Below are 144,179 nucleotides of genomic sequence, written 5' to 3'. Positions count from 1 at the left end.
ATGCTGTTTGGTAGGCACTTACATTTCCATCATCTGGGTAAGGAAACCAAGCTTGGGAAGGCTGAAGGTTTTGTTCCGTGTTATTCCACTGAAAAACCAGGTTAGAACAAAACACAAATCATTTTTTTCCCAGTGAACAATTTGTGTGTGGTGTGTGTCTGTGTGTGTGTGTGTGTGTGTGTATTTTGTTTTCTTTTTGGTGATAGTTTGGGGTGATATGTTATTTATATTAAAAGGTTGAACTCATTTCATTAAAAAAATTCAGAAGACAGAAACCCATTCTCTGTTAACGGGTGCCAACTAATTCCAGTAACGATCCTTTACAAGCCTCTGCTTGCTACAGAGTGTTAACTATTTAGTAGCAGTCGTTTTTAACAAGCCCATAACATTGCCATTACATGAATTATACATGGCTTATAAAATGATTATTTAGTCAGTGGAAAATTAAATTCGTCAGTGTTTTCCAAATCTGAGCTAGGACATTCATCAGAATAACTGTTAAATTTTTAATCAACTGTACTGTGGTTGATGTAGCTATCAGCCTAAATTGTTCTTTCTCTGTCATTCCCTTGTTGCAGAATATAGTACAGAATTACCAGCTCTACGATGCTAATTGAATTTTTTCTTGCAAAGATTTAAGACACAGCAGCATGCCATCTAACACTAAAATTAAAAAAGTTGCATGAGCTTCAAAGACACATTTCACATATAATGAGTGGCAATGTAATATTTTAGGGTTTTAAAAAATGTCTTCACTCTGACCTAATGCTTCAGACTAGGGCCCACCTAACTCTGATTTCATATTGAAAATATTCAGACCGTTGGCTGGGCGAGGTGGCTCATGACTGTAATCTTAGCACTTTGAGAGGCTGAGGTGGGTGGATTACCTGAGGTCAGGACTTCAAGACCATCCTGGCCAACATGGAGAAACCCCATCTCGGCTAAAAATACAAAATTAGCTGGGCGTGGTGGCACATACCTGTAATCCCAGGTACTTGGAGGCTGAGGCAGGAGAATCACTTGAACCTGGGAGGTGGAGGTTGCAGTGAGCCGAGATCACGCCACCATACTCCAGCCTGGTCAACAACAGCGAAAGAAAAAAAATTCAGACCCAAACACTAAAATTAGGAAATTATATAATGTATTAAAAGATGGTAAGTTTAATGAAAAAAAATATTGTATGAATGGGGTTTCTACCTGTACATCAATAACGCAGTATAATGAAGGAGTGGATTTTCCAGGTGCACAAGAGTGACTAAAACTTAAAGAGGGTGGGAGAGTGAGGTTGGGGTTGGTGTAGGTAAGGGAAATTAGAGATTTCTCCACACTGTATTTATTTATTTTTTTTGAGACAGAGTCTTGCTCTGTCACCCAGGCTAGAGTGCAGTGGCGCGATCTCAGCTCACGGCAACCTCTGCCTCCCTGATTCAAGCGATTCTCTTGCCTCAGCCTCCCAAGTAGCTGGGATTACAGGCATCCACACTGCGCCCAGCTAATTTTTGTATTTTTAGTAGAGACAGGGTTTCATCCTCTTGGTCGGGCTGGTCTAAAACACCTGACCGTATGATCCACCCCTCTCGGCCTCCCAGATTGCTGGGATTACTGTGTGAGCCACCGTGCCTGGCCTCTGTGCACTATTCTTGATGGGTCTCAGACTGAGATCTGGAAGAAAAGTGGAACTGATCATCATTTCTGCTTTTCTTTCCCGTGTACTCTCACGTGGGGCCCCATCCACCTGGAGGAAGGGGTGCCTTTTGCTTATCAGCCTGGTGGGAGATATCCTATGGGAAAGGGACACACCTGCTCCAGGCCCCTCACTGTCTGCCCCTGACATTTTTTATTCCACCACAATCTGGAGATAAATTGTTACTGTTTCCTACACACACTCTGTGCTTAAGAGATGTGTGTACATTTGCAATCACTGTCCCCTCTAACTAAAGCACCCTTCAGTCTTTCTCACTTGATGAAATCCTGTTGAACTTTCTAGAAAGATTGCAAATGAGAAGCACATCCTGTCCCCTGTCTGGACACTGCCCACGCAGGTGGAAGTAACACTCCTTCCACTGCCCTGATGTTACCACGGTAGCCCCTTTACAGTTCTTCCTGCTTCTGGACTTGATCCCTCATCACCTTGTAATCAATTCTGAATCCTAAAGAATGCAAGTAATATTATAAAACTCCCCCACTTGCCATCTCTACCCTGCTGGTGTCCACTCAAACGCCTTCACAGAAGTCAAACTCCTAGCCAGACATGGTGGCTCATGCCAGTAATCCCAGAACTTTGGGAGGCCAAGGTGGGATGATCGCCTGAGGTCAGTAGTTTGAGACCAGCCTGGCCAACATGATGAAACCCTGTCTCTACTAAAAAAAAAAAAAATACAAAAATTATCCAGGTGTGGTGGTGGGTGTCTTAACCCACCTACTTGGGAGGCTGAAGCAGAAGAATCTCTTGAACTTGGGAGGCAGAGGTTGAAGCAAGCTGAGATTGTGCCACTGCACTCCAGCCTGGGCAACAAGAATAAAATTCCATCTCAAAAAAAAAAAATCCAAACTCACTACCCGGGTCTACAGGGCCCATGTGACATGGTTCAGCCTGATTTTGGGACTTCTTCCCCTACTGTATTCTCTTTTCTCACCCAGGCTCTGGTCCCACCAGACTTCCACCTAAACCTGGAAGCAGATGAGCTTGTTCCCACTTAGGCCATGAGCTGTTTTCTCTGCCTGGAATGTTCTTCTCAAAAAAACTCACTTGCCAGACCTCTTCTCATTCTGGTCTCAGCTCATTCCTCTAAACTGAAAGTCAAAGCAGCTACAGGGCTTTCTCTGTGTGTTGTCCCATCTTGCCAGCTTTATTATTACCTGTTATTTTCTTCTTTGTTTATCATATGTCCTCTTCTACCGAATTACTAGCAGAGAGAGAGAGAGAGAGAGAGAAATGCTGCCTCTTCTGTGGAATGCTGTGTCCCCAGAGCCTAAAGCCATGCATAGTGCTTGGAAGACTTTGTGTAAATATTAGTTGTATAGATGAATGTTGAAAGAATTTAACAAAATGATCCTCCCTTTAGAGAAACAGATCTGGGACTGAGAGCCAATTCTGTCACTTACTAGTTATTTACCTTCCCTAAGCCTCAGTTTTCTCATTTGTAAGATGGGAATAATAAATCCCACCATCTGGAGCTGTTATGAGAAATAAAATCAGATAATGCACATAACACATTTAGCACAGCATGCTACAAGGAGCAAGATCAGTAAATAGACCTGTGATGTTTATTATAATTATTCCCTCCTTAATTTACATATGAGGCGCCGTGGGCATTGGGAGGAGGTGGAAAGAGTGGGTGTGAAGGCTCATGCCTAGGACCAACATGGGAAACATGGCCTTCTCCCTGGCTGCAGGAGATACCACAAATCAGAGAATGTTTATTTAGAGAATCAGCTTGAAAGTTAGTAATTATCTGATTAATGGCCATCCCACAAAGGGCTTCTGTTCCAGGATGGTGGTTTTAAGTGTATCTGGACTCAAGGGGAAGATTCTAACCTGCTGCTATCTGAATGTTGAGATATTTGAAATGGGATGTGTGGAGTGGGGAGGTAATTATGTGTGTGGCAAACATATGGCAGAGGCTATATTTCTCCTGCTGAAAGAAACAAGTCCAAATATGTAACATACACACATTTTCCCTCCTATAAATACACAGATTGGAGGATGCTGTGGCAACATTTTGTTAAGTACCAGAGTCCCAAAGAAATCACTGGAAGCATGTTATCGGAGGAACAGATGGTCAGTGTCGCTCCTGGTCTGAAGGTATTTCTGGCTGTCATGTGGGTATTCTATAAATAAACCCCACTGAGAGGCAACGGAAGATAAGCCATCAGTTTCACTCTCCAACCTTACAAAAAAAAAAGCACTGGAAAAAAAAATAAAGGCTGACTGGTTTTAAGATAATTCTAGCATTGAACATGAGGGCTAGAAGGGGTCTTGGAACACCATCAAGACCATCTGCTCCTTCTAGGTAAAAACCTCATTTGATTAGGTTCAGTTTGACTTTTAAAGACCCAAATTCAATCATGACATCCGTGGCATTGTTCAAACACATTGTGTGGATTCTGCCCATCTGGATCCTAATTCCTTTAGCTGTTCCCTCCCATGGCCCCCCTCAACTCTGGACTTGTGTCTGTTCTGGGTTAGAAGTTCAGGTAACCCAAAGTCAGTGTTTCTAATGATACTTCTTTGACCTCAGGAGGGGACCCATGAAGAGGGATGACATTAATTCAGTGCCAACTAACACCCTAACCAATTTGCATGCAATATGCTTCTTATTTTTTTCCCCACAACTGTACATGAGGGATGTTTTATTATTCTGATTTTATGGAGGAAAACTTGAAGTTCAAGATACTTGCTATTTAATCAAGATCACACAGGGAGTCACCAGAAATAAGGTGGGGGCTCTGTCCCAGGTTCTCTACCTCCTTGTCTCCATCAGAGCTGTGCAACATTCTTATCCTTTCTTTCTAATTTCTGATGCTTTATTGCTCCATAAAAGGCTTCTTCCTGAAACTGAAGGGAGAGCTATTTACTGTCCCTATTCATGCGCACCATGAAACTCTCCCATACATGAACAAGGAAGAGCTGCAGAATGAGAATCTCTATGTCTTTCCACTTATTAATTTACTTATTCATTTACTCATCTATGCATTTTTAAAAATTTTTCAACGGACAATGAGAACGAAGGACCTATTGGATACTGCAGAGGTCAGAAACTTCTTGCCATTCTTCAAATATTCCTATTACTAACTGCTTCTACTTCTATTTACTTATTTTGGCTTTCTCAACCATAGTTTCCAGGTCTGTAAAAAAGTAGGAAAATCATCTGCCCTAGAGGGTGCTTGTGATGAAGACAAAATACTCTTCATGAAGTGCTTAGCAAAACGCTGGCAATTCAATCAACATCAATACTCCTTTCATTTGGGTGCAGAATAAAGTAGAACATCTTCTTCAATGTGGAAAAAAAAATGTTTCTTTTTTCCAATATTCCTGGGACTGGATCTGGGGAAACTCTTTACAGTTTGAGCACTGTTGATCTCATTTATTGATGTATGCCTAGAACCTAGAATGGAAATAGAGCTTGTCCAGAGGAAATGCATAATAGGTCACTGTCAAACAGACATACCGAAAATGGAATCTAAAAACAAAATAACTACTTTTGAAAAAAATTCTACTCATTTTACTTTTTATAAAATAGACTTTTCTTTATGCCTGAGGAATAGCTACTTTCAAAGTGAAATTTTCATATTAGATTTTTATTATGTGATGGAAATAGTCTCAGAAATTTCTAAGGAAATCTAGGTTATTCAAGCTGCTAGAATTTTTATTTTTATTTTTAACATTCTTTGTTCGTTCATTCAAGGTGTAATTACGATCTCTGACTTGGAGGATCTTAATAAAATAATAGCATTTTATGTTTTTATTTAATTTTAGAAATAGTTACTTAAGATTATTTTGCAACTTGCGTTTTGGGAAATAAAACGACTTCATGTAAATGAGAGTACACTGGGGACTTTTAAATGTCTTTGAAGTTTATTGCATTACTGTGTTATTTACAACTCTGATTTGCCTTATTTAGAATTTTCATAAATAGAAAAAATAAAATATTGAACAATTATGCTAGAATTTGATAAGTAGACACAGCTTATTTGGAAAGCTTTTGGTTACCAACTTGGTTTTTGAAAATATATTTCTGAAATATTAGCGCAAAAAAATTTATTTTGCACATATTTCCTTAGCTCTGCCGTTCAGGTTCCTATAGTAACATGAACTCAAGAGAGGAGAGGAGTAATAGAATCCCACCAGAGAGAAGGGTGTCACGGTCCTAGTGGATGAAGCCCCTGTACAGATGGCAGTGATTCTGGCACTGCCATGGAGTTGCTGGACAACTTGAGCCAAGACATTTGAGCCCTCTCAACCTTGGTTTCTTCATTTGTAAACTGTTTAAGCTGGACAAGTAATTCCTAAATTTTTCTGTAACACACTTAAAACATGCCCTTATTTTTCCTAATTCTAAATAATACATATTCATAGTAGAAAAATAAAAAGTTGCAGAAATTTAAAAAAAGACAGAACCCTTTCGAAAATCATCACCTTTCTATAAATACATGCACACATGTATGAGTGTGTGGTGTGTGTACACATACACAGACACACATCTCTCCCCCCAAAAGCAAGTGTGATTTCTTATAAATGCTGTTCTATAATCTTTGGGACCTCTTAGACTAATCACAATAAGCATCTCAATCCAGTCCTTAAAACCACTTGCTACCTTTGCCATTCTGTTGCTTTTTAACTTTTAAAAAAAAGTGTAAATTTCCAGAAACTTGCAAAGATAATGCAGAAGGATACCACGATCCGTCCCCCAGATCTCTAGCTGCAAGAAATCTGGTTCTCATCACATACATTTAATTACTAAAATCGATAATCCTTACTAAACTCATAGTTTCTGAATTGTTAATCCACATCCAAATGAAAAACAAATGAACTAACTACATTACAGCATTTGTGTACAGTTCTTATTGTCTTTCTCTTTATAAAGGATTTTGTCCAGAAAAAATAAAATTTTCAAAGTTTCTTGGGTTAGTTATTTTCATCCCTGCCCATTTCAGTGTAATTTTTGTTATTCCTTTCCATGCAACTATATTCATTTAGTGCGGTGTCTATGGCACTTTGGATTCCCCTGAATTCTGGATGATTTTAGTTATTGCATTTGCGGGTTTTCTATATAATCCCATGGTTCTTAGAGTTAGAGTTACTCAAAAAGTTCTACTTGAAGAGGTATCTCTCTTTATCTCCAATACCTGTTTCCATTTTTCTCTGCATTTTATTTTCTCTGAATTTTATTTTCTCTAAAAAATCAAGTATATATATATACTTGATTTTTTAGAGAAGTTTTAGGTTCACAGCAAAATAAAATGAAAAATACAGTTGCCTTATTTCCTCTGCTTCCAGCAAGCACAGCCTTCACCACTACCAACATCACAAACCAGAGTGGTACATTCATTACAATCAATGAGCCTACACTGGCACAGTATTCCTACTCTAACCCACAGTTTCCACCTTAGTGTTGTACATTGCTTGCGCTTTAGCAAATGTATAATGACAAGTACCATTACTGTATCATGCAGAATAGGTCACTGCCTTAAAATCTTTGTGTTCTGTCTATTCATCTCTCTCTCCCCACTAAGTCCTGGCAACCACTGGCCTTTTTACAATCTCCATAGTTTTGCCTTTTCTAAAATGTCATATATTTGGAATCATACAGTATATATCCTTTGTTGAATAGCTTATTTCACTTCATAATATGCATTTATGTTTCCTCTGTGACTTTTCATGCCTTGATAGCTCATTTATTTTTCATGATGAATCACATTTAATCTTCTGGGGATGCACCAGAATCTACTGGTGGTGCAATTACCCACTCACCTTGTGAAGGACATCTTGGTTGTTTCCAACTTCTGGCACTTATGAATAACCTGCTCTAAAAATCTTTGTGCAGGTTTTTGTGTGGATGTAAGTTTTAATCTCCTTTGACTAGATATGAGAAGGGTGATTTATAAATTGTATGGTCAGAGGATATTTAGTTTTGTAAGAAACTGCCAAATTGTCTTTAAAAGTGGCTGTGCCATTTTGCATTCCCATCAGTAATGAATGAGAGTTTCTTTTACTCCAAATTCTCACTGGTATTTGGTGATTTCAGTGTGTCATATTTCAGCCATTTTAATAGGGGTATATTGGTATCTTGCTTGGTTTTAATTTACAATCCCCTAATGACATATGATATGGAGTGTCTTTTCATATGATTATTTATCATCTAATTTATCTTTTTGTGGTGAGGTATCTGTTAAGGTCTTTGGTTTGGTTTTAAAATTAGCATGTTTACTTTCTAATCATTGAGAATTAAAAGTTCTTTTTCTATTTTGATAAACAGTCCTTTATCCCATATACCTTTTGCAAATGTTTCTCCAAGTTTGTGGCTTGTTTTCTCATTCTCTTGTTAGTGTCTTTTCGATATTAGAAGTTTTTAATTATAATGAAGTCCAGGTTATCAATTTTTCTTTCCTGGATTGTGGCTTTGGTGTTTTATCTAAAAAAGCATCAACATAGTCAAGTTTGTGTAGATTTTCTCCTATCTTCTAGGAGTTTCATAGTTGTGCATTATGCATGTAGCTCTATAATCTATTTTGAGTAGATTTTTGTGGAAGGTGCAACGCCTGCATCTAGATTCACTTTTTTTTCCTGTGGATGTCCAGCTGTTCTAGAACCATTTGTTGTCCTACATTTCAATTTTTGTCAGTTTGAGAGAGATTGTATCTCAGTGTTGTTATAACTTGTATTTCTTTAATTATGAGTCATCTTGAGATTTTTAGTCTGTTTGAAGTCCATTTTTATATTTTTTGTTAATTTTGATCATTTGTCCCTCAATTTTTAAGAATTCTTTATGTCTCAAGAATCTTTAACCTTGTTTATGGTATGTATTACAAATACTGTCTCATTTTTTCAGTTGAATATTAATTTTCTGTACGGTGATTCATGCCATGCATTTAAATATTGTTTCCACACTCAAATTTATCAGTCTTTTCATTTCTTATTGCCTTCTGATTTTATGTCATGGTTATTCTTTCCCTATCTTGAATTTAAAGAGAAATTCACCCATGTAATATTTGTACAGTTCCATTTTTTATATTTAGATCCCTACTCCATTTGGAGTTTATCTTTGTGTAGGATATGAGATATTACTTTAATTTTTTTCCCAAATGGTTACCCAATTCTCCCAGCCCCATATATTTTAAAGTCCATCCTTGCCTGGGGTTTGTCTTGATTGCTGTGTCACCTGTGATCAAGCAGATTCTGTGATTTCTGCTTTCTGTTTCAGGATATTTATTATAAGTAGAAGTGAGATATTAGACTTTCTTTTATTTTTGCTCAAAAAAATACTGTTTAAATATGGAACTTTTTCAACTTAATCGCCAGTGAACTCTTGCTTCTTAACATGCCACATAAAATAGCAGCTTACCTACTGGACTTGTCAACAGGAACTGCTGTAGGATATTATGGCTCTTTCACCTTGGTATTCTGTAACTGCAAGTTGGGGTGATGCTGATGGGTGACTTAAATATCCTTTTCATGAAGTCCTTTACTGTTTGTAGTAGAGATTGAGATTCCCATATTAGGAAGCCAAGTCTCTTCCTGTAGAACAGCATTTACCAAACAGTAGCCTACTGAGTGTAAGCTACGGGAAATAGAAATATTTCTGCCTTGATAATTAGCATATCTTCAGGATATAGTACAGTGCTTTGAACATAGTGGACTGTAAATTAAATTTTAGTTTAATGACAATACAAATGAAAGAATAAATGAATGAATGGTGTATTACTGTCAAATTTCAAGTCCAGTATGGAAAAGCCATAACAGGTGGCTAGTCATTAATGACCTATTTATCAACCATATTTAAACAAGAAAAATGGTACTTATGAGTAAATGTTCTCGCTATGGATCAGCCATCTGTGGGTGTTCTACTGTGGGTCAGGTTTTGTACAAGGGCATTTAACTTCTATTTACTCACTGATTCTTATCATAACTCTGTGAAGTTGATATTACTGACCTGCTTAATAATGATTCAGTAATTTGTGCAAGATGACACAGCTACAAAGGGAAGCTGCGTCTTTGGATTTCACGTCGACTAATCTTTCTCAACATGTTGTTGAGATGTTTTTAGATTTTATTATTCCAAAAATGCCAATCCTGCAAGGGTATAATGATGGTTACCGCTGTTCGTAACTCAACCCTTGCAAAGGCTGATGTGCAATAATTTACTGATATTTACAAACTACGTCTTGAGAAGATGTCAGAACTTCACTGCTTCTTACAATATTATTAATATACCCTGATCTGTAGCACGTAACAAATAATTCAGACTGAATTTGGTAAGAGCAAATATTTGTCCTTTCCCACTTTATGTTGACTTGGGAGGAGATTATTTTTCCTCTTCAACTGTTTACTGAACAAAAATGCATTTATATTGTTTTCTAAGCCAGTTGTATGGCTGGCCTTATTTTCCTCAGTGCTTTGATGAATAAATTGTGCAAAATCTACTTGCTCTCATAACAGGAGTTCTTACTCAGAAAACTTTCAGTTAGACTCATGCAAGAAAACACACCATCCCATGTCCAGGTCAGATTTAAAAATCAATTCTCCGCTGCTTCCAACAAAGTTATTTTACCGTGGAAGACAAACCACTATGGTACAACTTGGAAAATGAAAATCTTTATGTAGATCCACTCTGGGTTTTCTGACTGGTCAATAGTTATATTTAATATATGTAAAGATAGAGCAAAGGCAGTTGCAAATAACAATGACATTTTCTTACTTAGGGATTACCGAGATGCTCCTAAAAACAACATGATAAAAGGACTAAGTATTTGTCAAGAATAACTTATTGACAGCAAAATGTGGGCCCGGATTTGGCAGTGGCTGTGATAAGGGGAAAGGGAAACTGAAAATGAGTTGGACATTCTTGGTTCCATTTTCAGCGTAATGACTTGTTCATTATGGGATTTTAACCAAGTGTCTTCCCCTCTCTGTATTTGTGAAATGTGGACATGTAAATGGGATTTGCACATAAAACCTTTCTATGTGATCTAAAGCAATATGCAAATGTAACCTGGTTTATTCTTATCACTTTTCTTCCCATGAAAGATAATCACACATATCTGCACAGCTGCTTGCTTGAGATACTAACAGTGTCTAGTCTAGGTATGTCCATTTTTCAAGGAAGCAACCGCAGTTGGAAATCGAGGGAGATCAGGTGTCTCTGGTCAATCTTTCAATGATTTTTTAATGCAGGTGACTGTGTGCCAGGTCCTTTTCTAGGTGCTAAGAAGAGGTTGAAGAAGACTGTGCCACTACTTACCACAAGTGTGGTGCTAAATAAGGTTTTTGGACTATTGAAAAAAACCAAGTTCTAATTCATTGACTCAAGGTGCTCATAGCATACTGGAAAAGAATAGCTGATGTACAACCAGATAGTCGTGACTGATTTGAACAACTTTATAGGAAAAATGTCCAGAACAAAGGACATTATATTTCTCTTGTTCTTCAGATTCTCGGCCAAAGTCTCATTTGCTTCAATTTGCCGTAAAATCAAATACTCTCTTGAGTCCTTCTTTTTTTCTTTCCACCAAACTTGTCAAGAATTCTGGGATCAACTCTATTTTCATAAAACAGAAAGAGAGAAAAAGAAAATTATAAGGCCCCATGAGGTTGCCAGCATAGGGCCGTAGTTCATCATTTAGTGGTCTCTGGTATCATTTTCACTAACCTTTGTGTCCTTGACATATAGCCTGGAACATTTCACCATTTCATAGTTACAGCCCTCTGTATAACATATAAATGCATGCCACAGTTATGACACAGATGTCTCGTGAGAGTCACTGGTGAAATGACATTTCCAGTCCTTTTCCCATGAATATCTAGATCTCCATTGTCCAATATGGTGGCCACACAAGGGCTAAAATATTTACAATATGGCTAATCCAAATTGAGATGTACTGTAAATATAACATACTCCGGATTTGAGAGACTTATACACAAAGAATAATGTAAAATGGTTCATTAGTAGTTTTTTTATATTAGTTATTTGTTGAGATGATAATATTTCGGATATACTAAGTGAAATAAAATGTAGTATTAAAGTTAATTCCAGTTTTTGATTTTGACTTTTTAAAATGCAATTACTACTAAATTCAAGATTGCACAGGTGACTTGCATAATATTTCTATTGGATGTTGCTATTTTAGTCTTTGATGTTTTCAGACTACTGGCATAGACTACTTCTTTCCCCATGATAATTTCCCCTCTGATGAATTTGTTGTTCTTTATTGCTAGCACCCTTCAGTTCTGACCATCCTAACTCATCAGATACATTCAAATATTGACTCCTAAAAGCAAAAGGGGTCAGAATCTAGGTTCTTTTTATCTCAGGAGGTTTCTTGGCTCCTATGCAAATTTACTGACCCTTGCCTTAGCAACTGACACTGCATATCAATGGGAACTGGGAGTTCAGTTTCTTGTTCATTATATGTGCTTCCCCCATCTTCTGCTTAAGAAATTTGAATCTGTTCTAGTGATTTTTCTCAGAACAGAGACAATGTGCTGCCCCCACCCAGAAAAAGATAGTGCTCAAAGCTACATGCTTTATCATGCAACATGACAAGCCACTAGATGTTTCACTTTTACCGTATGTAAAATGGGCAAAGAGCTCCATGGCCATTTGCCTAAGTCCAGAAGGTGGCTAAAATTGGAATCAAAAATAACAAAAAATAACCAGGAGGAGATGAAACAATTGAGAGTGTTTAAATGGGACTCTCAGCTCATCTCAGAAAGAGAAACAGAAAGAATCAGCTCACGGGGATCAAATAGCTAAAGATGTGGCATTCCCAGATGCACGTGAGAACTTCAGGTATAACCTGTGCATAACAGAGTTGAGGAGCTGACACCATGTTTACTAATTCATCAGACAGCAGAAGTGCCCTTGTGAGTCTATGCCAGAACGCCATTCCCAGGCATAACGTGTGCATAACAGAGTTGAAGAGCTGACACCATGTTTACTAATTCATCAGACAGCCGAAGTGCCCTTGTGAGTCTATGCCAGAACGCCATTCCCCAGGAAAGCATTCTCCCTAAGATAAAGTCCTTACATTCTTAGGCCTTAATATGGATTACAGCAAACACCTCAGCATGTTTTTCTCAGCAAGGATCTCAAAGGAGCATTGGGATAGCCTTATTAATAGATCTTTTACTACAGCTCAGAAAATTTGGAGAGGCATTCAGAATCTTCCTAGAATATGAAATGTTGAAATCTGGATTCTTTTTTACCATGATTGCAAAATGTAAGCCACTACTTGGGCTCACCTGGTTGAATCAGATTTCTTCTACTTTGCCATTTTTGTGACATCACTCCCAGGAAACCTTTTGAAGTAACAACTCTGAAAGTGCTGACAGCTTTTAATTTATTGAGTGACGCTGCCTACAGTGGCCCTACTTACTAGCTGCAAATTGTTAAGATGTTAAAAGAAGCCCTAATTTTTCAAATGAGAATGGGAAGGAGGAAGAGATCTTGACTTAATTATACTGATTGGCTGTCATATCCCAGGAAACACAGAATTTGGGGTGTGCCTACAATGTGTATTCAAGGTTGGAGATGGGTAGCGATGGTATGGTTCAAAGTCCTGGGCTGAGACAACCAAAGAACTAATGATGAAGAAAAGGCTCTTCTGCTCAGAATAATCTCTTCCCCACTTAAGCCTCTTATAAAGGGGATCATCAGACCAAATCTGTGACTAACAATCCCAAACTGGAAGTGAAAACGGGTGTTCACAAATGTGTATGAAACATTTAGCTAAAATAAGAACAAATGTCTTATTTTTAGTAGCTAAAAATAAACTAAATGCTCACTAACAGTTAATGGGCACAGAAGGGTGGCATATTGATTCAGTAAAATACTGCTTAGCAATGAAAAGTAACACATTACTTATAAGTGTAATTAAATAGACAAATCTCAAAAATCTTATGTTTAGTCAAAAAAAGCCATAACAAATAATTGTATATTATATGATTCTATTTATATAATGTTCCAGAATAGGTAAAACAATTATGATAACAGATTATTGTTATTATTGTTTATTAAACAATTATGATGACAGATATTAGAGCAGTAATTGTCTCTAGGGGATGAGAATTGACCAGAATAAGGTACTAGAAGGGATCTCTATGAGACGATGAAAATATTCTGTTACTTGAGGGCCTGGATGCACAACTGTGCTATACATTTGTTAAAGCTCACCAAAATATACAGAAATTCTGGTTTTTGTTATATGTAAATTGTGTCCCTAGTGATAAAAATGGTAAAATAAAAATGCTTCATACCATTTCCCAAGTTTAAAGGAAATTTCCTTTTATAACAGCCATCAAGAGTCTACAGATTCACTCTGATGTCAAGAACTTGTCAGTCTTATCAGTCTTATTGCTTTCTCTTCTCTATGAATTTTTTTTTGAAATTGTCTTTCACTATTTTTTTAAGAAATGAGGAGAAATTGAAAAGTAACTGAACACAAATGGGCTTTTCTGACCAGAGAAAATGTCTGTCCAAGCACCGGCCTTTAAGAGAAGAGAGAACAATTTCCTCTTCATCAGATACCTAATTTCAGAGACTTTTATAATTGATTATAATTGGTGCATAATGGTTTCCTTAACAACAAGCAACTAACATCTGAAACAGAATCTAGAGTTCAAAAAAAAAAGCAAACAACCACCACCTCATATTTTTCCAGTTACCGGTGTTACAGTTTTAAAGGGGCTGGCATCTGAAAAATAGCATCTTCTTTTAAAACAGCAATTAAGTTAAAGATAACATAGCTTTACAATAGAGAGATAAACTGGCTTTACTACATGCTTTGACCGTTTTCTTCATAATTGGTCAGCAGTTAGATCTAGCCTTTCGTTCCTATCTGCTAACATCACATTCACACAAAGAGCATGATGACTAAATAAATCTGAAAATCAGTACTCAAAGGCAGATTATTTGCCACATACTTTATAATTAAAATCCTGAGAAGGTAATCAATCTTGTCTCAGTTGATGTAAAAGTGGTCTTAAACACACATCAACTATGAAATCCTACTAATGCTCATTGATAATAATATTGATGCTCCAATTTCCTGCCTTGAAGATGGCTAGTTTGGCTAGTTCTCTCTGACCTATAGTGGAAAGATGGTGACGACACTGATGGTAGTGGTGCTGGTGGTAAAAAAGCTGATGAAAATATTGGCTATCAAAGAGATTGTGGGCAGTGAATTTATTTCCTACAGAAATTTTACACTAAAACTTTCATATCGGGACTTGACCTCACTCCATTCTTATGCTCATATTATCCTATAACATCAAGGTTGTGTTCTCTGCTTAACTTACAAGCCCATTCAGTATTGTCTTCCACAGCTCATAGACACACTCCTTTCCCATTGGCTAAACTTTTCTTCTTCCCATCACATGATAAATATATGATTATTCTGATTATAATATGAACATTCTAGCTGGCATGAAAAGTAACTCTCTAATTGCAAAAGAACCATTTATTATCTTTATATGCATTTTATTTTTTAGCATTTATTGAGTGTTGATGTGGCATAAGGCACTATGGTTGACAGATATAAAAGCATATGCCCATTAAATAATTACTGATACATTAATATATGTATTGATAGACATAAAGATGATAAAGCTATAACAAAACTATGAAATCATGAGCAACTGAATTTGCTAAATGGCTGTATTATTGGACATTGGTTTTCAAAAGTTCAAACGACTGCAGTGAAAGTTTTTATTTTAAGAGCAATCATTGAAAGGATCAACTGACCTTGCTCTTCTCTGTCTCAAGTCAGGAAATAAACAGTGAAAGTGTATCTTAGTGGTTTGCAAGTGATTCAGAGCAGGATGCTTAGCTATTAGAAAGCCATTGATTGGGCTGGAGGAAATGAGTTGGCTGCAGCATGAGATATAAGCCAATGCCCAGGATTGTGAGGTCAGGGCAGGATGCCAAGATGGACTACATTTCCTGGCAGGAATTCAAGCTCATTGCCAAAGGTCTGCTATTATTCTGAGTCCAGGTTTTCCAACATTTTCAAAACTCTTACCTTGATATTCAGTATTTTTCATTCAACCTTTCTGTTTTTCAAGATGCATGATATTGGTATGACACTGGTATAAATGGAAATGTAATCTAAAAGGCCACATTTTTAGGTTAAAATTCATTCACTGCTTTAAGGCTATTTCTTTTTAGTGTGATAATCATCATTGTCCAGTAACTTTATTTTCAGACATATCTTTCACCCTGAAAAATAAGCAAGCTTGTCAAGAATCTTACTCAGAAAAAAATATTAATGGTCCAAGAATATTAAACCCATTAGCCATTGCTGACCAGACTGCCTCAAATAAGGTGGATTGGGAAGGGTCATGGCTGGACGGGAAACTGGCAGACATCAGTTCTATTCTGGGCTTGACTTCCACATAACCTTGAGCAATTCACTCAATTTTTCTGCGGTTCAGTTCGCTCAGGTTTCAAAAAAATTGGAATGATAATACCAGGATGTTGTGGGGAGTGATCAGATTAGCAAGAAGCTTTGGACTCTTGAGACACAGCTAATGTAGAAATAGATGATATCCAAATCTTCCCTCACAACAATACATCTTGTATTCTATGTACTGTATTCTCCTTTTTTCTTCCCTCATTGCTTTAGAGTGCCATGAATTATTCCTTTCAGACACTGCATTGTTGTATTTGAATTGTTGCTCGGTTACAAATGATGAGATAAATGTGTACTCTACTAAAATCAGTTCATTTCAATTCAGTACAACAAACATTGATGGAGTACTTATATAAAGTAGGTTATCTGATGATAATCCATAATCCCCTAATATTAAAATAATCTTTTAGCCTCTATCTTTTTTTTCCAACCCAAAATTCTAAGGTTGGTTTACTAACAACATCTCATATTTGCTAAGTGCTTACTGGCTGCTAGGCATTTTTGCTAATCACTTTGCTTGCCTTACCTCATTTCGTTTTCAGAACCCCAAGAGGAGTGTTTTATTAGTACTCTCATTAGCAGACCAGAGTACTGAATGAGATTCAGCAAAGACTCATCACTCAAGCAGTTAGGAGCATAACTGTTGTTCAGTCTTTGAGCTCTTTGATTCTACTCACTAACTTATATTTTACCTAAATTAGTAATTGCCAAATGTGAATAAGCTTGTGATACATTTGACATACTTGTTAAGGATGCAGATTCCTGCCTTGCATGCACACACATGGTCCTAATCCTATGGCTTATTTTTTGCATATTATAAACACATCCAAGGGTTGAATTGCTCATCTGCTGTGAACTCAGAGAGGTCAGAACCAAGACTTTGTGGAAATCTAATGGGGTACCTTCTGTCTCAAGGTTGAGATAATTAGATGAGAGCAGCAAACCTTATGGCATTGATGTATTGAGTGGTTAAATAAGTGTGACTGAAGAAATTGACAAAATGCAGTTGTGCTTATATATCTCAAGAACAAGTATTTCCTTAAGTACCCTTTACCACCCAACTCTTATTCCCATTAGCCAGTGAACTGCTATGTGAAACTGCAATGAGAGAGTCATTCTAAGTTAGGGTTCATCGACCTTAGCCCACTGGCATTTTATGCCAGGGAAGTCTTTTTTGTGCAGCTGTTTTGTGTCCCGAACACCACTGTATGATGTTTAGCAGCACACATCACTGCTAACTGCTAGAAGCTTGTAGTACATCCTCCCTAGTTGTGAAATATACATATATTTCATGTAATTATACATAAATATATATACATATGACTTTGTCAAATGTCCCTTCAGGGACAAATATCTGTGTTTGAGAACAGCTGCCATATGCTACATTGGGAAACTGAGGACGTTGGAGAGATCGTCAGTGGAAGTTGTTGTTCCACACAATATCTCTTACGTTAAAAGGATGTGTAAAGAATACAGAATGTCATATTTGCAAATACAAGCATGGGTTTTTGTAAAAGAAGTTACGATTTGCCATGTGGATTCAATGGCAGATCCTCATTTCAGACTCCTTGAAAAACCTTGCATTTAGGGTCTTGGGGTAGAAAAAAACCCAGTCAAGAAGGGTGAGAAGACCAGTCAGAAATGTAGGTTGAGACACAGCTTATATTAGTTGTGCTGGTAAGTGAGAAATTTTAGGGACATAGCTTCCAAAAGAGAGAAAGAAGAGAATATGGACCAGCCATGGCCCCAGGGAAAAGCAGCCATTATTGACTAGGATTAGAGGCTCAAACTGAGGAGGTGGCAGGCTGACCTCTCGGAGTAAGGAGGATGGAACATGAGTCAGTGGCGCAGGAGAGAAAACCACTTTGGGGAAGCTTTGCTTAGAAAGGAATGAAAGTTAGGGCCTGACGAGTGAAGCAGAAGAAAAGGAAAATTTAAATAATGTATTCACAGAATAATTCCAGAACCTGACAGGCCAGATTGTAGTACAGTAAAGGTGCAAAAAGTTATGTGGCTAAAGGCATTTAGCTACTTTGAAGTTTGTACATTACACAAAGCAAAGAGAGGAGGTAATTGGCCAGAACTCTAGTTTTGGTTGTTTTAAAGCATAGAAAGAGAAACAGTCATAGGATGTGTCTTCCTTTCTTGCTGGCACTTCTTTGAGAAATCACAAAGAAGAAGAGACCTTTCTAAGGCTTTGGAGAGCCAGATGGTTCTTTAAACATGGACTTTCCTCAGGCCTTTAGCTGGGGAAGGCCTGTGATAGTAAAAATTTAATAACTGACCTTCTGTGATGTTTACTGACTTCCATGGTGCAAATATTCTCACATGGCTCATTTCTAGCTAACAACAAGAAGTCATTGAACAAGAAATTGGCAAGAGCTGCATTCAGCTGGCCTTGCTTGCCTGTGTGAGCCAGTGTGAGCTGGTTTCAGCACCACAGTATCGTCTTGGTCTCCTCTGTCATTTTTTTTTTCTGAATGCCATTTTTCTAGTATGTAGGCTTTGACTAAGCATTTGGGAATAACTGAAACATTAAAATTAAAGGCATTTCAAGTACCCACCGGTCTCAAAGTGGTAGTTTCTCTATCTGTGACTTGCCATCCATACCACTCCTTTGGATGAACACTGCTTTCTAGCAGCGGACAACCTGCTTGAAACTTCTGGGACAAATGTGGTCCACCAAAAATTTTTAGAGCAACAAAAAATAAACTAGTAGAGAAAACGTGACTAAAATAAACGGGTTATGTAAGTAAAATTAAACTTCATAAGTTTCGCTATTTGGTGATTTGGAGAAGACTTTGCTTTTTTATACATGTGGACAGAGTAGAAGCTGTTGTTATCTGTATTATCAGGATGTCGGAAGTAGAGTGCCATAGGTAGAGGCACTTCCTTCCTGGTGAGTCAACTGCATTTCCTGACAAAGGCCCAAGAGAAAGTACCTCTATTCCTTGAGAAAGGAGCAGGGGATGGGCAAGGACAGGAATTCTGGCTGAATTCACTGTATCTAAAAGCCTTTCATTCTGCTGAATTTACATCATGAGACTGAGGCCTTGTTAAAGCTTCCTAATGTAAGAAAAATGGTCTTGGATAAAACCTTCATGTGCCTTTGTCTTTTGTTTCTTGTTCATTAGTAGGATGTCAGGAGTAAAACTTCATACACCAGTGTTATTAATTTAAGAATCCAAGTGGCCATACACATCATATAGTCTGATTGTCAACTTCTGAAAACTTTCTGGGAGTATTTCAAAAATAATCCATTTCAATTTCCGACTTGTCTCAGGGTTGTAGCTTCCATCTTTGTGTCTTTCCATATATAGGGCCCCTTAGAATGTACAGGAATGGTACACTCCAGCAGTAGAAAGCAGCTTGAAACTCCTGGGCCACATGTAGTCTATCAAACATTTTTAGAACAAAAACATAAACTAATGGGAATTAGTTTATTCTTATTCTATCAAAATATATTTAAAAATTGACAGGTAATAATGAAGAGGCAAAAGCCTATAACATGATAGACACCAACACAATTTTGTCTTTTTCATTCTAGTGTGTTTCCTATATTTTTAATACTATATCATTTTATCCCCCAAGTGTTTAGAACAATGAAATGTGTTTCCAGTTTATATCCTCTTTATGAAAAACAGCATTAATGAATAGATGCCAATGAGAAAAATAAACCATAAATATACCCCCTCTTTTTACCTCTCTGCTTCCAACTCCATAAATCAAAGACTTGAGTACAGTCTGGTACAAGAAGTGAGAGTATTTAATTCCTTAATTTGAACTCAAGGAAAGGCGTGTGGGCTGGAGAGCTCTTTGGAAAGTAGGAACAGACCTTTTAGTTTGTTTATAACTGGATGATGTGGAGTTACCTCATTAGGCCCATGCAGTTTTAATGATGCTTTACAGAGAGTACATTGGTAGGTCCCTGCAGAGGGCAAAAAATGACTTATCTTGAAGATTTCTAAGACATTTGTAACCTCTTCTCCATAATTATCCCATTTGGTTTTGACTTTCTCAATAGCTCAGGCATTTTCCTAAACATCTGCATTTTTATTCTGTTATCATTTCTCTTGCACAAAGTTCAGTGATTTTTTTGCTGCTGTTTTTGGAGATTCTATTGCCAGTTTTCACTGGTTCTTACTCATCCACTCATCCAGACCTGGGAGTCACGAGGCTTTCATCTTTTACCCCTTACAGCATCTATCTCAGTTGCTAAGAATGGCACTGATCTCTAGCATTTTCAGGATTTGACAGTCTACCTTGCCCTTTCACAAACGTTTGCCAAGTTGTTCATCACCTCCTTGGGGAGGAAACAGGAGAGAATTTTATTAGGTAGGGTGATGCAAGGGGAACACACACATTAGGAACAATACTGAGTAGCTAGGTTTGAAGTAAAGGTCAATCAGCAGTTACCTTAAAGATTTCCAAATATTGTGCTTTGCTACCCCCACTCCTTTTGTTGATCTGAAAATATACATTATCTGTTTAGACAGTGTAATTCACTGGGATGAAGCTCAACATAAGGAACCCTGCATGCCCTTTTCTCATAGAAAGGTAATTTAAAAATTATCTTTGTAGTTGTGGTTTAGCAGGACAAAACTGGAACCATTTCCCATGTGTCATCTATGTCATCTTGGTTCTCCCCTCACCTGTTGCTGTTAGAAAATGGGTCAGGTATTTACGGCTCAACATAACATCTCTGATGCCAGGATGATCCAGGTGGCCTAAGGCAGGAGGAGGGAGGTTTCCAAAAACTGTGGCATTCGAAAGCTCAAACAAAAAGGCAACTTCAGTAGATTGGTACCTTGGGAGCATAAGCCTCAGAATTTGAGGCTTAGGTCACATTTCTTGGCATGATCTGCCGGTCTTGTGTGCTAGTGGCAAGCAAGTGGGTTGTTAGTATACTAGAACTGAAGTGGGCGAAAATAAAATTTAATTATAAAAGATATTCGAATTGTCAATGGCACTTATACGTTTTCACAAAATGAAACAACTTTCTCCTTTGAACTGAGGTAGAGGTATTTCAACATCCACTGTCATGATCCATCCACGCAAAAAGATTTCAATTTTTTGTCATATTCCACAAGACACTCACTGTCTTATCATTGGCAAATTCAGAGAGCCTCTAGTAAAAGCTGTGTGCATCAGGGAGGGAGGGTGAGGGTGAAGGTGCTGAGGGATTCTGGTAAGAGTTGTGATGTTATTATCTTACCTCAACTGAGCCTCAGAGTGACTTTCTCAACGGTCACAATTCGGTCAAGAGTAAAGATAGAATTTGAATCCAATTCTTTTGATAGCAGGCCTACTAACTTTGAATCCAATTTTCGGTTCTCTATAGAACCGTTGCTTCCTGCATATAGAGTGTTAGATAAGGTTTGCTGTACTGGATTGAATAAAACTGCAGGCCAAAGGGAGTTTTATACTTGCCTTTCCAATGAAGGCAATTTCCTATTGACCAGATTCTCAGCTTTCTGTTCTGCCTCTGAGTTCATTTGATAAGAGACTTGATTTTGGCTTGTTTTAGCAGATAAGTTGAGTTAATATTTATTTTAGGAAAGTGGGATTAGTGAAGATAGGTAGGGAATGAATTATACATTCTCTGAGCAACTGAAGGTCATTAGGAAAACATGCGGCTGCCAGAGATTTCCTGGTAAAGCTTGCACAGTGAGGGCCGGAGGTGATTTCCAAAGCTTGTGGTTTCTATTTATTGGGGTCATTTTGGAAATGGTGACCTAGGACAAGTAGGCTGTTAATTCAAATGAAAGGGAACTTTTTGAAAGAGAGAGACCAATCTTTATGTAAATATGGAGAATGAGAACACAGCTACCAAGACTGGCAGACAGTGTCGGATGTAGGGATGAAAGAATCATAGGATTTGAGTGTTTTTCTGAGTCAGTATGAGTCGGAAGCGAAAAGAGGGGCATGAGGTGAGAGACCCACTCAACTAGCAAAAGAGACCTGGCAAGGGCAGACATTCTAATGCAGAGTCCAAAAAGTGAACACAATTCAGATAGCATTTAGACTAATGTTAACACTGAAAGACTAAACATTTTTTTTTGAGAAGCAAAAAACATTGTGTAGACAGAAACCAGTGGTTTTTATTAGGCAATAATAATAGCTAGTACCTCATTCTTTATCCTCACATCTCATGTGCCAGGCACCGTGCTAGGCACTTTGCATGAATCTACATGTTAAGTCCTCACAGTAGCCCTATATGCTAGACACAATCAGAAAATTTACAGATGGGAAAAACATTCTAGAAATTTGATTTCTTTGCTCAGGTTAATAAGACCCAAGTGAAGAACCAGGTGCAAACTCAGGCCCCATTGATGGCAATTATTCTCATGGTTGTCATGTAGAAGAGCACTTCGTAGCACATGGTGTGTCTCTTTTGAAAGAAAAGCCAAAGAGAAAACATGAATCTTGTTTTGAGTGTCCCACAGGGAAATAAATTTGAAGCACCACAATGCTGGGATTTTACAGGTTTCTAGAGTCCTTTTATATGATAGGAAAATCTTCATTTTTGTGAGAAGAAATATCCAGTCCTTATCAGCTGTTAGGGCTGAGATTAAGGACCTTTTCTTTATCTGTTTAAGAATGAGGCAGAACCAGAGCCAATGCGACGGGTGAGCAGGGTTGACCGGATATTCCGGTGAGAGAGCCAGTGACACCAAAGGGAGAATGAAGGTGGGGGTGCCGCACCTTGTCCACTCGACAGATGTTTGTTGCATGCCTGCCATTTTCTAGGCAATGTCTTAGGCACAGAACATAGCATGTGAAGCAGGTAACTAAGCCACAGTTTAAAAGGAGCAGAAGCTTTGGTGGTAGGCAAGTCCCAGCACAGTCACTAACCAGCTAAGTGGGCTTTGGGCATGTGACTTAACCCCTCCCAGCCTCCATTTTCTCATCTCAGAGGGACATAAAGAAGCCCAGCTCTGAGGGTCACTGTGAGGAATAATGTACAGAAAATGCTTCGCCCATAGTAGACACACAGTGAAATAGTAATAATAACCCTATTCATTGTTAAGGATTTAATTCATTTTAGAAAGCTCACGCCCAGTTTCTTCACAATGCAGCACAATGCCAACTTCCGTCCACGCGTTCTTCCAAGTTTTCTATAGAATCTAGATGTTCTACTGTGTTTCCTGGAGGATGCTAAGTATCGGTGGATTGCCAGGATGTTAAATTCTTTTTTTTTTTTTTTTTTTTTTTTTTGAGACTGAGTTTCGCTCTTGTTACCCAGGCTGGAGTGCAATGGCGTGATCTCAGCTCACCGCAACCTCCGTCTCCTGGGTTCAAGCAATTCTCCTGCCTCAGCCTCCCAAGTAGCTGGAATTACAGGCACGCACCACCATGCCCAGCTAATTTTTTGTATTTTTAGTAGAGACGGGGTTTCACCATGTTGACCAGGATTGTCTCAATCTCTTGACCTCCTGATCCACCTGCCTCGGTCTCCCAAAGTGCTGGGATTACAGGCTTGAGCCACCACGCCCGGCCCAGGATGTTAAATTCTACATTTCTAGACTTTACACACCTTCTACTCTTCTCTTTCCTACCACATGGCATGGTTGATGTGAAAGTTAATCCTGTGTGTCAACTGGGCTGGGCCACAGGGTACTCAGATGTTTGGTTAAACATTGTTTTTGATGTGACATGAGGGAGTTTCTGAATGAGATACTACATTGGAATTCATAGACTGAGTAAAGCATATTGTCCTTCTTAATGTGTATGGGCCCCCAGCTGGTTAGTTGAAGCCCTGATTATAACAAAAAGCCTCACCTTCCTAAGAGTCTGAAGGAATTCCTTCTGTCTGACTGCCTGGCGCTGGGACATGTTCTCTTTCCTCCCTCAGACTTGAACTGAAACACTGGCTCTTCCTGGGTCTTGACTCCACCGGCTTTTAGACCAGAACTTACACCATTGGCTCTCCTGGTTCTCAGGCCATTAAACTTACACTGGAACTGCACCAAACCTCTGACTTTCCATCTTGCCAACTACAGATTTGGAACTTGTCAGCCTCCATAATTCTGTGAGCCAATTCCTTATAACACACACACACACACACACACACACACACACACACACTCACCCTATTCTGTCTTCCTGGAGAACTCTGACTTCAACAAATGAGCGTACTGAAAAACAGAGATGGAAGCTTTCTACAGTTATGCTAGAGCCAAGAAAGAAGAAAGGATATTTCCCAACTCTCTTGGTTCTCAGTTCAGAGCTGCTTTTGTGTAATTCTTCATGCTGCCTCCCATAATAAAGACTACTTCATAATTAAAGAGAAAAGAATGCAGATTAGCGATCTCCTTCACAAAACGACATGAAACCTAAATTTGGCAGCCACACCCTACCAAAGACAGGCCCTGCCAATATCCAAGACAGGGGCGTGGCCTACCCTGTATTCAACACATGCTGGATACCCTGAGTGAACACCTATATCTCTTTTAATCTGCACAAAAAACTATACTCTTGTCTCCATTTTTAGATGAGGACATTGAAGAAAACATAACCAAGGCCACAGAACTAGTAAGTTATAAGGCCACCTCTGCCTAAATCCAGAGCTCATCTTCTCTCCATGATGACAAATTGACTCTTTAACACTGTGCCAAGGCATGGATAAGACAGACTCCAAAGTTTCTTTCCCAGATTCCTAGGAGACAGCTTAAGAAGCCTGAGGATGTATGAGATGGCTGAGTTCTGTGTATAAACCTGATTCGGAGCTGCCAGCTTCTTTCTGTCCGTTATTATCATCAGCCACATGTGTCTGCCTGGTACACGAGTCTGGGAAGATGCCGGGGCCTGGTGAGCAACGTTTGCTTTACAGCCAAGCACATCTGCTTCCTGCAGCCCTTCAAACCCTTTAGCTACTGACTGCTGGGCTGGTGGATTATCTCCCTTCAGACCTGGTGCTGCCTGCATCCCCTTTCCAGGGAAGAAAGAACTCCTCTCTCTGTCTCTTCCCCTGCTACTTGTCAACCCCCTTCATGCTTCTTCCTCTCTCCTCCCCTCCTTCTCTTTCTTCTTTTAGTTTGGACCTTGTTCTCATTTTACAAAGATATAAAAACATAAGCATGCTGTTTTAAATGCTTTTTCCTGAAACTTTTAGACCGGCTTCATTCTGTTCCAAAGTCATATGCCTCTCTCTAACCTCCATGTTTTACCCTAAATTTGGTACCCACTTTCCTTTGCTGCTTTTTATTCCTGCAGAATTTTTACCAGGTCCTAAGTAGGAGTGTGTGTTATGACTATGCTCTGTTGTTTGTCATGCAAATAGGATTTCACATTGAACATGGTTTTAATTTGATAGACACCCCCGTTGTTTGTCACGCAAGAAAGATCTCATCAGCAGAACATCCTTTTCCTTAGCCAAGTCTGGTAACTTACCACATTTCCACAGTCACTCTAGAAACTTAGTCTTATTATGGCTCAGGATTTGGGGAAATTAAAAGCACTTAGATTATAATCACTTAATTTATATGCCATAACATTTTCATATACCCATATGAATATGTCTCTTTCATGGATTTTTAAATCAAGAAAAATAACACGTGTGAATATTTTGTATATTTAGATACACATATATACATACATATACTTATACACACAGATTCCATATATACAAAGTACACCTTTGCAATTTTCCTTTCTTTTGAGACAGGGTCTTGCTCTGTCATCTAGGTTGGAGTGCAGTGGTGCTATCGTGGCTCAATACAACCTCCATCTTCCAGGCTTGAGGGATCCTCCCTTCTAAGCCTCTCAAGTTGCTGGGACTACAGGCACACACCACCAGGCCCGGCTAATTTTTATATTTTTTTGTAGAGACATATTTTTGCCATGTTGCCCAGGCTTGTTTTGAACTCTTGGATCAAGCAATCTGCCTGGCTTGGCCTCCCATAGTGCTGGGATTACAGGCACGAACCACTGTGCCTGGCCTATGCACATATTTCTGTGCCATGCACCTGCAAATATTTTTCATTTTCATTTATATTCAGGAAAATAATAATTTTTTTGTTTATAAAGAGATAGAAAGAAATTTAGTTCTTGATGATAGGTTTCAGATGCTGAGAGCATGATCAATAGTAGAGGTCTGGCTTTTTAGGATGCTATTAGCCTGGATGGTAAGGTTTAAGATGTTAAGATGTAACACCTTAACAGTCTATGAACGGAGGGAATATATGGTCCAGAGGAGCAGTAGAAATAAAGATATGCTGAGGAAGCGGGAGGTCAACCCAGGGAGCAGGAGGGGGTGCCTCATTATCTCATGATAATTTATACAAGAAAAGGCCATTTAAAGGGAATCCACAAAAATTGGGACACCTATTCAGAAAAAATAGTAAAATCAAGTTTGACTGAGAAAATGCATGATAAATCAAACTAACAGTTATAAGTTTATCTTATTTAGAAGTGTAAGCTGCAAATGCAGTCATAATCTAATTCGTAGAATAAGCAAAGAGTGGATCAAGGAGACTTTGCTGTTTCAAAGGTGAGTAAATAATTTTTGTTATACACATATGGGATCCAGATAAAATGTTCTTCACTTTCCAGCGTTACCGTAAGCATAACCTTAAGGAAAGTGCTGTTTCCTTTTATAGCATTACCTTAAGGTACGTACTGTTTTCGAAAGTATTTAGCACTTCACTCATTTTTCAAAAGCCTCCTCTTAATCTTTTAACTATCACATTATTCTCCCTGCAGATACTTTTAGTTTATCTTTGTAGTTCACCTTTTCCTCAATTGGTGTCTGGTTTAACCCTTCCATCTTCTTATCAATCAACAATTTTATGAGAATTGGGGCCTTTTCCAAGATTATTTCATTACTTTCATCAATTTTATGAAATATCTTGTAAAATTCTCGGTTCTTTTACTATTACTTTGTAATATATTCCTCAAGTTAGCAATACCGTCTCTAAACAACAGATACATTTATAAGAGCTGACAATCATTGAGAGTTTAATCGATAAGATCTTGACACAATAGGTCAGGAAACATGCTCGTATTAGAATGAAGGTGTATGTGAGGAGTTAACTCATTCTGTATATGATTATTTCATTAATGAATTTTAAAAATTAGTTTGACTTTCCCTTTCTTAGAAATTACATGACTGGGGAACAAGTGTAGGGAGAATTGAATAAAATATGACTTTCTGTCAAGAATATTTCTAAGAGTTGCATTATAGATTGGAAGCAAGAGGAGGTGTCTGAGATTCAGATATACAGGAAAAATAGACCAGAAAGCAGAAAAACGGATCAATGGCTTATTTCATGTTGCCTGAATGACATTTAGACTTTCTGAAGTTTGTTCCTGCTGGGGGCTGATACAGAGGTGACAGACATTTTGCAATAGGTAAAAATTAGTGACGCAGCCTCATCAGAAGACTCAACCAATCCTCTAGGGAGCACTAAGACCGGATGATCCTTCAGCATTGTCTCAAGCTAAGAATCAGAAAACCAAGCCTAGTTTCTACCCTTACATTGAGCAGTTATGAAGTGCAGACAGTCCAAAAAACGGGTTGTGAGTTTGGACAGATGCTGTATTTAGTGAAGGGAATCTCTATAGGATGCTGATGTGTGAGGCTGTCTACTGAATTACCCCTCAGAGCTCAAGATAAAAATAATGGTAGTAATAACTCATATTTATTGAAAGCTTATTATGCATATATGTAATCACTATTCAAGGTACTTTACCTGAAGTTTTAAAAAATTGTTATAGAAAACTTATAAAAAAGGTACAATTCTTACCCTTACTTTAAAGGTGAATGAATTACAGTTTCATTAGTAAGTGGAAGAACACTAACGTTACTCTTTATAGTTCAATGTTCCGTCCATCCACCACCAGCCAATCCTTCTTCCCAAAGCCAACTACATGAGCTACACTTCTTCAAGTTACAAGTCTTCTTACATAGCATTGCCACTACCCTCCTTTTCTTTTGCGACATATACCTTTTACAGCACATTTCATTTTTATTCTTTCTTTTTTTTGGTAACAGCTTGTGCTTTATTATATATGCAACCTTGCTATGCCTGCCAGTTAACTCCCCTCCCACCAACGTTATCCTCATGACAGCTCCCTCTTGGGGCCACTGAGCTGCTCCCCTTTCCTTCTGGGCTATTGTAGTGGTACCCCTCAAGCAGGCAATGGGCAGAGGGAGATCCACAATTAATTGTTGCAGTTCTCTTAAAAGTATTAACACTCAAATAAGCACTTTTGGGGAGTTGCAAAGGATATTCAGGATGGGATGCAGTGGGAAGTTACCCTTCATCCAAGGTACAGGCTGGAATGAGCTACGGCTGGTCTACCATGGGCCTCAGAAGGTGAAGAGGGTGCAAATTCTGGGGTTTAGTGTGGGTGGGGCATATCCTCCCCAAACTTGTTCTGGTGGGCAATGTTCTTCATACCTAGGAGAGCCTGGTGGTGGACATAGGCCTGACGGTAGTAACACCAGGTCGACAGGTGGACATAGCTGAGGACCAGTGGATGCCCAGAGTTTCCCTGGTATCAGAAATGTGGACATTGATGTAACAACCACAGTAGACCTGATGGCAAGAGAGACATACACAATTATCTTGGATTGTTCCATGGTCCCCACAAGGTTGGGTCATATCCAGGCCTGCTGCAGGTATGGGGCATACTGCCAACAAAGGAGGACACCAGGGCACTGGTGCCACAGCATGAAATATGGTCTAATCAGTGAGGACCCTAAATCCCTGCATCAGCTTCGAATCAGCTGTATCCTGACCTCCATCTGCCTCTCCTACTAGGTTCTCTTCTTCTGGGGACTGAGATTCTGGGGTCCCCTGAGGTTTGCTGCCTAGCTCCAAGGTCCTAAGACTGCCAATCAGTGTACTGGGAGATATCTGGGGTGTAGATCCCTGCACAGGTGAGGATGTGGGGGAGGTCTAGTGGTCCGTGCTCCAGGCTAGGGGAGTTTGGATCAGCTTGGTGCCCCCTGGAGCTTCCTCTGACGTAGTCTGGTCCAGTGTGGCTCCCTCCATGGCTGCCTCTGAGGTGGTCGGGGTCAGTGTAGCTCCACTTACAGCCTCCTCTGAGGTAGTCTGGCCCAGCATGGTTCCACCAATGGCTGCCTTGGAGATGGTCTGGGCCAGCATGGCTCCCCCAGTGGCTGCCTCTGAGGACTGGTCCTCAGTGAGTGCCACTACAGCTGTCTCTGACTTAGTCCGACCCAGAGTGGACTCTTCCCCAGATGATGCTGAGATGACCTTCCCCATGCCTGCTTCCAGAACCTTCTTTTCTCATGTTGTCATTCACTCAGCTAACCTAGGTTTGGCTGGGTGGGGTGCCTTCTTGGTGACCAACTCAGAACTAGAGAATCCCTCTTTATCTTTTACCTTCATGACCCGTAAGCTGGGCCAGTATCTATGATGGACTTGGATGGTCTCAGTGATTGAGGCCAGGGACCCTGATAGTGGGGGCCCTGGCAGGGTCAGGACGGTTGGCTGGTCTTCAAGGAGGGAGCAAGTGCAGGCAGCCATGGACTCTGAGATGGACGTCAGCATATAGCCACCCTCTAGGATAAGAATAATGCTGCCACTGACAAGACCTATCAGCAGGTAGGTGAGGTGGGCGTAAACCTCAGATAACACCTGGAAGCTCCCCTGCAGGTCCCCCCGTGCAGTGTCAAAGCCAGCTGAAACCAACACCAGTTCTGGGTTAAACTTGCAGGCAGTGGGAAGCACCAGGTGATGCCAGGCAGCTAGGCAGTCAGCATCAACTATGAGGGGCCCATTCCATGCCACATTGGTGGTGAAGCTTGTGCCTGCAGCTTGGCTGATCTGGCTGCTGGCACCCTCATCTCCCATGGGGAAGAAGTTGCCAGTGTCATAGCGGTGCAGGGACACATATAGCACACTGGGGTCATCCTCAAACATGTGCTGAGTTCCATTACTATGGTGAACATCCCAATCCATGATCAGGATCCGCAGGACACACCCACTGATAGCCTGGGCATGGAATGCAGCCACAGCCACGGAGTTTAAAAAGCAAAACCACAAGCTGTGTCCTGCTCCGCATGGTGTCCTGAGGTACATGCCACTGCAGCACCATTCGGAACTTCTCCTGAGAGCATGGCCTCCACCAGGCAGCAGGCAGTGCCAGTGGCAAGCTGTGCACAGGCGAAGGTGCTGGGGCAGATGTAGATAGAGTCAAAGCTGTCACGGTGCAGCTCCTGGGTTTTCATCTTCTCTGTGGCCTGGAGATGCACCACGTACTCAGCACTGTGGCAGGTGAACAGCTCGGCGTCTGTGGAGGGGCGCCGTGGCAGAGTGAGGCAGCCCCCAGCAAGCCCCAGCTCCTCCAGACGGCACATGATCCACATGATGCCCTGGGGTACCTTGGGGTGGTGGCTGTCCCACAAGTTGCAGTGATTCATCATACTTTTGTCAGAGACCAGTCCTGTGTGAGACTGTAGCACCGGTCATGTCAGGATTGGGAGCAAGGGCTCCCAGGTCCTTCCTCCTCTCTCTCTTCTACATTGTCCTCCTCCATGTTGTCCCCCTCCCTGGTCTCAGTTGATCTCACAAGAACCTCTCAGAAGGGCTCAAGGGCTTCCAGAGCACAGGAGACTGAAGCCTGGGCACTCTGGCAGCGGGCACCAGAGGACTCCAGTATAGGGCAAGGGTCTCCCAGAAGGGTGTAGAGTGAAGCACTGATGCCTTCAGCCAGGGTGCAGAGGTTGTAGCCACCCTCCAAAAACAGAGTCAGCTTGCCTCCTGCCAGACCCATGAGCAGGTGGGTTAGCTGGGTGAACCCTGCTGGAGTGGCAGCCATCTCACCCTTGGGGTCCCTTGCAGGGTATCAAATCCAGTAGCCACCAGGACCAGCTGAGGCTGGAACTCAAGGATGACCAGCAGCAGGACGTGAAGGAAAGCAGCAATATAGTCAGCATCTCTCATACCCACCTGGTTCCAAGGAATATTGATGGTATATCCTTGGCCTTGACCAAAACCTGTGGTGGACCAGTTAGAGGCCTTCAGGTGGGGCCAGAACCTACCCTGCTCATAGTGGTGGATGAAGAAATAGAGGACACAGGGGTCCTGGTTGAAGGTGAACTGTGCTTTTGACTGTGGTGCACATCCCAATCCACCACAAAGACCCTCCGGATGTGGTGTTTCTATTGAGCATAGCAGGCTGCCACAACCATGTGACTGAATATGCAACAGCCATCCATAAAACTGTGCTGGGCATGATGTGCAGGAAGCCTAATGATGCCATGCCATTCCAGATTCCAGCCCCCAGGACCACATCCACCAGCCTGAGGACAGAGGCTGAGGCCAGGCAGGCACATGAGTATGAGTTCAGATGAAAATAAACTGGGTCACAGGTGTCTGCTAGGACGTGCAGTTCTCCCTCATTCATGTACTGTGTTGTTTCCATCAGATCAATATATTCTAGGCTGATAGATACATATCAATATATCTATCAGTATATTCAACATCAGCTCTTCCTTTTCAGCAAACCAGGTCTGAAAGGACACACAGCGATCTAGGAGGCCCTCCTGGATCAGTTGCTCCTCGATGGCATGGAGCCGCTCAGGGCCTTCCCAGAAGCTGTAATCCCAGAGACAATGGAATTCATTTAGCTGCTCATCCAACACTAAGCCAGTGCCAGCCAGTGCTTCAGTCTCAAGGTTCAGATCGATCCCTTGCAGTTCCACGAAGAGGTCTTCAATTGCTTGGCCGAGCTTCTTCATTTTGCCTTTCTTCCTTACCTGGCGCTAGATGAGGGATGCAGCGGGGAACTGCTCCCTTTTTAATGTTTCACTTTGAAGTGACACTGGGAGTTCTGCCTACTTCTTCACTGCCTGGTTGTGGTGGAATCCCAGCCAGTTGAGGTCATAGTTGAGGAGGCTTCACCCCGTCTCGGTTTGGGTACAACCCCTTTCTCCTTATTATTTCCTATGAGGAAGAAATAACTATTGTTCCACATTACAGAGGGGAAGAATAAATTTTATATATTCACTCATTTGCTACATCAAAAAGTGGCTAATCAGCATTATTATATTTTAGAAATAGTACAAGGTTGGGGGAAGTCAGTAATAAATAAGTCAGACATCAGATGTTAGGTGACTTTCCCCTAAAGTCATAGACTTAGTGATGGGCAAAATCGGGGCTGACACTGGGACCATGTGATTCCAGAATCTTTGTCCTACATGACCTGAATGTTGGGTCTTTATTATAACCTTCTCTCGCCTGAATTCAAAGGAAGAAAATGTTTCTTACAAATTTCCCTGGGAGCCCCCAGTCCTACACTGAAGGCCCTAAAGAAGAGGTGACTCACTCATCAGCTTTCCTGACCTAATGCTTGTCTTCTTACTTTAATGCTTAACACATTTCCATCTTATGCTTTTAATGGTTAGCCAACAGAAGTAACAAAAAAAAAACAAAGGTCAACTGAAAATTACCTTGTTTATAATCAGCCTAAAATACTATGATTTGGGATTTTGGATAGACAATTTCAGTGCGACACCTGCTCACAGGAAGGAGAGTGAACCAAAATATCTTCAGTAGTTCTATCCCACCCTATGTGGGTGTTCTCTCCTTCAGAAAGTAGAGGACTCACTGAAATGGAAAAAATTCCAAGGTTGAATATAGGTGACGCAGGTTTTTAAAGAACCTGAAGCAATTTAATACAGAATTTCTGCCTAAAGAATGGATTTGCACAGGTAATTTATGTTCTAAGTGGATGCCCAAAAAGTGAAGATTTTTCTTCTTTCCTTTTTGAGGTTCTGGGCCTTTTTTTTTTTTGTTCATGTAAGTCAAGTGGTTCTACAAGTAGCTTCCTTAATCTCTGTGAATACATTTTAGTTATGACAGTTGTATAAATCTTTCTTCCTCAACCATCTGAGCTAATTATTAAGAAACTATCAATACTTATATATGAAATGCAAGAATATAGACATCCTGGAACAGGAAGAAAGGAAATAATCGCTAATCCACTATTTCATATAATTGTGAATCTATCACCATTTATGAATGCCTTGTTTTAGTGCCTTATATCCTTCCACGTGTATCACACAATTCTAAAATAATCATGGAAAGGATGAGTTCTACCATTTATTTTTATTGGGTTCCACTGTGTTCCAAAAGCTGTACAAAATATCTTATATAAATTATTTTATTTACTCTTTTCAATCTAAAATCAAGTTCATGTTGCCCAAGAACACCGAGATTTTTAGCGGCAGAACAAGAATTTGAATACAGGTGTGTGTATGACTAAAGATTGCTATTTTTGGCTGGGCATTGTAACTCATGCATGTAATCCCAGCACTTTGGGAGGCTGAGGTCAGTAGATCACCTGAGGTCTGGAGTTCGAGATCAGCCTGGCCAACATGGTGAAATCCCATCTCTACTAAAAACACAAAGAATTAGTCAGGCATGGTGGCAGGAGCCTGTAATACCAGCTATTTGGGAGGCTGAGGCAGAAGAATCACTTGAACTGGGGATGTGGAGGTTTCAGTGAGCAGAGATGGTGCCATTGCACTCCAGCTGGGCAACAAGAGTGAACTTATATTGCTTCAAAAAAATGAAAATAAAAATTTTAAAAAGATTGCTACTGCCGTTAATCACACTGGCTCACCATACTCCTTGTAAGTATACCGATTGCTAAAACATTACTATTAATATATATGTCTCCATACATTCTTGAGCAAGGAAGAGAGTTCTCAAAGGCACTGTGGCCTCTCAAACTCATACCATTACCTGGCGTTGAACTTGGTTCTATGGGAATGAACAGGTAAAATAAATATAGATTCTGCCTGAAAGGGATTTATGATTTGTGAGGAAATAGTACTTTGCCATTTACAGTGCTAAGGCTTAAATTGCTAAATTTCATCATCCCAACTACCTGGTGAAGTAGAAAAGAGTAGGAATTGATTAGCCTATTTTGAAGTTCCAGTTTCTTCACCTCTAAAATGGATTTTCATTTGATATAGTATCTGATATAGAATTGCCAAGTGTTATAGTAAATATAATAACTTACTTCTTAACAACGTCATCTCATGTGTATATTGGTGAATATTAGCAAGAAGTTAAAATTACAAAGAAAATGTATAGCTAAAGTGCTATTTGGGTTGAAGGAAAGTTGAGAAAGGAAAGGATGAAGGAACCATACAAAATTATATTACAAGTCTTCCATGTTTAAAGCATTTCATTTATTCTGATTTTACAGAGAGAAAAAGGCAAAGAGAAGTAAACTGTTTTGCTCAAGATTCCATAGTTAGTCAGTAATACAGCAAGGAATGAAATTCAAGATTTTTTAACCCTTAATCCTGGATTCATTCTACCATATCACATGGCTATCCCCAGAAAAGGGTATTTACTGGAAGAGGAACTTATTTCTCGGATTCAGTGAGTACTGCAGTGTTAGCTCTTAGGATAAAGACAAAATTTGTCTTTTTTTTTTTTTTGTAAATGTCTGTCACCATGCAGATTGATGACAAGCAGTATTGAATATCAAGAGATCAGTTTTCTGTAATTATAAAAGCTTTGGTCCTTTTTTGGTTCTGCTAATATTAATTATTGGATCAGATTCTATGGAATAGAATAGAGTCGATAGAGTAGACTCAGTTGAATTGAATATTTTCTACGGACTAGAAAATAAGGACAACTGTCCTAGCAGACATGTTGTATATTTTTTTGCTAAATATAAATATTAAAGAAAAACCACTTTCTTTCATTTGGGAAATCAGTGTTTGCCAGACAAAAACTTTCATACAAATCAAAGAATAGGTTTATTTATAGGTAGAAACGGGATGTTCACAGAAGTGAAGCATGGAAGTTGTAGTAGCCTCAAATACCATTTCAGGAATATTCCTGACTTTCTTCTTTTTAAGCCCATGGCAGAATAGAACTTCTGATGTCTTTAAAATTTAGGTGATGCTGGGTGAATATTTCTAACCAAGATTGTGAGAAAATGTGACAAGAGACAAGCTCTTAATCACTAGGTTGAGACCTTCCAGTTCTCTTTGAGGTATGTTTACTGCCAATGTTTGAGACAGTGGCTGCTCCATCAGGCCAGATTTCTGAGTGGCAGAAAAAGCCGTTTTTCAACGTGAAAAGCTCCCACCTTTTGCCCCTCCCTCTGCTGACCTGCTCAGACACGTAGCATGAATAAGAACTGTATGCTTGTTATTTTAAGCATTGAGATTGTGGGGTCATTTTTTTTCTTGCAATCTATCCTAGTCTTCTGACTAATATTAGAGTAGTCACGGAATATGTTCAGAGCAAAGGTTGGTATTCTTTTCCACATTCCTCTTTAACATCAGCCTTTCTTGTGCGTTTTTTAAAAGAATGTGTCTTGAACTCACAATAGCAGTCTTTGCAGCTGAAGAGTATCCTCTGTTTCTTTTTTCTCATATAGACTTTATATCTATCTAACATCTTGTCTCATTAAGTGGTGAAGCCAAATAATTCAAAGGCATTTCCAGAAGTTTCTCTTTCCCTCACTTCTAAATACAATCAGATTTCAATTTCTGTCTGTTGTGTGTCATACATCACCTACTGGCACATCTTATTTTGTCCATCACATCAGGCATTTCTTTAATTTATGCATTAGTCATGACAGTATTCTCTAAATAGTCTTTCTACCTGTAGTATCTTCGCTAATATTAGTCTCTTCACCAAGGTAGTTGTGATGCGAAATTGGCAAGTAGTATCAGATACACTATAGAAAACAATATATGTGCTTGTGTCTGGGTATGTTTATTGTATATATTTTTCTCTGCACATGTTTATACATTTTTGTGTTAACTAATTAATTAATGGTATGCATTTCTTTATTTTATTTTATTTTTTGAGATAGAGTCTGTCTGTCACGCAGGCTGGTGTGCAGTGGCACATCAGCGCACTGCAACATCTGCCTCCCAGACTCAAGCTATCTTCCCACCTCAACCTCCAGAGTAGCTGGGACTATGGGAGCACACCATTATGCCTGGCTAATTTTTGTATTTTTTTTCTTTTTGTAGAGATGGGGTTTCACCATCTTGCCCAGGTTGGCCTCAAACTCCTGGGCTCAAGCAATCCACTAACCTCAGCCTCCAAAAGTGCTGGGACTAAAGGTGTGAAGCAGCACGCCCAGACAACAGTTTGCATTTCATTTCATATGTGGGATCTCTCATGTGGCTAATATTACAATAAAGTATTTTTTGTGTGCATGTATGAAAGACCTGCGGAGTTTCAGACAGATGATACAAGACTATTCAGATAGACTATTCAGATAATTTGACATGTGAATAAAACTGAATAAAGATTCTAATACCCAGAATAAATGAACCAAGAAGACTATATCGGACTCTACTGTACAAGAGGTATTTCCACCTGAAGTGATAATCTGTGCCTTTGAAAACTGAACAATTTCATTGATTGTTCTCTGAAAAAAAGGAAAAAAATCTGAAAAAGTTTTCCCATAATGCATGGAAGTAATTAATTCTGTCTTATTTTCTATATTTTATTATCAAACATTCTCTTTGCCTGTGGTTTTCTAAAGTGTGACTGTTAGATATTTCATGCTCAAATATATGTTGACTACATTATGCTCCATAGTTAACCTCAATTAATTCATTGCTGTTCTATTGGGAAATTTTCTGAAAAAAATTCTACTTGGTTTCAATGTAATGTGTCACAGTGAAAACAACAAAGAGTCAGAAATATCAGGACATAGAATCTCATGAAGTTTATCCTGGCTGACCATACATAAAAGAATGCATGTCTACTATTTTATCCTGCTCAGTCTAGAAGTTAGAACCTTAGACACTTCCAGAAGTGGGGTTCCAACTGCCTAAGTCGCAAGATACTTTCTTACTGGTGAGCTCTGTTGATAGGGCAGGTGATAGTTCAAAAGCCCATAGACATAAGTCAGTGGAATTACTACATATCCCTGACTTACAAATATTGTTAAGTAACTTGTTTATTCTGTATTTGGTTATCCTTAGAAGCATAATAAATCCTGATGCACTGATCCTACACTCACTTTGTGATACGTATGAAAATCAGTTACAAAAATGATAGCTTTGTATGATTTAAAACCAATCATTCAAAACTGAGAGAAATAGTTACTTAAAACAAAAGGCATCTCCAAGCAATTCAACTTAAAAAAAAATCCATGAGCATGCAACAAAGAACATTGTTTTCTTATCACACATATCTCATAAATAAATATAAAAAGTCTTGTCATAAACAACTGCTAAGTCTATGTAAGTAAATCTCAAAATTATCTATCTGTGCATCCGTTACATGGCTGTTAACAAAACAGAGGTAATAACCACTAGTGATTGAAAGGCTAGATACAGAGACTTTCTAAAAAATAAAATGCTAGGTTAATGACTCATATGAGAAGCAATTCTTTAAAAAGAAGCTTTGGCAAACTTTAGGATTTGTAAATAAGTTTTCTTAGATCAGAGAAAGCAATATTCAAGACTAATGTTAAACTAACACACACACACACACACACACACACACACACACGCACAAAATAATCACTTGACTAAAGCAAAATGTCTGATTTTCCCCCCAAGGTTATCTTTTCACTACGATTTATCTGCAGACAATTTCAGGCAGGCAATTTCTTGGAATGCACAATCGCTTATATAAATAGCTGTCTACACACACACATATTTTTATTCTTCCTGACTTGACTTTTTATTTTGATATACAATGTTTTTTGAAATTTGTATTTATTATTATATGCCATATTTTACTGTATCCATTATAATACACTACTTCAATTTAACCTTTTTAAAAATAATTTTTGGCTGTGTGCAGTGGCTCACGCCTGTAATCTCAGCACTTTGGGAGGCTGAGGCTGGCAGATCACAAGGTCAAGAGATCAAGACCATCCTTGCCAACATAGTGAAATCCCGTCTCTACTAAAATTCAAAAATTAGCTGGGTGTGGTGGCATGTGCCTGTAGTCCCAGCTACTCGGGAGGCTGAGGCAGGAGAATTGCTTGAACCCAGAAGGTGGAGGTTGCAGTGAGCCAAGATGGTACCATTGCACCTCAGCTTGGTGCCTGGCAAAAGAGCAAGACTCTTTCTCAAAAAAAATTTTTGTTTTTCTATTCCATTTTTCTGTACGTGAACGCAACCCTTTTGCATGTAGAATGCACACAGGCACACTTTTAAAAGGATATATACGTGTAGATTTAGCCCTCATAATATATTTTACTATCTAAAATTAGTTCATTGATTTATGTTGTCCATTTACATTAAGCTTTTGTACCACTTTTGACTAAAAATTTGGCTTTATGAAGGCAAGTACTTTTACTATTCTATTCACTGTCACAGTGCCTAGAAAAGTGTCCAGTCCCTGAAAAGTTCTAGCAAATATTTGCTGAGTGAATGTTTGCTAACTTTAATCCCAACTCTTTTAATACCATGGTTTATGTTTTCTCCTAGTCTACAATTGTCTATAATTGTCTGCTATAATTATACAGACTATCTAAGAACTATGACAGTGACATTATCAAAAATAAATAATTCTTGCTGGTACAGTTCATGGTAACCTTTTGACTGGGTCTTTGAAAATGACCAGAGTTTTGTCCAGAAAAAAAAAATAGAAAAAAAGGGACATCCTGAGTAGAGAAAATAGCATCAGCAAAAACCTGAAAGCATAGGAAGCATGGCATGCTTTTGGAACAGTAAGTGGACTACAACAGTTTTATGAGAGTAGTGAATTATAATAAGAAAATCTTGGTCAAATAAATATGCAGTTTGTTTTTATTATAAATAATGTAGCTCATATCCATTAGAGAGGTAATTTTATATATTTGGAAAGGTCTAGCAGAAAACAATTTCAACATAAAGAGGACTTAAGTATGACTTCTAGCTTTGTTGTTGACAGTCACTGAAAATAGGTGTTAAAATCACATAAGGAGAAGAGACAATTTGTTGCTAATAACTCTGACATAAGTATCAGACATAGGATAAAGAAACAAAAGACAGGGTCTCCTGTATATTCCCCCAATACAATAAATTATAGATTTAAAAGTAATTCTAATAGTCAAGAGTATATTAAAACCATCATACTAATACAAAATTAACAATACATATTTAAAAATATAATTCATAATTTAATTCTTCAGAAAGAAAAATGCAGCATTTAAAAAGTCAATAGCTATTTGTCAAAAAAACTATTTTCATTGGTTATGTAACTTCAGTCTTGACATTGCAAAAAGTGGGTTTTTTTTAAAACGCTAGCATATTCTTTATATCCTTGTCTTATACATTTATTTATCTGTGTTACTTTAAAATTCTAATAATATCATATTGTGGTTCCCGTCTTGGTAACTTTGGATTTCATAAAACTGATGCTCAAATAATGATCTTTTAAAAAATACTTGTTTCCTCAATATTGTAAAGCTATATAAATATCATCAACAACCTCAATCCATTTATTTATTAGAGTTTTCTCTTTTGTCTGCATTTATGATTTCTTCACTTATCTGGTTAGGAAAATCAAGGAGAAACTGAATGGACTATCAATTTCCCCAAGATTAAGAAACTGGTCAGCACCGTGGACAGCACCACGAAGAGCGGTTGTGCCACAGCTTTTCGTTGTATTGGACCTCCTTTCCCTCTGCTCAGGGTTCTTTATCTTCTAGCACAAATTCTAAGTATTTACTCCCTTCAGCTTGCCTCACTGAAACCACAAAATATAATTTCATGTCATGTCATATCAACTTAACTGCCCTTTTGGTTTTATTTTATTTTTATAATTTTAAGCACTTACTTGTTTTGAATCATGACTCGTAAGATAAACATTACGTCTAACACGCGACAGAAAAATGCTAAACAAGTGTATTTTGATAAAGGTTATTTAATTCAACTAATAGACCACATCGAGTCCTTAACTTGTAGTACATTCTACGGACAGTTATTAAGGAAAGAGACAAAGAGACACAGAGAGAATCTCCACTGAAATCAGAGACCCTTATTATAAAGAGAAGTTCAATACGTGAAGAACCATCTATCACACTGAGTAATTTGTGATTACTGCTACATTAGAAAAACCTTAAAATAATGTAATATAAATTATTACAAGTCTGTAGTATTTTAAAATTTATAGATTATTTCCATATATATTTAAAACTCATTTTAATTCTTCATAACATCTCTGTAAGGTTGACATTCTAGATAATATACACTATTTTAGAAATAAAGGAAGTTAACAGTAAGACTAAGTAACTTTTCTCAGGTCCAAGAGTTAATAAATATAAGATTTGTTCTTTAAATATAAGTTTTACTATCAATATTTCCCACTATCTCTCTTCTTTTTTATTAAACTTTTCTCCTATAATATTTTATTCATATTTTTACTTCAAATGTATGCTGATTATTTTATTGGAAGGAGTGACCCTGCTCCTTCTTAAGAACATATGTAGAGTGCTGGTGTTGGTTTGTGAACACTTGTGTAATAAAACCTGTACAAACAAACATTTATCTTTTGAGACCATTCGTACTTACATTGAACAGACACTTAATGAGGGTCTACAGTGCTCTGGGCACTATGATAACCACTAGGAATACTGACTTGAAACAGGTAGAGCTTCTTATCTTTAAGAGCTCAAATTAATATGAGAACGCAATGTATACTATCAGTCTAGTATTATAGAAGTATCAACAAGATGTCGCTCAGGAGAAGATACAGCCAGAAACCCAATTCAGCACAGATAGCACTGTGAAATTCTACAACCCCAAAAGGGAGCGAATTCTTACATTTTGTGTCCTAAGAGTCTCATACACCTCATCCTAGTTGCAATTATGGTGGCAGGATTGCCAATTCTGTTATGTTGCCACCAGGGACGTAAATGTTAGACATCAGCAGCAATATTCACACAATGGTATTGTAAACATAGGAGGGGTAGAATAATTAACTCAATAACTTGTTATGCATAGATAAACATGTTGGTAATCAGAACTTTGTTTTCCTATTACTTAGTCTAATTTCCTTCTCTTTTCACTCAACCCCTTGAATAGTGCTTCTTTCTTTGTTACTGACCCACATATTTATACAAAATTTTCTCTTTATTGGGTTGCCATAATCTTTCATTTACTGGGACTACTAGCAAGAGAGTGTTGTTACTCTAATAATTTAACTGATTTCCAACTGTATTTCTACTTTTCTCCATTGATTAGAAACAACTAAATTTCTCTCTAGTAAATGAAATCAAGCACCTATGTTAAGAACTTTTTCTGTCTGTCAGTTCAGTGGCATGAGGAGCCCAAATGTCCAGGGTATTTACTTGGCCTCTAAGTTAATAGAAACTTGGCTATGACCCCTAAGGGAATCATTCCTTTCTTAAGAAATTCAACCACTGGAATTCCAATGTTCTCTGAGTTACTGAGTGTAATATAGTAAGAATGGCCCCTTTTATTTCCATTACTTAGTTCCTAGACCTATGTATTTTGACCTTGGGGAAAACAACACCAGATGATGGTTATTGGTTTAAATCAAATATTACATTATGTAAGATAGCATTATACTGGAAGGTGGTTTCTTACAGGTCATTCTATGAATAAGCTTTAAGTAGTATCCTTGACAACAGGGACGGCTATGCATAAGCTCCACTTTTTGTTAGGTCAAACATTTATAGTTAAAAAATTAGACACTATAAGACAAGCAAATCACTTAAACAAAAGCCATGTTTTACTTGTTTTTGTCATATAATCAGTGCCTTAGTTGAAAGAGATGTTATATTGGATATGATGTGGATTAAATAAGTTATGTCTTCCCAATATTTATATATTAAATGATGATATTTGGAGAGAAGCCTTCAGAGATATCTGAGTATAGATGAAGTCATGAGGGTGTGGTCCTCACAATGAGATTTGTCCCCTTATAAGAAAAAACTTGATAGAGTTTGTTTCCTTTCTCTTATCTCTGCCATGTAAAAATACAAGTAGAAGACAGTCCTTTGCACACTAGCAAGAAGGTTCTCATCAGACATCAGGTCTACCAGCCCCTTAATCTTAAAATTCTTAGCCTCCAGTACTATGAGAAATAAATGCCATTCAAGTCACCCAGTTTATGTTAATTTGTTATTGCAGCCCAAGGTGACGAGAATGGCATTCTGCAAGTCCACAAATAATGAGGCTGACAAAGTGCGATAGGCAAAATAAATCCTTATTTAGAATAGGTATTTATTTCCAAGAATACAAATTACTACAACCTCAATAATGGAAGGGATCCAATGTTATCAACTAGCCAATAGGTGACTGGCTAGTTATCTCAGGAAAGGGTGTTATACCTGCTATTCAATATTAGCATCCATTCTTGTCAAGATAGACATTCAGCAATAACAGTACCTGGATCAAGCTTAGTAATAATAAATTCACAACATTATTAGTAATAATAAATGCATAGCTTTCTTCCTTAAAGTCAAGGACACTTTGTACATTGGCCTACAGAACAAATATCAATAGACCTTGAGAAAGATACTGATATCCACAGTATAAATTATCTTGTCCTAGTGAACACTTCCAAAGTAGATGTCCTCTCTGGGCATTTATATAGTACAGAATATATATTATATAAATCCAATCTAAAAATTGTAGGAAAAAAAGATGTTGCTCTTAATTTTGCCTACTAAGAGGATTTCCAATCCTCATTAACTTGATATCAACTTATAGTAGATGCATCTTACTATTTTTCCCATGCCTTCTTGGCCACATCTATTTCTAGGACTCTTGGCCTTTTGCTTTACTCAAAAACTTATGACAAGTGATTTATATAGGCACAACCTAAAATCATACAACCTCATGATGGCACTGTACTTTTTGCATCTTCTAATCTCAGGTTTCCCTATTCCTGCTGCAGTAAGAGGGATGGCTCAGTGCCCACACAACCTGGAAGTGCAAGACAATTGAAATTCTGTGCCTGTAACTTAGAGTAATGGAAGTCAATGGAGAATGACAAGGGCTAACATCAACCAAGGTAACAGAAAATTACAGCCTCTCATCCAGTTTTGAGGTTGAAGTCGGTTCACAAATCCAAAGCCAATTGATTGAAGGTAGAGGCCAGAACCCCTAAAGGAAAGACCCCAAAATGCCATCACAAATATATAATACTTCTAATAACTTCATATAAAAACCTTTAACTGCCACCAAAAATGGTGCTGGGAGTGATTCATATTTTAGAGCCTGCTAAATACATGGTTGGCATATCAGTGGCCACATAATCTGTAAGTGTCCCCTCTGATTAGACTGGGAACTGACGGAGGCCAAGTTCACTTGTTATTGTGTCTATAAACCTAGTCTGTTAGTTATATTTTTGGTATTTGAATTTACAAGAGCAGCATATTTAGCAGGTAACAAAAGCCTCATTAGTTCATTGTTTCATAAAGTAAGAATTAGTATGGTATATATGGATATACCAAGGGAAGTGATATGCGTGCGAACAAATGAAAATATCTTGCATGCTCTGCTCATGTACCCCAAAACCTATAATCCAATAAAAAATTAAAAAAAAAAAAGAATAAACATTTAAATATAAATAAAGCGGTATAAACATCTGAAAAAAAAAAAAAGAAAATATCTCATGTTAATATTTATCAAAGAGAATTTATCATAGAAGAGATTCTCAATACTGTGGTTAAAAGATTAAAGCTTTTGTTGTTTTTAAGAAATATGTATTTACCCTTGGTTCTAAATGATACCAACAATATGTGCTAAGATTATTAAAATTGTCCATTTATAATGCATTCTCATCTTTAATTCATTTGTAGTTGATTTTAGCATAATGTATAAGGCAGGACTAGATTTCTTTTATAGATACATTTTATCCAACTGTGAATATTGAACAGTTTACTCACAACTAATGTGGCACATTGCTGCTGACACATACTAAATTTTCATATGTTAGTAAGGATCTGTTTCTGGATCCTCCAGTCTATTCCACTGGTCAATTTTCTATCCTTTACCTACATAAATAATAGTATCCACTCTCTTAATCTCAGCTGTATAGTAAGTACTGATGTCTTACATGTCCCCTATCCTAGTCTGCTCTCCCTCTTGTGAATTTTATTTGATTTTTGAATCTGTGAATCAATTTGTATTTAATTACTTCTTTAGGGTTTAATCTTCCTTAGCATTAACGTGAATGTGTATCAGTTGGATTCAATCAATAGAGAGAAACGACACAGTGAGTTAAACATTGCTAAAAGTTAAAATAAGTTTTCCATTAAAATACTCTGAAAGTGAAAATCTAAGTTACATAATGAGAAAAGGTGGAAATGTTTTTTACAATAACAAAGTATTAGTATCAAGATTATACAAAAAGAATATAGATAACTCAATAGAAAAATGTACAAGAGACATAAAGATGCATTTTATAAAAACATCTGTATCTTGTATGTGTTTCAGATGAACATATCTCATGCACAAATGAAAGAGAAAGAAAATGGCTACCTTTATTAGCAAATCAATACCACAATGACGTATCATTCTGCACCTATTGGATCAGCACAGTTAAAATAAAATTACAATAAAAAGTGTTGAAGAGGATGTGGATTCCCAACATTTTTTTCTGGTGGACCTTTAAGATAGTAGAATTGCTCTTAAAAATGGCTCAATGTTATTTGCTAAAGTTAAATTTTGTCATACTTCTGACCCAGAAAAATAACTTCTGGAGTAATACTAAAAGAGAAACCCTTACTCATGTATAGCAAGAGACATGTGAAAAATGTTTTCCAGCAGTGCTATAATGAATACTATGATACATGTGATGATGATAAGCTGGTACCATACTCGTCTGTCCTCAGAGGAGTAGATGAATAGACTGAGAAATAGTTATGCATGGACTATTATATAAGGGTCAAGGTGATAGCAATGATATGAATGAATTTTTAGTGTCATAATGTAAAGAAAAAAATAAACTTCAAATTTACATATTATTGGCTGGGCATGGTGGCTCAATGCCTATAATCCCAGCACTTTGGGAGGATGAGGTGGGTGGATAGCTTGAGCTCAGGAGTTTGAGACTAGCCTGAGCAATATGGTGAAACCCCGTCTCTACAAAAAAATATATAAAAATTATCTGGGTGCAGTGGCACATGTTTGTGGTTTCAGCTACTCAGGAAGCTGTGGTGGGAGGATTGCTTCAGCCTAGGAGGTCAAGGTTGCAGTGAACTGAGATTGTGCCACTGCATTCCAGCTGAGTGACAGAGCAAGAACCTGTCTCAAAAAAATAAAACATATTAATTATAAATTTTCTATTAGATACAAATGTGCATGTTTTTCATTTAATGCTTAGAAATCCAAAAAGGTGGCACTACATAGAAAGAAAAGCAAGGGAATGATAAATACAGTGTTCTAGTTAGTATTTACATCCTGTTTGTAGAAGTAGAGGTCTGAGCTGATGAGGAAACTTTACAGTGAGATGTAAGTTACTGTAAAGTTTTACAGTTTCGTTTTTCCATCTTAAGTTTCTATCTGTTTGTTATATTATTAAAAGTAGCTAAATCCATATCTAAATAGAATTGCAGTAAATAAAAGAATAAGCACCAAATCTATCATGGGAATTAGAGAAGGCTTTAAGTCATAAATGCAGTCTAAGCTCATGTTCACAGGATTATAATAAAATGCCATACATATTATGGTATTTAAGAGCATAGGATCTAGCATATTTAAAGCTTAAAATTACCATCTACTTACTGTGGTACATCACCTAACTTCTCTTGGACTTGGGTATTTTATAGATAGTATTTTCTACCACTAATGGGACTAAAACCAGTGTCAAAACTTACAGGGTTGTTGAAAGGATTACATAAAATTAATACTCATAAAATACTTGGTAAATGCTCACAGTAATATTATAGTGAAACAATGCAAAGTAAGCGCTCAATAATTATTTTCCATCTTTCCTTTGTTATCTCATTTAAACATTATAAGAAACCTGTAAGGTAAGCCTTGTTTTGCTTATGGCATTCAGATGGGTTAAGATAGTTTTTCAAGGCCTCTTGGTTTAGGATTTGAACTCAGACCTATTGAACTTTAATGAATCTTTTGAATGTTTTAAATATCTAACATGGTAGTTTTTGATGACCATCAGAGCTGATTGGGCACAGGAAAGATTAAGGCTACATTCAAATGACTTTAATTATAGAGGCAAGATCATATCTAATTTTTTTTCAGCTAGAAATGTACTATTGAAAATGCCAGCGTCACACCAAACAGATTTTATATGGTTGTGACATTTGATGTAGGAGGAGTTAGCTATACTTGTCCCAGGGAAACTCAGTGAGGAGGAGTAAGTTATTTCATTGATAGAATGTAGGACTAAACCTTTAAGATTTGCTTAAATTCCTAGCACTTTTGGGTAAAAGTCATGTTGCCTGAGAACATTTTCCAAGAATTTGTAATGGGCTGAGACTTTTCTCCACACCCTGCTGAGTTCTGAGTAACATGAATCAATAGTCAATTGTTCGCAGTAATAAAATTCTACCTAAAAATCTTGTAAAATACAAGTCAATGTGAAATGTCATATCTTGTAGAGTGGAACCATTTTTAGATGTAATCTTTTTATTACCTATTGAACTGGGTGCACATACATGCTTACACATAGTAGCAGAAGTCAACATTATCCAAGTCAGCGGACTTCACTTTCAACAACTAATAGAAGAAAATGCCAGGTTCCCTCAGTCTCGTGAACACCAAAATGAGTTTTTTATAAAACTCTGTGATACCTACTTTTTTTGAAATTAGAAAGAAAATGGCCACGGCAATGCAACAAACAAAAAGCAATTTTTTTTCTTTAATAGACTTGAGAGTTTTAGAATCAAGAATTTCTGACCCATCTTAAGTCTCCAGCCATCATTTCTGATGGGATGACTCTGAATTAGGCATGCTAACAGAGGAAAATGCGTATGTGATATTTGGAGTCTCATAGGTCATCAAAAAATCTGTTGTAGATGTTAGCTTACACAGAAGGAAAGTTACTTCCTAAGTGCAAATCTATAGAAAGAAAAAAAGGCTTTGGGGTTCGTTTCCTGGAAGTGAACCACAGCACTCTTCCTTCCAATTTCTTCATTATACAAAAGATAATACAGAAAGTAGGAAGTTTCTCAAATTCCTTGAGTCAGTGTATGACAGAACTAGATCTTCTGACTCAGAATACAGCCTCTTCCATTTCACCAAAGTGGTTGCAAAGACTATGAACGTTCATTATCTTTTGGCCTTTGGGATTGCAGTTTGTGTTGTCACTTCACTTCTCACTCCCTGACAAATGTTCCACATGGAGGAAATTGTCTACAAATCCAATTGGCACCTTCGGGGCTGCAGCACTTGACCCCTCTTACTCTGTAGCATCTTCAGCATGTCTCTCTTTATTGACCTGCTGCCTTTAGTTCACATATATGTTCGGTTCTTCTTTTTCCTTAAATACAAACTTCTAGGGGCTCTATTTCTTGCTCATAAAGTCAGCATATCTCCTATTCATTTTACTTTAGACTACAAGGGTTTCCTCTTCCTTGGTTGTTTATTTTTGTTTTGTTAACCCACTTGCCTGTTTCCACCTAAGATTTTGAGCTATGTCACAGTGATTCCATTCTTCAGTAATAATTTTGCCTCAAGATTTCCAGCCTCACCTTCTTGAAAACATTCCCTGAGCACATTCCCTCCTGCTAGGCTTGGATAGGAGCTGCCTTATCATCCATCCACTACTGTCTCTAGTGTTGTAAATGTTCCATAACTACTTACCCTCTTACGCATCTCCCATATTATACTGTGAATTCCTTCGAGACAGGAATGGAATCTGTTTTCTTTACTGTCGTATTGTCTGCAACATTCCTGATGCATACAGATGTGTTCTCTGAATGAATCAGTTAATTTCTTTCCCTGTGGAGCAGTTGAGCTGGACAACCTGAAAGCTATGAGGCCTTCCCATTTCCTCCCTGAAGTTAAGGACACAGCCAGGCATATTCAGCTAGACTCTTACCACGTTGTCTTTCCTGGACCATATCTGCCTGAGCTGCTCTCCCAGATGACGTGGGTTAAAGAAAGGGTGATGAGTTACACATGGAATGAAGTATCTCGGAGAATGGGTTCAGATGGGCATAGCACATTGATTTCAGCAAGCTGTAGAAGTGTCCTGATGGGTGATATCTGAGGGGCACAAAGGCTCGGAAGTCAGGTGGACTATCTAAAGAAATTCTTAACTCACCAGCATTAAAGAGGGAAACTGAGATGAAGGCAATGAGGTAGAAACTAAGAATGCTGTTATAGGCTAAGAGTTTGAAACTGACCAGTGGGAAACAGTTATCTGCCACTGCATATTTTAGAGAATCTGAAGCTCTGGGTGTGGCAGGAGGGAGTCTTTAAACCTCTCGCAAAGTTAGATGGCTACTTTAATTAGCTCAGTTCTTGAGTATGAAAAGTAGTTTCTATAAAAGATTCCATCAGCTCCAGCTCTTTGGCTAATGTTTAGTTTTTCTCCTTTAAGGGCCACTCCTCAATTGGAAGATGAAACATGAAAGTATGAAGAGATAACACTGGCATTGTGTAATGTTTTTATTCCTCCCAAGCCCTATTTTTCAATTCTTCATTTTAGTCTATCCTGTCTTTTCACAGGAAGATAGAGGGGAGATACATTTGCCATTCTCTAACCTGGGATAAGTTATCATTGTTCCTTGAGAGGTCTTCAGTGTCTCACAGAGTTCTTCCTTCAGAAGGATAGTAAAGATCAAATAACCAACACTGCTCTTTTCAAGAGATAGAACTGTGTGCTTCATGCCTCTGCCATAGCAAAATATGACAACTAATCTGTCTCTTTTCTCTGCTCTTTATCCATCTCTCTTGAAACAAATCTCCCATATCTATAATTTCCAAAATCAATGAACTTTTCCAAATATTCATCTTATATAGTGTATTTTCATGAGTTAACAACATTGAACCAGAATAGACTCTGACACATAGTGGGGATCTGAAAAGAGAGAGGCTCTTTCTTCCCTTGGCTTCCAGGATGTGGGACCTATATTGAGTCTCTTCTTACTCATCAGTGGTTTATTTTTCATCTTTTTCTCTCATTCCAACCCCTAAATGTATGACTTAAGTCTCACCTTTACCATAAGACACAACAGAGTCTTACTATTAATCTTATTTCTTCTTCTTGACAAATAGATGACTACATTTTCAGTCTTTTGATGAAATTAGTTTGAGGACAGACATATGACAAGGCTCTGGCCAATAGACTGTGGGTAAAAGCTATGTGGACACCTTCAGTTTTAGCTAAAAACTCCCCACTGGGTTGTCCTCTTCTCTCTCTCAACCTCTTCCATGGATGACTGTGTAGAACAAGTTTTTTAAATGGTGACATCACACAATGGAAAAACCTGAATTTCGAAGTCTTTCCCTATAAAACAGTCACCCCAAATTTCTGCCCAACCAATACTAGGTATAAACTATGCAAAAAATAAAATTGTGTTGTGTTAAGCTAAGATTTGGGAATTGTTTCTTACAGTGCCTAGTTAATTTCTTTGAGCTTGAACCAATTTTTTGTATCAGTATTTAAATTTCCTCAAATAAGTGATGGAGATATTCACACACAGTCTATATATACTGTTACAGTAAGGGTGTAAAGAGAGAAACTATATAGAGCAGGCAAATGCAGTGATTTTTCAAACACTAGTAATGGTACTCATACCATCTTCATATTAAATGAGGTAAAAATGCTAGTACTTTCTGAGATCCACTATTGACTCCACCATGTCAGGTCCTTTCAGTGCTTGTTAATGACTCCTTATCACAACCCCGGGAGGTGGAGATTACTATCCTGATTTAACAGAAGAGGAAGCTGAGCCTGTGAGAATTTAAGTAACTTGCAAAGTCACAAATCAAAAAAGTGTCGCAGCCTAGATTGGCTTCAAGTGAAGCCAAGGCATATTTGCATGACCACAAACTCTATGCCCTAAATATCATATTATGTACTTCATATGTGGTAGTTATTGTTATGGCACTTATTTTGGCTTCTTCTATTTCTACACACTCCTTTCAGTGACTTCACTTTCAAGTTACGGTTTTAATTAACACATCAACAAGAATGGCTCTTATGGCTGTATCCTTATTTTATATCTCTTTCTCAATTTACAAACCTCATCATCAGCTTTAGGCTGAACATGTCTCCCTCTAATCCCAAGCCAGTCCCTCAAACTCAATATGTCCAAAGGAATCTCATCTTATTTTCAATTTCCTTTCCTATTTTTCTAAATAGTAAAGTTTCTCATTTCTTTAAATGCCATTGAAGTTTTTCCAGATTCTTAGACCCGGAACCTTAAAAGGCTCTCTGATTTCTTGTACTATTTTGCCTTTTGCTATTAATTCTCCAAGTTTCATTGCATCCAATCTTTCAACTCTCTGCTTTGTTCTGCTCAATTAACATCAAGAGAATGCAAAACCTTTTAAAATTCATCTTATACTACTGCAATAGCCTCCCAACTGATACTAGTCTCCTCATTCCTTATCCTTCTCTCTGCTTAATATTATGCCTACTGCTTTCTGTAGATCAGCTCACCTCCCTGCCTTCACAGTGTAATAAATAAGTCCTATGCCACTTACCTGACATGTTATATGCCGGAAATTTAGACACATCAGCAGGATTTGAGCCTGGTAGAACAAAGTAGTCTATGGAGAGAGTTTAATTGTAGTGCTGTTCAGTTGGCTGCAAAACAGACAATCAGTGAAGAATGGAGACATGTTAACAGGTGGCAGGTTGTTTTTAAAATAGGCTATTTTTAAAACAGTCTGTTGACATTACTTATCAGAGAGGGTCATTATGGAGAGCGTAACAGATATAAGGGAATGGGGTGGAAATATAACGTCATGGTTACAGTTAGGGTGCTTGAATCAGAGCTGAGTTTGAAACACCATTTAAAGACGAATGTCTAAAATGAAAATCTTCATCCGTTCCTTCTACTGCAAAGCCTTTATTGCACCTGCCAACCAAATTAGGATCCATTAACTCAGTATCCAAGGCCCCTCATACTCTGAGCCTCTCTGCTTCTTTGCCCTCCAGCTATGCCCCACTACACTTCACCCTAAGACCCAGCCTTTATTTTGGTCATGCTGAACCTTTGGTAGTTCCCTGAACACGGTTTGCTGCTTACACTTTGTTTGTTCATTCACTGAGTCATTCATTCATGAGAAACAACATAGCATCCAGGCTAAGAGCACAAACTCTCTAGTAGGACCACCTGGTTTTAATTCCAGGCCTGCTATTCACCGCTATGAAAACTTGAACAAGTTACTTAACCCCTCTGTGCTTTAATTTCCTCACCTGTAGAATGGAGATTACACTAGCATCCCTCTCATAAGCATGCTGAGATGAATAACTGAGGCAACGAACTTTAAAACCATTGGAACAGTGCCTGGCAGACAGTAGGTGCCTGGTAAACACTAATTGTCAATAAGTTTATTCACGCTCATAAAAATGATGATAGAAATGATTAATCCTTGAATTTAATCACTCGTTTGAAAGACTTTAGTAAGTGATGATTATGTGCTTTGGGTGTTTAGTAGAAAGGAAAACAAAAATGATCCCTGTTCTCAGAAGCTTACAGTCCAGTGGGGGAGATGGGCATTAAAACGTTCACCTGTAAGTGAATCTATTATGAAAATTTATGTAAATCACTTGAATAAAAATGTATTGTTCTATGAGAAAAATAATGGGAAGATGGGTGGCTGCTTTAGACAGGGGGCAGATAGAGAAATTCTCTTTGTGAAAATTACAGTTAAGGTCAAGTGTGAAGAATGAGATGTGAAGCCATATGGAAATGGGGGTGGAAATATTTGTGGTGGAGGGACCTGCATTTCTGCATGGTAAAGGCTGTGGAAGAAGCAGACATTTGAAGGAAGTAGAAAAATTGTAAAGTGGAAAGTAAGTTTGACAATGGAGTGAAAGGATTTCTTTCCACATTACCTCAGTTTTCCCTGCGATGATGCCTCCTTATTGCTATCCTCTGCTCCTATACAAATCAAGAATCACTGTGGAATAAACACACTTTCTTTCTGCCCAAGTGAATTTATTTTATTTTTATTTTTATTTTTTTATTTGGAGACAGAATCTCCCTCTGTTGCCCAGGCTGGAGTGCAGTAGCGCCATTTTGGCTCACTGCGACCTCCGCTTCCTGAGTTCAAGCGACTCTCCTGCCTCAGCCCCTCAAGTAGCTGGAACTACAGAGATATGCCACCACATTTGGCTAAGTTTTGTATTTTTCTTTAGTAGAGACAGGGTTTCATCATGTTGACCAGGTTGGTCTCGAACTGCTGACCTCAGGTGACCTGCCCACCTCAGTGAATTTGAAAGATTCTTCTGCATGGTACCTTATAATACTGGGTCCCAATCATACCACATAATAGCATCTGTTCAATTTTATCTACTACTATCTATTGACTAAACTTCATCCTCCACCAGACACTGAACTCCCAGAGCCCAATTTAATCTTCAGTGCGTACTGAATCCTGGAATGTGGGTGTTTAATGAGAGACAGGATAGCTTCTTGAAAACCTTAGAGAAACACACAGACCTGGTAGACAAAAACTGCCATCTTTTGACTCTGGTTCTGCCATTGTGTCTTCGAGGAGCCTAACTCATCTCTACAGGTTTCATCTTCCTCATTCACTAGAATAAGGTGCAAATAATGTTCTCTTCACTTCTTAATTAATCAAGAATCATATGATTTTATAAAAGCATAAGAATGCCATCAGAATGCAAAATGTGGGTCTGAAATCATGCACCCAGAGAGCTCACATTCTGGAATTTATACTACAAGCTGAAGGCAGATGGAGCATTAGCATTTGAGTCCCCATAGCTCCAGATTGAATGTGTTCCAACCTGGTGATAGCCTCTCACTAGCTTGCTTGCTTGAGTAACATATGAGCATGTCAGGATACATTCTTGAATTGTTTTGAATAATGTTTCTAATCAGCAAGGTAATTCCAAGGTACTGGAGTTACACATCTACTTATTAATTTCCTTTTAATTAATATTTAATTACTAATTGCTCTGTAAGTCCTGGGACTGGTTTAGCTGCAAGAAATACAGTGAAGAGTAAGACAAAGCCTTTATCTTTCTATTTCTAAGGAACTTAAAATCTAGGGACTGTGAAGACTGAGAATAAACAAATAACATGATAATACAGTATTCACTGTGGTGACTATTAATTTTGAGAGTACTAAGGGCAAAGACCATGAGGAGGAAGGTGGAGAACACCCTAATATAGGAATAAATGAAGGTTTGTCTGAAAAGTGGGCCAGATAAAGTGAGAGTGAGATCTACCACAATGAAGTTATATGGCTAATACTTGAAGACTTGATCAAAATTAATCATTCCTGCTTGGAAGAGAGTTAAAAAACAAACAGATCTCATTCAATTTCTTCCCTCTTGGAAGTTCTGAATCAATTGAGACACATTCATAGGAGTTGAATAGTAATGAAGATACTGACTTTATTCTTGGTTCACGCGGATTAGAAAATGTGGCCGGGATCTGAGGTCCATCACCCAGGTACTGAGCATAGTACCTAAAATTAGTTTTTCCACCTCCCCCCATAATAGTTTCCATTCTCTGCTGTTGTTATTTTTATGTTCATGACTTAAAGTTTGTGACTTACATGTCCTACATGTAAGAAGAAGCTAAACTCAATGTTGGTACAAATATCACCTGTACTCACATACACTCACATATAAGTAGAAGCTAAACTCAATGTTTAGGCAAGAGATGTGAAGAAGAGTTTCCTTGTGGCTTGACCTCAATGTTTAGCTTCTACTTATATGTGAGTATATGTGACATTTGGTTCTGTTTCTGCATTACTTTGCTTAGGATAACGGTTTTAAGCTGCATCTATGTTCTTGCAAAGAATATGATTTCACTTTTTTAATCGTTGTGTTGGTGTATATGTACCATATTTTCTTTATCCAATTCACCATTGATGGGCACCTAGGTTGATTCTATGCCCTTGTTATTTGTAATAGCGCTGCAATAAACATGCTAGGGCCTTTGTCGTTTTGGTAGAACAATTTGCTTTCTTCGGGGATTCCATGTAATAATGGGATTGCTGGGTTGAATGATAGTTCTGTTTTAAGTTCTTTGAGAAATGTCCAAACTCAAATTGCAATTACTTTATATAATATATCAATAGTTAAATTTAAATTATTTAAATAAAGCTGAATATCTTATTTGATGTTTGAAAATTTAATTAAATCTCTCTCAATTTTTTAAGCTATAATTCTATCCAGTATTCTAGCATGTAATGTCCATCTTGTTATTAATGTGAAGAATCAGCATTATTCTCTTTGGGCCCGTTAAGAGCAATATGAATTGTTTCATACAAGGCAGTGTTTCTTAGCTACTTTGTAAAACTGATGTAAATACCTCACCAACTCATCCTTACATCTAGAATTATAAGATAAAATTTAAATACAAGCAAAAAAACGGATGCTTCACACTACTTTTTTATGCAAAAATCTTTTGCATTTTTACTGTTTATGAGGCAAGATTTCACAAGTTAATTAATGTGTCTATTCTCTTGCTGAAGGTGCTCCTGCTGCTCCAATCCCAGTAGCATTCATCTCTGACACTGACAGTGACACACCTGCAGACCTTCACGGCATTTGGATGCACTGACCTTTTCTTTTGAGGATATAGGGTGAGAGGTGTGGAGAAGCATTTCCCTGTGGCTTGAACTCACATAAGGGAGGAGGTTTGGGGTTAAGGATCATGCTGTGTCAGAGCAGAGAGCTGGATGCTAAAAATCAGAGGTGATGGTTTATTCTTTAATAAATTGTTTTTATTAGTTTGTGATATACAAATTAAAGCATGAAGCTAAAGGGTAGAAGCCCATGTTGCCTAGATCTAAGGATAGGGCTACAAAGTGACAGTTTCGACAGTGACTACACTAGGGATGAAATGGAAGACGAGTCCTTTGAGTAAGGAGGTGAGGAAGAAACGCCGCGGGAAGCCAATCTGCTTTGAGAAGTGGCTTCGGTGATATTTGATATATCAAAGAGCCTTAGCTTCATGACTTCCCTGGACTAAAGTTTCTGTTTGAAATAATACCACAAAATCTACCTTATCCCAAACACACACATGCACACACACACACATACACACACATACACACACATGCACATACACACACATGCACACACTCTGCAGGATTTACAGCCCTGTCTTGCCTGTGAATGGATTATAATGCTCTGCATGAAGTACATTCCCTTTATTTTCTTGCACCCTGACCTAAGTGGAAAATAAAAGTGCCTTAAAAAGGCCCATCCATCTCACACAAGTTAGAATGGTGATTATTAAAAAATCTGGAGACAACAGATGCTGGAGAGTATGTGGAGAAAAAGGAACACTTTTACACTGTTGGTGGGAGTGTAAATTAGATCAACCATTATGGAAGACAGTGTGGTGATCCTCAAGCATCTAGAAATAGAAATTTCATTTGACTCAGTAATCCCATTATTGTATATATACCAAAGGATTATAAATTGCTCTATTATGAAGATACATGCACACGTATGTTCGTTGTGGCACTGTTCACAATAGCAAAGACCTGGAACCAACCCAGATGCCCATCAGTGATAGACTGGACAAAGAAAATGTGGCACATATACACTATGGAATACTATGCAGCCATAAAAAACAACAAGTTTGTGTCCTTTGTAGAGACATGAATGAATTTAGAAACCATCATTCTCAGTAAGCTGACACAAGAACACAAAATCAAACACCACATGTTTTCACTAATAGGCGGTTGATGAACAATGAGAACACTTGGGCACAGGGAAGAGAACAACACTCACTGGGCTAGGTGGGGGTGTGGAGGGGAGGGGAGGACAGCAGTGGGGTGTGGGGAGGATGGGGAGGGATAACACCAGGAGAAATGTCTGCTGTGGGTGGGGGGGGGGCAAAGGGGGGTGGAGATAGCAAACCACCATGGCATGTACGTACCTATGCAACAATCCTGCAGGATGCAGGATGTGCACAGGCACACCAGAGCCCAAAATACAATAATAATAATAATAATAATAAATTAATTTTAATTAAACAAAAATTAAATTAAAAAAAAAGACCCATCCAAAACAGATCACCAGCAGAGTGCCCCTAGAGACTCTTGGAGTCAGCAGTTTCTCAGGTCACCATATTTTGCAGATACTCAGATTTTTATGGTGACTTACGGGGTCATTAAAGTAATTCTTGAATTGTTAAACAATGTGTATTAATTGCCATCTGCCCTGAAGAGCTATTCTGTAAAACTTTCCATGATACTCTTAGGAAAGACTCCGGACCCATGTTTATTCTGGCCCCAAGGACCTACTACCCTTGCCCAGATGGTCAGTGTTTATTCTGGCCCCAAGTTTATTCTGGCCCCAAGGACAGTGTTTATTCTGGCCCCAAGGACCTACCCTTGCCCAGATGGTTAGTGCCAATTGTGGGGACACTAAGCATCTCAGCTCCAGTGATGTCTCTGGTTCATTTATTACTGAACAAATATTTATTAACTTCTAAAATGTGCTCAGTACATTTCTTGCCGCCAAGGACACAGCAGTGAACTGACCAAATGCCTGCCCTCATAGAGCTTACTTTGTTGGGACAGTAGACAATAAAAAATTATCTGTGTAAATTCATTGCACGTCAGATGATAAGGAAAATGATGAAGGGTCAGGGTGATATGATGTGTAAGGACGGAGCATACTATTTACTTTAGGTCAATTGGTCAGTGAGGGCTTTCCTGTTGATGTGATATTAAAACTGAGAACTGAATGGAGTGAGTATACATGTCATGAGCAGATCTGAGGTGAGAGCATTCCTAGAGAAAGAGCTGCAAGTACAAAGACCGTGATGTGTAGGGTGGTAAACATGTCAGAGGAGCAGCACGAGAGGCCAGGGTGCAGAGGCAGTGGGGATCAGGCTCGAGAGGTCATGGGGTACAGTTCCATGAGAAGGCTTTGCTTTCATTCTGAGCCAGATGATAATTCACTGGAGGATTTTGTGCAAGGAAGGAAGTAATGTAGTTTATTTATTCAAAGAATTGCTTTGGCCACTTTGTGAAGAGACCACAGGTGGAAGGGTAGAAGGAGAGAGAGAGTGTAGGTGAGAGACTACTGCCACAATCCAGACAGGAGATGATAATAATAGATACCATTTATTTAGCACTTATAATGTGCTAGGGTCTAGACATCCTTTAAATTACTTTATGTACATTAATTTAGAAGTGCTCATAGCAGGTTTATGAGAATAGGCTGTAATACTGTATTTATTTTACAGATGAGGAAACTACAGCATAGATAATTTAAATAATCAATGCAAGGTCACATAGGTTATTGGTATGTTAGACCAGGGTGGTGGACTTGGAGGCAGTGGGATGGAGGATGCACTTTGAAGTTAAAGCCAACAGGATGTGTTGATGGAATATTTTTAACATTTCAATAATAATAGATCCCATTTATCAAGCCCTTACAATATGACTGCTTCAGGATTAAGATCTTTTATATTTTTTATTATTTATTTATTTTTTACTATTATTTATTTATTTATTCTGAGACAGAGTCTTGCTCTGTCACCCTAGCTGGTGTGCAGTGGCGTGGTCTTGGCTCACTGCAACCTTTGTCTCTTGGGTTCAAATGATTCTTCTGCCTCAGCCTCCTGAGTAGCTGGGACTGCAGGCGTGCTCCACCATGCCTGACTAATTGTATTTTTAGTAGAGATGGAATTTTGCATGTTGGCCGGTTTGGTCTCAAACTCCTGACCTCAGGTGATCTGCCCACCTCGACCTTCCAAAGGGCTGAGATTACAGGTGTGAGTCAACACACCGCTCCAGGGTTAAGATCTTTATGTAAATAATTTCAAGCAGCTTTCACAACCACCCTATAAACAAGCTACAATTATCCTCCACACTTTACAATTGTGGAATTCAATACTCAGAGAATTCAAATGATTTGTCCATGGCCATATCTGGTAAGTGCTTGACTTCTGCCTGACTCTAGCCTGTGAGCTGTGCAGCTGGACCTTCCTGCCTTTCTACTTGCTTCCTTATCCATTCCTATATGCAGTCAGTATCTTTTGCATCAATCTATAGCTTCTGGCTTGCATGCCTGTCTTTTAAACTCAAGATCACACTTGATTTTAAATGTTACTTCCTGCAAAAACCCTTCTCTGGCCTTTTCCTCTTTCAGTAGTCTTTATTTTCTGTAACATATCATAACATATCTAATTATATGTGCTGTGGACTGAATTGTGCCCTTCTTCAATATGCATATGTTAGATGGCTAACATCTCTAACCCCACTGATATGTGGAGATGGGGCCTTTAATGAGATCCAGACAGGGGCATGAGGGTGGGGCCCTCATTGAGATAGCCAGGTAAGAAGGGGTCCCTGGAGAAACCGCAATCAGCCTTTCTAGTGGGGTGGAGCCTTAGGCAGTAAGTTTCCTTTGCAGCAGAGAGAAGCCTGGCTCTGCCTCTTTCTGTGTGGAATCTGGTATTCCAAAGGCTGGGCAGGACCTGCTCTAACAGGGAACTCTGGCCTTGCAGATGATCCCTGTTGCCCCCCAACACACTCCTTTTTTTTCCCTTTTTCACCCCAAAACCTGCTTTACTCACCCTTTAAACTGCCTGTGAGCCTAAATTTTCTTGGCCATGGGAAAGACAAGAACCCCTGCCTTTAGCTAAACTAAGGAAAAGTCTTGCAACATCATGGTGGGATTCTCTCTTCCACGTGAAGGCACAGCAAGAAGGAGGCCACCTGCAAGCAGAAGAGAGCTCTCACCAGAATCCAACCATGCTGGTAGAAGGATCTGAGACTTCCAGCCTATAGAATTGTGAAAAAATAAATTTCTGTCAATTAGATCACCCAGTCTATGGCATTTACCTATAGCAGCCTGAGTGGACTAAGATAATATGTATCTTGTGATACCACATGTAATTATATATGCAACTATATACTGTAATATAATATGTTATATTGCATTGCATTGTGTCATGTAGTATATTATACATTATATTATCTCTGCTTTCTGCTACCTTGTTTGCTCTATTTGTGTCTGCCTGGTTCATCAATTATCTCCAGAAACTTGCATATTACCTAGCACATAGTAGGCATACTATAATATTTGATAAGCGCAGAAACAAATGAATGAATAATTACAGCCGTCCTGAATAATTACCACTGCCAGTCACAGGATTTCCCAACCTAATTCCAGCCTGCTTGATCAGTGTTTCCAGTGAGCCTCCCTCCCTTAAGTCTAGTGGAAGATCTGACCCATTAGCTTCTCAGCCTAACCAGCTCACTCTGCCCAGCATTTTCAGAGCTAACCCCAGTTTTGTACTACCTCCCTGAGGGATGTTGGGCAGGCCATCTCTCCTCCTTGTTCTTCAGGTTTCTCATCAAGACAGTGTAACTCTGGGCTTCATCAGCTCTGACAAAAGAGGATTCAGATCATCATTGAAGACAAAATGAAAATTGTGGAGGGAAGGATATATCAGGAAATCTTTCAAGTCAGCAATTCATTCTGAGAATAAAGGAGCAATTCTTCGAGTCCAGAGCTGTGGGTGGTGGGGACAGAGAGGCCACCTAATTGCCCCCAGCTGCCAGCTTCAAGTCTGGGAAATTTGTCAAACCGGGCGCTGTGTTTTGTAATCTCTTTCAACAGGCTGCACACACAGCGGCGTTGTGGATCGATTTGTGGTGCTAAAGTACACACGCCCTTTCCGGAGGGGCAGTGTCCTCGAATATTTAACAAGGCAGGTAATTGTCCTAAATGAAGGTGGAATTGAGTTTGGTGGTTTGGTTCAGCCATGGCCAAAATTATAAAACTAAAAAGAGAATAGACAATTTCTATTGATTTGAGTCCAATTTTTTCTTACTTTATTTTTTGCTTTAAATCTACATACTTTTTCCCCCCAGCGGCTTCCTGTCTGGATAATAGAAAACTCTTTCTGTAAGTGGTTGACAGGCTTTCATTTGCACCTGGGCTGCTGGGAGCCACCACCTCTAACTCCCATTCTGCATGTTTACAATTTTCTATATATTTGGGATTTATTTATTCATTCATTCTACCGGCTTTGATTAAATTCCTACTATGTGTAAATGGAAAAATGCTTGTTTTTGCAAAAAAAAAGAGTAAAAATGTTTGAGCTCTCAAAAAGCTTCCAGTCTAGCAGAACAGACATACAAGTCAGGGTACATTGGTAATATAACTGGTGATGGGTTATGATGAGGAAAGTGGTGAGTCCCCTAGAAGAAATAGGCACAACTCATCCTGGCATGGGTTGGCCATCAGAGAAGATGTTTCAGCAGATGTGTCTCTGACTTGGTCTTCAGTAATTTGATCTCAACACTTAATATTCAAGTAGACAAACCATTAAACATCTGGTGGATTCTGCTTGCCAAACTGAGTTGGTTAGACTAGGTTTTAACAGATTTCCAGGCATTCCTATAAAACTCACCTAAGGATCTTGGCTTTTCTTGCTTGGGAAATAGTGTACCAGAGTCACTAAGAGATAGATCTTGGAGATCAGGCAGCTTGGATCCAATTCTGGTTTCACTCCTCATTTGCTCTATCCCATAAGTAAGACATTAAATTCCATGGTCTTACATTTCCTATCTATAAGGTATGTAAATAACAGCCACCCCTTCATAGAGTGTCTGGAAAATAGCATTTAATTAATATTATCTGTGACAATGAAAAATTATTAGTAACTCCATGAAAACATACTACATTTATAAGAAGAGGCCATTGGCATATATAAAATATACTGGCAAAAATTAAGAATTAAGTCAATGGCTCTCAATCATGGGTGATTTCGCCCCATAAGGGTCATTTAGCTACATCAGAAGACACTTTCAGTTTTCAGAATTTGGGAAGGAAGAGGGTGCTGGTGATCTAGTGGGTGGAAGCAAGAAATGCTGATGAACAGCCTACAAAACACAAGACGGCCACCATAACAAAGAATCATCAGCCTAAAAATGTTAACAGAATTGAGCTTAATTAGCCAGGTGTGGTGGCACATGCCTGTAGTCCCAGCTACTTGGGGAACTGAGGTGGGAGAATTGCTTGAGCCTGGGAGGCGGGGGTTGCAGTGAAACGAGATTGTGCCATCACACTCCAGCCTGGTCAACAGAGTGAGACTCTGTATCTAAATAAATAAATAAAGGAAAGAGTTGAGCTTGAGAACCCCTGGATTAGCTCCAGACATCTATTTAGGATGATATGAAACATGTCAGCAGTAAGAGTTACTTTGATTGCCTCAAAGCATAGTTGATAATTGCTTATGCATTGATCCATAACTTACTTATTCATTAATAAAAATTGAGTACAGTCTCCTGACCTTTCCCTGGGCACTCAGGAAACTGATCTTTGCAGCATGTGTGAAACAGGGACTTGTGCACCAGAGATTAGGAGGGAGATTGAACACAATGTCTTTGAATTGTTTCCTTGAAAACAAAAAAAAGCAGACCTAGCTGGGAGTCAAAGAGGATTCCGTGAAAGACTGAGACAAGCTGTGAGTGGATTTGACAAAGGGACAGGTTAGGATCAGAGATTCTTATGGTCACTGTGATGTAGGAAAAAAGGCTCATGAACACTTTTACACAGTTGGTGGGAGTGTAAATTTGTTCAACCATTGTAGAAGACAGTGTGACAATTCCTCAAGGATCTAGAAATAGAAATCCCATTTGACCCAGCAATCCCATGGCTGGGTATATACCCAAAAGACCATAAATCATTGTATTATAAAGACATATGCACATGCATGTTCATCGTGGCACTGTTTACAATAGCAAAGACCTGGAACCAACCCAAATGCCCATAGATGATAGACTGGACAAATAAAATATGACACATATACACCATGGAATACTATGCAGCCATAAAAAATGATGAGTTGGTGTCCTTTGTAGGGACGTGGATGAATCTAGATACCATCATTCTCAGCAAACTGACACAAGAACAGAAAATCAAACATCACATGTTCTCACTCATTGAGCAATGAGAACACATGGACACAGAGAGGGAAGCATCACACACTGGGGTCCATTGGAGGTGGGTAGGGGAGGGATAGTGGGAGGGAAGGTGGGGAGGGATAATGTGGGGAAAAATGTCAGGTGTAGGTGTTGGGGGATGGAGGCAGCAAACTACCTTGCCATGAGTGTACCTATGCAACAATCTTGCATGATTTGCACATGTACCCCAGAATCTAAAATACAATTAAAAAAAAAAGAAGGCTCACGAGAAGGATCTGTAACTTACTATATCTCTAGGTTTAGCAGGCTCAATGGCTCCTATACCCAGCCTTCCCCCGATAAATGCATAATTAAATAAACTTATTCTCCAATTCTCCCAACACACTGGGGGCTTTGCTCATGCTGCACCCTCCCTTTTCAGCCCCCTGTACCACTCTGGACCACCAAATTAGAGTGAAGCATTTTAAACATGCGGTTTCTGTACCCTCTACTCTGACTCCTTGACAGAGAGAATTCATGACTTACTCTTCCCTCCGTTATATCCTGTGTATTAATCTGCTCTCATGCTGCTGATGCATACCCAAAGTGGGTAATTTACAAGGGAAGAGATTTAACTGACTCACAGTTCCACGTGGCTGGGGAGGCCTCACAATCACAGCAGAGAGCAAAGTTACGTCTTACAAGGTGGCAGGTGAGAAAGCTTATCTAGGGGAACTCCGATTTATAAAACCATCAGATCTTGTAAAACTTATTCACTATCATGAGAATTGCATAGGAAAGACCCATCCCCATAATTCAATTACCTCCCACTGGGTCCCTTCCATGACACATGGGAATTATGGAAGCTACAATTCAGGACGAGATTTGAGTGGAGACACAGCAAAACCATATTACCCTGCATGGGCATCTAGCATTAGACTACAGTCATTGCAGGCCATTAGGCCAGCCTGCCTGCCTATTCTTGACTGGGATGTGAGCCACTGGAACAGGCCCTTTTTCTTTGTCATCTTTGTTTCTCAGGTGCCTCATATAGTTCCTGGTATGAATGGGGTGCTCTGTCAATATTGGTTCAATGAATCCATTACTGGATCCATTTCTGCTTCAAAAACCTTGATCAGCTTGAAAGAACTATGCTGGATCTGGAAGAACAGATGCAAAAAGAATTAACTAAAATGGATACGGCTTCATATTTATGTGTCCACTCATCCCATGGAGATTATTTTCCTCATTACGTGGGTAATTTCCCTGGCTACTGCAGTGGTGGTTAGGGTCACATAGGCTCAACAAAAAAGTTGAGACACACTCACATGACCACATTCATTCATTCTTTTGTTCATTCCTCAGATATTTATTAACTTCTGTTTTGTGCAGACACTGTGCTGGTGATAGGGATATTATATTCCATGAAACAGATATGGCACTTGTCTTCAGAGAGCACACAGTTTTCTGGGGAAGGCGGATATAAGTGCATGAGTAATGTGAGAAGTGCAACGAAAGCAAGGGACAGAGAGCAGTGACATGATGGCTTTGTGACAGATCAGCTATGCTAAGTTGTACTCCTCAGAGTTTCCTTCTGTTATGTTTGTTTCCAGTTAGGTTTGGCTACAAAGATTTTTTTTTCAGATTAGAGAGCAGGAAGGGAGCCTTCAATCATGTAACAACACACATCTTTTTCGGGTTAATAAAATGCTAGCCTCAGTGCTTCAGTAAAGGAATTTTACCAATGCAATGTAAAGTTCCAAATTAATTGAACTTTTTAGTGGATCAAGAGAGATTTATTCTGGATGAGTGTGGTTTCTCAAAGAGACCTTCAAAAGCATCTTCATAATCAGATACTCCAAGCATTATCTGTGCCTGTAATTGCTTTTCTTTCCCTTGGGTCTTCCCTTCCTAATTGCCTGCCCTGTCAAACTGGCTTAGTCCACCCCTACAACTGTGTAAAGCAACTCCCTATAATAAATTCATCCATGCACACACGTGAATATATAAACACCCGTGATATGTGTGACACATATACATGTCCATATTTGTATGTGCATACACATGTAAATAAATATGTATGTGCATACATACTACATGTATCTAATTTAACTGCTCTGGTTGAAGCTTGCCTAATACCTATGAACATGCAATGCAGCTCAGTGGTTGAGAGAAGGCCTCCAAGAGGAAATAAGTTGAAATATGGAGGATGAATAGGAATAAAAATGAGCTAGCAGGGACCTGCGTGAGGTCTGTGGCCAGAGTGGGTGTGGCTGTAGGTAGAATGGGAAGAGGTGACATTTGGGAGTTAGGCAGATGACATACCCTAAGAATCCATGTAGACATGGTGAAAGATTATGTTAGTTTCTATTTTTTTTTTTTTTTGATAAGGCCACACAAGGAATGCGGGAAGACTGAAAACAGTTCCAGAAACTAAGCAATAGTTTTGCAGAGAACTAGGCATCACTATTCAGAATACAGAAGAGGTTCTAATAGTTTAATATACATGTAATTTAATTTCTTCATTTCTACTGCTGGTTGGTTGCCTACTATCTTTTCCTGGTATGCTACTCATTAGCTTCCTTGGAAGTCAAGACTTCTGTTTACTTTCTGTTTGCACCATAGAGATTGGCAGGTGATATAATTTCTGGACATGGGTTTGTGAAAATCTCTACTGGGTTTTAAGGGTATTTTGGATAATAGCCTTTCTTTTAGTTATCTCTCTTACATCTCACCATAGTTATGCAAGTGATCTTGTTGAAAGTACTAGAGACAAAGTTAACCTGAAGAACATTATAGAAGAAGTTTTCTGGCTGGGCATGGTGGCTCATGCCTGTAATCCCAGCACTTTGGGAGGCTGGGGCAGGTGGATCATGAGATCAAGAGATCGAGACCATCCTGGCCAACATGGTGAAACCATGTCTCTACTAAAAATACAAAAATTAGCTGGGTGTGGTGGTGCACGCCTGTAGTCCCAGCTACTTGGGAGGCTGAGGTAGGAGAATTGCTTGAGCCTGAGAGTGGGAGGTTGCAGTGAGCCAAGATCACACCACTGCATTCCAGTCTGGCACCTGGCGACAGAGCGAGACTCTGTCTTAAAAAAAAAAAAAAAAAAAAAAGAAGTTTGCCATTGGGCATGGCCAGGTCTCTCCTTGCTTAGTGTGAGCTCATTGCCAAAAACCAGGCTCAGCCTTGCTAAACTGCAGATGCTTTCTCAAAATTTGCCTCTTTCCAGACTGTTAGATTATATCTGACATGTAAACAAGGACATATTCTTGGTACTGATATATCAACCATTATGCTGGGTTCATTCTTGTTAAATTAGCATTTGGCAGTAATAAAACCTTTAAAAAGAAACTATGGCTGTATGGGCTATTTATAAGCCTTTATTAATGCTGAGCTTAATATTAACAGATTAACTCAGAGAGTTACTCATTTCAGATAACTGTTGATAATGAAATCTTGGAATGAATGAAGGCCCAGTATGCAGGCTTTCATTGAAAAAGTATGCACACTGGAAAGAAAATGTTACCACATTTGCTATGTGATCAGCTTAATCATCAATATGTAATCAACATAAACTCATTAGAGTTAACAAGTAGAAACTTCTGATTCTTGCTTAGAAACTGCTGAAACTACTTTGCCTAGGTTTTCCTCTGTGTTGCCATGTTCTGCACCTCTCTTCTTGGGAGGAGGGGTGCAGGAGACTAAATGTTTGTGTTCTCCCAAATTAATACGTTGAAACCCTAATCCCAATGTAATAGCATCTGGAGATGGGGTCACTGGTAGGTAATGAGAGCGTGAGGGTAGAGCCCTCGTGAAGGGGATTAGCACCCTTTTAAGAAGAAGCCAGATAGCTAGCAGGACCTTTCTGCCTTGTGAGCACACAGCCAGAAGTCTGCAAAACAGAAGGGACCCTCACCAGGACCTGATCATGCTGGCACTTTGATTTCAAACTTCCAGCCTCCGGATCTGTGAGAAACAAATTTTCGTTAGTCCATGGCATTTTGTTATAGCAGCCTAAGACGATTAAGACAAGGAATCAAGGTTCAACTCCATTTCATGAATTTCTTGTATTGGACACTTAAATCCAAACTATTTTTGTGCAGAATCGTATAAATCCTCAATGATTGAAATGTTTCTTGCAATCATGTCTCTTCCAACTGTCCCAGTAAATCCCAACCTTCTTTAACTTTTCTGAAAATGTTGCCTCTCCTCGTTTGGTCTCTTCCTAGATACTGTGAGGGGATAGAAGTTTTAAACCCCTTCAAGAAAGATTTATATTCTTATTGGTGTCCATGCCAAAACACAGATTTCATTGTCCTTCCTTTGTAACACTGTTACATAGCCTCTTAGTCTATAGAAAAGCTGGATTTTTGTTTATTATATACATACTGTACACTTTTACTAAAGAAGATAGAAATAGACTCGTGTGGGCATTGGCACAAAGAAATAGAGTTTGCATAGGCCCAGCTTCAACATTCAAGAGTTACCAAAAAAGAGTTTGGTTAAGCAACTATGGAGCTATTTCTCACCAATGTTAGCCAATAATAAAGCTAATAGATGTTTCCACCTGCAAACATCATAAACGGTTGCATCAGCCACCACCTTGAGGACCCAGCAGAACTCCAGTGTGAATGAATAAAACATTTCTTTTCAAAATGAATCTGCAAAAGTCACAAACATTCCTGTACACTAGTAATAGACAGAGAGCCAAATCATGAGCGAACTCCCAATTACAACTGCTACAAAGAGAATAAAATACCTAGCAATACAACTAACAAGGGATGTGAAGAACCTCTTCAAGGAGAACTACAAACCACTGCTCAAGGAAATAAGAGAGGACACAGACAAATGGAAAAACATTCCATGTTCATGGTTAGAAAGAATCAATATTGTGAAAATGGCCATACTGCCCAAAGTAATTTATAGTTTCAGTGCTATCCCCCTGAAGCTATCACTGACTTTCTTCAAAGAATGAGAAAGAAGTACTTTAACTTTCATATAGAACCAAACAAGAGCCCACACAGCCAAGACAATCCTAAGCAAAAAGAACAAAGCTGCTTCAAACCATACTACAAGGCTACAGTAATTAAAAAAAAAGCATGGTACTGGTACCAAAACAGATAGCTAGACCAATGGAACAGAACAGAGGCCTCAGAAATAGCACTACACATCTATAATCATCTGAACTTTGATTAACCTGACCAAAAATACCAACAGGAAAAGGATTCCCTATAGAATAAATGATACTGAAAAAACTGGCTAGGCATATGCAGGAAGCTGAGACTGGATTCCTTCCTTAAACCTTACACAAAATGTAACTCAAGATGAATTAAAGGCTTAAATGTAAGACCTCAAACCATAAAACCCTAGAAGAGGGCTGGGCACAGTGGCTCAAGCCTGTAATCCCAGCACTTTGGGAGGCCAAGGAGGGTGGATCCCGAGGTCAAGAGATCGAGACCATCCTGGTCAACATGGTGAAACTCCATCTCTACTAAAAATACAGAAAAAATTGCTGGGCATGGTAGCACGTGCCTATAATCCCAGCTACTCAGGAGGCTGAGGCAGGAGAATTGCCTGAACCCAGGAGGCAGAGGTTGCGGTGAGCTGAGATCGCGCCATTGCATTCCAGCCTGGGTAACAAGAGGGAAACTCCGTCTCAAAAAAAAAAAAAAAAAAAAAACCCTAGAAGAAAACCTGGGCAATACCATTCAGGACATAGGCATGGGCGTAGACTTCATGACTAAAATCCCAAAAGCAATGGCAACAAAAGCCAAAATTGACAAATAGAATCTAATTAAACTAAAGAGCTTCTGCACAGCAAAAGAAACTAACATCAGAGTGAACAGGCAACCTACAGAATGGGAAAAGTTTTTGTAATCTATCCATTTGACAAATGACTAAGATCCAGAATCTACAAAGAATTTAAACAAATCAAAAAGAAGGGTGAAGCATATGAACAGGCACTTCTCAAAAGAGACATTCATGCAGCCAACAAACATAAGAAAGCTCATCATCACTGGTCATTAGAGAAATGCAAATTAAAACCACATTGAGATACCATCTTATGCCAGTTAGAATGGTGATTATTAAAAAGTCAGGAAACAACAGATGCTGGAGAGGATGTGGAGAAATAAGAACACTTTTATATGGCTGGTGGGAGTTTAAATTAGTTCAACTGCTGTGGAAGACAATGTGGCGATTCCTCAGGATCTAGAACTAGAAATATCATTTGGCCCAGCAGTCCCATTACTGGGTATATACCCAAAGGATTATAAATTATTCTGCTATAAAGACACATGCATATGTATGTTTATTGTAGCATCATTCACATTAGCAAAGATTTGGAATGAACCCAAATGATCATCAATGATAGACTCGATAAAGAAAATGTGGCACATAAACACCATGGAATACTACACAGCCATAAAAAGGAATGAGTTCATGTCCTTTGCAGGAACATGGATGAAGCTGGAAACCATCATTCTCAGCAAACTAACACAAGAACAGAAAACCAAACCCTGCATGTTCTCACTTATAAGTGGAAGATGAACAATGAGAATGCATGGACACAGGGAGGGGAACATCACACACTGGGGCCTATCAGAGGGTAGGGGGCTGAGGGAGGGATGGCATTAGGAGAAATACCTAATGTAGATGATGGGATGATGAGTGTAGCAAAGCACTATGGCACGTGTATACCTGTGTAACAAACCTGCATGTTCTGCACATGTACTCCAGAACTTAATAATAATAAATAAAAAACAAACAAAAAAAACCTTTTTTTATCAGCATGGCTATGACAGTGTTTTTACCACATATACCCTATATATGGCAAGGGCAGTCTCAAATAATAATATCATCTTGTTTAATAATTAATAAAAGAACATTTTTTTAAGTAAAGTGTGAAGTAGAAGGCTATGACACAAGATTCAGAATTTTGCTCCTTTTAAGTCTCTATAGGTCTTTGCTCAAAAGTACTAGCTTTGAGACTGGTCAGCTTTTGAGTTTATGCTCTGTTAAAGAATTTTTACTCTTCCCAAGAGTATAAATTAGTTATATTGGTTAGTTAGTCTCTACCAAACTAACATTTATGTAATTGTTTTAGCTCCACTGTCTCCATGGGAACAAAGTGATATTTAGATCATGCTTCTACTTTCCACTTGTGTAGTAAGTTTGGACTAAAGGGTGGTGAGGAGTCTTCCAGCTTTCTAACATTCCTAAGAATCCTGAGCACACTAGGGTTGCCCTGGTTTATGTGGCAAACATTCGAATCTTAGTCTCTCTTTTTTTTAGAAACAAAACAAAACATAAAAAAGCAATGAAAAAACAAAAAATCTCACTGTTATCACTGATTCCTACTAAAAAGCCATATATATGTAGATATACATAATGTGTAGATATAAATATGTAGATATATGTAATATGTAGATATATGCATATATGTAATTACATAGATCTATGTACATTTTATACACACACACACACATACACATAATTGTCAACAGCTAAAATTCTATTGTATGCTTCATACATCTCAGGCACTAAAATAAGCTTCTTGCATTTACACATGTATTTAGTTCCCAAAGCAGCCCTGGAAAATATAATTTTCAATTGACAGTTGAGTCAACTGAGACTCACAGACATAACTTATCTGAGGTCATATGGCTAGAAGGAGCAAGGATTTAGACTGAAACCCAGACTCTGACATAAAAGTCTTTGCTCTATGCCAATATTTTCTACAGCCTCTTTGCCTTTGATTTCACCTAAAACGGAGTGTCCTTTAGCTGTGTGATGCCTGCATAAAACCGAGACCTTTTGGCCTTCCTTACAGAAATGAGAAGTTTGTAACAGTATGGAATGCTGTATCTGGAGGCACCTGAAAGTCCTTTTATTTGCCATCTTGCCTCAGCTCATGTCTATGTCTCTAGCACTTATCAGCACTTGTAAACAGCAATACTGAGCAATTTCAGAAAGGCAACGGCTTGAGCTTAGCACAGAAATTCATCCTAACCTGTTTTTATAGTTGTTTAACAGTCTCTGTCCCCTGTGGAAATGGTGGATAAAGAGGTAATGTATACACTCTGATCTGTGTAACTTCATTATGAGTATATCCAAGGGCCATTAGGAGCCCTTCAATTGTTTACTTTGCCTCACTTTGTCAATATTTGATGCTCATGGGGGTGAGAGTAGGAAGAAAAGCAATCTCATTTGCAAGATTGCTGGAACCCACCTTTGTAATGACTAACCGTAGAAACAAACCGAATGTCAGTGAAGCAATGAAACCTGTGTGTCTGGATATAACTCCTGACTCAGTGGCCAAGGGATTGTGGGAATAAAAGAAGCACTAGTTATGTTCTAGACCATTAAATAGTCTCTATTTAAAGTGTTTGAGGATGTAAATAAAATAAAATAAGTGGCTCAAGCCTGTAATCCCAGCACTTTGGGAGGCCGAGGCAGGTGGATCATGAGGTCAAGAGATCGAGACCATCCTGGTCAACATGGTGAAACCCCGTCTCTACTAAAAAAAAAAAAATACAAAAAATTATTGGGTATGGTGGCGTGTGCCTGTAATCCGAGCTACTCAGGAGGCTGAGGCAGGAGAATTGCCTGAACCCAGGAGGCAGAGGTTGCGGTGAGCCGAGATCGTTCCATTGCACTCCAGCCTGGGTAACAAGAGTGAAACTCTGCCTCAAAAAAAAAGAAAAAATAAAAAAATAAAATAAAATAATAAACAAAATAGATGAAGAACTACTAACACAGGCTCTGAAGGCCTGGTCTTGTTAAGAATGATAGAATACCATGGAGATCTTACTGTTACCACTGAGGTGTTGGTTCTGCCTCATATGTCAGCCAGATCATGGCTCTCAAGACTTTATCCCACTTATTTTCACATAGGTTTGTTATCAAAAGTCCTTAGGAACTCTAAGAAAATGCTACCGTAATATTGTAAGGTGGAATACGAAATTATCCTTCAACTTAAAGAAGTGAAGTAACTTCCTCACCACTTTGGCTGTAAGAACTTGAGAAAATTATTTGACCTGCATAAGCCTTGAATTTCTCTCATGTAAAATGGGAATATAAATACCTGTTTTGAAGGCTTAGCATAAAGATCAAGGGAGATCATGCAGGTAAGTGAAATTTATGTTTTAGACGCTGTATTTAAAAGGGGTGGTGGTAGCTCAGAGCCTGACTCCTTGCAGGAACCAATTTATTTCGTCCTTTATTTTCTGTGTCTGATGGTTTGACATCTAGGTCTTGCTTACTCTGAAAGGACTGCCCCTCCCAGGATTAGCTAGTTCTTAGGGATAGTAACCACCGCCTGCTGAACACTCTTTTCAGATGCAAAGCAACTGATCTAGAGTATACTTTCCAGCCACCTCCTTTATCAGGCTCTTACATTCTGGGCCACTTCCCAGCCACCTGCCCTAATCACCCCAGGGCCAAATATCAGACCATATGGACAGTCCCTGTGTCCCAGAGCCCTAAAATTATTCATTCAAATTAGCCCAATTCCAAACCAAATTGTTTTGCTTGTTTCCTGATTCCAATGGAATCCACAATAAAGGCTTTCATCCAATTTCTCCCTCTCCCTCTGTCTTCTAACCAATCCCTGTGCTTCCTGCATGCCCCACCCCCCACAGTGTATGTAGTACAACCCCTCTTCTTGGGATCTGTGAGTACAGCAAACTATCTTTTAAACAGTGTCCTCTCTTGATTCCCTGACCTTACCATGCCTAATAACAATACAATTAAACCCATATTTAAACATTGTTCAGATCATTTGCATCTTAACCCCACCATCACAGAACCATAAAAAGAGAGTAGCATGCTGGGCAGAGTGACGACCCACTCAGGTCCAGAAAATAGAAGATTTTTTTTTCCTGACTTGATATAATAGAATCATGATAACTAATGGAATTTCTCTTCACCTTTCTCTTGTTTATGCCATTATTTCCAATGGGTTTCTGCTAGACAAACCAAAACATCTCAGTGTAAAGTGATTTTTTTTTGTCATTTCATTCTCTCTATGTGTGCCAGTGCAAACCTTAAAAGAATCTGTTATAGAGGCAGAGTTCCCACTTACTGTGAGGTTCTGCTAGCCAAAGTGATCCCTATGGATGCCTCTCCTAGAGGAGCTAATTCCTTCCAAGACTGCAAGCCTAACTTTACAGTCCAGAAGGACATGGCAAGGAGATATTGGCAGGACTTGTGTAGCAAAGATTTAGCTTTGTTGAACTTATATAGTAGCTGTTTTCCTCTCTTTTCCTTGGAATATACTATTTTAGAAAAAAAAACAAAACAAAGCATTCGTTCATCGTAATGTCATACTTCTGTGCCAGGCACCGCATCCTGTATTGAAGACACAAATGCAAATAAATGATAACTATTGCTCTTTGGACTCGTTGTCCCGATTGTTTGTCAAATGAATATCCGTGCACATAAACATTTCCTTATTCATTTCCCAAATAGCAATACCTGCACTTGGCACTGCACAGGATGAGTGTTGGACCATCCAAAAGTCGGCCACGGCTTGTAAAGGGGAGGAGGTGTACACAGCATGTGATACGAGGTAGGAGAGAAGCGCTGTGAGAAAAATAAAAGCGAAGTGTAATGGATATTTGGAGGGATATGATAGATTTAGCTGAGAGGAAGAGGATATTAAGAGCAAAATGGCTCACAGCCCTCTGAAGGAATAAACTCTGCAGCAACCTTGGTTACAGACTTCTGACCTCCAGAACTGCGGGACAGTAAATTACTTTTGTTTAAATTCCCCAGTTTGTGGGACTTTGTTACGGCAGCTCTAGCAAAGTAATACACTTGGAGGCTGGAATGTATAGATTGGGAGTAGGAAGGTGGAACCTGGAGCATGGACAGAGGAGAACGTGGACTAATGCTGAAGAGTCAGGTTGGGGCCATATTGAGAATGTCAGAAAGGGGAAATTTAGATTTAATTAGATGAGCAGGTGGTATTTATAGAGAATATTTGAGCAAGAAAGAAGCATGGTAGAAAGTGGTTCCAGTTTTAGAAACCACCAGCAGAACTTGAAACTACTTCTTAAGTTTATTGCTGCAAGTGTAAGAGGTTTATTGAAGAATCTCTGCTTAGCTATATGCAAACATAAAGTGGAATTACATGTTTCCAATCACTGATTTAATCACCTATATTAAACATGCATTCCTTTTTCTTGATGACATTTTTGGTATTTTATGAAACATATGGTTATTTTTCAGTGATAACATTAAAAGTCAGCCTATTCTAAGTTAAAACTGTAAGGTCACATCCAGTTAAAGCTTTCTTCTCCATCACAGACTACAGGCTGATGGAATAAGGACTGAGCAAACAGAAGATGGCTGCAATTTGTTTTTCAGTTCTTTTTTTTTCTGTTTATATTTGAAGGAGGTAGGACATCTAAGGAATGACTTGGCGTTGTAGTCTATTTTAGATTGCTGTAACAAAATACCACAGGCTAGGTCATTTGTAACGAACATACATTTATTTGGCTCATGGTTCCGAAGACTGGGAAATCCAAGATTAAAGAGCCACAGCTGGCAAGGAGCGTCTTGCTGCAACATCCCATGGTGGAGTGGAGGGGTTATGAGAGGGCAAGAGAGAGTGTTGAAGAGTGGACTGAACTCTTTTACAACACAACCACTTTTCCATAATGATCCTACTCTTATGATAATGACATTTATCCATTCATCTCCTGAAGACCCCACCTCTCAACGCTGTTGCATTGGGGATTTAGTTTTCAATACATAAACTTTGGGGGACATATTCAAACTATAGCCACTTGGGGTTGTCTGATGTAACTGGCTCTATGTCAGTGGTATGAAGGTACCTGGTGATTGACTTACTCTTGTCTTTAGCTTATATGGTTACATATGAAGCTGATAAATTTTGCCAATGTTCAGGTCAAGTTATAGCTGTTGGATATATTTAGAACAGCATTTAGTCTTACCCAGTCCCCTCTGTCTAATCCTAATCCCAACTCTGATAGTAACCCTCCATCAATGAGGATCTCATTATCTTTTAAAGAAAAGAGAGGTGTTTTCAGTTTCTAGAACTGTCATTACCAAGTACTGCTAAAATGGTTTACTTAAACAGTAAAAATTCATGTCCTCACATTTCTGAAGTGAGAAGTCCAAGATTAAGGTATTGGCATGTTTGGTTCCTTCTGAAAACCCTCTACCTGGGTTGTAGATGGCTGCCTTCTTGCTGTGTCTTTACATGGTCTTTCCAGTGCATGTACACTCCTGGTGTATCCAAATGCTCTCTTCTTATAAGCGCACCAGTCAGGCTGATTTAGGGCCCACATCCATTGTACCAGCCTATTTACACTTACTCACTTTATTAAAAGCCCCTATCTCCAAATACGTTCACATGCTGAGGTACTGATCATTAGGGCTTTCACATATTAGTTTAGGGGTCATGCTTCAGTCTGAAACAGGAGATCTATAAACCAGGTTTCTGTTTTATTGTGGTAGAGCTTATTCTCCCATCTCCTTATACAGTCTGGAGATGCTGTCATCTCACCCAGTTGCTGGAAGCCCTGTTTGGAATTTGGAATTATTCGTGTTTCTTGTTTTCCTCTGTGGGTCCCACCTACTAATTTTGGAGCATCTGGAAAATTCTCACTTGAAGTTCTTTGAAGGAATATTGTGAAAATTCTGAAGAGCATGGCATTCAGGAAGAGAAAGCAGGTAGCCAAACTCACAGGCATTGATCTTGTGGGCACTACTGCTATGTTTGTATGGCAGAGGCAGCAACCACTAAATCCCTGCTGTAGTTGCCTATTAGACTCCATGTTCTTTGCAGGTAGGTGGAGCCATGGAGCTGAGTTCTAGTCAATGGAATTTGGGCAGAGGTGATGTAAGGCACTCACAGACATGACCCCTAAACTCTCGGTATGCTAGGGAAAGGGTTCTAATAATAGTAGCTTGTGCGTATTAATATTCTGCTATGTACTTGGCTATAGGTCAAACTCTTTACCTACTATTTTTTCTTATATTTTTACAATCGCTTTATGAACAAGCTATGATTATTAGCCTCATAGTCCTGGATTAGATAACTGAAAAATTTGCCATAGCAGAGATAGTAAGTAGTGGATAGAAAACTTAGCATGTGCTAAAATGTTTTGATGTGCTCATTTCCAAGACAAATTTTCATCAAGCTGTTTGTGCCAGAAACTAAAAGATCTCTGTGGTTGTTAAGAAACAGGAGGTGGAGGCACCAAAGAAAGAGAAAGAAAATAAAGAATCAGATCCCTATTTGAATCTCACCTCTGTCACTAACCAGCTGGGTGACTCAGTGATACCATCTCCTTCAGTCTGTGACCTGAACTGGAAATGGAGAAAAAAAAAATCTGTTTGTACACATGGTGAGAAAATTAAATGAACTGTTGTATGCTAAAGTCCTCTGTAAACTGTAAAAACATGACCCAGATGTTAACGTATCCTTACCTAGGGAATAAAATTAATAAAGAGAAGAAAAAAGCACTGAAAGGTTATTCAGAATTAAAAATGGCATTAAAGATGGAAAGACAGCCATTACAGTGGGAGGGCCTTAGGTGATATGGTTTGCCTCTGTGTCTTCATCTAAATCTCACCTTAAATTGTAACAATCCCCGTGTGTCATGGGAAGAATCCAATGGGAGGTAATTGAATCATGGGGGTGGGTTTTTCTCATGATGTTTTTATAATAATGAATAAGTGTTGTGAGGTCTGATGGTTTTATAAAGTGAGGTTCCCCTGCACATGCTCTCTTGCCTGTCACAGTGTAAGACATGCCTTTGCTCTTCCTTCACCTTTCATGATTGTGAGGACCCTCCCCAGCGATGTGGGACTGTAAGTCCATCAAATCTCTTTTCTTTATAAATTACCCAGTCTTTGAAATGTCTTTATTAGAAGTATGAGAATCAGCGAATACCCAAGGAGATCAAGGAGACCTGAATTTGAATCCTGCCTTTTCCTGTCTTAGGCGAATAATTGAATTGTTTTGAACTTTGGATTTAAGTAAAATAGAAGTAACATTATTCATGTATAGGGCATCGGTGAGTCCTCTCTTCCATCTTTTTTGCTCTCATTCTATTTATTCATTTATTTATTCCAAGTCAAATTCCACCTATTCTTTTTTCAATAATCAGATGGGGATTCTGGGTATAAATTTAAAGCTCACTAAATATCCCAGGACAATATAGCTGTCTGCTGGCTTAGACTTATCATCAGTTGCTTAACTGAAGCAACTGCACATAGTTATGCAAAACAGACACATATATTCCCTCCCAGGAAAACCCTCGTGTAGTGGTGCTTACCTAAAGTAGCACAAATCTGAAAGATTTACTGATGATAACAGAATGGGAGAATTTTTCAGTGAGTATGACAAATATTTAATAGCTTTGGTAACATGTTCTGACAAATTGGCTAGCAAACCACAGAGCTCTTGAAAAAAACATGTGTACTGCAGAATGCTAACAGGAGTTAATTCCAGGTAGTAGGAATATGGAAAATTATTATTTATATCTTTTATAATAATATGTATATAATATAAATTATATGTTGTGCCAAAATAAATGTGTATATGTTTTCACTTCCCAAAAGTAGACAGAGGAGTAAATGAACAGCAGTCATGAACAGATTATTTACTATTGAAAAATACAATGACTAATATGCATTTTAAAACCAATAAAAATTATTTTAAGAATTTTAACCATATTGGTGAATCAAATAGGTATGAGTGAAAATAGCAACAGGGTGCTTTGTTCTGCCTATGTGGCTGGGAATATTTTTTGAAAATTTTAAAGATTAACTTTTCTCCCTGGAAATGTGCCTATGATACCACCAGGAGATGAGTATGTTGCTTCTAGAACGTGGATAATGAAACAGAGGAAAGTTGGTAAAACTGAGATACTATGGCAGGTAATTGTCAGAGTGTCACTTAGAAAACACGTGTTTCCATTGGGTCAAGAATAGCTTGAGACATCTCATCGATTACCTACAAAGACTGCTCAGATAAGTGAGGAGACCCATAAGATTTGGTGTCAATTGCTCACTGTATGTGGGGGAACACAAAGAAGAATGACCCAACACAGAAAACCTCAAAGCAGGAAGATACTACACAGACTTCCAAAGAAGCAGTGAGAGGACACCATCTGACGCTGGCTGCACCGAGAAGCCCAAATGGCTGTCAGTGTCAGGTGGAGAAGCAAATGATGGAAGAGAGAAGAGCATGAAGTTGTACTATAATTGTGTTTGTTGTCCAAATAGGCACAAGCTGTTCCATATAGTTTTACATTTGCTTCTTCAGAGAGGAAAGGAGAAAAGGTGAGGGGAAGAAACAGACAGGAGGAGAAATGCACAGAGAATAAAATAATTGTTTGGACCATACCTTCTCTGCTGTCAGCTTACTCTGACTACACCATCCAAAATTTGGCATAAGGATTTGGCAGTGTGACCAATATTTATTAGAAGGTAGTGAAATACCTAAATATTCTTCTTTTTCATCCCCATCACCATTTCTTCATTCAAAATTCAAAAGGTAAAGGTGATGCCAATTTATGCTTGCATATTGTTCCATTGATATTGGCTGATATCTAACAACATATTTGCAATCTAATGACTAGTAGTTCCTCTATGGGGATCACTCCTAAAAGTATACCATAGAGTGTGAACCAAAAATTTATGCTGTAAATTTTCTGTCAAGTAATAATATATAAAGAACAAAAACAGGAAGGATATATTAAATTCCAATAATAGATGATTGATTGAGTGTAGATTAATACTTTGACATAGTAGAAATATAGTTCAATTGAAAATAATATCAGTAAGTATTGCTAATGATGCCAGCATAGACCTACTATGAAATGTTTTGTGAAAATAATCAAGACACAATTGTGTTATGAGTGGCAAACACAGGAAAAACTAGAATGAATACTAACGAATGAACCATGATTAAATCCCTGTGGTATGTGTTGTCATCTTTTTAATTTTGTTTCTCCAAAATTTTCAAATGTTTTCTATGTATGCATAATAATTTTATATTTTGAAGAAATAGGTGCTATCATTTTCTGGAGAATAAAGGAGGCAGTGCTTTTAACTTTATAATCCATTTCTTCTTGTTAGTCTTGATAAAAGGCTAAAAGATAAAACATACAAGAAAAACTTTTCTGTTTTTTCTACGTTATTTTTATAAGAGCAAGAAAAAAATGAAAACCCAAAAGAGAAACAATAACATGAAGAAAAGTATATGTTTCTTAGGTATTTAGCTGAAGTAGAAGTATTGAGAAAGAAAAATCTGATGATTTTGGGAGGGTACTTTTTCTATGCCGAAAGGTAGGCTTGATGATGTCATAGTAAATCTTGCTTTGGAAGTGCATGAATATTCAAAATAAAAATTTTAAAATGATCTAGTGTTCCAGAAGAAAATAATCCACAAACTTTATTTTTGTTATAGCTGCACTGAAATTTGTTTTGGCCTAAAACTGTAGCAACAGAATTCTCAAAGATCACTTTGGCAAGAACAGAGTTTACAGAGAATTGGGAACAATTTAAACTAATTTTTTCTGTTATCTCTTATTATAGGTGAATTATTGTCTGAGATTTCATATTTTCAAAGAAAGAGTATACCTGGACATAGAAAAATATCCTGATTATTCTTCTAGAAGCAGAAAAAGCATTTAATACCATCTCACACTTTTTCAGTCAAAACACTTAATGAAACAGCAAGTAATTAAGATTTTCTTAAAAAACATATAGATATATGTACATACTGTATATGTGTGTATATATACACACATACATACACAAATATACACACACATAATTGTATATGCAGTAGACTTGCCTCATCTGCAGTATCTTATCTTATTCTAACACCCCCAGTGAATGACTGAAACCTCAGGTAGTACCAAACCTGATTGTTATCAATTGGAAGGTGCTTCTGTCAATGTCTTTCACCCACAAATTCAATGACTTTTTCCTCTTAACTAAAGTTTATTATTATAACATACGTTTATAACATTATAAACAGTGGCTGTAACTTTCAAAGTTTGAGGTGCATCAACAAAACAAGCATGAAGTTTTTCTTCCTTCTTTATAACTTCACACATGGATGATTTGTTCTTACCATAGCTCTTAGCAATCTCAGCATATATATTTTTTTCTTTCCCTTATTGAGAACTTTCACCTTTTAACTTAAAGGAAACACTTTACAGCTTTTCCTTGCATGTCTGAATTGCCAGTCACTATTCTTGCATTTGGGGGCTGTTACAAAGGAAAATAACGGTGACTTGAACACAGGCAGTGTGATACTACAACAGTTGATCTGATAATTGAGATAGCAATTAAATGATTAATAATGTATGAATAATGTTGATATCGTGGATACACTGGACAAAGGGATGATTTATGGCCTGGGCAAGATGGAGTGGGATGGCATGAGATTTCATCACCTTACTCAGAACTGTATGCAGTTTAAGACTTTTAAAATATGTATTTCTGAATTTTTTCATTCAGTATTTGTGAATCACAGTTGACCGCAGGAAACTGAAACTGTAAAATCAGAAACTATGGATAAGGGAGGACTCCTCTACAATTCAGCCTCAAGGACAATATATTAATTAGCTATTGCTGCGACAATGCCCTATGAAGAACAAATCCCAAACACAGTGGCTTACAAAAACACAAGTCTGCAACCAAGGCATTTGTAGTTACTGGGCTCACTGGTTATCAACTGGGCTTAGCTCCAGTCTGCAGGCTAGGTTAAGGTCATGTTTTTTTTTCTTATTCTGGAACAACATTGATTACCGGGGGCATTTTCTACTCATCAGAGAAGGCAGCAACACAAAAGACCAAGTCAAACCATACAAGCATATTTAAAACTTTACTTCCATCACATCCACAAACAATTCTGCTAATAAAGCAAGTCACATGTATAAACTCAAGGTTAATGGGGAGAGCATGTGCAGTTTACATCTTTACTGGCAGGACTTACTGAATCACATGACAAAGCGTGTGACTAAATAGTATGTGACAGGGATGGAGTAAAGACGTTGGGAAAATGATTAAATCTATCATAGCCCACATCTTTCATCATGTGGAAACATTAGAGGCTTTCCTACTGATGTCAAACACAAGAAAACAGTATCAATAATCTCCAGCACTACATAATAATGTGATGGAAGTATTAGTCAATATAATTAGACAAGAAAATCTGTTAGGAACATGAGAATTAGAGAGAAAGAGGTAAAACTTTATTTTCAGAAAATTAGATTATATATAAAATCCAAAAAATAATAAAATACTAAAATAAAACCAATAACTTAATAAAGTATTAAGTTGTGCAGTTAACATGTAAAAATCAATAGCCTTTATATATCCAACAAAAAGCTCAATAGATGATATTATGGAAGATAAACTAATATGTTGTAATAGCAAAAATAAACATAAAATACCTGGGTATAAATTTTACAAAATATGTCCCAAAGCCCTATGAAGAAGGTATTTTACACCTAAAAACAGAAACAAAAAAATATCGGATTCAGAGCAAAACAAATTAGTTATAAGTTTCAATTCGAATAATAAATAAAAATATTAAGCAAAATTCTGAAAAAGAGAAATAACAAAATGACGTGAAGGTTAGCCCTATCAGGCATTAAACATATCATAATGCCTCTTATAGCTATAACTGAGTTTGTAATAAGTAAATGGGCTAATGGAAAATTATCGGAAACCACAAGAGAAATAACTTTTATAAAAATGTGTGGCATCTTAAATTAGTGAAGAGAGGGACTTTTCAATATGAGCTATTTTAATATGCTATATCAAAGTACATAATGGACCATTTTTCACTTCATTTTAGAATAAAATCCAAATGCATCAGATATTTTTAAAAGCAAAACAAAAAAAATATAATGAGACCTTTGAAGTACTAGATAAAAACCTGAGTGACTCTATTTAAAACTTTGGAAAGAGATTACTTTTTAAACTATAAATCATAGTAAAAAATGATAAAAGAAACTGTGGGTAAATTTCACTTAAAAATTTTCACAATATTTGCATGAAAATAATACTATAAGCAAAGTAAAAATACAAAATCATACTGGGAAATAATTTTTATAAATTATACCACAGGTAAAAAGAGTTAATGTCTTAAATTCACAAAGTTTGCATACAATCCAAATGTCCATCAATAAGGGTCTGGTTGAATAAATAACCACCATATAGCAGAATATTATATAATTGAAAAAAGAATAAGGACTATTTCTACATTCTGTTAAATCTCCAAAATATATTAGTAAAAAAAAATTCCAAGATGAAAAAATATATATATAAGGATGTTACCTTTTACTTAAAAAAGGGGTATTTGAAGGTCAATGTATAATAGTTTATTTAAAACAATAATTTAATGGCAGGACAAACTCTACATTTTTAAGAAAAAGTTTACAGGCAGGAGGAAACAGAGTGGAGGGCTCCCCTATTAGAAGCTAGTTTAAAAAAAAAATTGTATAGATTTGACCTTGTATTTAAAATCTAGTTTCTAATAATTGAAAATAAAATAAATTTTATAAGCCATCCACATAGTGGTGGAAAATCATGCAGAAAATACTGAACTAATAATTTAAGGTAATTTGACTGTAGTGGGATATAACTTGAGGACAACATTAACTGAAACTTTTAAAAAATGTTTTGTTGGTTATAGTATTGATTTTGCACTTTTGGGGTTATTTTTTGTCATAGATAAAATGAATAATTATTTGGATATTATTTAAAATGTAGAGTTTTAGTGTATTTTAAAAAGGGATATAAATGTAAGATTAATGAAAGTAAATAAAAGTGCTATATATTCTGTGTTTGAGTTGAAAAATATCCAAATAAACCTATGATGACATAAACAAAAACAAATTTAATTTCTAGCTTTGCACACTGAAATCACCTAGAAACAATGTCTAATCTAATAGTAATGAACTCCTCTAATATACAGATTATGATCTCTAATTACCATTTTATGCCAAAACTAATGAATCAAGAATCCTTCACTAATTCCAGTTGGGTCACAGTTGGTTGGAGCATCTTGTCATTCCAGAAATTGAGAAACATTGAAATCTTACATTAAAAGATTCAAGAGACAAAAATCTTTCCTGGCCAAAGACAGAACAATTTGAGCATCATTAAAGATAATAACTGTGGCATATTTATATTTATTAAATTCATTTAAATGCATTAGTTTATAATAGATTAAAAATAAAAAATACCTTGTCATTTTATTGCATGTTTTTCCATTATTGTATATTTTTGAAGGACACCAGAATATTCTCTTTTTATTTTGAAAGTCGATAAATAAAGAGAAAGAATAAAGCATTTACTTTGCCTTTTTTAAATAATCCATATCTCAAGTTAACTAAATTGTTTATAAGTTTCCTTTTCTAATAGCAATTCTATTTCAGCTAATAAAGGAATTAGAAATGATAGAACTAGAATATGACAATTTTTGTAACTGCTCATTGATTTATGGATCTAGGCAATAATCATCTATGGCTACCAATATCCCAAAAAGACAAACATTGTGAACTTCATGAAGAAGTTATATAACATCATTTGTGAGTTTATCTTGGGAAATAATACAACCTGAATCTTATTAAGTCTTTAGATATAAGTACCATTTAATAGAAATTATAAGCAACCATGGAGATGTAATTATCAAGAGCAGCTTGTGAGGAATTCTACCGTTCAGACAGCTCTGTTTCCTCAACAAATGACCTACAAGGCAAAAAAGAAAAGAAAAGTATAGATGGAGATGGAAGGCTGTAAATTAAAAGTGACTGTGTGTTGATAGGTCCAGCAAACCACCATGGCACATGTTTACCTGTATAACAAACCTACACATCCTGCACATGTATCCCACAACTTAAAATAAAAAAAATTTTAAGTGACTTATGAATGTGCATTATTTGAATCCTGACTCAAATGAACAAACTGTAAAAAACAGAATAATTTTCTATTATTTCTCTACTAAGTCTTACTTACTTACTTATCTTGCTGTTCACAATAAACACTGTACATGTGTCCCCCATTCTAATATAAAACTACCTCTTTATTTTTTTTCAAATTAGTAAGTATAGGACTTGAGCATTCAAAAGACTCTAAGTAACATAAAATCAGAAATTTTATCTATTTTGTTTACTGCTTTGTCTTCACTGCCAAGAACATTATCTGGAAATTAGTAGATGCTTAATTAATATCTGTTGAGTGAATGACTCATATTTAGTTAAATGTAGAGTTGGAATTTGTCCCAGGGTTTCTGATTTCCAATCCAGCATAAGTGCCCCTTCACCACTCCACTATATGCCATCTGTAGCCTGCCCTCATAAGGCCTTGACCCACCTTAGTTTACGCAACAAGGCAGCTTCCAGCATGCTCTTAGCTTCCCACCCCAAGCAGCCAGTATTTTGTTCTTCCCTACCTGAAAGTTCTCTTCTGTAGGAAAGTAGGCATAATCCAGAATTGCATAACCCTAGGAAAGCCTCAGGAGCAAACCTCAACAAATGGGAAATTGGAGTCAGAACATAAATACTCTAGCCTTTCAACCCCCTGATGAGACTTTTTTGAGTATGTTTCACCTGGTGTCCTAGAGGATTCCTGAGAGAGACCTAAATCCAGTTCTCCATGACAATTACATGTTTAAGGAAACTTTAACTTATCTGTGCCTTATCCCTACAACTTATGTAATAACAACTTTTTGTAGTGGAAAGAACACAGCTGTTCCAAAATCTTCATGTATGTTGAATCTCCACAAGTCCTTATAAAATAAGTACTAACTTAGGTATTTTGGATTTAGAGGTGAGATAACTGAAGGATATCTTGTGGTTAACTAATTATCCAGTACATACACCCATAGAGTAGATACTGTTGGGGCCAGGATTTCTATTCAGCTCTGTCAAAATACAGATGCCATGAACTTTCAGCCATAGAGTGGTGCATTCCTGCATTTTTGGAATAGATACTATTGGGGCCAGGATTTCTATTCAGCTTTGCCAAAATACAGATGCCATGAACTTTCAGCCAGAGAGTGCTGCATTCCTGCATTTTTGGAATAGACACTATTGGGGCCAGGATTTCTATTCAGCTCTGCCAAAATACAGATGTCATGAACTTTCAGCCAGAGAGTGGTGCACTCCTGCACTTTTGGATTAAGTTAACCAAAAGAGCTAAATTAAATTATTAGTTCAGTCTTTCACTGAAGAATGTCAATGTCATGTAATTCATTAACAAGCATCTGATTCTTCAGCTTTCAGGTGCCTGTATTGAAGAAAAGGTTTAATCCTATAAATTACTACTTCTTGTCTTTTCATTATTTCTGTTAAGTTCTTAAGGGGAATGATGATGAAGAATAGAAAAACAGAAAAAGGAAGAAGGGTAAAATAAAACCTTTTAACAGTTTCAGCTTCAAAGCTATTTTGAAGATAAATGACATACCTAGGACACAGAGTGAATCTTTGACTTAAGACAAGCCCCCTGTGGGATTTTCTATTTGGTTGTTTTACTTATTATTTTTATTTTGTCCTGACAGTATTTTCCACCATCAGATACATTTTGATATTAGAAGATAAAGAGATTGTCCCAAAACTGGGATGGAGGAGGAGAAACAGCCAAAGAATATGTTCTGCTTCTTAAGTGACTTTGAAGGTTGTACATCTTTAATATTCATTTTGAGGAATAAAGAATTTAGACTTCCAATTTAATACAGATATTATGTTTTATTTATTCAATGTCTCTTGAGATAACTCTCTTATAAATGGAGTGCCTTCTTTGGATTTTAGCTATTCCCAGGAGACTTTAGGAGTTGTGAAGAGGATGATAGAGAACCTTCAATTGCGTCTTTCCTTATTCCACTTACTAAACACCCAGATAACAGCTTTAAATTTTCAATGGCATGATATTACCAGCAAAATTTCAGTAAGAAATTACTCTGACAAAATTGTCCTGTGGCCTATTATTAGATATGATACTAAAAACGTACTGTCCACAGACACACCTCAAATGTGGAATGGAGTTACAATGAGATGTTAGCACCCACATGATCATTACTGCACGTCTAGTCTATGATAAACTTCAAAATGGGCCAAAATAATAAATACTTAATAACTTACTATTATAAGTAATAAATAAATAATAGTATACTGGCATTGACCATGAGTGTGCCCTATTTTTGTTGTGCTAGGGTAATATTAAACAACTGAAGAAGATATTAACACCATGATCAGGGTCCCTACTGCAGGAGGGTCAAAAATTATGAAAGAATGGCTGGATAAGAGGGAACCAGAAGAAAGATTTCTTGGGGGAAATATGTGAGGCTTCTAGAAGAGGCCAGGAGAGTGATCAGAAGTCTTCCCTATTTTTCCATTATTTCTATTAGGTTGGTGCAAAAGTGATTAACCATAATTATTTTTGCACCAATCTAATACTAAATCTCCATTTGTTTCAAGTTTCCACTTGTGAGGTTGAGTTTTCCTGGAAATCCCCCTGATATGGCTTGACTGTGTCCCCACCAAAATCTCAACTTGAATTATATTTCCCAGAATTCCCACATGGGAGGCTCCTAGTGGGAGGTAATTGAATCCTGGGAGTCAGTCTTTCTGGTGCTATTCTCGAGATAGTGAATAAGTCTTATGAGATCTCATGAGTTTATCAGGGGTTTTGGCTTTTGCTTCTTCCTCATTTTCTCTTGGTGTCACCATGCAAGAAATGCCTTTCATCCACAATATCCCACCAGGATTCTGAGGCCTCCCCAGCTATGTGGAACTGTAAGCCCAATTAAACCCCTTTTTCTTCCCAGTCTCGTGTATGTCTTTATCTGCAGCATGAAAGCAGACTAATACACCCCCTACCTGATCCGGGAGAATCCTTAAAAGGATGTTTTATTTTGGTCCATTTTGAAATCTCTCATAGACTAGACATGCAGTAATGATCATGTGGGCGCTAACATCTCATTGTAACTCCATTTCCACATTTGAGTTGTGTCTGTGGACTGGATGTTTTAGTATCACATCTAATGCCAGTACACAGGACAATTTTGTCAGAGTGATTTTGTACTGGAATTTTGCTGTTAATATTCATACCATTGAAAATTTAAAGCTATCATCTAGGTGTTTAGTAAATGGAATAATAAAAAAGGCAATTGATGGTTCCCCATCATCCTCCTCACAACTCCTGAAGTCTCCTGGGAATAGCTAAAATATGAAGAAGACACTCCAATTATAAGAGAGTTATCTCTAGGGATATTGAGTAAATAAAACATACATGGTATCTGTATCAAATTGGAAGTCTAAATTCTTCATTCCTCAAAACAAATATTAAAGATGTATAACCTTCAATGTCACTTAAGAAGCAGAACATCTTAGGCTGCTTCTCCTCCATCCCAGTTTTGGGTCAATATCTTCATCTTCTAAGATTCACAGGTACTATATCATCTGACTACATATCCTTCAATGCCTGCTTATCCATTTTTTTCTGCTGAATTATCATTTTTATACAGTAAAGTACACAGATATTAAGCATGCAATTCAATGCATTTTGACAAATGTATGCATGCAACCAACACCCACAGCAAGATCTACAGCATTTCCAGCACTCTGGAAATGTGTGTGTGTTTGTGTTTGTGTGTGTGTGTGTGTGTGAGTGAGTGAGTGTGAGTGTGTGCGTGCATGCGTGGACACATATATTCCTCTTTTGTTTGGTTCTTAAAATCCTTAAACTTCTGGGAAGTGGAAACAAACAAATTTGACTTGGGATGGCTCTAATACTGTCAGGTTATCTTTCATAAGGTACTCTCTTCTCACATTTTATTTCTCTCAAGATCTTCCTTCAGACTCAACCTTGTGACCTCTACTTAGCACATCTAATGGCCAGAATTCTGTGATATCCCTCCAAGTTTCCTGATGTGGTAACATGTCCTGTGTAATCCCCAGTACTGTGAATATGATGGATTTTGCTCTTGTTACTTTATATGGCACAGCTGACCTTAATATATGCAGGTGATTTGGGTGGGTCCAGCCTAATCACATGAGCCCTTTAGAAGCCGAGATCTTTCTCTGGCTGGTTACGGCAGCAAAAAATAAGAAAAAAAAAATTGAAGCATGAGAGGAGTTTCACATGAGTGACATTTTCGTTTGCTGAGATGGAAAAGGCCACATGGCAAAGACCTGAGAGCAGCCTCAAGAAGCGGAAGATGACGGACCCCCAGCTGACAACCAGCAAAGACACAGAGATTTTATTCCAGCTGGAAGAAACTGAATTCTGCCAACAATGTGAATGAGCTCAGAAGCTGATTTTCCCAAGAGCCTTTAGACGAGAACTTGGTCTGACAGACACCTTGATTTCATCCTTGTAACACCTTAAGTAGAGAATTCAGCCATGCGATGGGAAACTTCAAACTGACAGAATTATGTGTTAATGAGTAGGTGTTGTGTTAAACCACTAAATTTGTGATAATTTCTTATGTAATGACAGGAAACTAACGCAACACTATAGTCAGTGTATGAGTATGTTATAGATGCATTATACCTAAGAAACCAATTCTTGACTTTTATCATCTCTCCCTCCTAGAAAAGATCCAGAGTCAAAGAAACAGGATACCACAAATGTACCTGACAAAAGAAGTGGATATAGCATTGGTGCAGAATTAGGACATTTCTGAAATTTGTAATATAGAAGGCACGGTTTTAAATTTTCAAAATATTTTGCATATATTTACCTTATCTCAGCATCTAGCATACTGCGTGTCTCAAAATAGAAACTATTTCTTGAGAAAATTTTCCTTCATTGGTAAAATTACATATATTTTCAGGCCCCCAACATATACGTTGTATAAAACTGTTAAAATATTTGATAAAGAGTTGACTGCATTTCTGTCTTTGTGTTTCTGTTTCTTGTGTGCTATATGTTTGCTTTCATGAACTCTGGGACTATAGCTATTTCTGCTTTGCTTGTTGTTGAAAGAACAGCATTCCTCATATTGTGAGTAAAAAAAAAATCTCAAAGATTCCAAAAGTGAGAAAAAAACTTATAAAACTAATTGATCTGGAAACCTATAACTATTCATTTAGAAAGTAAGTTTCAAAATGAGGCATTTTCTAGGACCAAAATTTTTTTTGAGAACCTCTGAAGTAATAATACATTTTGAAATGCACGGTTACATTTGATGAAGTATGAAGAGTTGAAATTATGATCCACATTCAGCAATAGAAAAAGCAATATGCCAAGAAGTAAAGCTGTTTGCCCAAGTGAGAAACCAGGATAGAACTCAAATGGGTTCCTGGGCTCTTACTAAGGCATAAGGTGGCCAGATATTATTCAAGATATTTCTTACTTCCTGTTAAGGCTAGACATTTCTCCATTAAAATCAATACAAGACCAGAACACCGTATTTAAAGATGCAACGTAAAGTGCAGGATACTCTCAATGACCTTCAGGAAGACAGAGACAGTCACCTGTATGAATAAACAGTGGGACGGGGGTTAATATTAACCTCTAATTTTGAGGTTAACATTTCTTAACTATATGTTCACTATTTCTCTATTTTTTTTTTTTTGTCTTACGTTCTTAAGGGGAATGATGGTGGAGAATAAAAATCTAGGTAAAAATAAGTAGAAGGAGGATACATTAATTTTTTTAACAGTTTCAACCTCAAAGTTATTTTTAAGATAAATGGCATACCAAGGGTATAATCTTTGATTTGAGAGTTAAGGCAAGGAAAAAGACATGTGAAGCTACTCTCTAAACTTCTAATATTATTCCTATTCTCATTTGGAATTGTATCGTCTTTAGCTAGCATTAAAATGTATTGAACAAAAGTGAGGTAATTGAATTTTTAGACTGTCCTTCCATTTGCTTATTCTACAAAAATTTATCATGCACTGAATAAAGGCTGGATATTGTTCTTGATAAGAAAAATAGATGAATAGGATAAGGCCTCTGTCTTAATAAAATATGTGAAACCACTATTAGTAGTGGCTAATATTTATTTAATACTTATTCTATGCCTGCTCCAGTTTAAATTTTTAAAATGTATTCCTTCATTTAAAATATACCACCGTCCCCTAAGATAGCCACTGTAATAATCTACATTTCATACATAAAAAGGAGGGCACAGAAAGTTTCTTGGGCCTTTCAGATCTTACTCAGTCAATAAGTTGGAGAGCTGGAATCTAAACCTAGTAGTCTTGCTCTTGAGGCTGTGCTTGTAACTGCTCTACAAGACTGCTTGTTCCACTGTGCAGGTTGATATATTATTCCATATTAGTGAAACTTGACTACAATTAATTACAGAGGGCTTAGTTACCAGTGTAACAGAGGCATTGCAAACCTTCATTATTTTTCTCTTTAATAACATGAAACAGATGACTGCCAATTATCAAACTGGGTGTTCTCTCTTTCTTCATTTGTACTTCCCAATTCCTTTTTAAAACTCTATTCACGTCAGTAAAGGGACCCTTCTCCTATTATTTTCACAGAAAGGATGCATGCCTGCTGTTGAGATTTCCAAGTCCCCTTTCAGAATTTATCTTAAGTTCAGGTTATTTTCCAAGAAGGATTGCTGTCTTTATGTCATATACTCAGACTGAGGCACTAAGAGGGCAAATGGCATCTCTCCTGAGCTTCTATGCTCTGTGGTTCTTAGGATTTTCCACAGTTCACAGGAAGCTGGTGATGGGATTGCTCAGTGGAAGCAGCTTTTTTAATTATTGGAGGGTTTGCACGAATGGTGTGAGGAAAAGTACACTCTTCAGTGTTGCTTTTGAATGCCCTTGGACCAGCTCTAGAACTAAGCTCCTCACTCTCTGAGCGCCACATTACACATGCACCATCACTCCCACCACTGCACCGTTGCTTGGCAACAGCAGTACCTGTTCTACTTGCAGGATGGGAAAGAGACAAATGCATAAGCAAGAAAACCCCAAGCCCGGTAATTTCTCCTACCATTTGTAGAAAGGTACAAAGTGAGTGCTCAGCCTCAATGCTATCTCAAAATTGCAGCCTGAAGGTATTTTTGTTACAACAAAGGAACCATTAGTATCCACTGCACTTAAAATCAGGGGCCCCTTCAGCTCTTAAAGTTGCGATGGGTCAGCTAGTGACTTGCATTTATAAACCTGATTGCGTTGCTAACTACTGGTGGGTACAGTAGTGGTAAATTATCTGATAGTTAAGATGTAGGGAAATTGATGAAGAAAGATCAATCTCTTATCTTTATTGAGAACTTATTAGGAATACTAATAGCTATTATCTAATGAGTATTTTCTACATGTGCAGCTTCATGCTAAATGCTCTATACACCACCTTGTTTAATGCTTATGATTCTCTTGTGAGATAGGATCTATTATTCTTGCCTTAGTGCTAAGGAAATTATGGTTCAAACTCATTAAATAAATTGCTCAGTGTAATGCAGAGTGTCAGATTTGAACCTAGGACTGTTTGGCTCCAAAGTCTCTTAACCTTTAAGATCATTTGTCTCCTTTACTTGCTACTCATTAATCCCTGTTCCAGGCTCTGAGATACTTTATAATTCTAGCCATTGTGGCTCACACCTGTAATCCCGGCACTTTGGGAGGCCGAGGAGGGTGGATCACGAGGTCAAGAGATCGAGACCATCCTGGTCAACATGGTGAAACCCCGTCTCTACTAAAAATACAAAAAATTAGCTGGGCATGGTGGCTCGTGCCTGTAGTCCCAGCTACTCGGGAGGCTGAGGGAGGAGGATTGCCTGAAGCCAGGAGGTGGAGGTTGCGGTGAGCTGAGATTGCGCCATTGCACTCCAGCCTGGGTAACAAGAGCGAAACTCCGTCTCAAAAAAAAAAAAAAAATTCTAGCCATTGTAAAAGTTCTCATTACACATCTACTATACAGCAGAACACAGCTGACTGATTAAAGCCATCTCTCTGTTTCATTAATTTCTTTCCTTTTCTTTAACTTTCTTATACTTTTTATGATGGTTTAGGTATCAGGTAGATATGAATTCAAATATTGTCCCTACCACTTACAAGTTTATGTGGACATTGGTGAATCAAGTTGCATTGTCCATAATTATCAACTTATAATTATTATGCCGTATTTGTCAGGAATGTGAAGATTCTGTGACTTTCAGTTTGTAAGCTAACAAATTAGCTTGCCATACATAGGTGGTGGCAGAAACAGAAGACTCCTGAATGAGAGGCAAAGAACTTAATTACTCATTGCACAGCAGACAGCAAGAGCTTAATGTTCACATTGGATTTTCTTGTCCCCAAGTCCCACAGGGCAATTCTCAGTGGCCTAGGTAAGTGAGCCTGCATCACAGTGGAAGAACTCTGGGATTAGAAAATCTCTACCTTTTAAAGGGGACTACTACCAAGAATGCTCAACATTTGTCCCAAAGGGAGACATTATCTTAATTATACTGGCAAGAAAACAAATCTTCCTTCTGATCTGGAGGTAGACTATATCTCACAGGCTATTTGCTATACAAACATCCTTGAAAAGATAATTCAGAATAAGAGTTGATTCAAGACATGTGGAAATGTGAGAGATGCATGGATAATTGTCTCCCAAAAGGATTATCAAATTGTCCAAAAGTGTTGTTAGAAAATTGCCTGCATAGTGTCTGCCATAAGAGCAAAACCAATCATGTTTCATGAGTGAATGAATACAAGAATGAAGGAGCAATTGATTGATATTAGAATCCGAATGGGTAGATCTAGGACAAATAGAAAAATGGCAACGATATCCACTTGAAGATCAAAAATATCTCCATTTCACAGTTTTTAGCTGTGGGGTCTTGGACATGTAACACAACTTTTTTGATTCTCATATTTTTCATTTATAAAATGGGAAATGAACGTGACCTCTTCAGAGTTATGGTGATAATTACATATGATTCTCCCTATGTATATGCATATAGGTGTATACACATATTTATATATGCTTATACATATAAATATGCTGTTTATGTAAGATTATATGTCACATAGTAGGCAGGCAATATATTATTGTGGACTCTTGTTTTAGAAATAAATTTGAGGAAACTTCAGCAGACAAAAAAAAAAGAAACATGGATATTTTTTGAAACCCAAGTGTAAATGTGCTTCAAAGCATCAAGAAAGATAGAAAAGAAGAAATTAGAAACCACTGAATGGCTTTATGGAGGAGAATGACATGATCTCATGTCTATATCAGAAACAACACCCTTGTTGCAGTGTAGAAAATGATAGGAAGGGAGAAAGAAAGCCAGTTAGGGGTTATTAGAGGAGAGAGGTAAAGATAAACTAGGCCAACATGGTGGCAACAATGGGGGGGGGAAGGGAGTGGACTTTAGAGTTGGTTACAAGGTAGTTGCAAGGTGGCTTGGCAATTGGCCAAATGTGAGGAGAAAATGGCAGTGACAGAGATAAGTGTGATGCAGCACCATGGCCAGTCTCATAATCCAAGCAAGTGCTGCTGAATTTAAGGCCTATTTGAAGCTTTCTAGAAGAGGCATATTTCCGGAAACTTCATGAAGCTCAAGGAATCTCTAATAGTTTGAGAAGCAAATAAACAAAACAAAATCCTCCTGAGGCAGTGTGATTTTCATGAAAACGCACTAAGATGAAGAGCAAGGCTGAGGCTGTTTAGCCACGTAAATTATGGAGTAGCTTTGCCATTTTCATCTCTCTGAAACTTAGTGTTTACATGTTTTTCAGAAAAAAAAAAAGAATCGACTAGCTAGACCACAGTGTTATAGGATTTATGCAGGTAAGAGAACAAAGCTTTAGAATATGATTCATTTGTTATTTTCCAGTTGTGTGATCTTGGGCAAGTCACTCAGATAACTTATTTTTCTTTCTCTTTATAATCAAGATGTTATAAGAATACATACTTTGTGCTGATCCCTATTAAGCATGTTGACAAGTGTCAGGCACATAATAAGTAGGGGCTTCATAAATGTTAGAATCATTTTGAATACTATCTTTCCATCATAAATGAGGAAAGGGAACTTTAGAGCACTTGAGAAATATTCTAAGGGCTCACACATGGTAAATAAAAAAGGTTAGCATTTAATCTCAGATCAATCAGAGGCCTTTCTCTAAATGCAAACAGTCTCTTTGTGAGTTTAACCACGTAGCCCAGGAGACGTTCATGTGTGGGACTGCTTGTCACCAGCAGGAAATGGGTATTTAGAGGGTCTTGGGCAGCATTGGTCTCCTTGGAACTTTTATTTATGTTGTTTTCATCAAGTATGACAAAACACATGATATTAATTAACAGCAGTTACAAATTCAGGTCATAGGCATCAAGGTGGGAACAATTTTTTTATCAGCTAAAGCAAAAGCATCTTGAACACTGGCATAGACTTCCACGCATGAGCGATAGATTGGAAATTAATGATTACTTACTGCATCGTTCATTTACTCCAAAAACCTCCAGGCAGTCATTTGGATCAAGTATATAGAAACGGTAAAGTCAGGCCTCTAATCTGATGGCAATAATTATTCAAGATGCAGAAGGAATGGGTAATTGTTCAAGTACATTTGATCTGTGCTGGACAATGAGGGGAAATAAAACACATTCAAATGCATTCAGAATCCAAGAAAAATCTTCAGTCAAAAGTAGAAAGCCAGATTCTCTCCTTTAACCAGCTTAACTTCTCCTTGGACTCCAAATGCATTACATCTAAGCCTGGTGTTTAGCTAGAAAGAGTGTCAAGTTATGCATATAAAGATTCCAATTGTAAACATTGGTTCTCTAAGTTGTGTGATCTTGGATAAGTCATATCTGCTATGTGTATTTCTATTTCATCTTGTGATAAATGCAATAGTTGGGCTTGATTAGAGGATTTCAAACTTCTCCCTCACAGATTATATACTTTTTATTATTTTAATTTATTAAATAATGACACTGACTAGTGCACAACTGATTCTCCATTTTTACTAATCAGACACAAAATTGTTAATGAGGACATATAATTATAGTGAAATAACGCATTATTTTTCTTATCAGTCCAGACAAGTGTAAAGCAACTCCATATTTAGATAGCCCAAGAATGTTTAAGGTGGGTGATACAGTTTGGGTGTTTGTTTCCATCCAAATCTCATGTTGAATTGTAATTCCCAGTGCTGGAGGTGGGGTCTTATGGGAAATGGGGTCTTATCATGAAAGTGGATCCTTCATGAATACCCTGTGCCATCCTCTTGGTGATAAGCAAGCTCTTGCTCTGAGTTCACAGTAGATATAATCTTTAAAGGTGTGTGGCACCTACTGCCCCACCCTTCTCTCTTTTGCTTGCTCTGCTTTCACAATGTGACATTCCAGTTCCCCGTTTGTCTACCACCATTACTGTAAGCTTCCTGAGGACTCACTAGAAGATGAGCAGAAGACAACACTGTGCTTCCTGTAAAGTCTTCAGAACTGTGAGCCACTTAAGCCTCTTTTCTTTATAAATTGCCCAGTGTCAGGTATTTATAGCAATGCAAGAATGGCCTAAATGTGGTGAACAAGACAATCTGCAAAGAATAAAAATTTGCTATCTCTTCTTCACAGCCTAAAATGCTCTCTCTGTTAGAGTCTTTTTCCATAGTTCTCATTTTATGTGCTGCTACTCTCCTTTCACTCACTGTTCCAAGAGAACACTGTTAAATGTTTTAGTCATCAAGCACTTTCCATTCCTAGGTTTATTCATATTGTTTTCTTATATTGTTTTTCCTCCAGCTTTAGTTTAAGTGCCACCTCCTCAGAGAAGTCCTTGGGTCCATATTATCTAAGCTGATTTTCTCTTGCTGATTTCTATACCTTAATTAAGCATTTTTCCCTTGGCTTTCTTTATGACATTTTGTATCTATGAATGTATTTGTTAATTTACTTATTCATTGTCTCTTCTCCCCACTTGCGTGAAGACTTGAAAAACAGCACAATGTTTGCTTGTTTGTTTGTTAGATTTAACCAGTCTATCCTAGCATGATGCTTGGCACAAAGCTGACAATAACTGTGTGTTGGATGGAGAAACACTTTAAAATAAGAAGTCTTCATAAAACATAAAAAGCAATTTTGGTGTCTTTTCTACTAGTTTTAGAAACTGCTAAGAATATGAAGAATCCAAGGGATTAGTTGGTCCCAAGTTCTGTTCGTAATTCTAACTGGTATGAGATGGCATGACCATTTTTACAATAATTATTTTAGTAATGTTCATATCTTGCATATCTTGTAGTATATGCAGCCTTTTTTCTCAAGACACATTTGACATTCTCTTTATTTAGAAGTGACATTGTAGTATAGTTTGAAGTCAGGCAACATGATGCCTCCAGCTTTGTTCTTTTCACTTAGGATTGTCTTGGTTATGCGGGCTCTCTTTTAGTTCCATATGAAGTTTAAAGTGTTTGTTTTTCCAGTTCTGTGAAGAAGGTCAATGGTAGCTTGATGGGGATAGTGTTGAATCAAAACAGCATGGTACTGGTACCAAAACAGAGATATAGATCAATGGAACAGAACAGAGGCCTCAGAACTAATGCCACACATCTACAACCATCTGATCTTTGACAAATCTGACAAAAAAAGCAATAGAGAAAAGATTCCCTGTTTAATAAATGCTGTTTGGAAAACTGGCTGGCCATGTGCAGAAAGCTGAAACTGGACCCCTTCCTTACACCTTACACCTTACACTAAAATTAACTCAAGATGGATTCAAGATTTAAACATAAGACCTAACACCATAAAAACCATAGAAGAAAACCTAGGCAATACCATTAAGGACACAGGCATAGGCTAGGACTTCATGACTAAAACATCAAAAGCAGTGGCAGCAAAAGCCAAAATCGACAAATGAGATCTACTTAAACTCCAGAGCTTCTGCACAGCAAAAGAAGCAAGCATTAGTGTGAACCAGCAACCAACAGAATGGGAAAAAATTTTTGCAATCTACCCATCTGACAAAGGGCTAATACCCAGAATCTACAACAAGCTAAAACCGATTTACAAGAAAAAAACAGATGAACCCATTTAAAAGTGGGTGAAGGATAGAAAAAGACACTTTTCAAAAGAAGAAATCTATGCAGCCAACAAACATATGAAAAAATGCTCAACATCACTGGTTATTAGAGAAATGCAAACCAAAACCACATTGAGATATCAACTCACACCAGTTAGAATGGCGATCATTAAAAAAAATCTGGAGACAACAGATGTTGGAGAGCATGTGGAGAAATAGAAACACTTTTACACTGCTGGTGGGAGTGTAAATTAGTTCTCCTATTGTGGAAGACAGGGTGGCAATTCCTCAAGGATCTAGAAATAGAAATTCCATTTAATTCAGCAATCCCATTAGTGGGTATATACCCAAAGGTTTATACATCTTTTTATTATAAAGACACACACACAGATATGTTCACTGTGGCACTTTTACAATAGCAAAGACCTAGAACCAACCAAAATGCCCATAAATGATAAACTGGATAAAGAAAACGTGGCACATCTGCACCATGGAATACCATGCAGCCATAATAAAGGGTGAGTTCATGTCCTTTGGAGGGATATGGATGAATCTGGAAACCGTCATTCTCAGGAAACTGACACAAGAACAGAAAACCAAACACCACATGTTGTCACTAATAGGCAGGTATTGAACAATGAGAACACATGGGCACAGGGAAGGGAACATCACACACACTAGGGTCTATTGAGGGATAGGGGTTAGGGGAGGGATAGCAGGGGGTGGGGAGGTTGGGGAGGGATAACATTGGGAGAAATGCCTGATATAGGAGACAGGGGAATGGAGACATCAAACTACCATATGCGTGTACCTATGCAACAATCCTGCAAGAAATGCACATGTACCCCAGCACTTAAAGTACAATAAAAATAAAATAAAGTAATATGAAAAATAAAAGAAGTGACATTACACAAACTGAGCTCCAGCATTCCACTGCATTTTCCTTCCTTGACAATGTCTGTGGTGGAACCATGAGGGACTAAGCCCAGCCATTCTGTGACTATCTGGTGAGTCCTGAATATGCACTGTTCCCCAAGGGGCACTGAAATGGCCTGAACGTGGAGAGGCACATGATGTGCTAGCCACCAAAGCGCAGCAGTATTTGCTGGGTCTCCAATTTAACCTCATTGCATATCATTGTGAAAATTCTGTCCTCTGTGGGTTAGAATGCATGACAAACAGGCAGAGCCTTTATGGATAATTCAAGCTCCAGCAGTTTCTCAGCTCAGATGGAACCGCACTGGCTTTGCTAGAGCGGAAAACAGATTATAAACTGCAAACTTATTTATTCTACAAATGTTTGCTGTACTTAGGCAAAACAGTTTCCCATAATTTCTTCATTTCCTTCTAGAGTCAAATTGGCTCTCTTTGAACATTTCCTCGTAAAATAGTTCCAGTGAATATTAGCACTGGAAAGAATAAAAGAATTGTGCTTTGTCTGCATGAACAGAGTGGGGCATGTAACTTTTCTAAGCCCCATTCTTCATTTGTAATATGCTAGCCACAGCTTATTCAGAATTTGCTAGGCTATGCCGGAGTAACAAATTAACCCCCAAATCTCTATGATTTAACACCACATGAAGTTATTTCTCAGTCACATGTCATGACCAACATGCCTTGCCATGGGTTTCTGCTTCATACAATTCAATGTCACGGATATCCTCAGAGCTTATATGAACACAGAGGAATGGTACCTAATCTAGTTTAGACTGAAGCATAGACTTTCTGGAAGATGTGAGGCCTGGGATAAGACCTCAAGGATGAGAAGGCCTTAGCAAGAGTTGGTTTCACTTTTCTTAAACAAAATTACCAAAACAAAAAAAGAGCAGGGGTGTGCAGAAAACTGATCTCATTAATCACAAAGTTAGAGATGCGGAAAGACAAAGGGAGAAAGGGATCAGTTTATGGAGGATTCAAGTTATCTTAAAGTTTGGTTTTTATATACAGTGGGGAGTTTTCGAAGGGGTTTGCATCAGAGTGTGGTCAGACTGTTGTTATACCTTTGGCTGCAGTGCGGAGAATAAATTGGATTGGAAGGGTCTGGTGGCACAGATATTGGTAAGAGGCTTTCTGTAATCCATGGTGGAGATTATGAGTAAAGAAACTGGTTAGTATGGAGAGGGAGAAACGAGCCAAGAAATATTTGGAAGTGCAATGGTGGAGCACAGTGATTGACAGGATGGAGAATGGTATGGAAAAGGTGGCATGGATTTTTGGTTTTTAGTTTGATACCTGCATGCATAATGATACTGGGACACAGATTAAAAGAGGATGAAAAAATCTTGGGGAGTGTAATCAATTCAGATTTTGATCAATGAATCTGAAGCCTCAACAAGACACCAATAAGAATACAATGTGAGTAGATAGTCTGGCCAAAATTTTTGTAACTCTTGGGGAAAGTCTGATATTAACATGTATTTAAAGAGACATCAGGCTATGGGTGGCAATACTACTCTTCAAAGTAGATAGCATCACTCTAAGCAATTTGGTTACAGAGAAGGTCACACAGCCTGACAAAAAAAGCTCCAGGTAGCGCCTCCACTTGAGTGGTGCACAGTGGAACATGAAGTAGACAATTGAGTGAATTGAGAAGAAACCATTAAAGAGACGGGAAAAAAAGTAAGAGTTTTGATAGGTTAAGGACATAAAGGAGTTAAAGAAGATGGCTCGTCAGTGGTGTGAAATGTAGCAGAACAATCCAGGAACGTAAAGACAGAAAGACATCTATCAGATTTAATAGCAATGTCATTGATCATCTTAGTTTGCATCAGTGCAGTGGGTTTATTTATAGAATCACCAAACATTTATTTATTAAGTAGCTACCATGTGTCAGGCCGTGGGTTTAGCATTAGGAATGAGAGTGAACAAAGCAGATATAGTTAAGCCCTTGTAGAGCTTGGGGTCTAGTGGAAGATACGAACAGTAATAGTCACATGAAAAATATATAGTTAAATTTTGATGTGTTATAAAGACACATATTTAGAAATAAATTGGAAATCACTACAGATTATTCTTACAAGAGTGTACAATGATAGGTTCCTGTATAGGGTCCTATAGAGACTGAACTGCACCTATAGGAGTGCAGTCTGAATGTTAAGGTTGCATTTTTAGGATGAAAGAGATTTTAATGAATTTGTGGGCTAAAGAGACAAACATAAGCAGAAGTAAAGATATAGGGAAAAAGGCAATAATTGATATTTCAAGGACTGGAAGAAGCAAAGGAGCTCAAAGTTCACATAGAGGATCTGGCATTAGATAAGAAAAAGAAAGCTTTTCCTCTGAATAGGAGGTTAAAGAGCTGAAAAGAACAGTGGAAAATTTATTGGGATGCTGGGGGATTGATATTTAATGAAGTAGGAGTAAAGTATATTTGATAAGGATGAAAAAGGTAGCATTTAAGTAGAAGAGTTTAGGAAAATGTAAAATCAGTAGCTATTTAAAAACAAAGAGACTATTTTTTTTAAATAAATGGATAACTTGCAGGTGTTTTTAGGCTTCACTTGTTTTCTAACCTCTTCAGAGACAAGGCCGTGTGGTCACCAAACTTGGACCTTTAGCAAAGCAACATATGCCAGGACCTCTTATAGTGTGGTGTGCACCATGCTCCTGGGTTCTGCCGAATGTAAGGTGCACAGAAGAGACGTAAAACACTTCCAGGCTTGGCTTCTGCGAGTTATCTCCCATGACTCTCTACCCTTGGTAAACACTAGTTTCAGATTTGGGGTCCTCTAGTCACCATGTGGAAGAGACTCCCCAGGGGCAGCTACAATTATTCAGTTTTGCTCAGTTTAGCTGTGATTTGATGAGAAACTGACTTTTTTTCTCACTTAAGTTACTGAGATTTTTTTGGTGTATTTGCTATTGTTACAGAAATAGCTTTTCCTTCCTGAAAAATATGATTAGTACTACAATGCTATATTCATTTATTCCTAGATTCATAAAGTGTTTTCATTTTGTTTCATTTGGTTTGTGCTTTGTAGTAGTTGTTTCTGTGTTGGTTTTTAATCAGGCATGTGTTCGACAAGATACTGCTGTGCCTCTGCCCGAATGCCTTGTCTATCGCTTTTGGAAAACAATGAATAAAGGTTTGAAACAGGATTTAGGCAGACAAAGACAGCACTTCTTAAGAGTGCAATTTGTCCTATTGATGAGATCCTACACTCAACTTGGACCCATTTCCCAACCTATTTCAAGATCAAATTGCTACTCTCCACATGTCCCTCAGAACATAGGTCTCTTCGAAGAAGCAGGTATTGATTGGCAGAGACACAAAGAGAAAATACGTTTATTTCTTGCAATAAATAACTATACCTTCCAATTATGTCTGACAGACTAGACACATAATATGAGTCCTTTCAGAATCCAGCCGTCCAAGATTACAGACCTTAGAGGCCATCACTTTAGCCCTCATTTTTCTTTATACATAAGAGTGTTCCCTACCCTGCTCTACTCTTTCCTGTATAAAACACTCAAAATTCTTTACTTTCCTTTTTACCAGAGCTGAAGTTTTTCCATTAGTCTAAGGATATATAAAAACAGAGATCCAGGTATCAGCATAGATTTGTGGTCCGATTAACAAGTGTTTGAAAGAAATTTATGATATTTCTTCCTCTGTGATCCTTAAAACTTTCCCAAAAATAAGAGCGTATATTCTTTGTAACTTTGGATAATTATTCAACCTTGTTACTCCTTTATTTCTTCATCCACAGAATAGGAGTATTCCCATTCCTATCCACAATGGTAGTATAAATTCCATGAAATATTTGTAACACATTTAGTACAGGTTTTGGCACACGGTCTTTAATTCTGGTACAGTTAATAAAAACTTAGCTATAACATGTGAATACCTAATAGATGGTGGGCATATTTTTTTTTTTTTTACAGATTGTCTTTAATCTTTAGAACATTGCTGTCAAATAGAACTTTCAGTAATCATGAAAATCTTCTAAATCTGCTCTGTTCAATATGACAGCTACCAATCACATGGGGCTGTTGAGCTCTTCAAATGTGGCTAGTCTAAGTAGGGAAACAATTTTTAACATTATTTAATTTTAACTGATTTAAATTGTAATAGCCATATGTGGCTATTGGCTACTGTATTTTCCAACACAGCCTTAGAATAACAATCAAAGGAGATATTATCTTCATTTTATAGATTAGAAAATAGTGCCAGAAATGTTAGGCGACTTGTTTAGACTTGTTTAGGGTTATTCAGCTAGCAAATGCATAAACTGGGATTTGCCTCATTTCCTGACCAGGCTCTTTCCTCTTCGCCCTGTTGCTTCTGAGAACATTAACATTTGTGAATGCTTTAGTTCCCTTATATACAATAGTTTTGCATTTATTTTAAATTCCTTCCCCGATACTATAATCCTTGAATTGAAAAGCAGACGTGTGGCATAGCTTAGTTCAACTTCCTTCTCCCTAGCTCAAGAATGTCCTCTGTGTTTTCCCATGGCAGATCTTCGAAGTCCTACCCAATACTACCAGTGTCTGATGGTTTGTGACCTCACAGCATCACCTGTGTTTTTAATACCAACTGCTTCCTTATCCTGTATTAAACAGCAACTTCACACCATGTGTCATGAGATTAACAGTTGAGATCAGATTCAACTGCTAAAATAGTTAAGATCAGATTCAAGTGCCTCCCCAGCCCATCAAAGTCACTATCAAACAATCTGCTATGAATCTGTCTCATTTTGTGGGTACTAGGAGAGATACAATGGGAATGAGGTCATGAGTAGGAGTGGGGTCAGAGACACTGGAAAGCCAGTTCTGGATATTTACAATGATGGCATGTATTGATTCCAGGTCATTTTGCCAGAGCATAATTCTCTCACCTACATGAATGTGTTCATGGTATGGCTAACCCAACAGAAAACAGAGCCACAACTTATTTGAGTAGAGAGTAAGAGAATAAGTGAAGAAGAAGCTTAAGGTTGGAGAATGAGCAAATATAAGGACTAGAACATTTTGCTTTACAAATAAAAGTGCTGTTCTCTCTTAGTTTGGAGGGTGTGGCTTTCACTACTGCTCTGCAAGAGGTGTCTGGGGTGGGGGACACAGTGGTTCAGCGGAAAATGTTTAAAGCCTAGAATGAGAAAATTCGATTCTGCCTGACACTTTTAGGTTTCCATGCTCCATTCTTTCTTTATAACAATGATTTCAGACACTTGATTCTTCTCAAATTTTAAAACTGTGTCATCTTGTTTTATCACACTTAGCAGATGCTATTTTTCTACATTAAAGATAAATTAGAAGCTCTTGAAGATGGTAAAAATTCTTCAAGTATCTGTCACTAAAATTACAAATCTGCCTTCCCAGCCTTTCCTCCTTTTTTCCTGTTAAAATGACAAGGCTTATCTCCTTTTTCATAAGGGCAACTCCTCCTGCCTTTTCAAGGATCTCATTGTGTTTATTGGCATCCTCTCCTCAATATCTTCAACATTTTGCCCTTAATAGAAACAGTCTACCAAAATGTGAACCCACACAATCTCACTCATTTGAAACACAACCGTCCTTCTCCCTATAGCTATTATCATAGCTATTACCCATCCTCTCCTTACCTTAAATATTAATCTTTTCAAATCCATCACCTAAACTGACATCTCTATGTCCTTATTTTATACTTATTCTTCAACCCAATGCAATTTAGATTTTACTGCCTCCATTCTGTTGGAATTGATCTCACTAAAGTCACCAAATGCCACGGCATCCTTAATCAAAAGGACACTTGTGCTTTTTTTCTGAATGAGCTCTCATTATTTACTGCTTTCTTTGCCAGGATGTATGCCCCTCCTTTGATTCTGTGACTCTACAAACTTTTCTTTTACTTTTGCCTGCCTGGCTGTCCCTTCTTCATCAGCTCTGTGTGCTCCTACTTATTTAGCTGTACCTAATGTCAGGATAGGGAGAGGTCTTAGATAACCTGTCTTAAGAGTGTTGTTATTGCATGGAACTCTATTCTATATACTTTTTTTCTGTTTTACTCTATACATTCTGTACTTAAAGATAGAGTCACTATTTTGAGCTTTCCATATAAACATCTTTTACATATCTAGATACAATCCAATCTCTACTGAGTTCCAGATTAATAAATCTACTTGGTAGCAGACATTTTCTTTTAAAGTTCAAGTGTCTAAAATTAAACTCCTTACTTTTCGAATCATCAGAACATAATTTCACTTTCCACCAAGTTACACAAGTTTGAAATTTTGGATTCATCTTGGTAGTTGGTTTCTTTCCTACATCCATGTTCAATCAAATCCAAATATTCTGGACTGTATCTCTTAAATATACCATCAATCTCCTTATTATCACCATTGTTAGAAACTTGACCTAGTCCACTACCATCATTTTTCATCTGGACTATTGCAAATACTCATTAAATTTTCTTCGTTTCTTTTATTCACTCTTGCTCCCTTCCCACCAATTGTCCACATTGCTTTGAGAGCAATATTTTTTTAAAAGCAAAATTTAGCATATCATCTCTCTCTATAAAACTCTTCAGTGGTTTCCCATTGCCCCTATTATAAAATTCAATCTTGGTGACCAGCCTTAAATGTCACTCTGAAATCTATCTTCCCTTTCTCATGACAGTTTCATTTCCTACATTTTTCCTATGTGTGCTCTAAGCTCTAGGCATCCAAACATCTTTAAGATCCTCTACCACAGGTGAATTCTAATTCCCTAAGCACCAGTCACTTTTAAGAGAAGACCACTTTTAATAACAATATCAACAACAGCAAAAATACTTGTTTTAGATATCATAAGACACAGGAATGATGGCTCTCTACTTGTGGAGGTGGCATCTAAACTTGTATTATTGTCATTATTCCCTTAATGCATAGTTGATGAGATTGGGCATCCATTCCCCGAAATCAAACACAAAAAGAAACTCAGAGTCTGATGCTTGGGTAGTGAAGTGAACTGGCAAGATTCTTGACCCTCACAAAAACCTACCAGTTTCTCGTAGGTAATTTCATGGCACTGGCAGAATAAGAAGGCTCTTGCTCAAAATGGCAGCTTGCCACTTCACACACTGGACCATCCAAACATGGAGCCTCCAGACACTAGCTAGAAAATAGTGATGAAGCACTCCTGGCTGGGTTTCAGAAAAGAGGTTTAAATCTGGCTTTGGCTACTATTATGTTGGCACAGAAGTAATTGCAGCTTTGGACTGTGAATTTGAAATAATTGTAGCTAGGCACAAACACATCTTTATTAATCCAAATAGGAACCACTGTAGTTAACACTTTTTTGCCAACAAAAAATAAGTTTGTTTATCCCTGTAGCATGCAAGTTTTTGCTTTGGGATTCGATGAACTCTTGGAAAGCATTTTCTGCATCCTGGTGGTTATGGAAGCGTTTTCCCTGCAAAAAGTTGTTGAGATGCTTGAAGAAGTGATAGTTGGTGAGGGGCCAGGTGAATATGGTGGATGAGGCAAAATTTCGTAGCCAATTTATTCAACTTTTGATGCATTGGTTGTGTGACATGTAGTCGGGTGTTGTGTAAAATTAGTACCTTCTGTTGACTAATGCTGGCTTCAGACATTGCAATTTTTGGTGCATCTAATCGATTTTCTGAGCATACTTCTTATATGTAATGGTTTCACCAAGATTCAGAAAGCTGTAGTGGATTAGACTGGTAGGAGACCACCAAACAGTGACCACAACATTTTCTCGGTGCAAGTTTGGCTTTGGAAAGTGCTTTGAAACTTCTTCTCGATCCAATCATTGAGCTGGTCATCACTGGTTGTCATATAAAATCCATTCTTCATCGTACGTCATCAACCAATAGAGAAATGAGTAGTTATTGTTGTGTAGAATAAGATGACACTCAAAATGACGATGTTTTGTTTTTTTTTTTTAATTTTACTCAGCTCATGAGGCACCCACTTATTGTGATTTTTCACCTTTCCAATTTGCTTCAAATGGCCAATGATGAGTTCTTTGGCAACTTCTCATTTAGTTTTAAGGAATCAGAGTTGATGATTGTTCTCAATTGTTCATTGTCAATTTCTCATGGCCAGCCACTATGCTCTTTATCTTCAAGGCTCTTGTCTCCTTTGCAAAACTTCTTGAATCACCACTGTACCGTACATTCATTGTCAGTGGACCACCAATTGCATTGTTGACATTGCGAGTTGTCTTGGCTGTTTTACAACTCATTTTGAACTTGAATTTTCTTTTTGTCTAAAATCATTTCCATACCTGAAAATAAACATAAAATAAATAGCAAGTAATGTCATTAGCAAGCAAAAAAACCCATAAAGCAAGAAATGCTAATAAAAATGATGTATAACATAACCACATTTTTTAAGGAATGTATTTCAATATCAAATGGCAAATTCCACCAGTTCAAAAATAGTCATTGCTATTGCACTCACCTAATACGTTACCATTGGTAACCGCTTGACATAGGGAGTAGGAAATTAAGATGACTAAAGGAGAGAAGGGTCTAGAAGAATAATGCATTGCTAGATTTTTTTTTTCTGGAGTTTCACTCTTGTAGCCCAGGCTGGAGTGCAATGGCGCGACCTTAGCTCACTGCAACCTCCACCTCCTGGGTTCAAGTGATTCTCCTGCCTCAGCCTCCCGAGTTGCTGGGACCACAGGTGTCTGCCACCACACCTAGCTGATTTCTTTTTTCTTTTTTGTATTATAAGTAGAGGTGGGGTTTCACTGTGTTGGCCAGGTTGGTCTTGAACTCCTTATCTCAGATGATCCACCCAACTTGGCCTCCCAAAACGCTGGGAGTACAGGCGTGAGCCACTGTGCCTGGCCCCTATTTCTTATCTGCTTCTCAGCTACAGCTGCAGCTCTTGCATCATGCCCATGATAATCAAAACAGTGTGAATGTGGAGCAGAGTTCAGACTTTTCCACCATACTGCCCCTATTAGTCAATGGTTTTGATGGGTTACTTCATCCTCATGTGTGCAGGGAAACTGAAAGAGCTCCCACATAGGTTTGGTGCAATAAATTTAAATTTGGTTTAGGTAGACTGGTGCTATAAAAATAAGGACTACATATTCTATAATCTATGCCTTCTGGGAGTGCACAATCTCTGTGTAAGGAATGTCTCTCTTGAACCTAAGTGAACTGTGATTTAAGAATGTCTGGGTACCATGTCCTGGAAGTTTGAATTCCCTGGCTCCTCCACCAAATTTACATGTTGAAGCTAGACCCTCAATGTGATGGTATTTGGAAATGGGGACTTTGGTAGGTAGTTAGGTCATGAGAATGGAACCCTCAGAAATGGAATTCATATTCTTATAAGAAAGTGGGAGAGAGATGATCTTTCTTTTGGCCATGTGAGGACACAGTGAGAAGTTGGTTGTCTATAAACTAGGGAATGGGCTCTCAGCAGATGACATGGGATCTTCTGCTGCACTGATCTTGGATTTCCCAGCCTCCACAATAGCAAGAAATTACTGTTTATTGTTTTTGTTATAGCAGCTGAAACTAATGATGACATTGGATATGTAATGGTAACAAATGGATTCTCAGGAAATATTTATATTTGGAGGAAGAGGTTTTAGTAGGTATCAGAAGACAAGAGAGAAAGAATGCAACATGAGTAGGTGCCATTTTCTTGCTCTAACTTCATGAACTCATCTCTGAGGTCTTTGGAAAGGCAGTATAGCACAATAGTTATATGCAAGGGCTCTTCAGTCAGCTTGCATATATATCAGATTGAGTCCAGTCATTTGTTGGTTGTGAGACCCAGACAAATAGTTAATCCCCTCTGAGTTCTGTTTCTTATCCACTTAATGATCACACCACAGGGGTGCTGTGAGGCTGAAGCAAGATCCTCCATGTTTAGAATGTAGCACAGAGCTTGGAACTGATTATGTGCATAGTGAGTATTACTTGTTAGTATTAGGGATTTTAGAGAGAACTGTTTCAAGCACACACTAAGGAAGCAGTTCTCAAGAGAGTTCTTGAGAGACAGAAGCATGGGTGGTTACTGCTTTGGTGCCAAGGTATGACATTATGTGAGATTGGAATGTTCAACTTCTGCTCCTGGAAACGCAGTTCAACTCTGGCTTTTGTGGGGAAGATGGTATTGGAAATAACAGTAGATGCTTCTGCCCGGGAATAGACTTTGACAATCTTTCAGGGAGCACTGTACACGTGGGCAGTGATGAGTCTTCTGGACTAACTTGTGGACAAAAAACACTAATAAAGGAAGTGAAAGATGATTGTGGATTAGCGTGGACATTTTCTCTCAACTCTCTGATAGCTTTGGATGTCATTAAAGAGCCTGGGTAAGCCACTTTGATGAGAATCAAAGGAATTTGAGTTATTATCAAATTGGTGTCATTTATCCCCAAAGGTTAGAGATAACCCCTTCTTAGGAAGGGGACACACATGTCAGCATGTTTTATCCTTTCCAGCAGATCAACCATGGTGTCTGCAGAAGAGAGCTCTGAAGCAGAAGTGTAACCTCTCCGTTACACCAAAATCATCATAATTCAACATTCAAGTTCTTTTCAGTCTAACCCTAATGCCCTAATTACAGGTTTATATTCGGACACTTCCCTCATGCAATTTGTGATCAAGCTAAATGCAATTCTCAGGAAATGTTTCACTTTGCATCTCTCTCTAAGGTCTCTGCCTATGTTGTCCTCTCTTTTTTGAATACTCAGTCTCTCATCTACTTGTGGGCCCTAGTAATAGAAAGATTCAGTGGAATTCTAGTCTTTCTGCTGACTGACTCAGACCTGACTCCAACACTTGGATCAGGGGCTCTCTCCCTTGTTCTCATCCATTACATCTATAAACTATGTAATTCTTAGGACGAATCTCCTCCTGACCAAATTATGTGCAGACCTGCGCATGCAGCTTCAGGAACTTCTCATTCGCTATTTCTTCTACTTAAATGATATTGCTTCAGATGCTCTGTGTAGCTGCCTCCCTCTATCATTTAAGTATCAGGTCAAAAAAGATAATGAAAAAGGTATTTAATGATTGAAAAGAAAGCAGACATTCCCCAACCCCGTATCACTCTCAGTCATTCTTTGCCACTCTCTTTCTCATTATCTTGTTTTACCTGTGAATCTAATGCCATACTGTTTATTTGGTTATAAGTTTATTATCTTCCCCAGTAGAAATAATTTGACTTGAGGGCAGTGATTGTCAGCTTTATTTATTGCTGTACCTTCACACCTTGACAATGTCTAATGCATAGTAACATCTCAATAAACATTTGTTGACTGATTGACTGTCATTCCCACTAGAGAGTGAGCATCTTTAAGACAGAAGCTCCTGGGGTCTTTACATATTCAATATCTAGTGCAAAGTCTGGCATCTGTTATATGCTCAAGTATATATTGATCAAATACATGACATTTAAAATTAGCCAATTGGGGGCTAGTTATGCAATGGGTGATCACAAAGGCAAGCAGCTTCATGGATTCTAATTACTGGATAAAGTGTCCAGTGGAGACTTGCCAGAAGACAGTGAAGAATTGATTAAGATACCAAAGAAAGAAAACCCAGTGCTTTGCACATAGTACAAGCTCAACATATGTTGGTAACATTGATTTGACAAAATGAGTTTTATACTTCAACACTAATTCACTTTGAAAAAAAATACCATTTGAAACCTGCCATGGAATCACCTGCTGCTTCATTCAAGTGTGTGTGTAGGGGAGTGAGCTGATCTGTGACAGGTGTCCGACAACATGCTAATAGCCAAATCTATTCAAGGCACAATGTTGAGTTTCAGGGACGCTTTCCCTTTCTTCCGCACCCCACCCCCACTTCATAAAACGAATGCCACTCTCCTGAGAGCATCACAATGGCAGTCCACAAATGAACCCTCTTCCTTTGAGAGAGACTAACTGTAGGGGAAAAGATAATTACTTAGTTCCTTTATCTCCAAATTATTTGTAATAAAATCTGAAATCACACCACAAGGTCTTTCATGAGGATGTCATAAATTAAGATGCATTGGCGTATCTGGTGCATCTGTTCCATTCTCTGGCCCTTTGTCTTCTGCAAAGAGCACACCAACCTCAATACCCAGCAGACAGCATTTACGCAAATGATGTCATGGTCTGTAGCATTAATATTCAGTGATTGTCTGTCATAGACACCTTACTGTACATCTGTTATGCAAATGTATGTTAATTCCGACTCCCTGACAGCTGCCTAGCTTTCCTCCCTAAAATGATCTTTTCCATTTTGAAGTTTGCAATCTGTTCCCCAAAATGTTAATCCAACAATTAGCTGAAATTGCTAAACAGAAATTGTACGTGTTTGGTCTAAAATAGAAGGGAGCATTTTAAAATAGATGGTGAACCTTTTCCCACATCATTTATTTTATATATGCTTATACAGAATGTAAACATCGATCTCTACACAGCTTGGCTTGGGGTAGGTGGCAGGTTTTTTGACCCCAGCCCTTGGAGTTTGACAAGAAAGGAGGCATCATCATTCCTGTCATTCCAGTGGCTTTACCCTCAAAAGTGATTGCAGTGATGCACAGTGTTTCTCGCCAGGTCTGAAACTTCTGTTTCCCCACAAAATAATTATTATCAAGCAATTGCATATTAAAAAATGACAACATAAAATTGTAAAGTGGTGGATGATTGAGAACAGAGATCTAATGGAGTTTCCCATGACACAGAAAGCACAGTAGACACCCTCTCAGTACATGTTAGATGCATGTTAAGTGAAGGTCGCTTTCATATGTACCACCACTACCCATTTCGAGGAACAGGCAAAGAGCTTTGGGGCATGCATAGAAGTTTCCATTAAGACCTTGAAAAGACTTAAGGTGCTTGAGAAGGCAACAAAATACAGGTTTCATTAAACATTTAGTGAAAACCTATCAAGATTGAGGAAGCACTTACAATGGGCCTACTGACTGCCAGTCACTGTGTTGGCCACATGAACTGACTCTCAGCGACATTCTTGGGAGGTGAGTATCATTATGCAGACCATTTTTATAATGACAATCAATCAAAATGGAAATGCACACAGCTTCTGCAACCCTCATCCAGTGCTTTTTTTTCAGCTTTGTTTACTGAAAAAGAACACGATTGAATGGAGAGCTATGGGATGTGTACAGTGACGTAGATGTCACCACTTCTACTTTAATGGGGCTCTTTCCTATTCTGTTCTAAATGGGTGTCTGATGCTTTGACTTCTGAAAAATCCAAAGCCTTACTAAAGGAAATGGACTTGGATCTGTTTTCTGCTTCAGAAATTCTGAAGACTGAGACTCTTCAAAAATATTTAAAGATGGGACTTCCCCTCTCACCATGAAATCCCATTTCTAAGATGATAATGCTAAACCAGATGATTCCCAAGGCTATACTCAAATCTAACATTTTTTAATTTGCAATTTCTGCAATAGTAATGAGACGATGCATTAATAAAACATATTAAATGTGTTTTGACTATATGACAAACTTTCATTGATTTTCAGTGGCTCTCTTAATAAGATGGAGATGGAAGAAACATTCATTAGTTAACACAGTAATTTGTTTTGAGATTCCAATATTTAAAAAAAGTTTTAACTTTATGTATATACTCATTTCATTCCAACAAACTGTATATTATATCCTATAACTAGTTGTGATATTTCCTCACTTCAAATCTATCATTTGAGTAGGCTAAGGTAGCCAAATATTATGAATTATTCTGAATAACCAAATGCAGCATCATATAACTTTATTTTGAAGCTACATTTTTTTAAGCTACAATATATAAAGCACTCACTGTAAGTCACTATCTAGTTAGATTTTAGTATAATGTGTAGGTTGAAACAGGGGAATAATGCAGTTAAATATTTTGTCCAAGTTCATATAGCTAATGAGCAGACTAGCTGACATTTTTAATCTGGACTGGATTGCTTACTATGTTTTTATATTGTTGTCCCATATATACTATTTTCTCAAGTATTTTCTTTCAAAACATTATAATAAATTGTTTAAACCATCCTATAAATATTAGATGGTATAATGCAGTTTTGTATGTGCACTATCATTTTCCTTTATCAGGTTCTTACATTTCAGGCCATGACATATTTTTGCTAATAGCCTAAGAGCAGTTGCCAGACAACCAAGGGCAATCTCTGTGTCCCAGAGACCTGCCTCATACGTATTTTTCCTGCAGAAACCGCAATAAAAGTGCTAGCTCACAGAGCACACAGTTCCTCTTGCCCTCTGCCTGTGACTACCTCGGTGCTTCCCCATGTGGCCCTGCTTGGCACACTGGGTCTCTCCAGGGAAGTGTGAGTATAACAAAACTGTAAGACTCTTTCTGATTTCTTTCTCTTGATCTGTGTCTGGTCTGACCATACCTTACCCAACATAGCCTGTTTAAAACAGGTGTTAGGGAGTTCAGGAATAATACTTCAGCCAACTTTACACACTGCAACTCAGTAAGAAGCTCTGAAAGATCAATACATCTGGCCTGATGGCCAGTGGAGAGCATCTTTCCCAAGCCTGAGTTTGCTTATCAGTTAAAAAAAAAAAAAAAAAAAAAAGATGGCAAAAATACCTGTCTCAAAAGACTTGGTATGAGGTTCCAATAAAAGAATACATGTTATAAAAGTGAACCCCATGCTTGGCTCGTCTTAAGCAATCAGAAAGAGTGTCTAAAAAAAGTAATAAGAGAGCATAAATGTTCTCAAAACATATGTAAAATATATATATGTATTTGTGTGAATATATACATATTTGTGTATGAAGGTACATACATGGGGGATATACATATATATGTACATATATAGGGATATAGGAAAGCTGAGGCATAGGGTAATTAGTTGCTTGTCTTAGACAGCTTGAACAAAAACAACAATGAAAAACATATTCACTCTACAGACAGTTTAGAGATCCTTCTTCTAAGCCACGTTGCATCTTTGGTGGTAGTGAGCAGTACCAGTTAGGTAGAAATCTGTAGGGGTTAAGAAAACATAGTCAAGGTTGTTGCACTTCTGATATTTATGAGAAATTGATGTCTCCTTTTTTATCCTTTGCAACCATTCATGACACTTAAGTGATTATATTCAACATTGGTATTTTTTTCTATTTTGCATGAAATACATTATTTAATAAATCATATATTGTTTGATTTTTCACTAGTAGGTGTTTTGAGTGAATTTTTCTTGTCTTATTTATTTCTATTCTCCTTTGGGTTTTTGACAAACTACGAATAGTCCGATGAGAAATAAAAAACACAGTACTGATAGCTGGTCTTTAATTTCATGATTCAAAATTCTGTATATAGTGGAGTTGAAGAATGAATTGTGAAGTCTTGTTCCACTATGTCTACTCTGTCCAAAATAGGAATGTCTGGAGCCACTGAGAAAGTCTGTCATTTAGAAGGTCTGCCTTTACTAGGAGGAAAATCCTCCCAAAGTCAATCTACTACAAGCAAAGATGAAGATCGCATGCTGATACTCATGTTTAAAGCCCACTGGTAAACATGGCTTGGTAAATGTCCTACATTCACAAATTAACACCTTCACACACATTGAAGTGGCTGGCAATGGAAGTGTGCAGAGAGGCATAGCGTGGGGAGATGGGCAGAGGCTCCTTCTCGAAAATGAGGAGAGCTCTGTTCCCTACATTCACAACAAATTTTTAAGGCAGACTGGGGAGAAATTATTATCTACATTTTATAGGTGAAGGAAATTTAGACCCAGGGAAATTTTATTACATGCCTAAAATCTTCCTATTGGAAAGAGTCACAGCCAAGCTTGAAAACCATTTTATCTGACTTCTGCTTCACAGGTTTTTTCCACTTCCACAGATGGTGTCTGTGGAATTGGCTCTCACTTTCAAGCTTCACTGACCCTGGATGATGGACGAGGATCTGCTTCGGACATCTGAGCCCAGGCTAAAGTGTAGGTGCCAGACTTACCTTGGGCTTCCTGTTTATTCTTGTTGCATTTCTAGGCTGAGCTGTCCATAACAACTTTATAATATATTGCAATTATGATGTATTCCAAAGTCAAAGGACAAGAGCTGTCTACTCTTTCAGAAGCATCTCTCATGACATCCCTCTGCACACAGCCGCCATGGCTGTGAGGCTAACTTGGGAGAAAGGCCAGAATGGTTGGCATCAGTGAGCAACTGTGAGGAGACTCTCAGGTGGAAAGATCCAAGAAGTACAGACAAAGCCCAAACGTAAAAACGTATCTGTCCTCATTGCAGATTTAACCTCCCCTTCCTCTCCTTTAGCACCGATTTCGAGACCAATTTTTGTCATTATTTTATGTTGCATTAAATAAGAAATCCTCTTATTTAATGTCACTGAGACCAGGCAATGGTTGACTAATTTAAAAGGCCAGTTAAATTGGAGGATTAGAAAAAATAATATGTGTCTATCTTAAATATTTTATTATAACTCATAACAGACGGGTGTACGTTCATTCAGTAAAGTTTTGAAGTACGAATAAGCCCTTTTATTTAAATACAGGCCATCTGATTGAATTTTCTTATCGTATTTCCTGTGTAAACCTCAATCTTAATGAATTCTTTGTGGTATCTAGTTTCAGTTTCCTTAAAGTGGACTAAGATTTAAAGACATTTGTGAGATTACATGAGTTCATGCTCTTTTTAGATTAATACTATTTCTTTTCTACTTTTTTCATTGTGGTCTTGCTGCCATTTAGTCCGAAATGTTTTTAGTGATTTACCATTATCCATTATTTGCAAAGCAGCAAAGTAACTCAATTTTAACAGAAATAATAGAATCAGTAACATTCCACTCATACCCATGATGTTTCAGTGGATCTGACATTTAATTTCATCTGTAACTACAGGAGCAAGTATGACCAAATGTAAATAGATTTGGAAGTAAGCACAACAGAGTTTTGCTAAATATACAACCTGATTTGGGGGAGAAAATTTGCATGGAAATATTGGAGCATGGAGTAATAACTTATTGTTATTTAAGATAATAAGTGTACTGATGGTTCTGTAAGCATCTGTTAATATATTTCACAAAAGCAGTGGTTAATGTAGGCTAATCAGGAGAATCCATTAACTGTACATGGTTAAGAGTGTTGTACTGTACTTATTAGATCCTTTATAACCACTCACATTTCTATATTATATTACAATTATTTAATGATTCACATGCTTAGGTCACACAATTCTCATAATTATGCTTTGTGATATTTATTAATACCACATTCATTTCACAACTGAGGAGACTGACAAGTTTCCAGAGACTTAAGATACTTAACTTGCCCAGGAGCTTCATTAATTGATTAATTGGGTGGGGTGAAGAGGTGTGAGAAAAAGGGCATGGAGTTCAAATTAAAAATATTTTGGCTATTGTGGCCTTGTGTTTTTTCCTGGTACAACACTGCAGACACTCTGAATCTCAGCCCCTTAAAAATCAAACAAAATGCCCATGGTCCCATTTTCTTGAGTATTTTCCTTTCCTTTGGAACTTAACATTTATTTATTTATTTATTTATTTATTTATTATTATTTTTTTTTTTTTGAGACGGAGTTTCGCTCTTGTTACCCAGGCTGGAGTGCAATGGCGCCATCTGCGCTCACCGCAACCTCCGCCTCCTGGGTTCAGGCAATTCTCCTGCCTCAGCCTCCTGAGTAGCTGGGATTACAGGCACGCGCCACCATGCCCAGCTAATTTTTTGTATTTTTAGTTGAGACGGGGTTTCACCATGTTGACCAAGAGGGTCTCGATCTCTTGATCTTGTGATCCACCCGCCTCGGCCTCCCAAAGTGCTGGGATTACAGGCTTGAGCCACCGTGCCCAGCCCAGAACTTAACATTTCTAAAGGACAACACATGAATCACAGACCCAACATGGCAGAACAATTTGAGAAGCTTCAGACCAATGACCAGGTTTTCTGCCTTCTTTCTCCTCTTGTAGTTGGAGCATCCTCCTCTGGCTCCAGAAGAAGTCTAAGCTCCTGTTGTAGTCACTGGCTTCACACAGCAGAGATGAAATAGTATTGTTCTGCTCGAAGAATGTAGGTGGTATTTATGTCTTTGGTATAGAGCTGGCTTCACCACTGTCTGGTAGAACATGCTTCAGCAAGGTGTTCTGTCTCTCTAACTGAGCCTTAGTTTCTGATGACAATGGCCAGTGATGAGGATCTCCCTAAGAAGCTATTACAGCTGCAATGAGTTGATGCTTGTGAAAGAACTTAGATGATGTGAAAGGCAAAGGTTATATATTGTAACAAATGTGGGAAGGAGGATAGACTACATAGGAAGCTACAAATAGAGTATAAGGAGAGCTGGTCCTCTCTGCAGACTTCCCTCTTGCCATCGCTTAGAAGGTCAGAGCTACAGACATGGAAACCACTAAATAGACATAGCAGTTAGTGCACGCTGAATATCAGCAAGCACTGCAGATCAATGCCTGAGACTTCAGTGAGATCCGGTTTTGAATCACTAAACATAGTGAAGTCGGTGTGCCCTATTAGGAGACCCTCTTTTCATTGAGGTTATACAAGGAAGGGAAAACAATATTATATATTGAAAAAATATTCAGTGGGGACCTCCTGAAGGAGAGGATCTGGCCATGAAGTGTAGGTCAGTATGGCTGAGTTTTGAGGATAGATGATATTTTAGGCAATAATAAAGAAGGCAAACCAGAAAGCAAAACCACATCTCATGGAAAACCAATGAACACAACAGTGAGAGTGCCTCTGACTGTAGAAGCATTTTCTTTCTCTTTTATGCTTTCTGTGCAAAATCAGCCTTTGATTTAGTCCTTTGGTTATCCGGCTCTCCATGGGGTGTAAACAAACATGAGTCTGATTCAAAGGGTTGTTTGTTTATCCAGCAGAAGTGCTTGCTGTAAAGAATAAAATAAATTCAGGAACACTTAGAGAGCTGGGGAGGGGTGTCATTGGTATTTGAGAATTTTTATGCAAATTAACAAGGCCCTAGTTCATCACATGCTTCTATTCTCAAAAGCACAGAATGTTGTTCTGAAATTATTGGTAGCTTTAAGTAAACCACAGAAGAAACTCGCAGGCCCATGGAGGCTAATCTTTGAACTCATCCTCAGCCTCCCCCTTTTGTGCTTCCTAACACTCTCATGATACGTTCTATCCATCTGGAAACCATTTAAAACCCCATTCTTTCTACAAAACTGATGTCTTATGAAAAGAAGTATATTAATTAGCTGATTTTTTTTCTTCTCATAGAGATGTTTGCACTTGACTTTGGAACCTGCAAACAAATAGGAAAAGTATTTTGTTCAGGAAGACAGTGGCAAGTACTAGAGCCAAAAAATGAATAATAAGAACAAAAAAGAAAAAAAAGAGGAAGACAGAAGGCCATCTGAACATTGTGATATCACAGTGTCTACCCTGCTAAGTCTTCCCTGTGGGAACATTTGCGTTTTGATTCTTCTCAAAGCATATATTTTTAATTACACAATTGGGGGCAAATATAGACAATTAGGTGATATTCAAAGGTTTTCAACTAGGAGTTGAGAAGAATAGATATCAATACTCAATAACAAAAATTCTAGCTGCCAGGATAGAGTACTTCTTCTGTACCCGATGAATTATATGAATAATTTCAACCTGCCTTTTCCAAAATGTGCTCCGAGGACTATTACTTGATACTGAAAAATATTATGAGACAGTCTTTACCACTGGAAACTAGAGTTCTGTTATGGAGAACACTGCATGCATATTTCACAAGGATTACTCTTTCTCTCCTCCCATGATGGACTTTCTTGGATCTTCACTGTTAGAGCCTGTTGAAGTTTCTAGAGGTAAAACGCAGGAAAGTGTGGCTTCCTCTCTAAGTCTGTAGTCTCCAGGAATTTCTCTTTCAGGTTAGTCCACACTCAGCCTCCGGCGATTACTGAATATCACTACTTACATTTTCTTACCAGTTTATGTCTCCAGTGGTTTCTGTTCCAGGTGAGCAGATTTCAGTTATCAATCTCTGCATTTTCTTGTCTCTTCAGATTTGGGGAAGTGGTATGCTCTATGAGTGAGCTCAATTCAATGATGGGCTCAAAACAAGTTACTGATAATTCAGTTTCTTCACCTTTTTCTTATTGTAAAGATAGAAGTAATAATGTTCAGAGCTCTTTACATGTTGGAGCTGGAATCAGAAGTTTTTTCCCTGATTTTTAAGAATATTCCCAGGATTATAGAATTCTACGTTGACTCTTTGTTCTCTCTTTCAGCATCGTAAATATGTCACGGCATTGCCTTCCTGCTTGCACAGTCTCTGTTAAGAAATGTCCTGTACTTCTTTTAAATGTTACTCTTTCAGTAATGTATCTTTTTTCTCTGGCTGCTTTTAAGATTTTCTGTCTTTGGTTTTCAACAATATAATTATTATAGAACCAGGCATCATTTTATTGGTATTTATTCTGCTTTGTGTCCCCTCACCTTGGAGAAGGTGTCTGTCACTAATTTTGGAAATTTTTCAGTCATCAATTTTTCAAATATTTTTTTTCTTCTCTAACTATTGTTCCAAATCCACGTATGCTACACCATTTGATATTGTCCTTCATTTCATTGATAGTCTATTCTGTTTCTTCCCTCAACTACTTTTTTTCTCTTTACATTTCAGTTTGAATAATTTCTACTAACCTATTTTATGTTCAGAGAGTCTTTCCTTGACTGCAATGAATCTACTGGTACATACATTAAAGACATTTTTCACATCCATGCATATCTGCACATCCATGCATATCTGATCTTGTGTCTGTGACATTTTCCTCTTTGTTACATGTAGAGTGCTAGTGAGAGTATCTGAAACTCATTCAGGAGGCAGATCTGTGCCATAAATACACTGAACACTCTATGCTTTAACTGAAGTTATTCTGAAACAGCTATTTTTGAACTCTGAGGCAGGAGAGACACTCACGAAATAGTGGATTTTCAAAGACCAGTTTGAAAGTATATCATAGAATTTTTGAAATTTATCTGAGGATGCAATTATATGGAAGAAAATAGGGAGAGAAGTTTGTCACAGGTCAAATTTAATGCCCAAATACATTTCTGATTGTCTCCTCCCAAAGAGGGGAGGACATTTCTGGCAGGCTAGCTTATATGGAGTGACTATTCTTGGAAATGTATGCTGGAACCAGGCTAGGCATATTAGCACTTAGATTGATACAATGATTACCACTAAAGGTTTAGAGATGTGCAAGCACACAGATTTTCATCATCATTTAGTAGCATCATGCTCTGGGTTTCTAGAGCATGGTCTGACTACTAGACATCTCAGAATCAGTCTTCTTTCTGAGAATACATATTGCCTTCACAGTAATGGTTATATCTGGAGAGAGAGAGATAAATGGGTTTAAGGAGGAGCACAGAAATAGCAGCTGCAACTATGCATGATTATGATAACAAAAGATACAAAATAAACATTTCAAAATTGTTATCAAGTATTAAATATCCTTGATAGGTACATTGTTATATTATCATGTGCAGTTTTCTCTATGTTTAATTTTTTAATATTTATAATAGGAAGAATCCAGATCTGTTTTCAGTTTCTAATCCTGCTTGTATATGCAAGACAGGTTTTCTGGTGAATTGTGAGTTGATATGAAAAAGATACAGGCTCATACAAACAATTGGCGAGCACACATAAATATGATTTAATTAAGTATCCATTCTAATTAGCCCCAAACCCCAAATCTTATCAGCAGTGATGTGGCTACATAGGGCAAAAGCTGGGATAGCAGTAACTTAGCATGGCTTTCCTTGGTTTCTGAGTCTTTGGTGGGGACTCAAAGCTGTCTGTCATTCTCCTGTTCCAATAATTCTGTCTTTTTTTTTTTTTAACGAAAAAGAGGTGGTCTGTAATGTTGAGTCTTCCACTTTCTAGAATCAAGCTCAGAGTTTACAAGCTTAAATCCTTATTCAGGAGAAACACCTGGGAAGTGATGGCTGTCCCAGAATATAGAATACATTACTCTATACTGAAGATGAGGATACATTCTGAGAAATGCATTGCTAGGTGATTTCATCATGTGAACGTCATAGAATGTACCTACACAAACCTAGATGATATAGCCTACTATATACCTAGGTTATATGGTAGAACCTATTACTTCTAGGATACAAACTTCGACAGCATGTTACAATACTGAATGCTGCAATCTAGTAAGTATTTCTGCATCTGAACACAGAGAAGGTAAAAATACAGTATTATAATCTTACGGGACCACTATCATAAATGGAGTCTGCTGTTGACTGAAATGTCATTATGCAGTGCATTACCGTAATTCCACCTCCAGACTTCTACTAGTAGTTCCCTTCACCACTGAAGGTTAACAGAAAAAGTGGTAGGATTTTGCCAAGAATTTTGGATGAGAAATTGGATAAACAGTGGTGCCATTTATGAAGAAGAATATTAGTAAAGGAGTAGGTTTAGGGAACAGATAATTTAATAATTGTGTTTTGTACATATTATGTTTGAGAGGTCTCTTTGGCATTCAGAGAGAGCTCAAGTACATAGCTGATATTTCCAGTAGTTTAGTGGAATCTAATACAAGTGGTTCAAAAAAATACAATGTCACAAGTCACAATGGTGGCTTAAAACTGGCCAGGTGGGAGCGTTTGCAACACAAATATCAACAAATGCTACACACAAGTCTTTTTTTTTTTTTCTTTTTTTTTTTTTTAGTGCAGGTAGGAGTACAAGTACTGCGATAGCTTGGGTAAAGTACAAGAGGGATTTAGACTGAAGATTGAGATTTAACACACATTGGAAAGATGAGATGCAGTAGCCTCTTTAGAAAAAAGCCACAAGAACATGCTAAGTGCAGAAAATATTTCAGGAAGGAAGAATCAAATCACTGTGTCAAATGCTGATGAAAGGCTGAGTCAAACAGTGATGGAACATTGTTTTGACATATGAAGTCATTGGTGTCACTGATTACCTTTGTCTCATTGGTGGGATAGGGTGGGGGCCTTACTGGAATATGTTTAGGGGTGAATGACAGCTTTTCTTCTTCTTAAATTCACTTTACCACCTCCAACTTTTCCTGTAATGCATAGACTTTTCCAGGCCTTTTAATTAAATGTCTGTTAGTCTATTCGGTTTTCTTATGTTACTCATTGGTTTTTTTGCACCTTCTTTAAAACATCCTCTCTTAATAATGTGGAGAAGATGATATTACTAAAGCATGACACATTAGAGCAATAGAAGCTCTTGATGTGGTCTTGTGGGAAGAATAACTGAGATAAGGCTTCGGTATACTGTGCCTTCTCTAGCCTAGACTGGCAAACAACATAAATGCGTGCATGCGTCACAAATTCGTTAGAGCGGCTTTTCAATCTGGATATTGAGTTTTTGATAAAACATTGTTGCAAATTGCTACAGAACATATTTGGATAGTGAAAACTCAGATAGTGAGGGAGATGTAAAACAAATGAGGATAATAATGGATAATGTTTCCATTATCTAACACAATGCAGTGATTTGAAATGTGGTCTTTGGAGTTTATAAATTTGCCTTTGAATCTTGAGTCTGCTACTGGTAGCCTGGGGATAACTGTGTAACCTCAGGTAGAGGTTTAGCTTCTCTAAATTGTAGTTTTCTCGACTGTAAATGGAACTTAAAATATTTCAGGTTTGTTATGAAGGTTAAGTAAGATGGATAAAGGAAGGGACTAGAATAGTATATAGGCAGCTAGTTAAGTGTTGCATACAGGTTAGCTAAATCAAAAGGAAGGAGACATTAGGAGAGATGATTCTTTGAACTACTAATAACTAATGAGTAGACAATATTGTGTTAACTCTGAGAGATTTCTAGTTGGTGAAAAAAGATCACATTGAATGTTCTATAGCTCTCATTTTCTGCTCATGTCTAGATGCATGCTGAGAGATGCTGAAGCCTCTAGATTTTTTTTTGTACTCCCACCCTGCAGGTACTGAAATAATCAGGATTAGTTGAATTGGAAAGGAGAAAGAGGCAGAGGGAAAGTATCCTCAATGTTTGGGCACGTTGGGTCCAAATAGAGTTTATATAATGTGGACTTACAGTAATTTAACTTAAGGTTTTTTGCCTTCATGATGGGTTTATATGAATAAAATCACAAACTGACTGAGGCCAAAGAGTTCTCCAACACATCTATTTCAAGCTCATAAACAAAGTGTCTCCTTCAAAACATCCTAAAATTATCTATTCCAATTTCCTTATTCTACAGGTAAGACTCCTGAAACCTAGAGGGAAACTGACACAACCAGACTCCAATCCAGCTTGCTTCCAAGAATGTGAACCTACTGATCTATGCAATCTGCTCTATACATTTTGACATAATGAATGGTGTTACTTGAACTGCTCACTTTTAAGGACCTTCATTTGTTTAATTTCTTTCCATACATAGAATTATAGTATGTGAATCCTGAAGGCAATATAGAGATAATCTAGATCCAAACCTTATTTTCCAGAGGAATAAATGAATGCACATAAAGGAAAAGCAGATTGTCCCAAGGGCATCTAATGGCACAGCTCAGATTGGAATCTCCCTCACCTCATCTCAAACCAGTGCTCTCTCAAGTAAAATAGAACACTTAGAGAATCCTGAGGCATTGAGAGACAAGTAATTAGATTCTGATACACCGTCGAAATATTAAGAATGAATAGTTGCAAGATCCTTATTTGACAATAGCCAAGATAGTCATCTTTATATTCCACGGAGAAATATCAGGCTGGAGACACTCTTTGAAAACTTTGTTTCTAAGATGCTCACTCCCGTGGCATGTAATCTTTTATTTTTCATTGGTGAGTTGCCCTATTGCCTTGAAGTTTCATTACATTTCCAGCAAGTCTTCTTTGGTAATTTGATGAAGCATGTTACCTGTTTTATCTAGAAATGTCTTTACCTTCTAGGGGGTTTACTCTGAAAAGCAATACTGAAAAATACAATTTGGTTGTTTAAGTGGGAGTCATGGAGACTTGGGTTATTAAGTGTTTGTTTCCTCTCTCTTAAGGAAGTGTAGTTTTATTATGAGAAGCTTTAGAAGATTGCTGATGTAACTGAGGAAAGTCAAATGTCACTTGTGTATTTTTGATCCTCATTTCTTTGGCTCATAGTCCATTCTCTGTATTTCTCCAAATTTTCATCAGTTTTAGAAAAATATAAACTTCACAATTCTGGAGTCATGACAACTTGTACATATTTTAAATGCAATTTGTGATATTACTTATTCTCTTTAAACTATTTTAAACTTTACTATTTTATTATTTGTAAATGTATATGTTAAATTTTTTGAATGAGTTACTAATTCACACAGTGTAACTATCTATAAAAGCATACAGTAAAACTTTTCTTTCTGTACTCCATTTTTCTTCTATTCAGTTTTTATTCTCTCATCCCTCAATTGACGTTCAGTGTTACTAGGCTCTTGTGTACCTTCAGCCATTTTTCACACACTTACATTCAAATATATATTCAGTAAATTACCCAGTTTCTACAGACACTAACATCCTCACATTCTTATTTCCAACTAACAATAAATCTTAGTTATCTTTTATGTTATTTGACAAAAAACTTCTGTAATAATTTGTTAGCTTAGTGTTTCATTCAATTCTCCAATCCTACTAATGGACACTTGGATTGATTCTAATCTTTTGCTATTAGAAATAATATTTTAATAAATACTCTTGTAGTATGTTGTTTTGCAAATATATGTGTAAGGTTCCTAGAAGTATAATTGCTGGATCAAAGAAAAAACATTTGCAATATTAATCTCTGTAACAGCTTGCCCTCCATGTGGGTTGTATCAGCAATATATTAATATTATTTCTTCACAGTTTTCCAAACAGTGTGTGTTACCAAAATTTTTTTATTTTCTTAGCAATCTGACAAATAAAAATAATGTCTCCAGCTTGTGGTTCTTGAAAGAATATGATAGTTTAGGCCAATGTTCACATTGCAACAACTAGAAAAAAGTGTTAACTTGCAAAATTATATCTTTAATATATCTATAAAATCAAAATTATATATTTAAGAGGAGAGTTGTAGAAGCGATAAAGTCAAGATGAATAAGATTTCATAGGATAAAGCATACTTCATAGGTAAGCTAATGTAAATAGCTATTTTCTTCCCTGGGCCATTTGCTAAATTTGAGTGCAGATGGGGATCATGCTTCTCCAGGCAACTGAATCTCTTCTGAGAGAAAGAGAAATTATGACGGGAGTCTACTAATGGGAAGAGGAACCTGTGGAACTTCTAAAAATCATATAGGGTTTGTACAACTGTTTGGAAAGCAGAAGTTCAAATTCTTGGCAATTGGTCCTCTTGGAACACTTGTTTCATGGTTGGGAATAATGGGAGACCGAAGCCACAGCTTCCAAAAGGCAGAATCGTACCTCTGGCAGCCTCATGGACCCAGGGACAGAGTCCTGCTAGAGTAGTGTCCCTGCCACAAGGAATTGTTCTCTTCCATACACTTCTCAGCTTGTGCAAATGTGTGAGATGGGAATTTCAAATCCTCTGAATAACAGAAATGAATTTCCCACCATCTTTTAGGGATGAAGAAGCAGAAACTTGCCAGGCAGAAACATCCCAGAAAGGCCATATCTGAGGAATAGAAAGCCACTCAGCCATTACCCAGAACAAGCCCTGTTTAGATTGAGCACCTCACTCCATCTACATAACAGGAGAAAGGGGAATCCCTCTCTGATGTATGATATCATTAGGAACTCTTACAATGTTCTGAAACCTTATGTCTAGCACATAATAGAAAAAAAATTAAATACACAAAGAAGAAAGGTGTGATTGATAATGAAGAAATAAACACAAATTACAAACAAATCTGTATACGATCCAAATAAGGGAGTTAGTAGAATGATTTAAAAGTAACTAGGATTACCATATAAAGAAAGTGGAGGCAAAAGTAGGTAAAAATAGATTAAAAGACAAAAAATTTCAAAAGAACAAATAAAATCTACATCAAGCCCAATGGATAACCTAGATGTGTGTGTGTGTGTATGTGTGTGTGTGTGTGTGTGTGTGTGTGTGTAGCGGGAATTAAGAACTCATTGGATGAATTAGCAACAGGCAGGACACAGATGTTTGAAGATATTAGGATTGATAACTTCAAAGACAAACCAATAGGGAATGTGCCCAAACAGAAGCACAAACAGTAAAATAATGGAAAAACAAAACAAAGTGCAAGAGAATCATGGGATGTTGTCAAGGTATTTTCCAAGTGTGTGATGAAAGTACTAGATAGAAAGCATAAAATAAATTAGAAATAATATTTAAAAAGACAATGGCCTCAGATTTATGAAAGACCGATGAAGATAGCAACACACAAACTCAAGTAGCTATACAAACCACGAGCAGAATAAATAAAATAAAACCTGGACACATTATAGTGAAACTTCTGAAAACAGAAGACAAAGAGAAAAATTGAAAGAAAATGGGGGGGAAAAGCCACACTGCCACCAAAGGAGAAAATACAAGACTTGAAAATGAATTTTCTAGAGAAAGCACAGAAACAAGACAACAATTGAGTAACACATTTAATGTGACAGAGAAAAAAAAGCCAAACTAAAATTCTATAATCAGAAAAAGTATCTTGGAAACATGAAAGTATAAGAAAGACTTTTCTTAGACAAATGCTGAAAGATTTTGTCAGCAAAAGACCCATTCAAGATTTGAACAGAGACTTTACAAGAAAAGATATCTACTGTAATCCAAGCACTTTAGTAGGCCGAGGTGGGTGGATTATGAGGTCAGGAGTTCAAGACCAGCCTGACCAACATGGTGAAACTCTGTCTCTACTAAAAATACAAAAATTAGTCTGGTGTGGTGGTGGGCACCTGTAATCCAAGCTACTCGGGAGGCTGAGGCAGGAGAATCGCTTAAACCCAGGAGGCAGAAGCTGCAATGAGCTGAGATTGTCCACTGCACTCCAGCAAGACTCTGTCTCAAAAAAAAAAAAAAAAAAGAAAGGAAAAGAAAAGATATCTAAGTGATCAGTGAGCATATAGAATGGTATTGAACATAGTTTTATTATGATGATGATGATGATTATTATTAAGGAAATGCAAGCTAAACCATAATAAAAGATTACTGTGCACCAACCAGAAAGGGTATGTTTAAAGCACTGGTGATATTAAATGTTGGATAGGATGTGGAGCACCTGAAAGTCACATTTACATTGCCAGTGGTAGTGCCAATTGGTACAACTGATAGCAGCATGGGCTGCCTGGAGAGCCACTGACATCACACCAGCTGCTATGGAGAGGGTGCATGGAGGAGGCAGACAGCCCCCAAGAGCCCGCCTTCCTAGGGGCCACCACAATGGGGCCAGGCCAGGTCTCCCGGTGGGGAAGAAGTGTGGCAGGGAGCAGCGCAGTCAGACAGAGGAGGGCCCCAAGGCAGAGCTGGGCCTGGGGTGGTGCCACTTTGCACACGGAGAGTGGGTGCTGGGCCCAGTTTATGAAAGTGGGATTGCACTTCAGGGACTGGAGCAGGAAGTGAAAGCAGCACCCACTTAGGGAACCCAGCCAGTGGTATAGTCACCATGCTATGCAAACCCCAAGCAGGATAAATAAAAAAAAGTCCTGGGAACACTACAGTGAAAATTCTGAAACAGAAGACAAAGAGAAAAAAAAGAAATCAGAAGACAAACAGAAGACAGCAGAACCCTGTACCTGCTCAAGGTACAGGGTTCCTTTTCCTCAAGAAGAGGCTCTGCGAGGGACGGCTGGGGCACATCCCTGGGGTCTGTCTCACTTCAGGGTGACTGGCAAACCTGACACTCCCAATGCTTATCCCAGGGCCCACCCTGGCACACAATCTGCTCCACCTTAGGCCACCCCTGAGCATGTGGAGGGGGCAGGGGCAGGTGGTGTGGGGCAGTGGGGGTGTCATGGGAGGAGCCCAGACAGGACCTGGAGCCCCTGCCCCAGGCTGCAAGTGGGCACAGCTGAGGAGGCTACATGGTCCACAGCACTAGTGGGACCCAGGAGCAGGCAGCAGCCCTACCCTCCAAGTCAGGCTGTGAATCTGAGCCTCTGTGTGCTCTTGCCCTTGCAGCCTTAGAGGTGACTTCTCCCACTGCCTGGCCTCTCTCAACTGGCACCAACTCTGATCTCTGGGCAGGGTTGGAACATAGCCTGGATGCTTTCACAGCCCACACTTGGGGCAGCACTGGTAAACAAGCCGCCTGCTGCCTAGGCTTCCTCCAGACTTTGGTGGGGAGGAACCCAAGGAAGCAGTTCCAGGCAGCTCGGCTATGACATGCAGGTGCTCCTTGGCTCAAGCAGCCTGGGCACCATGGAGGGCTGCAGGAGACAGGGTACTGGGTGGAAGGGTGTGAGTCCCCATTGAGGCCTCATCTTCAGCTTCAGGCCAGGGAGGGCCTGAAGGCTGGGGGCCGGGCTGCTAGTTCCAGGGACCAGAATGGGAACTTGTGGTGCCTATTCTGGACCCACCCATGGCCACCCACGGACCAACTGGCTTGCACTTCCTGCCTTGGGAGGATCCTATAAACCCAAGGCTCAGCCAGAGCAGAGTGGAGGACAGAGAGATGATGGATGACCAGATGCAGAAAGGAGCTACCCTCTCTGCTGACAGCTGTAGAGACTATGGGACAACCAGCCTGCAAATAGGAGACACCTATTCTAGGGCCTCCTCTAGAACTGCAGAAGACAGGATGATCAGCATCAGAGAGAAGCTACCCTCTCTGCTGATAGCTGAATACTCATCAGAACACCCTGGCTGCAGAAAGGACCTACCCTCTGTGGGTACCCTCTGAGCTGTTTTATCACTTAATAAAACTCCTCTTCCTCTTGCTCACCCTCCACTTGTCTGTGTACCTTATTCTTCCTAGTCGTAGGACAAAAACTCAGCTATAACACAAACAGGTCTGAGACATGCCCCTTGCTTACCACATTGCAAGCAAAGAGCAAGAGAGAAGAGCTGTGGCCCTTTGGGGATCCCAGACCTGAGAGATTACTTGGGCCAGGGCTGTGGCTCCCTCCTTGGGGTCCTTTGTTTCCTGGCGTCTCCAAACTGCCAGGAACCGCCATGTTCCCTGGTGCCAGCTGTGGAAGCTGCTTGTGATGCACCTGGTCCTGCCATAGCTCACAGAGAGCTGGTGCATGTCAGCACCTGGTGCTGCCCACCCCACTGCAGCAGCTGCACAGGGGTTTCTAGCCAGAACAGTGACACTCCAAAGGTCCTGTAACACAATCACTGTTGAAACTGTTTAGCAATATCTTCGCAGTAATAGGAGTTGTAAACACTTTCCCAGCTTGTCATAATCCTTTTAAAAACAACTTTCTTGGTATAAGACAGTGTTTGGCTTTTGGGCCTTTAATTTTTAATATTTTTTATATCTCCGAGATTTCAAATAATAGTTCAGACACATTTCCAATTCAAAAGTTACTGAAGAATGCTTTCATTTTTAATTAGTAATTTTTATTTATTTTGAATTATTTTCTGATGTAAGATGTCATGTAAGGTCTTACTTTTTTTCCAGCTCACTGATCTATTATTCCCAATTTATTGATTGACTATTGATTCCTCACTGATCTGAGATTCCAACTTTATTACATTTCAAATTTCTGTGTGCCAACTTCTGTATGCCTTTGGGTTCATCACTGGACTTTTAAATCTGTTCCATCTATTCATGTTTTAGTAACATACAATATTAAATATTGAGGCTTCATTAGGTATTATGGTATCTTGTGAAGCTATTTCCTCCTCATTATTTTTAATTTTCAGAGTATTTTTTTCATTCATATTCATTTATCCATATAAGCTCCATAAAAGTAAAATAGAAATTATATGTAAAATATAAAATATGGACATTATTTAGCATAATTGTTGATCTTTTTATTGATATCGTGTTAAAATTATACATGAATTTAAGGAAAGTTGATAATTATAGTGAGTTTTTAAAGCTAAGATTATAGTGGCTTTTCCATTTTTATTAGTTCTTGGTTATTATAAAACTACTATAAACATTCTTATGCATGTATTTTGGGAAACATATGTCTTCCTTTCTCTTGGATATAAACCAAGAATGATATTACTGGGTCACACTGTTGGTATATGTTTAACTCTCTTAGAAATTGCCAAACAGTATTTATAAAATGGATGTATCATTTTATATCCCTACCAAGAATGTATAAGAGTAAAAGTAGCTTTACATTGAGGGGATGATATTTAAGCTCAAACTTAAATTGTATAGTCATGATTGAAAGCTCTGAGGATAAAACAGCGCCAAGTAGAGGAACACTAAGCTCAAAGAACCTGCGGCATTTCTATGGGGATATTTCACTGCAACATCAAATTTCATGTATTCTAAAGTTTCACATCATATGCCCCATTGGTGGACTGTAAATTCAGTTCAACTTTTACCAAGAGATAATTTTTGATTGAATATAAGAGACTACTTTTTTTTTTTTACTGATTTAAGAAATGGTTGAAAAGAAACTACTGGTTACCCAATAAACAATTAAAAATGTCTTAGTTTTTCATGTTTTAAATGTAGCTTAACCAGTAACCAAATTAATAGACATTTAAATTACTTTCACTACCTTGTTTTAATACATAATGCTGTGAAAATAACTTGTAATGTTATCTCAAAAGGAGGTGAATGTATAAATTGTAGAAATTCCAGAAGTATAATCTCTGAGTTAAAAAAAGAAAAAACTTGTAATTTGATAATTTTTTTTAAAAGTATCAATATGCTCTCCAAATTACATTATCAAGATCTGCTGAATAAGTTAGAATATGATGACACTTACCATGCTGGTAGAAGAGGCCACACATTTTTGATGATTATTCAAAACCCACCTTCTTAGTGTTCTCTAATATCTCTAAAGTATATTTGAAAATCTCACAGAATCTTTATTTAAATAATCAGAAACTGCTTATTTCAGCTTTAGCAGTTTCTTAAAGTATAATATTAATGTAAAAATACAAATGATAATGTATCATATATTTCAATGTGGCAAGAAGAGAGGACTTTGAATGTTATAACTACAAATAAATAATAAGTGTTTGAGGCCATGAATATGCCAACTAACTTGTTTTGAGATTTACGCAATATATGCTTGGATGAAAACTTCACATAGTGCCCCTTAAATATATGCAATTACTATATGTCAACTAAAAACAAAATAAAACTTTTAAAGGTACCAAAACCTCTAGTCCTTTGCCAAAAGTTAAGACTCCAAAGGCTGAATCCTAAGCAGTATATTAGCATCAGGTAATTCAATATTTACTTTAAACATAACATTTTCTCTTTGGTTTATGAGTTCTATAAAAGAGAGACTATCAATTGAAATTTTTATCATATAGACCATCTACCTTCTATGAATAGAATTCTCAAATCACTTTTGCAAAAATCTACTAATATTTGGCTATATAATATTAAGAATCGGTAACATTATTGAGCATCAATTATGTGTCACATATATGGTAGATAATAAATTTTTACATGTATTTTATGCATATATAGTACACACATTTTTTAACATGTAATTTAGCCACAGTCACATGAGGCAGTTTTTTTTAAATGTTTTACACATAAAAAATGAGGATCACTGAAGAAAAAAAGTAATGTAAAAATGGTGTTTTTTAAAAATATATATATATTGTTGCACTTTAGGTTCTGGGGTACATGTGAAGAACATGCAGGATTGTTGCATGGGTACATATATAGCAATGTGGTTTGCTGCCTCCATCTCCATCACCTATATCTGCCATTTCTCCCCATGTTATCCCTCCCCAACTCCCTACCCCCCACTGTCCGTCCCCTATCCCCCCAAAAGACAGTGTGTGATGCTCCCTTCCCTGTGTCCATGTGTTCTCATTGTTCAACATCCGCTTATGAGTGAGAACATGTGGTGTTTGATTTTCTGTTCTTGTGTCAAATGTTGTATAATTTAAGTAACTAAAGCAAAATTCAAGTTCACATATTTCCAAAAGATATATAAGCAGAAGACAACATTACTCATTCTAAAACAAGAGTAATAGGATTTGGGGAGGTGAAGAAATTTCTGAAATGTTATAAAAATAATCCACTATAACATTTTGGTGAGGTATAGAACCGTCAAAAGATCTAATCAAATTCTTCTTTGCATGCCACATCAAAGCAAGAACGCCAAGGTCCGTGTAAATATGTGATTAATGGGCTTGAAATTGGCTCTTAAGTTAAACTTGAACCCATCTTCTATTGCAAACATGGCACCCATTCAAATCCTGTAAAGGTAGATTTTCTCTTGCCTGATTGCTCTGGCTAGGACTTCCAGTACTATTTTGTGTAGGAATGATGAGAGTAGGCATCCTTATCTTGTTCCAGTTCTCCAAGGGAATGCTTCAAGCGTTTTTCCATTCAGTATGATGTTGCCTGTGGGTTTGTCATAAATGACTCATTTATTTTGAGCTATATTCCTTTGATGCCTACTTTATTGAATGCTTTTATTATGAAGGGATCTATCTTGGATTTTATTTGAGGAATTTTTATTTCTCATCTATTGAGACAATCACATGATTTTTGTTTTTAATTCAATTTATGTGTTGAATCAAATTTATGGATTTGTGTATTTTGAATCCCAAATACATCCTAGGAATAAAACGTATTTGGTCATGGTGAATTAACTTGTGATGTGCTGCTGGATTTGTTTGCTGGTATTTCATTAAGGATTTTTGTGTCTATGCTCATTAGGATGCAGAGATACAACATACCAAAATCCCTGGGATGCAGCAAAATCAGTGTTAGGAGGAAAGTTTAAAGTGTGAAACAGCTACCTCAAAAAATAAAAATGATCACAAATCCATAATCTAAAATCACACATAGTAGAACTGGAAAAACAAGAGCAAACTAACCCCAGAGTTAGCGTAAGAAAGTAAATAACCAAAATCAGAGCAGAACTGAACAAAATTGAGATTCGAAAATCCATACAAAGAATTAACAGAACCAAAAGTGTTTCTCTGAAGGGATTATCATCAGTGGCAGACCACTAGTAAGATTAACAAAGAAAAAAAGAGAAGATCCAAGTAAGTATAATCAGAAATAAGAAAGATAACATTACAAGTAATCCCACAGAAATGCATAAGATTCTCTGAGACTATTATGAACACGTCTATGCATAAATAAATTTATCCATAAATGGATAAATTCCTGGAAACACACAACCTCTCAAGATTAAATCAGGAAGAAATTGAAGCCCAAAACAGACCAATATCAATTCTGAAATTGAATCAGTAATAAAAACTTACCAATAAAAAGAAGCCCAGGACTGGATGGATCACAGGTGAATTCTACCAGACATATTCAAAGAAGAGCTAGTACTAATTCTACTGAAACTATTTTTAAAAATCAATAAGGGGGGACTCATTTATAACTCATTCTAAGAATCTAGCATCACCCTGATACCAAAACCCGGCAAAGACCCAATTGAAATAAACAGGAAACTACAGGTGAATAATGTAGTTTTAGGCAATTTGTTCTATGTTAGGAATAGTTTTCAGGTTTTGAAAATTCAGTGATTAATCAAACAAACTACTTCTCTAACCTGTGGTAGTTGGGAATCTGATAGAAAATAAGCATAGCATAGTAGTTAAAAAAAATCATACGATATAATATTAGGTGGCAGTACATTCTGAGAAAAGGAAGAAAGCCTAGCTGAGGAATAAATGATGTTATAGGGGGTATTTTTAAAAGGGAGATTGTTTCAGAGTGAATGTGTGTTATACAAGTACATCTTATAAAAGCAAAATATTTTTAGGATCAGATCTGTCACGATGAGGGGAGACATTTTGTAGAGGAGAGAATTCTGAGGCAGGAAGACCAGCAGTTTTGAGGTGAGGAGAAACATTCTTTAGTAGCAAAAGTGAGAAAAACAATAATCCCAGGGAGAACAAATGCAGAATCAACAATACTTCTTCTGTTGTTTGAATGATCCAAGCAAAGTCTATTTAAAGCTTGGCTTTGTAACTTATCTTCCATTATTGTCTCTGAATGTTATTTGCATATTTGAATGCTACCTAAATAGTTGTGTTGACTTTTGGAGAGGAAAAATTTTGTCTTCCATTTCTTTGCACTTAAACTTCTGTGCACCAGGATATTCATAACTGTGAGAGGATGAAAAATACAAACATATAATAAGGTGATTTAATTAACTATGTAGTGACACACTCATATGAAGACATATGCATTATTCAATATTTAATACTGTGCTTTAACAAAATATTTAATAATGGAAGAAATGCTGAAACCCTGAGATTAAGTGAAAACATAAGATTAACTTTTATATGTGGTATTCCAGTTTTGTCAATAATTGTTTGTGAGTTAATGTGTCAGTGTAGTTGTGGTATAAAACTGAAAAACCATAAGCTGGCATTTTAACAGCTATCCTCTTCATGTGGTGAGTTTAGAGATAAAACTTTATGCCCATTTTTTAGTTGTGTTATAAAATTATTAAAGAAACATAGTTTGTGTTATAAAATTATTAAAGAAACATAGTACCTTCATAATCATACATTAAAAAACATTATTAAAAACTATTAATACATGGGTTAATAAGTGGACAGCATATAAAAATACTTCAGCCTCACTGGCAACCAAGTAATTGTGAATTAAACAACAATAAAAATGTAATATTTATTGTCAAAGTGGCATTTTGAAGAAAACTAACAGATGCATTGAAGATGTATATTGAAATAGTCCTATTCATGACTTGTGAGAATTTACAATTATGTAATATGTTACAAACCAATATGGCAATAGGCATTAATACCTTACTTATGTTTTTTACCCCTTAAGTCTTTAAGGATCCTTTTTGTAGTCTACATTGAAGATTTATATTGGAATTTAAAGATGTACATAAGTTATATTCACCAAAATATTTTTCATACTAATAAGTGATGATAAACAACCTATACATTTCACATCTCAAGAATGCTTCAATAAATTATATTCTATATATATGACAAACAGTATGTGAAAAGACCTAATCTACGTTTGATAGGCATACCTGAATGTGACAGAGAGAATGAATCCAAGTTGGAAAACACTCTTCAGGATATTATCCAGGAGAGCTTCTATAACATAGCAAAACAGGCCAATATTCAAGTCCAGGAAATACAGAGAACACCACAAAGATATTCCTCAAGAAGAGCAACCCCAACGCACCTAATCATCAGATTCACCAGGGTTGAAGTGAAGAAAAAAATGCTAAGGGCAACCAGAAAGAAAGGTCAGGTTACACACAAAGGGAAGCCCATCAGACTTAACAGTGGATCTCTTGGCAGAAACTCTACAAGCCAGTAAAGAGTGGGGGCCAATATTCAACAACCCTTAAAGAAAAGAATTTTCAACCTAGAATTGCATGTCCCACCAAACTAAGCTTCATAAGTGAAAAAGAAATAAAACCCTTTATGAACAAGCAGTTGCTCAGAGATTTTGTCACCACCATGCCTGCCTTACAAAAGCTCCTGAAAGAATCACTAAATATAGAAAGTAACAACCAGTAGCAGCCACTCCAAAAATGTACCAAATGGTGAAGCGCATTGACACAATGAAGAAACTGCATCAACTAATGGGCAAAACATCCAGCTAGCATCAAAATGGCAGGGTCCAATTCACATATAACAACATTCACCTTAAATGTAAATAAACTAAATGCCCCAATGAAAAGATACGGACTGGCAAATCAGATGAAAAGTCACAACCCATCAGTGTGCTGTATCCAGGATACACATCTCAAATGCAAGGACACATAAAGGCTCAAAATAAAGGGATGGAGGAAGATTTACCAAGGAAATGGAGAGCAAAAAAATAAAAAAAAAAAAGCGGGAGTTGCAATACTAGTCTCTAGACTTTAAACCAATAAAGATCAAAAGAGACAAAGAAGGGCCTTACATAATGGTGAAAGGATCAATTCAACAAGAAGAGCTAATGATCCTACGTATATATGTAGCCAATACAGGAGCACCCAGAGAAATAAAGCAGGTTCTTAATGACCTACAAAGAGACTTAGACTCCCACACAATAATAGTGGGAGACTTTAACATTCCACTGTCAATATTAGACAAATCAACGAGACAGAAAATTAACAAGGATATCCAGGGCTTAAACTCAGACCTGGACCAAGCAAACCCAATAGACATTTACAGAACCCTCCATCCCAAATCCACAGAATATACATTCTTTCAGCACCACATCACACCTACTCTAAAATTGATCACATAATTCGAAGTAAATCACTCCTCAGCAAATGCAAAAGAATGGAAATCATAACCAAACAGTCTCTCAGACCAAAGTGCAATCAAATTAGAACTCAGGATTAAGCAACTGACTCAGAACTGCACAACTTCATGGAAACTGAACAAATGGCTCTTGAATGTTGATGGGATAAACAATGAAATGAAGGTAGAAATAAAGATGTTCTTCAAAACCAACAAGAATAAAGACACAATATACCAGATCTCTGGAACACACCTAAAGCAGTGTCTAGAGGAAAATTTATAGCAACAAATATCCACATGAGAAGCAAGGAAAGATCTAAAATTGATACCCTGTCATCAAAATTTAAAGAGCTAGAGGAGCAAGATAAAAAAAAAAACTCAGAAGCTAGCAGAAGACAAGAAATAACTAAGATCAGAGCAAAACTGAAAGAGATAGAGTCACAAAAAACCCTTCAAAAAATCAATAAATCCAGGAGCTGGTTGTTTGAAAAGATCAACAAAATAGACAGACCACTAGCCAGATTAATAAAAAAGAAAAGAGAAAAGAATCAAATAGACGCAATAAAAAACAATAAAGGGGATATCATCACAGACTCCACTGAAATACAAACTACCATCAGAGATTACTACAAACAACTCCATGCACATAAACTAGTAAACCTGGAAGAATTCAATAAATTCTGGACACTTGCACCCTCCCAAGCATAAACTGGGAAGAAGTTGAAACCCCAAATAGAACAATAACAAGAGCTGAAGTTGAGGTAGCAATCAATAGCCTACCAACCAAAAAAAAAAAAAAAAAAAACCCAGGTCCATAGAACAAAATTAGGCAGGGCTATCAGGTTAAAGCATTGTCAATGATGCTCTCATTAAAAACAACAGCACAGTAATTTATAGATTCAATGCTATCCCCATCAAGCTACCATTGACCTTCTTCACAGAACTGGAAAAAAACAACCTTAAACTTCACATAGAACCAAAAGAGAGCCCACATAGCCAAGACAATCCTAAGCAAAAAGAACAAAGCTGGAGGCATCATGCTACCTGACTTCAAACTATACTACAAGGCTACAGTAATCAAAACAGCATGGTACTGGTACCAAAACAGAGATGTAGGCTAATGGAACAGAACAGAAGCCTTCGAGGCAATGCAACACATCTACAACCATCTGATCTTTGACAAACCTGACAAAAACAAGCAATGGGGAAAGGATTTCTTGTTTAACAAATGATTGGGATAACAGGCAAGCCATGTGCAGAAAGCAGAAACTGGACCCCTTCCTGACACCTTACACTAAAATTAACTCAAGATGGATTAAAGACCTAACACCATAAAAACCTTAGAAGAAAATCTAGGCAAAACCATTCAGGACATAGGTGTAAGCAAGGACTTCATGATTAAAACACCAAAAGCATTGCCAACAAAAGCCAAATTAGACAAATGGGATCTAATTAAACTCCAGACCTTTTGCACAGTAAAAGAAACAATCATTAGAGTGAACCAGCAACCAACAGAATGGGAAAAAGTTTTGCAATCTACCCATCTAACAAAGGGCTGATATCCAGAATCTACAAAAAACTAAAACAGATTTACAAGAAAAAATGAATCAAGCCCATTCAAAAGTGGGCAAAGAATATGTACAGGCACTTTTCAAAAGAAGACATACATGAGGCCAACAAATATGTGAAAAAATGCTCATCATCACTGATCTTTAGAGAAATGAAAATCAAAACCACATTGAGATACTATCTCATGCCAGTTAGAATGACAATCATTAAAAAATCTGGAGACAACAGATGCTGGAGAGGATGTGGAGAGATAGGAACACTTTTACACTGTTGGTGGGAGTGTAAATTAGTTCAACCATTGTGGAAGGTGGTGTGGCAATTCCTCAAGGATCTAGAAATAGAAATTCCATTTGATCCAGCAATCCCATTACTGGGTATATACCCAAAGGTTTATAAATCATTCTAATATAAAAACACATTCACATATATGTTAGTTGCAGCACTTTTTACAATAGGAAAGACCTGGAACCAACCCAAATGCCCATGGATGATAGACTGGACAAGGAAAATGTGGCACAAATGCACCATGGAATACTATGCAGCCATAAAAATTGAGTTCATGTCCTTTGTAGGGACATTGATGAATCTGGAAATCATCATTCTCAGCAAACTGACACAAGATCTATCAAACACCACATTTTCTCACTCACAGGCAATGTTGAACAATGAGAACACAAGGACAAAAGGAGGGGAGCATCACACACTATGGTCTGTTGTGGGGATACAAGGGGAGGGACAGCAGCAGGTAGGGAGTTGGGGAGGGATGACATGGGGAGAAATGCCAGATGTAGGTGATGGGGATGGAGGCATCAAACCCCATTGCCATGTATGTACTTATGCAACAATCCTGCATGTTCTGCACATGTAACCCAGAACCTAAGGTGCAATAAAATATATTTTTAAAAAATACATCATATTTATATTTAGAAGTTCTTTATAATAATTTTGAGAGACAAAATGAATAATTGCTTAGATATTAATCCACCTCTAACGTTTCTCCCTACCTTTTAATTAAAAATAGTATATTAAAAATCCTCATATTGTTTTATAGAGACATGTAAAAATACAATTTTAAAACATTATTTGCATATAGAAGGATTCCAGTTTTGTTTAACATTGTATAGGTATGTTTACAGTATAAACCTTGAAAATAAAAAACCACATATTATTGTCACCTCTTTGTGGTATGTTCATAGATAAATTATTACTGTCTATTTTGTATTTTCTAAAATTATTGTTTGCATTTTATGTTAAAAACTATATTTTTTATAGAGGCATACAAAAATATAGGTTTTTAACACAATATATGCTTTTATTAAAATAGAAAAAATTTTATATTGTATAAACATATATGCATATTATAAACATAAACAATAAAGAACTTACTAAAACTAAAGTTAAATGTCTTATAAATTGATTCAGACATGAAGAAAGCAGAAAGAATTAGAAATAGTCACAGTGCATATTTCTTCATTATAAACAAGGACAAGTTTACCCTCTAGTCTTGCCCCTTTGGTTTTTCTGTATTCTCTTTTACAAATGGCAAGATCAAGAAGCTCAGCATCTGCCATCTTCTTTGTCCGCAGACAATATTCTGTAAAACTGATTCCCTGTTGAAGTCCTAGAAGGGTACGCTCATATGGATGCGACTGAGAAGCAGAAGAAAAATGAGGATCATCACCAGGCAAACAGGAGGACCATCTGGATGGGACTAGGGCTTCTCTGTGGACCCAACTCAGCTCAGTCACCCCTTCATCACAGATCCAGATCTGACAAATTTCTAATTCAAACGGCCACCTGGAAGCATCACTCTGCCTAACCCAGCTGTGCTTTCATTCTGAAGTTTTAATTCTCTTGTATCTCAGTGTCCAGTGGCCCTTCTATTTGACGTCAACTTCTGAATTATCTGACTTATGATCACCATTAAGAGAACTGCAGCGATGGCAGAATACTTTCTGAAAACCTGCAGCACAGGATGCATTCAAATCTTTCCTGGGTCCCTTGCTGGTTATCACTTTTCTAGTTTTTTTTCCCTACAAACATTTACTTCCAAGCACTTCCCCCTAATCATTCTTAAATCTTAGAATTTAAACTCTCAAGTATATTTACATTTAAATGGAGTGCTGGGGCCTTTTGCTATTTGAAAAAGCTTTTGAGATTTGTAATGAACTTCTAAAAGGTTGTGGGGTTGAAACTTTGCCAAGTGTTGTTCTATTCTCAACAATGGGAATGCTGGATCCAATTCAGAACTCCCCAGTCTTTAATCTGAAACCAATAGGAGCTTCTAAAAATCTGCAATTGTTCCATAACTCCTTAGCTTTACATTGGAGACCTTCGCTGATCTGCCCCCATCTACCTTGTCAAGTCCATCTCTCAACCCATAAGAGCTACACGGGCCTGTCCCTCCCTCTCCTGGTTTCCCCCTAATTGCCATGTTCTCTCTCTCGTCTCTTACTTTCCCCTTGGCCTGAAGCACCCTCCCTCTACTCTGCCAACTGCCTTTTCCAAATTGATAGGCTAAGCTCAATATCACCTCCATTATTAAACTACTTTTTATGGCCTTCAGATGATTTAGGGAAAAGTACATAAATTAGTCCCCAGAAATGTCTGAGTTGATGTTTTGCTTAAGTCCTCAGAAACCATATCACTAAGGCACACTATTACAGCTTTATTTTCTGCAAAATGAAACTTGATTTTTTTGGCATGATTTCTGTGTAAATCAAGTCATGTTTAGCAAGTGCTTCGCATATAATCAGTGCCCCTTACTAGTTTTGGAAATCAGGACAACTTACCATCTCTGCTCCAGAATTCTCAGCCAGGTCACAGGTTTAATAATAAGGTATTCCTGAAAAGGCTGTGGTGAGGATTACATGAGGATATCTTTAAGAAGATCTTAGAATAATACCTGGCCAATATCAATATCTCACAAAACAAATTAATTGTTTTTATCAAAAAATGTTTTCTTCTCTGCTCCATGCTTATCTGAATTAGCTTAGCATGAAAAAGAATCACGTAAACCTGTGCATGCTCTTTGCCTACCTACTGTACACTACTTGATGACAATAACCATACTTTTGCAAAGCCAAAAACTATGCATGGTGCAGTCATTAAAATTAAAAAATAATTACTTTTTTTAAAAAAATTATTATACTTTAATAATTTTAATAATAATTTAGAGTTCTGGGATAAGTGCATAGAACATGCACATTTGTTACATAGGTATGCACATGCCATGGTGATATTAAGTATTTCTCCTAATGATATCCTTCCCCTAGACCCCCAAACCCCCCAACAGGCCCTGGTGTGTGATGTTGCCCTCCCTGTGTTCATGTATTCCCATTGTTCAAGTCCCACTTATGAGTGAGAACATGCAGTGGGTGGATTTCTGTTTTTGTGTTAGTTTTCTGAGGATGACAGTTTCCAGCTTCATCCACGTCCCTGCAAAAGACATAAACTCAACTTTTTTCAGGGATGCATAGTATTCCATGGTATATATGTGCCACGTTTTCTTTATTCAGTCCATCATTGATGGGCATTTGGCTTGGTTCCAAGTCTTGGCTATTGTGAACATTGTTGCAATAAACATATGCATGCCTGTGTCTTTATAGTAGAATGATTCAGAATCCTTTGGGTATATACCCAGTAATGGGATTGCTGGATCAGATGGTATTTCTAGTTCCAGATCCTTGAGGAATCATCACATTGTCTTCCACAATGGTTGAATTAATTTACACTCCCATCAGCAATGTAAAGGCATTCTTATTTCGCCACATCTTCTACAGCATCTTTTGCTTCATGACTTTTTAATGATTGCCATTCTAACTGACATGAGATGGTATCTCATTGTTGTTTTGATTTGCATTTCTCTAATGATCCGTGATGATGAGGTTTTATTCATAGGTTTGTTGGCTGCATAAATGTCTTCTTTTGAGAAGTCTCTGTTCATATCCTCTACCCACGTTTTGATGAGGCTGTTTGTTTTTTTCTTGTAAATTTGTTTAAGTTTTGCAGATTCTTGATAGTAGCCCTTTGTCAAGTGAATAGATGGTACAAGTTTTTTCCCATTCTGTAGGTTGCCTGTTCACTCTGATGATAGTTTCTTTTGCTGTGCAGAAGCTCTTAAGTCTAATTAGATCCTGTTTGTCTATTTTGGCTTTTGTTTTCATTGCTTTTGGTGTTTTAGTATACTATATATGCAATGCAATAAAATTATAGCCAGGAAAAAAAGCTCTGCCCTATTGTTAATGGCCTCATACCTTTATCCCAACAACCACAAAGAATGTGCAGAACAAAGCAAGTTTGACTTTTCAGTGAAAATTATTATCACTTACCCCTCATTCCATGATTTTTTTTGGCAAATGGAAATGAGCAACAGCATTCCTCCAAAATGATATGTTTGTTCCTTTAAGTTTGGGTTGCTTTATTTTTCTTTGGAAAGAGGATCGCCATAGGGTGCATGTTATAGACAGATGACATTTCTTTTTCTAATTTAGATGAAAGAACTCTGAAATATTGGTATTTGATTGAGCATACTGGGCTGTTCCAAACTAAGACTTTTGATCTTGAATGCAGACCTGCTGGGACTCTATATTTCAGATTGATGGATGGTATTATTACCAGCGTCATATTTTCATTATTTTTTGTTCTCCCGTTCTCTGTGCCAAACTACCACTAAATCATAGATACTAAATGTTGAATAAAGTAAAACATCTATGAATTAGAAATGAGTCATTTTATTTTTTTATTTACTTATCTCATCCCATGCTACATTTTCCATCATTCATCTGATTTTCCCAGTTTCTCCATATATTCTTCTCTTTGACGTTTCTTTAGATTCTTTACATTTTAAAGGAGGCAGCCTGGGGAGACAAAAGAGCTTTGAGCTCAGACTCAAGAAAACTGGCCCTGGTCTAAATTTGCTTTCAACTTGCTTTGTGAGCTTGGAAACCTGTTTTCTCACCTATTAATAAGCAAATTGTACCACACAGTCTCCAAACTACTTTCAACCCTATCTCTAATTTCTAATTGTTATCCAGAGCTTTGCCCCTTTTGACCTCTATTTTAAGAAACAGGTCCTTTATTCAACTTTTATTAATTTCCATTTAACTGGTACTTTAATTATTTCTCTTTCTGCCTTATTTTCTACCTATGGTTGTTTTGAAGTTTAATGAAATCATCTGCGTTGAATATCTTGTAATAATCACCCTTCCTTGTCCATCTTTTATTCGGCCTTCTCCTTTTTCTCTATATCACCTTGTTTCTATCTTTCTCTCAGTTCAAAAGTCTTCTTTGATTCTTCATTGTTTTGCAACCTTAAATTTAATACATTAGTAAATTGTGTCATAAGTTTGTTCAGCAAATATATATCTACAATGAGCCAGGCACTAGGATGTTTTGAGATTTTTGATGGTCCCAATAAATAAAATTCCTATTCCTTGCCTGAGTTTGAAACAATTGAGAAACACATAAAAAAATTTGAGAGATGAAGATTAAAATATGCTGATAAAGCTGTTGGCAGATGCTCCTTTTTGTTTGTTAGCCAGGTGCCCAAAGGGCTAATTCTCATAACATGCTCCCATCCTTCTCCAAACTCATTGATGAGCAAGTTTCCTTCTCTGCCTCTGAGAGAGAGAGTATGTGTAGGAACTGAGTAAAGGGAGAGTAGGCAAAAGAGAGACCAGGGTGTTAATGACGCAGGCCCTGCCTTAGAAAAACATGAGAATTGGGAGATAGCGGTGACTACTAAGATGAGGAACTGGCAATATGATAGTAAATAGGACAGCTATCACTCTTGTGGAGTTTATACTTTAGAGAAGACAGAGCTTGAAAATTAATTAGAAGAGAGGTAATTTTCTCTTATCTTTGTATTCTTGAGGTAATGCAGAAGTAGAGCATGCCCCAGAAATACAAAGCAGAAAGGCTTACTGCTTCTAGGGAGCCAAATAAAGCTTCTCTTGGAAAGTGCATGAGCCGAGGCCTCAAGAAGAGACAGGACAAAGTGCTGGCTGATGAGATGAGAAGAGTGTCTAGGGTAACGGAAAAAGCACAGAAAGATTTGTGGCATACCTGGGGAGAGGAAGTATGGCCAGAGGCTGTGTGGTGAAAGAGTGATTGGAATTAGATGGGAGGAAAGACAGAGAAGAGCTCAAATCATGCAGATTAGAACATAGACTATACCCTAATATTATTGAGGGGACTTTGAGAGATTTTAAGCTTCTGTAAAATATCTTAGTAAAAATGTCAAGTCAACAACTGGGCGTGGACATCCACAGAGAAGATTGTGTAGGGTATATAAACATGAAATCATTGCAAATAGATTATTTCTGAATCTTGTGGCTGAAGTGGGCAAATCTCTTGAGGTCAGGAGTTCAAGACCAGCCTGGCCAAAGTGCTGAAACCTTGTCTTTAATAAAATACAAAAATTAGCCAGGTTTGGAGGCACACACTTGTTATCCCAGCTACTCAGAAGGCTGAGGCAGGAGAATTGCTTGAATTCAAGAGGTGGAGGTTGCAGTGAGCTGAGATTGCACCACTGCCCTCCAAACTGGGTGACAGAGTGAGAATCAGTTTAAAAAAAAAAAGAGTATTTATGAACCTCACGGAATGAATATACACATCTACTGAGCAAGCACTATGAGGCCACAGGAGAGTATGAGAGATCTTGAGGATCTCCAACATGTAATGGCTCAGTAGAGGAATCTAGAGAACAAAGACAGGAAGAAGCCAAGGAACTGAGTTGGGAAAAATCTCTCATCTCAGTTCCTTGGCTGGAGATGGGAAAAGTCTCTCATCATCCTTGCAGAAGACAAATCTGATATCCTTTGGTCCTTGTATGCTGTTCTCTTACCATAGTCTGCTGAAAAGTCAAGCAGAATGAAGAATGGAAAGAGGACACTGGATTTAGTGTATTAAATAAACACTAGCAGGACCAATCTCAGTGGCATGGTGGATATGAAAGAGCCAAAGTTGGACTGGGTTAAAAAGAATATATGGAAAAAAATTTTTACCTAAAATGTTTTAAGATTTATTGATAAATAAGTAATACAAATGAAATGTAGAATAAAGGGAAAACTTATTATGTCTTTCTCATCCCCATTATGGATAAAAAGGGAGGAAGAATAGTGAGTCCAGATTAAGGTGCACTTTGAAATTAATGATGCAAATTTCAAATATTTTCAGTTTTATCATTCTTCATTTTTTGTTAATAGGGAGAATGTGTCATCCACCCAGAGGGAGAAGAGAAGAGAAAGGGTCTGTCTTTATAAATATTGAAAAACCAGGATGACTAAAATAAATCTTAAGGTATTCTTGGCAGGGTTTAAATTAAAACTGACATTACAGTCTATAAATTTATACTTGTACAAGTCATTGGATTAGGAAACTCAGTAGATTACATGAAGGCGAAGAGTTGGTGGCTGAGCACAATGGCTCTCGCTTATAATCACAGCACTTCGGGAGGCTGAGGCAGGCAGATCACTTGAGACCAGGAGTTCAAGACCAGCCTGGACAATATGGCAAAACCCTGCCTCTACTAAAAATACAAAATTGACCCAGCATGGTGGCAGGCACTTGTAATCCCAGCTACTCAGGAGGTTGAGGCAGGAAGCTTCCTTCAGCCTAGGAGGTGAACATTGCAGTGAGTTGAGATTGTACCACTGGACTTCAGCCTGGGCAACAGAGAGAGACTCTGTCACAGACACACAGACACACACACAGACACACACACATACACACACACACACACACGAATTGGAATTCATCCACCTCAAATTTTTTCAAAAGGATGTTTAATGGATGTACAAAAGGAGTAAACTGATGTAAGCTTTGGTGCAGACAAAGGTATAAAAAGATAAGCTTTAAAATCCAACCTGGAAGAACATAATAGATGTAGTAATTTCCTGTGGGTTTCAAGGAACTAGATATTTTGATGAGGCAGAAAATTAAATGCAGACTGTTGGGAAAACTGTAGCATTAGTGGAGTATGGCAGAGAATGAGGGATCTGCATCAGCATCTTCACAGGCAGAGCTGTTTCCACTTGCAAACTCATCCTGGGGTTGACATCTGAGGTGTGGAATAGAAGAGAAAGTGAGTGAAAGATGTATAAAAGGCCGGGGGCGTAGTGGCTTATGCCTGTAATCCCAGCACTTTATGAGGTTGAGGTGAGCAAGTAACGAGGTCATGAGTACAAGACCAGTCTTACCAATATGGTAAAACCCTGTCTCTACTATAAACACAAAATTAGCCAGGCATGGTGGCATGTGCCTGTAGTCTGAGGCAAAAGAATCGCTTGAATCCAGGAGGCAGAGGTTGCTGTGTGCCGAGATCTCACCATTGCACTACAGCTTGGGTGACAGAGCAAGACTCCATCTCAAAAAAAAAA

At 37.8% G+C, this 144,179-nt stretch overlaps 1 pseudogene; it reads right to left on the bottom strand.

Moving 5' to 3' along the window:
- Positions 1-28,471: 28,471 nt before the first annotated feature.
- On the bottom strand, positions 28,472-32,001 carry LOC100403164 (protein deacetylase HDAC6-like; annotated as a pseudogene).
- Positions 32,002-144,179: the final 112,178 nt, after the last annotated feature.

This window comes from Callithrix jacchus, chromosome 3 (assembly GCF_049354715.1).
Source record: "Callithrix jacchus isolate 240 chromosome 3, calJac240_pri, whole genome shotgun sequence".
NCBI lineage: Eukaryota > Metazoa > Chordata > Mammalia > Primates > Cebidae > Callithrix > Callithrix jacchus.
Note: the sequence above shows the minus strand (reverse complement) of the source record. Positions and strands in the feature narration are given on the sequence as shown.